Raw genomic sequence first — 118,738 nt, 5'->3', positions numbered from 1 at the left:
ATCAGTGTCCGGACACTTATCTCATTTCTACTTCACCGCTAAAGCTGGGCAATAAACACACTAAATTCTTTAAAGGAGACCTGTATGTACTCCTACTCAATAGACAGGGCGTGAGAGGAGGCCGCGAGGACAGGCCAGGGAGGACCGCTCCACAGAGGACCGCATCCGAAAACCGGATATCCGGTATGCGGTCCACCGTGGAACGCATCACCCCCAGAGCCGGCCGAAGCGGCCACCTCCCACATCCGGGCCCAACATAGCAGTAGGTCACATGAACACAATAGATGCATAGTGCGTTCCACACTGGAACGCAAGCGGTACTCCGCCTTCTAGTTTGAACATAAACAGAATGAATGCATATTGCGTTCCACACTGGAACGCAGGCGGTGCTCTGCCTTCTAATTTGGACATAAGTTATTCCTGTATTCATAGATATACACCTTTTACAGTGGGACCACACCTATATAAATATTACCTTTATATAAAAATAGCATAAAGTGCATGAATCAAACAATAATATATAGTATACAAAACAGGTATAGATTCACAGACCGTATACACAATATCGGTCTGAACAATTAATATTCATTTATGACTTATAATTAGTGATTGGTGAAAAAGTGAAAGGAAAAAAGAAGTGATAAGTGCCAAAAAAGTGAAAATAGATGTGATGAAAAGTGATAAAATAAATTAGTGATAGACGTGATAGGAGTGAAAAGTGAATAAATCTTATACAGACATGTTTGATGATTAAAAGTAACCCCTATTTATAATGTACACTGTACATATATGTCCCTACTCAGGCGGGATCCGATAATGAATATATCCATTAGGTACAGGAGAACCTTTATGCTTTCCATTATTTTTCTGTGATTGCAGAGATGCTGTGTACTCTCCATTTATGCGGTTTCCCTGCTGATACTTCTCATTATGCACGATTCGTCAGAGGACCCTGTTATTCGTTTGTCAACGGACACTGTTATTCGCTATATACATATGCTATCAAGTGCAGCCATCAGAAAATTGCGACCCGAAATAGCCTAATAATGCAGAAAAAAACGTTATTAATAAATTAAAAACACAAAACTGTGTATTAAAAAGGTCAGAGAGATACATACCACTTAGACCTACAGAGGAGTTCGTACACTAAGAAATAAAATACAGACATTATTAGACTACCCCAAAAATGGCGAGAAGCTTAGAGCCTCATTCAGACCAAATGGTATAACCGTGTTAAGCTCAAAAATCCATTTGATCTCCTTCTGAGCAAGGACTTTTTTCCAGTTACCTCCCCTCCCACCTATCAAGAACCTGTCAATGCCTCTTACCTTAAGCAGGGAGGCGTCACAATTGTGATGGATCTTGAAATGTCGGGGGACTGTGTAGTGTACGGGAACTGTAATACCCGTCACTACCAAAGTGTCACTTGGTGTGCTGTCGTCCCTCCTAATTATGGAGAAGTTGTTATATGTCAGTTTTATAAAATGTCATGTAATGCAATGCTATGTGTTTCCCTGTTACTATGACACTTGCATGTACAGGCCTGCTAGGGGTGTCATTCCAGCTTCTAGTCATTAGAGGGAGCTAGGGAGCCCTAGTTTATATAAGGCCCAGTCAGGGAAGTAGAAGGCAGACGGAGTCTAGTGTCTGTAAGCTACAGTTGGAGATTAGACAATGTCAGAGACAAGTCCAGGCCTGAAGCCTGCTGTCCAGGAGAAGATTCCCTCCTGAATTCCCATATGCAGAAACAGGAATATCTTAGCTAAAGAGCCTGAGGAAGCCGAGAGAGACAGAGGCAAAGTGCAGAGAAGCAAGAGGTACTAAAAATAACAGAGGAGGTACTTTCTAAAGCTATAGCCAAGGATATAAAGCCAGAACTAGGTTATTGGGCCTTGGTGAAGAATTGCTATATTCCAGGATCAGACAGAAATAGAGTGCAGGCTCCTGTGCTGCAAGTCCTGTGTTCGACACTCTGTAATCACCTTGCTAAATCTGTAATTGCCTGCATCAACCGTATTGCAAAATCGACTGTATGCCAAGGAACTGCGATTCCAATATTGTCTCTGCATGAAAACTACTAAAGTTGGAGTTCTGTTTTAATACCACGTGTTCCTCAATTTATTCCTGCTATCCGCAAACGGCGTGCCACCGTTTAATTGGCACTGGCGTCACGAACAATTTCTATCATCACCTGCCTATGAGAGAAGGATGGTGTGGTACATAATCCCGCAGGGTATGATCCATCCGTAGTATGTTCCAATGTTTCCCAAGTATGGAGGTAAGTTCCTCGTGGCCAGAGTTATACAATGTGATGAATCTCACCATTTTGCTATCATTCTTCTGTTTTCCACGATATTCCAACAGTTTCACTCTTTTGCAGTGTTTAGCTCGCAGATACGCTTTTCTTACCGAGCGATCACTGTATCCACGGTCTTTAAATCTCTTAGTTAGATCAACTGATCGTTTTTCAAAATCTTCATCCCTGGAGCAGATTCTTTTCAATCTTAGGAACTGTCCAACGGGTATGCCATCTAATAATTTGCTCGGGTGATAGGAGTCGGCACGGAGGAGACTGTTCACATCGGTCGGCTTCCGAAATAAATCTGTGTAGATAAAGCCATCGTTATCCACATGCAAGGCCACATCCAAAAAAATCCATCTTAGTTCTCCCCATCTTATATGTAAGATGAATGTTTACGTTATTCTCATTGAGGAGTGCCATGAACTCTTGCAAGTCCTCAGTGTTTCCCTGCCAGATCATGAGCACATCATCTAAATATCGGCTCCACATGTGGACTTTCTCGATGTGTTTTATTGGATCTGTTAAGAAGATGTCTCTCTCCCACAGCCCCAGGAAAAGATTCGCATAGGAGGGCGCACAAGACACATCTGTTTAATCAAAGGGGTGAGAATCTTTTCAAGGAACATAGAGAGAGCGGACAGTAAGGAGTCAGTGGAGGCTACAATGGGTCATCCTGGTGGCTGTGTCAAGTTTTTGTGAATTTTTGGTAAGATATAGAAAACGGGTATGATTGGATTCTCATTGAGAAGGAAAGTATGTGTCTCTTTATCAATAGTGCCTAATAGTAGATGTTCATCCAGAAAGGCTCTGATGTCATTCTTGAGTTGAAAAGTTGTATTAGTATGGACTTTGTCAGAAAGTTGTCTGTATACTTCTTTGAGGTATGCTGTAGTGTCCATGACCACTATGGCCCCTCCTTTGTCAGCTGGTTTGACAAAAATTGTCTTATCTGATTGTAGTGTTTTTAATGCTACATGTTCCTCACTTGTAAGATTTATTGGAATATGTAGATTCCCTCTTTTTAGTGACTGTATAGTATTTTTAACATCTCTGTCTACCAGATTAATGTAAGCCTCAACTCCGTGGTGGTTCTTGGGGGGCATGTATTGACTTTTGTTTTTAAGTCCAACCTAATCTATAGATAAAATAGTGGACTGTGTCACGATTGGAGGTGTTGTTGTGTTCTGTGAAAAATGTGCCTTTAGACTCAGTGACCTGTAGAACCTATTTAATTATTGTTCAAGAGTAAAGCAACGCAAATAACTGTATGGGCAAAAAGAAAGTCCCTTTGAGAGTACACTTGATTCAGCCGGTGCTAGAGTTCGTGAGGAAATGTTTACGACTAAGTCCGTACCTATGATCGTGTCTGTATACTTGTAAGGTTTTGATCGATGGATGCAGCGGCGAATGCGTTGGGTCTTCTTCTTGGTCTGTGGCCTCGTTTGGGGAAAAAAACATTGGGATTGTATAGGGTGTATATCCATTAGATGACATTGTGTCCTGCCATGGCCAGTGGTATACTCTATTGAGTTGGTAATCTTCTGTATCGCAGATGAATATTGAGCGTTTCATGTTCTCAAGGTATTTTTTATGTTCCTCTAGAATTCTTTCGGTTTTCTGTTTCAATTCTGACTACTCAGTAGTAGAGATAGTTGATATAAGCTGTGTTTGGATTCTTGTATAGCTTTTTGAAGAACTTCTATGCTCAGGATGATGTCCAATGAGCAATATTTCAAGATGGTTTCAAATTTGCTGCAGTATTCCTTATCGGTTGGAAACAGGGTTGGACGTAGATGAACCCTTAATCCTCGAGGGATCCTTCCATTTTTGTAGTATTCTGCGAGAGTAATGCAATGGAGTTCAGAAGATAGGAATTCCTTTGATTCACGTTCCCAGTCGCGTGAGCGATATTCACTGTGTGGTACATGCAGGAAATCGCTTGATACTATTACTTGGGAGACAATATTTTCAGCTGTTGTAGTATCATATGAGAAGGTAGCGGTCGACATCTGGAGGGTACTCAGACTCAAAAGAATGAATTCAAGCAGACGTGGTTGGTCGGCACTCCTAGTTGTTATTGATGGTGCTCAGTGGTAGATACTTTTACGAAATCAGACAGACTAAACCACGGCACTCAATTGAAAGATGCAAAAATGAGAATTTTTATTCCATCCAAAAATTTGCAAGGAGCCATTAGCCAACGTTTCGGTCTATCCTAGACCTTGTTCACGGCCTATTGTGTACATATAAAGAAAAGAACAATGATACAATATAATATACAATTATATAATTTACATACTGTATAGAAAAATGCATCAAATAACATCAAAATACATCAAAGGAATGCGTATGTCCTTATGTATAGATGAATGGTCTTCCCAGAGTTCTTTTAAACAGTATATTGCAACTAGTGATGGACGAACATCGGCCGGGGCGGCCCCATTGACTTTAATGGCAGGAGAACCTGAAAAACCTTCAGGTCATATTTGCAGGCTCAAATACTTAGAAGTGCACAAATAGTCCCACAACATGGACAGTGACATACCAGAGGGGGGTCATTGGCAAAAATTCCCACAAAAAATATGTACTTTAACCACCTCAGCTCCCCTAGCTTAAACCCCCTTAATGACCAGACCACTTTTTACAATTCTGCACTACACTAGTTTCACGGTCTATTGCTCGGTCATACAACTTACCACCCAAATGAATTTTACCTCCTTTTCTTCTCACTAATAGAGCTTTCATTTGGTGGTATTTCATTGCTGCTGACATTTTTACTTTTTTTGTAATTAATCGAAATTGACCAAAATTTTTGCAAAAAAATGACATTTTTCACTTTCTGTTGCAAAATTTTTCAAACAAAACTACATTTCTATATAAATTTTGATTAAAAAAAATGCAATAAGTGTATATTTATTGGTTTCCGCAAAAGTTATAGCGTTTACAAACTATGGTACAAAAATGTGAATTTCCGCATTTTGAAGCAGCTCTGACTTTCTGAGCACCTGTCATGTTTCCTGAGGTTCTACAATGCCCAGACAGTAGAAACACCCCACAAATGACCCCATTTCAGAAAGTAGACACCCTAAGGTATTCGCTGATGGGCATAGTGAGTTCATGGAAGTTTTTATTTTTTGTCACAAGTTAGCGGAAAATGATATATATATATTTTTTTCTTACTAAGTCTCATATTCCACTAACTTGTGACAAAAAATAACATTTTACATAAACTCACCATACCCCTCACGGAATACCTTGGGGTGTCTTCTTTCCAAAATGGGGTCACTTGTGGGGTATTTATACTGCCCTGACATTTTAGGGGCCCTAAAGCATGAGAAGAAGTCTGGGATCCAAATGCGTAAAAAATGCCCTTTGAAATCGTAAAGATACTCTTTGGAATTTGGGCCCCTTTGCGCACCTAGGCTGCAAAAAAGTGTCACACATGTGGTATCGCCGTACTCAGGAGAAGTAGGGCAATGTGTTTTGGGGTGTCTTTTTACATATACCCATGCTGGGTGAGATAAATATCTCTGTAAAAGACAACGTTTCCCATTTTTTTATACAAAGTTGTCATTTTACAGAGATATTTATCTCACCCAGCATGGGTATATGTAAAAAGACACCCCAAAACACATTGCCCTACTTCTCCTGAATACCACATGTGTGACACTTTTTTGCAGCCTTAAAGCGTGAGAAGACGTCTGGAATATAAATGTCTAAAAATTTTTACGCATTTGGATTCCGTGAGGGGTATGGTGAGTTCATGTGAGATTTTATTTTTTGTCACAAGTTAGTGGGATATGAGACTTTGTAAGAAAAAAAAAAAAAAAAACTATTTCCGCTAACTTGTGCCAAAAAAAAAAAAATCTTCTATGAACTCGCCATGCCCCTCAAAAGTGATCTTTATAGCGCCGCAGCGATTCTACAGTGTTTTAGCAGTGATCGGAAAAAAAAATATTCTGTCACTGCGGTGGGGCGGACTGAACGCAAGTGTGCGCACAAGATCAGGCCTGATCGGGCGAACACTGCGTTTTTTGTAGAGCCTATAGAACATGTCCTATTCTTGTCCGCATTGCCGATGTCCATGTTTTGCTGATCCGCGGTGTCCGTGTTTTGCGGATCCGCAAAACACATACGGACGTCTGAATGGAGCCTTACAGGGGGGTGATCAATGACAAGGGGGTGATCAGGGAGTCTATATGGGGTGCTCACCCCCCTGTAAGGCTCCATTCAGACGTCCGTATGTGTTTTGCGGATCCGTGGATCCGCAAAACACATACGGACATCTGAATGGAGCCTTACAGGGGGGTGATCAATGACAGGGGGGTGATCAGGGAGTCTATATGGGGTGATCCATTCAGACGTCCGTATGTGTTTTACGGTGTTTGGTGCTACTTACAGAGCTGCCTGTGTCCTCTGGTGGTCGATCCAAGCAAAAGGGACCACCAGAGGACCAGGTAGCAGGTATATTAGATGCTGTTAACAAAACAGCGTCTAATATACCTTTTTGGGGTTAAAAAAATCGCATCTACAGCCTGCCAGCGAATGATCGCCGCTGGCAGGCTGTAGATCCACTCGTTTACCTCCCGATCCTGTGAAGATGCGCTCCTGTGTGCGCGCGTTCACAGGAAATCTCGCGTCTCGCGAGATGACGCGCCGATGCGTGAAGGAGGAACAAATCCACCGCCGCCAGAGCGCAATCCTGCGTTAGGCGGTCCGGAGGCGGTTAATCAAGGGTCATTTTACTGTAGGCCAGTACAGGCTCCAAAAATTAGGCATTCACCTGACAGAAAAGAACTTGTGATGATGTGGCTGGAGGTACATTAGGCGGTCGCTGGATAAAATTTTTACTGTAGGCCACTGGAGTACAGGCCCCAAAAATTAAGCATTCACCTGACAGAAAAGAACTTGTGATTATGTGGCTGGAGGTACATTAGGCAGTCACTGGGTAAAAATTTTACCGATAAGACAGTCGCCCAAAAAAAAAAAAACTATGGCTATCAAAATATGGAGACACAAAAAAATTGTTTTTTTCAAAAATGCTTTATAATGTAAAACTGAAACAAACAACCCAAAAAAGTAGTCATATTTGGTATTTTCGCGTCCGTAACAACCGGTTCTGTAAAAATAGCACATGATCTAACCTGTCAGATGAACATTGTAAATAACAAAAAATAAAAACGGTGCCAGCTATTTTTTGTTATTTGTTACCTTGCCTCACAAAAAGCATAATATATAGAGCAACCAAAAATCATATGTACCCTAAAATAGTACCAACAAAACTGCCACCTTATCCCGTAGTTTCCAAAATGGGTCATTTATTTGGAGTTTCTACTCTGGGGGTGCATCAGGGGGTCTTCAAATGGGACATGGCAACCTAAATTTATCCCAGTGAAATCTGCTTTTCAAAAAACATATGTCGTTCCTTTCCTTCTGCGCCCTGCCGTGTGCCCGTACAGCAGTTTACGACCACATATGGGGTGTAATAATTATTGAGTTTTGTTTGGCTGTTAACCCTTGCTTTGTTACTGGAAAAAATGGATTAAAATGGAAAATCTGCCAAAAAAGTGAAATTCTGAAATTTCATCTACATTTTCCTTTAATTTTTGTGGAACACCTAAAGGGTTACCAAAGTTTGTAATATCCGTTTTGAATACCTTGAGGGGGTGTATTTTCCAAAATCGGGTAACTTTCTTGGAGTTTCTACTCTAGGGGTGCATCAGGGGGTCTTCAAATGTGACATGGCGACTTAAAATGATCCCAGTGAAATCTGCCTTCCAAAAACCATATGGCGTTCCTTTCTTTCTGCGCCCTGCCGTGTACCCGTACAGCAATTTACGACCACATATCGGGTGTTTCTGTAAACTACAGAATCAGGGTAATAAATATTGAGTTTTGTTTGGCTGTTAACCCTTGTTTTATTAGTGGGAAAAAATGGATTAAAATGGAAAATCTGCCAAAAAAGTGAAATTCAGAAATTTTATCTACATTTTCCATGAATTCTTGTGGAACACCTAAACAGTTAACAAAGTTTGTAAAATCAGTTTTGAATACCTTGAGGGGTGTAGTTTCTAAAATGGGGCCATTTATGGGTGGTTTCTATTATGCAAGCCTCAGAAAAGTGACTTCAGACCTGAACTGGTCCTGAAAAAGTGGGTTTTGGAAATTTTCGGAAAAATGTCAAGATTTGCTTCTAAACTTCTAACGTCCCAAAAAAAGAAAATATAATTTACAAAATGATCCAAACATGAAGTAGACATATGGGGAATGTAAAGTAATAACTATTTCAGGAGGTATCACTATCTGTTTTAAAAACAGAGAAATTGAAATTTTGAAAATTGAAATATTTTGACTCAATTTTACCAGTGTAATGAAGTACAATATGTGATGAGAAAACAATCTCAGAATGGCCTGGATAAGTCAAAGTGTTTTAAAGTTATCAGCACTTACAGTGACACTGGTCAGATTTGCAAAAAATGGCCTGATCCTTAAGGTGAAAAATGGCAGGGACCTGAAGGGGTTAAAAGACCTCTGGGAAGACCATTCATCTATACATAAGGACATACACATTCCTTTGATGTATTTTGATGTTATTTGATGCTTTTTTCTATATATAAATTATGATAATAGTATATTTTATTATATTTGAGTTGAGTGCCGTGGTTTAGTCTGTCTGATTTCGTAAAAGTATCTACCACTGAGCACCATCAATAACAACTAGGAGTGCCGACCAACCACGTCATCAATCCGCGCCTATACCTTTTATTGGTGTGTATTCATTTTGGGGTGTGCTGGAGCCAATTGTGATTCTAATGCCAAAAGTGAGAACCTAACCTATATAAATGGGTGGGCATGAGAAATAAAAAGGGTGTAGCGCCTGAAAGTCTTTTGTAAAAGGTGGCAATTATTGGGTAGATTTATAAAACCTGTTGTAAAGGAAAACTGGCTTTGTTGCCCATAGCAACCAATCAGGATCCACCATTTTTCAGAGCTCCTTTGGAAAATAAAAGGTGGAATCTCATTGGTTGCTATGAGCAACTATGCCGGTTTTCCTTTGTCCCAGATTGGATAAATCTCCCCCAGTGTGTTTCCCATTGACAGGTATCTCTCAGCCTCCAGGTAATGGAGAGAGGGCAGGACTGGGTCAGTGAGGTGCATTATGGGTACTACACCTGTGCACAGGCAGCGCCGACTACACTGCAGTCCACGTAGCTTGTTCCGGTCACGTGTGCACACACGCAGACGCTTCCTGCTCCGGTCCCGGAGACATGGCAGCCAGGAGCCAGGCCTCACTGCTGTGCCTGCTGTTCGTCTCCTTCTTCATCCTCCTGTGCCTGAGGAGTCACCCGCTAGGTATCAGTCCGACTCGTCCTGCATGCTGGCGCCGGCTGTGTGTCCTCTGCATGCCCTGCTCTTAACCCTTTGTGCGAGTGGCATCTGTAGAAGCAGTTGTCACGCCAGGGCTCTGTTCACACTGCCATCTGATATAAATGACAGCACAGAGCATCAGAGTGAGGAGAGCCTCGGTGCTCCCCATCCTATGAGGGACCCCCATTGTGGTATGGATGGAAGCCTGGACATAGCTGGGACGTGATCCTCCATCAAAAAATGCTGCAAACCTTGTCCCTCCTCTGTCATCACTGTGCTCCATAGCCCCACTAATACTGAGGGTTTCACATTATGGGCTGATTGTTCTGCTTGTATTATGGCTGCAGGGCCATGGGTCTGATGGGCGGATTTTAGGAATCTACCATGCTGTTGGTTTGAGTCATTAAAGGGAGTCTGTCACCAGCATTTCACTTTTTTTTAACCCTTCCCACAGCTCCCTAGCATGCTTACAGTTAATAAAAACGTTACCTCTGGCATCAATCCTGGACTTATAGAACCCTCAAAAACGATCTTTATAAGATATGCAAATGAGGGCTCGCAAGTGCCCAGGGCGGCGTTACTCTCTTAGGTGCCCTGCTTGCTCAGCCTTCTCATTGCGTCCCCCCGCCCCTTCCTACCCTCCGCCCGCCCATCCTTTCCCTCTGACCGCCTTTGTACTAACTTGTTATGCTGCCGATATCCCGCGCCGGCGCACTCATTCCTTTAGCCGGTGCATGCGCACTGCGATGCCCATTCCTTGTATGCCATCACAGTAACTATTGCGCATGCGCTGGCTAACGACGCGAAAACTGGCGTCGTTAGCCGGCGCATGCGCAATAATTACTGTGATGCCGTACAAGGAATGGGCATCGGAGTGCGCATGCGCCGGCCAAAAGAATGAGTGCGCAGGCACGGGATATCGGCAGCATAACAAGTTAGTACAAAGGCGGTCAGAGGGAAAGGATGGGCGGGGGGACGCAATGAGAAGGCTGAGCAAGCAGGGCACCTAAGAGAGTAACGCCGCCCTGGGCACTTGCGAGCCCTCATTTGCATATCTTATAAAGATGGTTTTTGAGGGTTCTATAAGTCCAGGATTGATGCCAGAGATAACGTTTTTATTAACTGTAAGCTTGCTAGGGAGCTGTGGGAAGGGTTAAAAAAGTGAAATGCTGGTGACAGACTCCCTTTAAACCTGCAGTCATCGTGGGATTCGCGGCCACAGTACTGGCGCAAAAATGAACCCATGTGGCGCTCTCGTAAAACACTGGCCAGGTCATCAGCACCAGGACGTCGCCATGCCTTGTCATGAATGCTGAGGACACAAAAGACGTCCATGGCTGATGCCACAGCCAGGTTACAGTTCTGTTGTGTACGGAGCCTTCATCCTTGTGTCTCTAATGTCATACCGAGGGTTGGAGGGTTCATCTGCAGGACATTGTGAAGTCTTGTTCACTCTGACATTGTAAGAAGCTTATACAGTAGAGCACTGATTGTCAACCTGCCCCCAGGGGGTACACCCTGCAGCTAGGGTCCTGTGGAGACCATGTCGGGGGAAGACCATGACAGACATTTCTGGTTACAAGAGTGAGTCGGGGGGAGGTAGGTAGGCCAGAGGAGGGTCCTGTTGCCGATTCCGAGGCTTCCAACAAGAACAGCAACGATAGACGCATCACATCATGCACACAGTCATGCTGTGACAGGTTGTCACAGCATGCCTATTTATGAGGGCCCCTGCAGTGCCCATTGTGCCGGCCAAAAAATTCCCATATGTGCAAGCTTAGTAATAGGTCTAGTAGATGGTCTGTATTCAATTTAGGGTCTGCAGAAGAGGATAATATGTACATTTTGTGCATGTAGGCAAAAAAAAACACTGCTGGGCAATTAATTGAATTCGATTAATTTACCCATTCTGTGGCTAGCGATGCCTTTTGTTGCCACCAGCCTGTACATATTGAATTTTACCTTCCACTGGCTTGGTTCACCACATTGACTTTTAAACCTTTGTGTTTCCTTAAGGATTCCTGTTCAATGTACCCCACATCATGCTGGCCCAGGCCTCCTCTCCCGCCTTGCCCCGTAACATCAGGAAGCCATAAGTGACGCATAACGTCACAGGTCTGAGTGTATGAGATCACCAAATGCTTGGTAATTGGGGGGTTGTGACTGCAGAACCTGACCTCATCCTGGTATATGTGGAAACATTGTGTGTGTGGTTATCCCTCCTGGCAGCACTATACACATAGTATGCAGTATTAGACAGTATTAGAGCATACACCACAGTCCTCTTGATGTGCAAGCCCCTCAGTACTTTAGTGGACTACAAGTACCAGCATATGTGCTGCTGTAATACAGGAGATAGATGAACATGAAAAACCTGGCATGGGTCCTGGAGAACTGCAAGTCCCATTATACTGTCCCTTATACTATAATCAGTGATAGGCAGGGTGTTCTAGTGGTGATAGAAGATCAGTTCTCACCTCTCCTGTGTCCTCCCCTGTCCTTATACTATAAACAGTGATAAGCAGGGTGTTCTAGTGGTTATAGATAATCAGTTCTCATCTCTCCTGTGTCCTCCCCTGTCCTTATACTATAAACAGTGATAAGCAGGGCGTTCTAGTGGTGATAGAAGATCAGTTCTCACCTCTCCTGTGTCCTCCCCTGTCCTTATACTATAAACAGTGATAAGCAGGGTGTTTTAGTGGTTATAGATAATCAGTTCTCATCTCTCCTGTGTCCTCCCCTGTCCTTATACTATAAACAGTGATAAGCAGGGCGTTCTAGTGGTGATAGAAGATCAGTTCTCACCTCTCCTGTGTCCTCCCCTGTCCTTATACTATAAACAGTGATAAGCAGGGCGTTCTAGTGGTGATAGAAGATCAGTTCTCACCTCTCCTGTGTCCTCCCCTGTCCTTATACTATAAACAGTGATAAGCAGGGTGTTCTAGTGGTGATAGATAATCAGTTATCACCTCGCCTGTGTTCTCTCCTATGCCTTATTGTAGATATCTTCATACCACTCCAAGGCCCTTAGTTACAGAGTTGTTTTGCACATGCTCAATAGTGATGATCATCTCTGAACTGCTAGACAGAACAGAAAAATAAGTAGACGCTGGACCTTTTGATCCGAATGTATGGACAACAGGAGGCGCACTGTCACAACAGTGACAGTGCGCCTCCTGCTGTCCATACGTTCGGATCAAAAGGTCCAGCGTCTACTTATTTCTACTGTCGTACCAGAGTGGTGGGGTGGCTCCCGCCCAAGGTGAACGGACAAACCCAGGCTGCATCAACCGCTTACCATCTTCATTGTGGTTGCGCCCAAATTGGTGCAACCACAATAGGTGAGCAAACCATTTCTTACTGTTTGTGGATAATTCATTTATCAAACATATTTACCCTATGAGCGTCTTTCTCTGTCTATCAGACAGAACAGAAAGACAGCATTAATGGGGTGGTCTCAGAATAAGTAACTTTTCACAGGAGGCTGCCTCTGCAATGGAAGGAATCATACCTACCCCCACCACTACCGCTCTGTTCCTGTGTGCCGGCTTTTGTGCGTCCATCGTCTGGTCCGCGTCTTGTTTAATTCGTCCCGTCATTGGCTGTAGTGAAGCACATGATTATGGCAGATAGGAAGTAAACAAATCGCAGACCTAAAGATAGACACACCGTAGCATCCATACTGGTATGTTAACCCCTTAAGGACCAGCGCTGTACATGTACGACACTGTGTAATACACTTACAGCCAGTGCATCACAATACAGAAGTATTGTGATGCATTGTAAAGGGGATCAGACCCCTAAAAGTTGAGGTCCAAGAGTGGGACAAAAAAAAGGTCAAAAATAAGTTAAAAAAAATAATAATTTAAGTTTCAAGTTAAAAAAAAGCGTCCTTTTCCCAAAATAAAGTAAAAAAAAATTGTAAAAAATAGGGAAAAAAGAAAAATACACATATTAGGTATCGCCGCGTTTGTATCGACCGGCTCTAGAAAAATACCACATGACCTAATCCCTCAGGTGAACACCGTAAAAAAATTAAAACGATGCTAAAAAAGCAACACCAAGCGATCAAAAAGGCGTATGGCTCCCAAATAGTACCAATATAACCGTCACCTCATCGCGCAAAAAATTAGCCCCTACCTAAGACAATCGCCCCAAAAATAAAAAAAACTATGGCTATGATTTTTTTTGGTTTAAAAAATGATAATATGTAAAACTTACATAAATAAAAAAAAGTATACATATTGGGTTTTGCCACGTTCATAATGACCTGTTCTATAAAAATATCACATGACCCAACCCCTCAGGTCAACACCATAAAAAAATAAAACCTTACATCACAAAAAGTGTAAAGCGATCAAAAAGTCATAAGCACCCCAAAATGGTACCAATCAAACTGTCATCTTATTCCACAAAAAATGAGACCCTAACTAAGACAATCGCCCAAGAAATAAAAAAAGCTATTGCTCTCAGAATATGGAGACACTAAACAGGGCTCCAGATGGCGACCAAAATGGGCGCCATTTGCGACTAGACTCGCCGCCGCAGCTCTGCCGTTGAATACAGCGGCGGGCACAGGAGATGATAGTTCTCTGCCCCGCCGCCGATGTTCTTCTCAGCAGCGCAGTGGAGAAGGAGTCTCTCCCTCCCCCCTGTGCTGCTGCTGCCCCCGCCAATAAGAAGAGAGACTGGAGGAGGAGGGGCTGTGGCCACTGCGCCACCAATGAAGATAACTGACCTGTTAATACAAATACAGGAGGCGGGTGCCGGAATCAAATAGCCGGCACCCGACCTCTATGACAGGGAGCTGCACCTGAAGGGTTAAATGCCGCTGATCGCCGCTCCGTCATAGAGGTCAGGTGCAGCTTATTTGATTCCGGCACCCGCCTCCTGTATTTGTATTAACAGGTCAGTTATCTTCATTATTGGTGGCGCAGTGCGCGCCCCCCCCCCCTCCAGTATAATAAACATTGGTGGCGCAGTGCGTGCCCCCCCCCCCAACATAATAAACATTGGTGGCGCAGTGGGAAGTACCAATGAGGGTTAAAAAAAATATATATATTAACTCACCTCCTCCAATTGATCGCGTAGCTGCCGGTCTCCTGTTCTTTCTTCAGGACCTGTGGTGACATCACTGAGCTCCATCACATGGTCCATTACCATGGTGATGGATCATGTGATGTATCATGTGATGAGCACAGTGATGTCCCCACAGGTCCTGAAGAAAGAACAGGAGACCGGCAGCTACACGATCAATTGAAGGAGGTGAGTTAATTTTATTTATTTTTTTAACCCTCATTGGCACTGCCCACTGCACCACCAATGTTTATTATACTGGGGTGTTCGGAGGGGCGCACTGCGCCACCAATTTTTATTATACTGGGGTGTATATAATGTTTATTATATTGACCTACTAAGCATTCTGTATTAAAGAATGCTATTATTTTCCCTTATAACCATGTTGTTATAAGGGAAAATAATACAGTGAATAGACTTTCATCCTAGCAACCATGTGTGAAAATCGCACGGTTCAACCGGAAGGACGGATCCTGCATTCCGGTATTTTGAATGCCGGATCTGGCACTAATACATTCCTATGGGGAAAAATGCTGCGGTTTTATCTTTTGCCTGATCAGTCAAAATGACTGAACTGAAGACATCCTGATGCAAACTGAACGGATTAGGCCTCTTTCACACTTGCGTTGTTGGGATCCGGCATGCACTTCCGTTGCCGGAGGTGCCGCCGGATCCGGAAAAACGCAAGTGTACTGAAAGCATTTGAAGACGGAACCGTCTTCCAAATGCTTTCAGTGTTACTATGGCACCCAGGACGCTATTAAAGTCCTGGTTGCCATAGTAGGAGCGGGGGAGCGGTATACTTACAGTCCGTGCGGCTCCCGGGGCGCTCCAGAATGACGTCAGAGCGCCCCATGCGCATGGATGACGTGATCCATGCGATCACATGATCCATGCGCTTGGGGCGCCCGGGGAGCCGCACGGACGGTAAGTATGCTGCTCCCCGCTACACTTTACCATGGCTGTCAGGACTTTAGCGTCCCGGCAGCCATGGTAACCACTCTGAAAAAGCTAAATGTCGGCTCCGGCAATGCGCCGAAACGACGTTTAGCTTAAGGCCGGATCCGGATCAATGCCTTCCAATGGGCATTAATTCCGGATCCGGCCTTGCGGCAAGTGTTCCGGATTTTTGGCCGGAGCAAAAAGCGCAGCATGCTGCGGTATTTTCTCCGGCCAACAAACGTTCCGTTCCGGAACTGAAGACATCCTGATGCATCCTGAACGGATTACTCTCCATTCAGAATGCATTAGGATAATCCTGATCAGGATTCTTCCGGCATAGAGCCCCTGTGACGGAACTCAATGCCGGAAATGAAAAACGCTAGTGTAAAAGTACCCTAAAATATTAAGTTTAAATCCCCCCCTTTCCCAATTTTATATATAAAATATATAAACAATAAATAAATAAACATATTACATAGCGCTGCGTCTGAAAAGTCCAAACTATTAAATTATTAAAAAATATCTCTTATGCGGTGACCATTCGCCATTTTTTAGTCACCTTGTCACACCAAAAAATAGGATAGGACTGTTCTATTATGGGCCGAACGTTTCATAAAATGCGAAATGCACGCGGCTTTTTTTGGTGTTTTTATTTTATTTTTTTTGCGTGGTATTGAGTATCGCAATACTTTTTTATGGTGACGAAAGCGAATCAAAATTTTGGTATCGAAACAACCCTACGCCGATCTGATCCCAAATTTTTCAGTGCAGGAGCCAATGGCTACTATGTATTTTTTTAGTCTGGAGCACTGACTAAAACATGATTTTTTTTGTTTAAAAAATGTTGTTATTGTGTAAAACTTAAATAATTAAAAAAGTATACATATTAGGTATCGCCGCATCCGTAAGAACCTGCTGTATAAAATTATCACATGACCTAACCCCTCATGTGAACACCGTAAAAAAAAAAAAAGTGTGTCAAAAAATGCATTTTTTGACACTTTACATCACAAAAAGTGTAATACCAAGCGATCAAAAAGTGATATGCACCCTAATATAGTACCATTCAAACCGTAATCTCATACTGAAAAAAATGAGCCCCTACATAAGACAGTGCCCTAAAAAAAAAACTATGGCTTTCAGAATATGGAGACACTAAAAAATCTTTTTTTTCAAAAATGCTTTATTATGTAAAACTGAAAAAAACAACCAAATAGTCATATTTGTTATTGTCGCGTCCGTAACAACCTGCTCTATAAAAATAGCACATGATCTAACCTGTCAGATGAACATTGCAAATAACAAAAAAAATTGCTATTTTTTTTGTTACCTTGCCTCACAAAAAGTGTAATATAGAGCAACCAAAAATCATATGTACCCTAAAATAGTACCAACAAAACTGCCACCTTATCCTGTAGTTTCCAAAATGGGGTCATATTTTTGGAATTTCTACTCTAGGGGTGCATCAGGGAGGATTCAAATGTGACATGGCAGCTTAAAATTATTCCAGTGAAATCTGCCTTCCAAAAACCATATGGCGTTCCTTTCCTTCTGCGCCCTGCCGTGTGCCCATACAGCAGTTTACGACCACATATGGGGTGTTTCTGTACACTACAGAATCAGGGAAATAAATATTCAGTTTTGTTTGGCTGTTAACCCTTTCTTTGTAACTGGAAAAAGTGGATTAAAATGGAAAATCTGCCCAAAAATCCCTTAGGCCCCTTTCACACGAGCGAGTTTTCCGCGCGGGTGCAATGCGTGACGTGAACGCATAGCACCCGCACTGAATCCTGACCCATTCATTTCAATGGGTCTGTGTACATGAGCGTTGTTTTTCACGCATCAGTTCTGCGTTGCGTGAAAATCGCAGCATGTTCTATATTCTGCGTTTTTCATGCAGCCCTGGCCCCATAGAAGTGAATGGGGCTGCGTGAAAAACGCATTGCATCCGCAAGCAAGTGCGGGTGCGATGCGTTTTTCACTGATGGTTGCTAAGAGATGTTGTTTGTAAACCTTCAGTTTTTTATCACGCGCGTGAAAAACGCATCAAAATGCATTGCACCCGCGCGGAAAAAACTGAACAACTAAACGCAACCGCAGACAAAACTGACTGAACTTGCTTGCAAAATAGTGCGAGTTTCACTGAACGCACTCTGAACGCATCCGGACCCAATCCGCAACGCCCGTGTGAAACCAGCCTTAAGGATTCGGCCCTATTTCACCTTACGGACTTGCAAATCTGACCAGTGTCACTTTAAGTGCTGATAACTTTGAAACACTTTGACTTATCCAGGCCATTCTGAGATTGTTTTTTCGTCACATATTGTACTTCATGACACTGGTAAAATGAAGTCCAAAAAAAAATTTTTTATTTATAAAAAAAATACCAAATTTACCAAAAATTTTTTAAAAATTGCAAATTTCCAAGTTTCAATTTCTCTACTTCTATAATACATAGTAATACCTCCAAAAATAGTTATTACTTTACATTCCCCATATGTCTACTTCATGTTTGGATCATTTTGGGAATGATATTTTATTTTTTGGGGATGTTACAAGGCTTAGAAGTTTAGAAGCAAATCTAAAATTTTTCAGAAATTATCAAAAACCCAATTTTTAGGGACCAGTTCAGGTCTGAAGTCACTTTGCGAGGCTTACATAATAGAAACCGCCCAAAAATGACCCCATTCTATAAACTACCCCTCTCAAGGTATTCAAAACAGAGTTTACAAACTTTGTTAACCCTTTAGGTGTTCCACAAGAATTAATGGAAAATAGAGATACAATTTCAAAATTTCAGGTTTTGGGCAGATTTTCCATTTTAATAATTTTTTTTCCAGTTACAAAGCAAGGGTTAACAGCCAAACCAAACTCAATATTTATGTCCTTAAGGACTCGGGGAAACAGGGCGTACCGGTACGTCCTACGTCCCTAAGGGGTTAAAAAGTGGGTTTTGGAAATTTTATGAAACATTTCAAGATTTACTTCTAAGCCTTCTAACTAGGGATGTCCCGATACCGATACCAGTATCGGTATCGGGACCGATACCGGGCATTTGCACGAGTACATGTACTCGTGCAAATGTCCCCGATACCACTGCCGATACCTGTGCGCCGCTTCTATGTGTCCGTCCGCGGCCCCTGCACCTCGCACAGCTAACAGCTTCAGAGGCAGCAGCAGGCACTGTGTAATAGGAGCCGACAGTGGAAGCTAGCTCCGCCCCGCCCCGACCTCCAACCAATCAGAGACTCACAGCACAGGGAGCGTAGTGCAGGGACTCAGAGAATCGTCTGACAGTTTATTAGTTAAAAGAATCCAATGAGTCACAGACGGTGTCACCGAGTCCCTGCCAGGCCTCCTGCTCTGCGGCTCCCTGTAAGTCCGTCCGGGGGAAGGGGGGGGCATTATTAGCATAGCATGTAGTGGAGCTGGGTGTGTACAGGGTGCATGTAGCAGAGCAGGAAGTCTGGGGTGACACAGTCTCTGACTCATTAGATTCGTTTAACTAATAAACTCTCAGACGATTCTCTGAGTCCCTGCAATAACTATACATTGTAATTACATCACAGTCTGCTCCACTGCATTCACTGCAGCAGAGCTGTGTTTGCCAGGAGCGAGTCCCTCCAAAGGAGATAGTGTCTGTCTTCTATGGCCCTGGTCCTTCCCTTCCTGCCTGCAAGCTGCACATTGATCTCTAAAAGCAGGCATTAGGGCAAGAAGAAATATACATTACTGTATGATGGCCACAAGACTATTATACTGAGGAGGGGGGCTTCAAAAATTGTTTTCCTGACTCCTTACAGTAGCGTCTCCTTGTGGCTGCCCCCATACAGTATAACGTCTCCTTGTGGCCGCCCCATACAGTATAATGTCTCCTTGTGGCTGCCCCCCATACAGTGTAACGTCTCCTTGTGGCTGCCCCCATACAGTGTAACGTCTCCTTGTGGCTGCCCCCATACAGTGTAACGTCTCCTTGTGGCTGCCCCCATACAGTGTAACGTCTCCTTGTGGCCGCCCCCATACAGTGTAACGTCTCCTTGTGGCCGTCCCATACAGTGTAACGTCTCCTTGTGGCCGCCCCATGCAGTATAACGTCTCCTTGTGGCCGCCATACAGTATAACGTCTCCTTGTGGCCGCCCCCATACAGTGTAACGTCTCCTTGTGGCCCCCATACAGTATAATAGTGGCTGCCCCCATACAGTATAACATCTCCTTGTGGCTGCCCCATACAGTATAACATCTCCTTGTGGCTGCCCCATACAGTATAACATCTCCTTGTGGCTGCCCCATACAGTATAACATCTCCTTGTGGCTGCCCCCCATACAGTATAATGTCTCCTTGTGGCTGCCCCCATACAGTATAACGTCTCCTTGTGGCTGCCCCCATACAGTGTAACGTCTCCTTGTGGCTGCCCCCATACAGTGTAACGTCTCCTTGTGGCTGCCCCCATACAGTGTAACGTCTCCTTGTGGCCGCCCCCATACAGTGTAACGTCTCCTTGTGGCCGCCCCCATACAGTGTAACGTCTCCTTGTGGCCGCCCCCATACAGTATAACGTCTCCTTGTGGCCGCCGCCATACAGTATAACGTCTCCTTGTGGCCGCCCCCATACAGTGTAACGTCTCCTTGTGGCCCCCATACAGTATAATAGTGGCTGCCCCCATACAGTATAACATCTCCTTGTGGCTGCCCCATACAGTATAACATCTCCTTGTGGCTGCCCCATACAGTATAACATCTCCTTGTGGCTGCCCCATACAGTATAACGTCTCCTTGTAGCTGCCCCCATACAGTATAACGTCTCCTTGTGGCTGCCCCCCATACAGTATAACGTCTCCTTGTGGCTGCCCCCATACAGTATAACGTCTCCTTGTGGCTGCCCCCATACAGTATAACGTCTCCTTGTGGCTGCTCCCCATACAGTATAACGTCTCCTTGTGGCTGCCCCCATACAGTGTAACGTCTCCTTGTGGCTGCCCCCATACAGTATAACATCTCCTTGTGGCTGCCCCCATACAGTATAACGTCTCCTTGTGGCTGCCCCATACAGTATAACATCTCCTTGTGGCTGCCCCATACAGTATAACGTCTCCTTGTGGCTGCCCCATACAGTATAACGTCTCCTTGTGGCTGCCCCCCATACAGTATAATGTCTCCTTGTGGCTGCCCCCATACAGTGTAACGTCTCCTTGTGGCTGCCCCCATACAGTATAACGTCTCCTTGTGGCTGCCCCCCATACAGTATAACGTCTCCTTGTGGCTGCCCCCATACAGTATAACGTCTTCTTGTGGCTGCCCCCATACAGTGTAACGTCTTCTTGTGGCTGCCCCCATACAGTGTAACGTCTTCTTGTGGCCGCCCCCATACAGTATAACGTCTCCTTGTGGCTGCCCCCATACAGTATAACGTCTCCTTGTGGCTGCCCCCCATACAGTATAACGTCTCCTTGTGGCTGCCCCCCATACAGTATAACGTCTCCTTGTGGCTGCCCCCATACAGTATAACGTCTCCTTGTGGCTGCCCCCATACAGTGTAACGTCTCCTTGTGGCTGCCCCCATACAGTGTAACGTCTCCTTGTGGCTGCCCCCATACAGTATAACGTCTTCTTGTGGCCGCCCCATACAGTATAACGTCTCCTTGTGGCCGCCCCATGCAGTATAACGTCTCCTTGTGGCCGCCATACAGTATAACGTCTCCTTGTGGCCGCCCCCATACAGTGTAACGTCTCCTTGTGGCCGCCCCCATACAGTATAACGTCTCCTTGTGGCCGCCGCCATACAGTATAACGTCTCCTTGTGGCCGCCCCCATACAGTGTAACGTCTCCTTGTGGCCCCCATACAGTATAATAGTGGCTGCCCCCATACAGTATAACATCTCCTTGTGGCTGCCCCATACAGTATAACATCTCCTTGTGGCTGCCCCATACAGTATAACATCTCCTTGTGGCTGCCCCATACAGTATAACGTCTCCTTGTAGCTGCCCCCATACAGTATAACGTCTCCTTGTGGCTGCCCCCCATACAGTATAACGTCTCCTTGTGGCTGCCCCCATACAGTATAACGTCTCCTTGTGGCTGCCCCCATACAGTATAACGTCTCCTTGTGGCTGCTCCCCATACAGTATAACGTCTCCTTGTGGCTGCCCCCATACAGTGTAACGTCTCCTTGTGGCTGCCCCCATACAGTATAACATCTCCTTGTGGCTGCCCCCATACAGTATAACGTCTCCTTGTGGCTGCCCCATACAGTATAACATCTCCTTGTGGCTGCCCCATACAGTATAACGTCTCCTTGTGGCTGCCCCATACAGTATAACGTCTCCTTGTGGCTGCCCCCCATACAGTATAATGTCTCCTTGTGGCTGCCCCCATACAGTGTAACGTCTCCTTGTGGCTGCCCCCATACAGTATAACGTCTCCTTGTGGCTGCCCCCCATACAGTATAACGTCTCCTTGTGGCTGCCCCCATACAGTATAACGTCTTCTTGTGGCTGCCCCCATACAGTGTAACGTCTTCTTGTGGCTGCCCCCATACAGTGTAACGTCTTCTTGTGGCCGCCCCCATACAGTATAACGTCTCCTTGTGGCTGCCCCCATACAGTATAACGTCTCCTTGTGGCTGCCCCCCATACAGTATAACGTCTCCTTGTGGCTGCCCCCCATACAGTATAACGTCTCCTTGTGGCTGCCCCCATACAGTATAACGTCTCCTTGTGGCTGCCCCCATACAGTGTAACGTCTCCTTGTGGCTGCCCCCATACAGTGTAACGTCTCCTTGTGGCTGCCCCCATACAGTATAACGTCTTCTTGTGGCTGCCTCCATACAGTGTAACGTCTTCTTGTGGCTGCCCCCATACAGTGTAACGTCTCCTTGTGGTTGCCCCATACAGTATAACGTCCCCTTGTGGCTGCCCCATACAGTATAACATCTCCTTGTGGCTGCCCCATACAGTATAACATCTCCTTGTGGCTGCCCCATACAGTATAACGTCTCCTTGTAGCTGCCCCCATACAGTATAACGTCTCCTTGTGGCTGCCCCCCATACAGTATAACATCTCCTTGTGGCCCCCATACAGTATAACCTCTCCTTGTGGCTGCCCCCATACAGTATAACATCTCCTTGTGGCTGCCCCATACAGTATAACGTCTCTTTGTGGCCCCCATACAGTATAATGTCTCCTTGGAATGTTATAGTTCTGTTTTTGGGCCTTTTGGTTGGTCAGTGGTCAGAAAATACATGTGTGTGTATTTTATTGTTAAAATTAGTATCGGTAATTGGTATCGGTGAGTACTTAAATAAAAGTATCGGTACTCGTACTCAGTCTTAAAAAAATGGTATCGGGACATCCATACTTCTAACGTCCCCAAAAAATAAAATGGCATTCACAAAATGATCAACACATGAAGTAGACATATGGGGAATGTAAAGTAATAACTATTTTTGGAGTTATTACTATCTATTATATATTTTTTTGACTCCATTTTACCACTGTCATAAAGTACAATATGTGGCGAGAAAACAATCTCAGAAATGCTTGGATAAGTAAGAGCGTTTTAAAGTTATCACCACATAAAGTGACACGTCAGATTTGCTAAAAACGGTCTGGTCCTTAAGGTGAAAAATGTCAGGGTCCCTAAGGGGTTAACTTTTCCAGTCTTTTGGCATAATGGTTAGCCTATAAAAACCTATGTGTACATCACAGGACATATTTGAATTCTTTTTTTTTTTTACTATCCTTACATTTTCTTCACATTTTCTCCTGATGTAGTCATGGCGTGAAGACAAACCTATGCTTTTTCACATAATGAGGTCCATTGGTGGGCATCTGTAGGCATTTTGGACACTTCTTACCATTCTGTTAAATCATTCCTTAGGGAGTGTAAAGCATGATGGTAGGTGCTGCTTTTCAGTTTCCCTTTAACATCCCTCCAGATCCAAAAGTGGAAGAAGCTCCTCAGAGTACTGTCAACATGGGCCAGTTTTTTTGAAGTTTTAATAATCTCTTAAAAGCTATAAGCAGCCACCAATACTTAGGCAATGAAAGCAAAGGCTAGAGATTAAGAAGGGATGTGTTCAGCAAATCCTCCTTGCAGTAAACACAGGTTTCCTTTCATGCAGATTAGAATGGTATTGATGGTTGTGTTCAGCTTCTAACACTAATCGATGAAGTCTGGGCTCCTGTGCTGTTAAAACACTTGTGGACAAATTGGTTAAAATGATTTTTACGTTTTTTTTCTTTTATGTCAGGCTTGAAAGAGATTGCTTTCTGGATGGGAAGATTTATCTTGATCCTCGCTCTTGTCACTTTCATTGTTTCTGTGGTAACTCCGTATTTTAATACAGTTCATCTCTCTGGCAGCTCTCCAGCAGGTAAGAACAAAACTTGTGGCCAAGAAAATGTAAAGCAGGACAGTTACTAACTCTCACTTACTTTAATGAAGGAAAGCATCACCAAACTTTCTCATGCTCCCTTCAAAAGTTATCAACTTGCCTTAAAGGGGTTGTGCAGCGATTTACACTTCTCACAAAAAGTTACGGATATTTGGCTTGTGGGTGACATTTCAGGATGAACCTAAAATGTACTCTAACCTTTACAGGTGAACGTAACGTGACCTTCTCTAAACTTTTGAATGCACATGTCCAACTGTTCAATGTTTCAGTACTTTTTGCACAACTTGCTGTTCTCTAACAAGGAGCTTAACTACAAAATCCACAACATGTGTTTGATCCATGAATCGCCCAATAAATTTCCTGGTTCAGTTAGAATTGGTATTTAAACGGTCCTCCTCATCATGCTGTTCACATTTTATATCATGAGACAAAGACGACACCTAACAGTTGATCAACAGTACCTCACCATTGCGAGGCTTCAAGCAGGATGTTCTCAGACAGAAGTGGCCAATGAGCTTAGAGTGTCACGGAGTGTCATCAGCAGGTTGCAACAGAGATAGAGAGAGACTGGAAGAGTTGCAGAAAGGCATAGAAGTGGACGTCCTTTGGCCACATCCCACATTGATGACCGCTTCATTGTGAACAATGCCCTGTGGAACCGGAAGATGAATGCTACACAACCCCAGGCACATTTAACCATTTACATCAGTGTCTGCATGCTGGACGACCTGCAGGGGTACCTGACCACACCACCAGGCACAGGAGTCATCTTCTTGCATGGGCCAGGGAGCATCTACGCTGGATGAGGAATCAGTGGGCCTCAGTGCTGTTTAATGATGAAAGTCGATTCACGTTGAGAAAAATGATTGCCGCCAACGATGTTGGAGAAGTCAAGTAGAGTGCTATGCATCAGCCACTGGTGAGCATTTGGTTGTGATGTTACAGTGTGGGCAGGTGTGTCTAGTCAATACAGAACTGCCCTACACTTTGTGAATGGTACAGTGACAAGCCCATACTACTTGAATATCATCATTAATCCATCTTCATGGATGACAATGCGCCAGCTCATCGAGATCCCATCATTAGGGAACGACTGCTGGAGACTGGGGTGCCTCAAATGGAGTGGCCTGCACTTTTTTTTTTTTTAAACATTCTCTTTTTATTAAAGTTTACAACAATAAAGCATAATATCACATATACTTTTTAAGTATTTAGGAAAAAGGCATGACCAGTGCAACTGGTCTAAATGGCAAATTAGTGCAAGTCACAAGTATAACCTCTATCCAAAGATAACAAGTGGTTCGCAAACCTAACTTATCATGCATTGTGAGATTGCAGGTACCATACAATGGATTTTCCACTTTAATGAACATAAAATAATTAACATAACTAAAATTGGACCTAAAAACCAATACAAAATCTTTAGACAAAAAACCTAAGAGTCGAGATGGTTCACTCTCTAAACCTGATCAATCGCATTCTGAAGTCTATATACCAGGAAAAGTGTGTTATAGACCTGTTTTCCTTCCGCAAAAACTGTAACTATATCTTGAGACACATGTTAAGAGTGGCCTGCACTTTCTCCAGACCTGAATCCCATTGAAAACCTATGAGATCAGCTGAGTCGCTGTGTAGAGGCTCGTAACTCTGTACCCCAGAACCTCAAAGACCCGAGTGCGACCTTAAAGAAGAGTGGGATGCCATGCCTCAGCAGACAATAAGTCGACTTGTGAACAACATGAGACGTCGTTGTCAAGCTGTATTTGATGCTCGAGGCCACATGACAAGGTATCGAGACATTGACATTGTTTGTGGGGGTATACCCAACACTGTTGTTGGCTTTTATTTCAATAAATTGTTTGAGATGAGGAATTCACCGTTGCATGCTTCTACATAAATGACCTATTTTCATGATATAACATCACTGTAGCGTGAACTTTTTACGTTTTTCATAAATTTCACCTGAAAGCCAAATATCCCTAACTTTTTGTCAGTAGTGTAAATACACTGATGCAGATTTCCTAATCTTGTAGATGATATAAGCTTAGACAGGCTGCCTAGACCTGCACCAGATTTATCACAGGGACTCGGGCTGCATCAGATTTATCATCATAAGAACTCATGCCCACTAACTTATTTTTGGTCCACATCTAATCCACATTTTTTTCCCGGTCAGATGCAAACCCATTTACTTAGGTGGGGCTGCAAAAGACAGAACATTGTGTGCTGCCTGCATCTGTATGTCCGTTCCCTGACTCTGCAAAAAAAATAGAACATGTCCTATTCTTGTCCATTTTACATTCTGCAAAATGCGCAACACACAGCCAGTATCCGCATTTTGTGGATCTGCAATTTGCAGACCCTAAAAACAGCAATGGTCGTGTGCACGAGCCCTAAATCTGCAGGGATAGAAACTTCTGTCCGGCTCTATATCAACTATTGGCTGGCTTACTTTGAGACAGAATTGTGGTGCCTCTTAGGCCTTGCCCAGTGTTGAAACCCTTGTTCTGCCAGTTTCTTCCCCTTTTAGACAGATTCTTTGCACAGACACATTACTAAATCTGGGCCAGCAGTTAAAAAAATAATATATTGTTTGTTTTTGTGTTGCTGTATTCTGAGAGCACACATTAATTTTTCTGTTGATGGAGCTGACTCACGGCTTGTTTTTTGCAGAACAAGCTGTACTTTTCATTGGTACCAATTTGGGTTCCTTTTTTCACAGCGTGTAGCATAATTGACATATTGACTTTATTCTTTGTGTCTATATGATTATCGAGATACTAAATTTCTGTAGTTTTTGTACATAAAAAAAAAAACACTTAAAAAAATATACCGTATTTTTCGCCTTATAAGACGCACCTAGGCTTTTGAGGAGGAAAATAAGATTATAATAAAAAAATTTTTAACCAAATGGTGTGCTTTTGGTGGGCTTTGAACTAATGGTAGCCTATGAATGACACTATTATGGGGGATCTGTGGATGACGCACTGTTATGAGGGTTCTGTGGATGACACTGTTATGGGGGTCTGTGGATGGCACGGTTATGGGGGTCTGTAGCTGACACTGTTATGAGCGTCTGTGGATGGCACTGTTATGGGGGTCTGTGGCTGACACTGTTATGGGGGTCTGTGGCTGACACTGTTATGGGGGTCTGTGGATGGCACTGTTATGGGGGTCTGTGGATGGCACTGTTATGGGGGTCTGTGGATGGCACTGTTATGGGGGGGTCTGTGGATGGCACTGTTATGGGGGGGTCTGTGGCTGACACTGTTATGGGGGCGTCTGTGGATGGCACTTTTATGGGGGCGTCTGTGGATGGCATGACACTGCCATCTTATGCTATTTGTCATCCACAGATACCCTCCCCCCCATAACAGTGTCAACCACTGTAAATAACCCCTAATACACAGGGAGTGGGGGCTGTCATCTACACTAGTTTTTTAATGGCAGCGGGGGCCCCGTGCAGTCATTGTATTCTATTGCAGCGGGCCCCGCTCACTGTAATAATCGTATCTCTGGTAACTGCAGGCAATATTTAACTATAGAATATGTTCGACCCAGCAGCCTGTACTTACGACAATAGCAGGCAGGAGGCTGGGCGGGCGGGCACTGGCAGTGTAACTCACTACGTCACGTACCCGCGCCGCCTGCTTCATTCATAAAGTGGGCGGAGCAGGCACGTGATGTAGAAAGTTACGCTGCCAGTGCCCGCCCGCCCAGCCTCCTGCCTCCTGCCTGCTATGGTCGTAAGTACAGGCTGCTGGATCGAACATATTCTATAGTTAAACATTGCCTGCAGTTACCTTAGATACGATTAGTACATTGAGCGGGGCCCGGTGCAATAGAATACAGTAACTGCATCGGGCCCCACTGCCATTACAAAACTAGATGCAGTCTCCCAGCCCCTCCTCGCTGATTGACACGCCGGCCGCGCTGTGCAGCATGCGGTCGGCGGTGTATCAGTGTAAACGGCAGCATTCGCCTCATAAGACGCATTGCCATTTTCCTCCCACTTTTGGGAGGGAAAAGTGCGTCTTATAGGGCGAAAAATACAGTATTTTTTGTTTTGCCATGTTGTAAGAGCCATAACTTTTTTTTTTTACTTTTTCCCTTGGTACCATTTTAGGGTACATAAAAATTGGTTTTCTTTTATTCTTCTTTTTTTTTTTTGGGGGGGGGGGGGGGGGGGGGGGGATGCGCAAAAAGCAGCAAATTTTTTTTAATTTTTTCTTATTCCCCCCCCCCCCCCCCCCCCCCAAACCAAATTTATCTATTTTTTTTCTATGATATATCCCTTTTGTACGAAGAAATTATTTTCTTAAACCAATTATTTTTCCATATTCCATAAACCAACAGAGCTGTGTGAGAGCTTGTTTAGTTCCCGGACATGTTTATTAGTACAATTTTGAGGTACACATTTGATTCTGTTTTTTTGAGAGGTGGGATGAACAAACAAACAATTGTGGCATTTTTATGTCGTTCACCATGAAGGTTAAATAACATGATATCTTTATAGGACGGGATGTTTATAGACACATCAGTACCAAAGGTTATGTTAAGTATTTAACTTTTTATATATATAATATATATATATTGAAGACTTATTGCTAAAAAAATGCAATTTTTAGGATGGGGTTCTTTTATCGAGTTGCTTTCAGGGGACTCTACTAACAGTCAGGCATTGTTAAAAGAGAACAAACATTTTAACATAAGGCCATATACATATAGATATCTTTACTGTTTAACGAATACTTTCCTTAGTGCCACAAGAAGAAAATGAGCGCCATCAAGAAGTGGTAAGAAGAGAACAGCAAGAACTTTTAAGCAAAAAGGTGAGTACAGTTGCATGCCTAGCACAGGGCCTTGTCTAGTATTGTAGTACTGACACGTCTGCTGTTTTCATTTTCCCAGTAATATAGCTGCCTAGTTTAACTTCATATGCATACAGTGAGGAACAGAAGTATTTGAACACCCTGTGATTTTGCAAGTTCTTCCACTTAGAAATCATGGAGGGGTCTGAAATTCACATTGTAGGTGCATTCCCCCTCTGAGAGACAGAATAAAATAAAATAAATTCAGGAAATCACATTATATGATTTTTAAATAATGTATTTGTCTTGCACCGCTGAACATGAGTATTTGAACACCTGAGAAAATCAGTGTTAATATTTGGTACAGAAGCTTTGTTTTCAATTACAGAGGTCAAACGTTTCCTGTAGCTTATGACCAGGTTTGCACACACGGCAACAGGGATTTTGGCCTACTCCTCCACACAGATCTCCTCTAGATCTGTCAGGTTTCGGGGCTGTCGCTGAGCAACACGGAGTTTCAGCTCCCTCCAAAGATGTTCTATTGGATTTAGGTCTGGAGACTGGCTAGGCCACTCCAGAACCTTGATATGCTTCTTACGGAGCCACTCTTTGGTTATTCTGGCTGTGTGCTTCTGGTCGTTGTCATGTTGGAAGACCCAGCCATGACCCATCTTCAATGCTCTGACTGAGGGAAGGAGGTTGTTGCTTAAAATCTCACAATAAAAGGCCCCATTCATCCTCTCCTTAATACAGTGCAGCTGCCCTCTTCGCAGAAAAGCACCCCCAAAGCATGATGTTACCACCCCCGTGCTTCACAGTAGGGATGGTGTTCTTGGGATGCAACTCATCCTTCTTTTTCCTCCAAACACAACAAGTGAAGTTTAGACTAAAAAGTTCTACTTTGGTCTCATCTGACCACATGACTTTCTCCCATGCTTCCTCTGGATCATCCAGATGGTCATTGGCAAACTTCAGACAGGCCTGGACATGTGATGACTTGGGCAGGGGATACTTCCATGCAATGCATGATTTGAAACCATGACTGCGTAGTGTTCTACCAACAGTGACCTTTGAAACTGTGGTCCCAGCTCTCTTCATGTCATTGACCAGCTCCTCCCTTGTAGTTCTGGGCTGATTCCTCACCTTTCTTATCATCAGTGATACCCCACGAGGTAAGATCTTGCATGGAGCCCCAGTCCGAGGGAGACTGACAGTCGTCTTTAGCCTCTTCCATTTTCTAACAATTGCTCCAACAGTTGATCTATTTTCACCAAGCTGCTTGGCAATTGCCCAGTAGCCCTTTCCAGCCTTGTGGAGGTCCACCATTTTATCTCTGGTGTCTTTTGACAGCTCTTTGGTCTTGCCCATGGTAGAAGTTGGGGTCTCACTGACTGTGGGGTAGACAGGTGTCTTTAAAGAGCTCAGACAGGTGCTACTAAGTTAGATTAACGAGTGGAGTAGAGGTGGACTTTTTAAAGGCACAGTAACAGGTCTTTGAGAGCCAGAATTCTTGCTGTTTCTCAGGTGTTCAAATACTTATGTTCAGCAGTGCAAGGCAAATACATTCTTTAAAAATCATACAATGTTATTTCCTGAATTATTTATTTTTATTCTGTCTCTCAAAGTGGGAATGCACCTACAATTTGAATTTCAGACCCCTCCGTGATTTCTAAGTGAGTACAAAATCGCAGTGTGTTCAATTGTTCCTCACTGTATTAGGCCTCATTCACACGACCATATCCATTTTGCGATCTGAAAATTGCAGATCTGCTAAATATGGATGCAGCCCACATTTATTTGCGGACCTATTGTTTTCGATGGATCCGTTGTGTGCATTTTGCCGACATAGCTTTTAGCTGAACTGACATATAGATGCAGAGAGCACATGGATCATCAGTGTGCTTTCTGCATCCATATGTCTGTTCTGCAAAAAGATAGAACATGTCCTATACCTGTCTTCAAAATGTGGACCACAGACCGATTGCAGTCAATGGGTCTGCAAAAACTGTGGATGCAACATGGACCTTACCTGTATTTTGCAGAGCCGCGATTTGCAGACCACAAAATGGATAGGGTTGTGTGCATGAAGCATGATCCAGTAGTCCTTCAGGTTACAGTGCCCTCAGGTTTCAAAATTTCCAGGCTACAATTACCTTTGCTGGACCCTGGTTACTTGAATTTACATTCAGTTTGCAATTCCACAGCCAGTGTGAATCTGAGATATGTAGTGTTTGCTTGAAAATCAAGCCAATCAACCAGCACATATCCCTTTTTAGAAAAAAGTCTGTGAATCAGAGCACCATATTTGGGTATACTGAGGCAGTTGGCAGGCAAAGTGTAGGCACTGATTGACTCGCGGCTAGAGTGGCTATTCCTTGGCAGTATCGTGGCTTAGTGGTTTGCACTGTTCTCTGGTCTCCTCTCACACTGCAAAAACATATGGATAAGTTAAAAGGTTATCTGGGTTCTAAATATTCATGACCTATCCTTAGGGTCCGACACTAGCACCCCACCGATCAGCTGTTCACAGCAGCCATTTAAATTAACACATAGAATGGAGCTGGAAGCACAGCTCTGTCCACTTTGTGGTGGCCATGTTGAGTTAGTGTTTCAAGTAAATAGGAGCTCATAGTGGACAGTTCCAGCTCCATTATTTATATTAGTTCTGGCAAACGCAGCTCTCACCTCCTCTGACAGGCAGGCAGTTATCTGGAACAAACAAGTTATTCCTGATAATCACCTGCTTAGTTAGCCCATATAGATGTACATTGAGACAGAGGATTTACTTCGTGACCCCACTAGGGGCAGAGACCAATTTGAATGGTGGCAATCTCAGTGTGCTCCCTCTACCCTGCAGGAGTGGTCTGTAATCACTTCTGTAAGCAGAAATGGAGCTGATTCCAAGCACCAGCAGTGAATGGGCGTACCAGCTGCCAAATATCAAAACCTTTCACCATGAAAATGCATTGCAGTCTACAGTCTAAAGCCTCATCCACACGACAGTAGTTTTGGTCCGTGTGCTGTCCGCATCTTTTGCAGCCCCATTGATGTGAATGGTCCTCATCCAACCCGCAAAAAATGCGTATCAGATGCGAACCAAAAATACGTTTTGTGTGCATGAGCCCTAAGGAGCCGTTCACACAGTGTAAATTCATTCAGAATTGGCGCAACTTGGCACACCTAGTTTTAGAGAGAATTTCTGCTCCTATTCCAAAAAAGAGGTGTGACTTAAAGGAGTTGTGCGGAATCCTAAAAAATGTAATTTGTGTAAACCTCGTCTAGTCTTCTACAGAGTATAATAGTGTACCTGTCAACTTTTCCTGAGTCTTCACTTCATTGTCCATGCTCCCGCAGCTCTCCATTATTTACAGCCCGAATTTCCAGGTGGTGGGCGTAGATGAGCAGCAGCCACAACACTTTCCATAGCACTGCAAGATCAGGCAAAAATGTAAACGCCTACAACACCTTTTCCTTGGTTCAAAACTCCACCTACTACCCTCCATCATCCCATTGCTGCTTTTTCCCACAAAACCTCAATAGGACAAGCAGTGAACTCCTCCTACCCAGCTTGTGGAGTAAGATCACATGGGACCATTCGGCCGGTGATTGAGGGCATCATGGGAGATCTGGTCGGGACATCAAAGGAAATCCAGTCTCCACAGAAGGCACAATGACGTGACCACTCTCCCTATCTCTAGAGTGAGAAAGAAAGTAGTACAAGTACATTAGTAAGTTGAAGGGCCTGGTAGGGAAAGGGAACAATTTTATACCCGGATGACCCCTTTAATGGAAAAGGAGCATGGCGTCAAAGGAAATGGCTGTGGCTAAGATGTTCCTGTTTTGTGTCAAGATTCTGTTTAAAACTAAGCCAACCAATAGTTGGTATAGAGTTAAGGCTCACGAACACTACTCGGTCTGGGAAACATGGCCAGTGTGTTGGCCACATCTCCCAAACAGACAGCGGCTCCCCTAACCCGAACTCACTGTATAATAGTCATTTATAATGCAGTGATTTCCTGTCTGATAGTGAATCTGTTGTACAGTACTCAGATGATGATGTGAGTCCAGTGCAACAGACCTTCCGATTACCTTTTACATGTATAAATGATCTGGCAGATTATCGGGAATGAAGCAGACATGATATCTGGCAGATCATCACTAGAGATGAGAGCTGCTTGTCCCCATAGAGAACCATTATACCTGCGCAGCAGATCTTTGTTTTGTCAGAACGATCTGCTGCACAGGAACAATGATTTATTTATTTTTATTAACATCAGGTTAATGCAAGGCTCGACAAATCCCAGGTCGCCATGGCGATCAGGAATTTGGTCCTGGCGCTTGGGTATTTGTCAGCCCGTTTTTAAAGGTGCACGTGCGACAGGTGCGGAGCGCCGGAGGGGGGCCCGTTCTGTCCGGAGGCAGCAGGAGTGGAGATGAGCGCCTCCATTGTGGAAGCGCTCATCTCCATATTCATCTGTATCGCCGTCCTCAGGACAGCGATACAGATGAATGGTGCGGAGGAGCAGGGGAGAGGCGTCTCCCTTGCCCGTTCCTCTGATAGGCTACAGGCACTAGGCCTGTAGCCTATCAGAGGCCGGTGCAGGCGGCGCAATGACGTCATTGCGCCGCATGAGCCGTACAGTGCGGGACACAGGCCGGAAGAGGCCTGCATCGCATCACTGACAGCAGCAAGGTAAGTATATGAGTTTATTGTTTTTATCATTTATAGTATACTGTGGCAAGAAGGGGGTGGGGGCCCTATATACTGCCACAATATGGGGGGGGCGGGCACTATGGAGAAGAGGGGAAGCACTATGGGGCCCTATATACTGGCACAATATGGGGGGGGCACTATGAAGAGGGGAAGCACTATGGGGGCCCTATATACTGGCACAATATGGGGGGCACTATGGAGAAGAGGGGAAGCACTATGGTGGCCCTATATACTGGCACAACATGGGGGGCACTATGGAGAAGAGGGGAAGCACTATGGGGGCCCTATCTACTGGCACACTATGGGGGCCCTATATACTGGCACACTATGGAGAAGAGGGGAAGGAGCACTATGGGGGCATCTACTGGGGGCCCTATGTCCTGGCATGCATTATTGGGGGACTCTATGGAGAAATTGGGGGGGAGAACTATGGGGGCTTTATGACGCGGCTCCGCCTGGCTTCTAACATTTTTAGTTGGCTCCTAGATTCCAAGGAAATTTGTCAAGCCCTGGGTTAATGTCATCAAGATCAAATATTCCAGTTACAATTCTTAATACAGAGTTAACGCTTCTTTACATTCAGTCTCTCCAATCACTCACTGCACTATTAGCAACATCTTATATCAATGAATAGCGCAGTATAATACATTTCATTCAGATGATCCCTCTAAACCGACTGAACCATGGATCCTCGAGCTTCTGACAAAGCTTGTCGCAGTCTCGAGGTTGAGTACAAAGTGTGGGGTGATTCACACCACAGGCCCCAGACCCTGTCAAATTTTTGTGGTTTATTGCGATGTTAGGACACCAACACTATATATGGTAGTATCTGGTTTATCTGCAGTTTCCACATGGACAAGTTCGGCGTATTGGGGTCGTACCATCTCAAAGCAATACACTTACGTGTAAAGTGATTCCCTTAAAAAAGTTGTCATATATCGGTCCCATATATCTTCGTCCATTATTCCCAGTAGGCAAACCTCGGGGGTGCAATCCACCTGGACCGGCAGCAGTTTGGAGAGGAATGCAATCACCTCCCCCCAAAATGCGGCAATTGGGTTGCATCTCCATATCATGTGCCAGAAATCTGCCTCTAGTTTCCCACACGAGGGCATGCCGTGGATACCGCTCTACCCATTCTATGGTAGCCTAGTTGGTGTGAGATATGCCTGATTAATAATATATAGTTGGATTTTTTTGTTATTGACCGCTGGTGATACTTGTAAATGAGATTCTAATAATGCCGGTATGGATTCTTCTGCAAGTGTGGGTATCAATTTTTTCCATTTGTCAGTTACTGTAAGGGGATTGGTACTAACCTTCGCCTGGACCAGATGTGAGTAGATTACTGATACTAGACCTCTGGGACCTTGGGTTTTGAAGACTCCTATGAGTGGGTATCGTTGAGCCACCATTTGGGAATTTACTCTGTATAGCGGATCTAAGTTGTAAATATGAGAATAAATGGGTTCTGGGGATATTGTATTTCTGTGATAATGCCTCAAACGTCATTAATTCTCCCTGATTATAAATGTTTCCAAGGGTTATAACTAGTGTTGAGCGAACTTCTGTTTTAAGTTCGGCGTCTAAAGTTCGGCTTCCGGTCAGCGGAGAATCCCGATATGGATTCCGAATTCCGTTGTAGTCCGTGGTAGCGGAATCAATAATGGCCAATTATTGATTCCGCTACCACAGACCACAACGAAATTCGGAATCCATATCGGGATTCTCCGCTAACCGGAAGCCGAACTTTAGACGCCGAACTTAAAACAGAAGTTCGCTCAACACTAGTTATAACCCCTGACAATTGCCATTTATTTGCTCCCATAACCACCTACGTTTGTGGCAGCGATTGATGGCCCCACATAGGAATATCTTCAACAACTTCTGTAAATTCTGACAGTGCTTTAGACTCCTTTCATATTGTTTGGGCTAACTTATGCAGCGGCAGAAGTGGCTTCAGGAATTTAGGGGGCATTTCCAGAACTGACCATAACGTGTGACAATTCAGGTATTGTTTTAAAAAGTACTCCGAGGTGGGCAGGTCATCGGTTGTATACCAGGTATGTATGAGCCTTAATTGGCCCGGTAGATAATAAATGTAAAAATCCGGTAATGCCATACCTCCCTCTGTTTTGGGACGTTTACTGTATCTAGACTAAGTTTGGCACAAGATCTGCCCCAGATAAAGGCTCTGGTTAGGGAGTCTATCTCTTTAAACACAGATTTGGGAATATGCACCTCCGAGTGTTGAAAGGCGTAAAGGACCTTGGGGGGTATAATCATTTTCATTAGATTAATACATCCTGACACTGCTATCGGCAATGTCTTCCAGTTTTGAAGTTTGTGTCGTATATGCTCAATTAAGGGGTAAATGTTAAAGGGACACTGACAGGGCCAATAAGCATATTGAGGTATATATATGGCAGTACAGGTCTTATAATGGGTATTACAATCATCTAAGTATCCCCCCTGTCCACCTTATACATACAGTAAACTTAAGTTTTATAACCTGCTCCAACGGTCTTCAATCTGCCCAAGGGGCGGCATTTCACCTCTCTTGCGCCCAGCCAGCCTCCCCAACTGCCGCTTTGAAGCGCCGGATCTTGTGAAGTCCGGTACAGTAAGCGCCGCCCAGCTCATCAATATTCACTTCGCTGGGCGGCGCTTACTGTCCCCGACTTCACAAGATCCGGCGCATGCGCCGGGCACTGTTAAGCGCAGCGCTTCAGAGCGGGGACCGCAGAAGCCGCCCAGCAAACTGAATATTCATGAGCTGGGCGGCGCTTCAAAGCGGCAGTTGGGGGAGGCTGGCTGGGCGCAAGAGAGGTGAAACGCCGCCCCTTGGGCAGATTGAAGACCGTTGGAGCAGGTTATAAAACTTAAGTTTACTGTATGTATAAGGTGGACAGGGGGGATACTTAGATGATTGTAATACCCATTATAAGACCTGTACTGCCATATATATACCTCAATATGCTTATTGGCCCTGTCAGTGTCCCTTTAAGTGTCAGGGCCTGGGAGTGTTTTTTTGTGATGTGTACGCCTAGATATTTGAATGCGTCTACCACTTTTAGTAGTTTCACGTGGGAGGGACCTGTCCAGTCTGCCCTGCCGAGAGGCATATAGACTGATTTCTCCCAGTTGATTCTCAGTCCTGAGAACTCCCCAAATTCATCTATCAGAGCTTTTGCATTAGAAAGGGATGTATCAGGAGATGATAAATATAGGATCATATCATCAGCATATATTCCTATGCGGACCTTTCTCCCTCATATGGTCACTCCGTTTATGTTGTTGCTATTCGTTACCTTAATTGCCAGCGTCTCTATTGCCAAGGCAAATAAGAGCGATGACAGAGGGCAACCTTGTCTCGTCCCTCTGTGGAGAGGAAAGTATTCTGATAGTTCCCCATTTATCAGTAGCCTGCTTACTGGGTTACTGTACAGAATAGTGATCCATCTGAGGAACTTTGGGCCAAACCCATAGCCCTGCATGCATCCCAACAAGTAAGCGAATTTTACCAAATCGAATGCCTTGGCGGCGTCTAGTGATGCCAGGGCCCAATCTGCATCTAGGGAATAACCCATCTGTGTAACCACCTGAACTTGTCTGATATTTCCCTAGTGGGCTTCCCTGGCATAAAACCTGTTTGGTGTATCAATGACAGAATGACCTGATTGAGATGCGTAGCCAAGATTCTGGTCAGGATTTTGTAGTCTACATTTAGCAGCGCTATAGGTCTATATGGGGTTCTTTATCAGGTTTAAGTAGGAGTATTATAGTGGCTTCCATAAATGAGTTGGGCAAGCACCCCATTTCCATGGCCAAATGAAATGTGGATAATAGCTGTGGAGCCAGTACTTCTGCATATTTACCATATACCTCTTTGGGAAGCCCATCCGGGCCAGGGGCTTGTGTTATTTCCTCCAAGCTAATCGGTTGATCCAATTGGGCACTTTGTGACGCTGAAAGTTTGGGGAGGGAAAACCCCTCCATATATGTAGTTAACTCTGCCTCTGATACTATTATACTAGAGTTATAAAGGTTCTGATAAAAGTGTGAAGAATTGTTTCTTGTGTGCAGTGTTCTTGACCTGCTGAGTCCTTAACTGCCAAAATTGCTGAGGGTGGTGAATCGTGGCGGATTAGCTGAGCCAGTAGTTTAGCAGATTGATTGCCTAGCTCAAACGCAGTTTGTTTCATAAAATAGTTTCCTATATGCTTTGTCCCTGAGTATCGCTAGGTATTGTCTGCCCGCCTGTAGCCAAGCGGTTCTGTTAGCGTCAGTGGGATGATAGATATATTGCTGTTCCAATGTGGTGCACTGTGATTCCATCTCCATCTCCGAACGTTTGGTGTCTTTTTTGATATATGTTTGCTCGATTGTAGGGACCCGTGTAGAAACACTTTTAATGTGTCCCATACAAGGGCCAGGTTGGGCTCATCTTCATGTACAGTACTTTTAAAAATTTGCTCAGCTGATAAGGAATCCCATCCGCAGAGCCCATAAGGCTCAGCCAGAACGGATGGACATTCATTATGTACATTACTGAGGGCACACTGCGTATTAGAGTACATAGTATTGGTGAGTGATCTGATATCCCCCTGGGTAGGTATGATATTGAACAGAGTTTTAGTAGTGTCATCTCATTGCCCAGCATATAGTCTATCCGAGTTAATGAATTATGCCCACCACTGTGGCAGGAGTATACTCGATCTCTGGGGTGTTTAGCCCTCCAAAGGTCAAACCACCTAAATTCAGTCAGGAACCTGTTAGGATGCGAGGGATTTCCCATCCCTGTCGAGTCCGCCCCAACTTGGAAGCGGTCCAGAGAAGGGTCTAACATCATGTTTAGGTCCCCCATACATACTATCTTGGCATGTGGATAAGTGGCCGCAGAGGTAGCCACTAGGTGTAAAACCTGCATAAGGTCGGGGGGAGGATTATAAATTCCTATAAATGTGTATTGTACATTGTCAATAAGAGAGTGTATAAAGACATATCTGCTTTCTGAATCAGTGACTATATCCTTTACCTCCCATCGTAGTTGTTTGTGTACCAATATGGAGAGGTATGATAAGTGCGGCCCACTGAACCCAGGGTTTCTTTAGTACCCGGGAAGTGCTAGAGATAAGATGTGTCTCTTAAAGACATACAATTTGAGGGTTAGAGTTTCTAATAAAGGCAAACACCATAGATCTCTTTTGTGGAGTACCCAATCCCACGTTCCATGTGAAGATTTTTAGTTCAGCCATGTCTAGGACAATTACAGAGTAATTACAGATGTAGTGAGTGTATTGGTGTGTAGCAGTGTTATGCAAGGCATAGTGATTAACTGAAACAACAAAGTTATCAAAACCAGTAAAACAACCTAAACTTCTTAACGTTATGTTTTCTACAATTGTAGTATTATGCCTGGACTGTTTTCCTCAATCCAGACTATAGGCCAGTAGAACCGGGATGCCTCTGCCAATGATGGTGTGTGGCAGAAGCATGCTGGCTGCAGCTACAGCATTAATATCACCATTTTGTGGTGTAAGTGCATGTAAAAGTTGAAGCCTGTGTATCAATAGCTAAGAAAGAACTAGACATAATCAAACAGCTGTATCTAAATATATCTGAAACTCGTCAGTTAAATCAAACCAGTCCTTATACGTCTTCTGGTAGTCAGTCCTCAAATTATGGAAGAAAGGTTGGATAGGGGGTCACTCAATATCAGGCAAACATATGTTCAAGTTATATCCAAAATAAAACCTTTATGGTAAATAAAAACATATCACATACAAATCATACACATGTAACACAAAGCTTAAAACTAAAAATACCGCAGTCTTAGATAAATGTCCCAAGACGTGTAATCCAATATGTGGAGGTAAGTCAATAAAAAATCAGGTCTGTATCACAATAGGATCATATATTCGTATATATTCGCATATATTGTAAGCCACAGAGAGTTAATGGTACTCTATTGGTGTTTTACGTTACCGCTTCTTCATCTGTTGGCACCGGTTTGCTTGTGTGGAGTGGCGTGTATCTCCACAATCATCTGCAAGGACCTGTAGGTGAAACTTCCCCCGCTCCTAGGAGTATGTTAAAGCGGTATAGCGCAGTTCACCGTTGTGACTTGCAAGGACCTACTTGGCGTCCCATGTGGTTCACTGTCCGGTCATGTGATTCGGAAGTTTCAGGCGGAGACTCGAATCGTCTTTAGACGTGAGTGGTTGACTCAAAGGCTGCTTTTATCCCAGGTGTTGGAATATGCAATTTTAGGAGCTCCTTCTTGATGATCCCTCACTGTTATTTACAAACGCGTTTCGGGGTGAGACACCAGCCAGTACTGAAGCCAGCTTCAAATTCAAGGTTTAAAATGGTTTTCAAGTTTAAAAATCGAAGTCCGAAGTTATTCACTGAAGTATCGCGGGACTTGGGAGATGATGAAGCCAGTACGGCCTAATGAAGGCCGTACTGTATTCATATTCAGCCAGCCGCACCCCAAACGGCCCAATTATAATATTACTCCAGTAACGCCTTATAATGCCCCAATATTAAACATTTCGCCATAGTGACCCCAGTATTGGGCATGTTCCCATAGTGCCACTATGGTCTCTATGTGTCCAGGTAAAAAAAAAGGATAAAACTACTCATTCCCCTACATGTCTGGAACTGGTGCAGGTGGTGGCGATAATGTCATCATTTTGTGACCGCGTACTGGTGTGGTAGGCTGAAGCCAGTGCGGGTGAATGGTGTGGCAGAGAGCCATCATGTCCCGTACCCCATCGCAGCATTCAGCTGTATTGCCATCCTCAGAAGGGGATACAGTTGAATCTAGGAGGGCACCATCAGCTCTCGTGCGCCGCCACAGTATTTAGCTGTATCGCCATCCTCACTACGGGGATACAGTGTAATCTAAGAGAGCACCATTGGCTCTCAGGCTCCACTGCAGTATACAGCTGTATTGCCATCCTCGGTACGGGGATACACTTGAATCCAGGAGGGCACCTGTGGCTAGCGGCCGGTTACATAAGTACCTGCCACTCCCAGGGTTAATTAACAATGAGAGCATCAGAACGTGTTAGCAGGGAAGGGAAGGCTCATAGTGCGCCATGTTGCTCAAGTTTAGCTAACCAATGGGACAAATTGTGTAAAGATGCACCAAATGTATCATCCAGCCTGAGCCAATTTGATAATGTGGCCCATCTTTAGTCATTCAATATGTTAGTCTTAAAGGGGATGGCCCATCAGGGACATTGATGACATCTCCCTAGGCTAAGCCATCAATGTCAGATAGGCATAGGTTCCACCTCTGGGACCATGCTTGGTGTGCTTTCCATTCATCACTATGGGAGTTCTGAAAATATCCAAGTGAGCGCTCTCAGCTGTTTTAGGAAGTCCAGTAGCAGTAAATGGAGATAGCACCACACAAGCGCGCTACCTAAATCCATTCACCACTAAGGGACTGTCGAAAATAGCCAAGCCACTATTCAACTGTTTTCGGAAATCCTACAGTGGTGAATGGAATGTGGCCACACATGTGCGGCTGTTCTCTGTAAACTTCGGGGGTCGCGTTCTGGAGATAGGTGGGGGTCCCAGAGGTGGTACCTGCACCTATCTGTCGTTGATGGCATACCCTAGCGATATGCTATCAACCTCCTGGAAGGGAATACCCCTTTAATAAAAACTGTTAAAAGCTGACATAGCATGTGGCAGATTTACAGAGACAAGCCTTTTAATACATTTGGTGCATCTTCTGGCTCCAGAAAAGCAAATCTTTTCCAGATCTGAACTGGATCGGGGGAAGCGAGTCTTTAGTCCTAGGTGTTGCTGCACTTTGTTGAAAAGTTATGTGGCTAAACTTTGCTCTGAAATTCTTGTGTACTGTTGGATGAGTGTCATAATCTAATAAGACTTATCTGTCTATGACAGGCAAATGAATACAATGAGAATATTTTAAAACCACGGCAAGAAGAAAAGCTTACGAAACTAGAGGAGCGCTTCTACAAGATGACAGGACAAACGTGGAAACTGACTGAAGGTTATACACTTGGTGTAAGTAGGGGTTCTGCCCATGTGGATAAACGGGGTCTAACAGGGTCATATTTCTGATGTGGGCCTTGCACTAAGACTGTATTTGCAAGTTGGCACTGTGATGCATTTTTTGCTCCACTTTTCTAATATCATGGCAAACCTACAGCAAACAAAATCTCTCCCCTGACAGCGGGCTAGGGTGCTCGACCATTGCTCAGATGGATGGGGATGTGTGGATGAATGGCTGTCAGGCAAACAAGCATTTAGTCGCACTGAGAGTACATGTCAGTCTCTGTGATAGGTGAATGTAGGAGTCATACTTTTACCTCTCTCAGACTGGACTGTATATGCTCAGTGACATTATGTGAGGACGTGATCCAGTACCTAACCAGTCTGCCACACATCTGCTCACCAGTTTTCACCATCAATAGGTAGACTTTGACATTGGAGGCCCCTTATTTCTGTAGAGTTGTATGTCAGGATGGAAATGCACACAATGGAAAAAATAAAAACCCCATAACTGTATATTCGTTTTAAACTACTTGAAAGGGTCAAAATTTTCCCAGAAACAGCCCATTCTTGTCCATGGAATCTGCCTGGTATTGCAGCTCGGCTTCATTCACTTGAATAGAGAAAAGCTGCAATACATGCACAGCCCATGAATACAAATGGCGTTAATTCTGGGGGCAACCTTTTTTTCTGATTTCTTACAACCTTTTTAAATATTGTTATATTACTTCTGTGTCCAAGAAGCTAGGTATCAGCCAATAAAGCTGCCAGTATAGACTCCTCAAGTAACCCATATTGCTACATAACTTAAAGGGGTCATGCAGGGGTTTCATATTGATGACCTATCTTCAGTATAGGTCATCAATATCTGATCGTCGGGGTTCCAGCACCCACACTGATCAGCTGTTTGAAGAGGAGGAGGCGGCGCTCGATGCAAGGCTACATCCTCTTCATTAGGTGTCATGCACATGACCGTGCCTGTATTGAATGGGTCCGCAACCCAGAAGGTGTGGTGCGGAATGGAGTGCTTCTTTGGGTTTTCTGTCTGTGCCTCCACAATGTAAAAAAGTAGTGCAGAACATGGACCCCATTCAAGTGAATGGGTCAGAGTCCACAGACGGCGGGCACACGGTCAGTGCCCGTGCATTGCAGACCACAATTAGCAGTCCACAGCACAGGCACGACTGGCACACAGTCGTGTGCATGAGTCCTTACACTATCTCTCTTACAGGGACAGCATAGTGTAATTACAAGTACTCACTCCGTTCAAGTGATGACGGGCAGTGTAATGAACAGGAAGCAGTGCTCACATCGAGGAACACCACCACCTCCTCCTCAAACAGCTGATCAACAGGGGTCCCGGGCGTTGGACCCCCCTGCAGGTCTGAAATTGATGACTTATCCATCAATGTAGACTTCCTACACAACCCCTTTAATTACAGCTGCCATTCAGTAGCCTAGGACAGATTGCGGATGTGTAATGCAGCTTTACTAGATGTCACCCTGCTTTTCCAGAAACTGATGTAACAAGAAATGGTAAATGGCATGTTAGAACAAAAAAAAACAACTCTAAAGCCTGTATTATTTATCACATGACTTGTCAGTATAGTGCAAGTGGCAAGTAGAAGCTGGGCTCCTTACAATGCCAGTGACCAATGCAAGAGGTGTGTGATATTAATATTACATGGATGACAGTTCCCCTGTAGTATAGTTAGCAGCCACGTGATAGGTGCAGGACCTGTCTCACAAAATGAAGCTGGTGCAACCCCTCCACTGCAGGAGAAATAAAGTATTACAGGGCACCCATTTAAATGAATGGCCATCAATATAATACATAGCTATCAAGCACAGCGATTCACCATTCTGGCACACAGAGTGGGATTTCAAGTGGGGGATCCCCTCAGTGACATCCAAATAACCCCTTTATTAACATAAGTGTGAGAACATTAAACGGGTTGTCCATCCTGCAGTCAGTGGGGGGAAAGCTGTTATTAGTAATAATTACAATGTTGATAGTGCTGTATATCTCCAGCACCAACGTCCGGTGACAGAGCTACATCGAAAAGCTGATTGCCGGGGTGGGGGATGTCAGACTTACTAAAGGTTGGACATTGCTCTGAAGAAAATCAGCTTTTTCCTTTCTTGAAAGCAGGAGGTGGAGGGTCAGGAGAACTCTGCTGACCTGAAGGATCCTGCGGAAACTGCAAATGAAGAAGCCATAAGGAAAAGAAAACTTCCAGAGCGTGTCACAAAGATCTTACCGCAGTGCGAACAGCCACAACCTAAAAGGGTATGCTTATGTGTCTTACTGCTGAACGTTCCAGAAACACGTCTACAAGATGGCTGTCCATATACATGAGATTTGCTGTCGGGGAATGAAAACATCCAGAAGTTGAGAATGTTATGATCATGACACGGGTGCACAGTTGTTACTTGGGAAACATCTAATTCACTGCAACGAACCCTGCACCCATGTCTGGCTTGGGACAAGTTTCGAGCCTCTAGATGCAAACATAAATGCTCCCAATACATTTTACAGTAGGACAGAGCCAATATTCTTAACGATATTTTTAAAAGAATCGGGTTGGGATACAGCAATCTTAACCCTAATTCTTACTTTCACATTGGACCACCACTGCAGTAACTGTGTCTGTATTGATAGGTGATCAGTCTACCTGAAGAACCCCATGAATCAGAGGAAGGTGTAAGTATTGTTTTCCATTAGAAGCACTAGTGAACTCTTGTGTTTTTCCTTCTTCTGTAGCTTTCCATTCTTAAAATTCAATTATTTTCAGTTTTTTGGAGTACAAGAAGATTGAGGATTTAAACCCAAATGTTATATATTAGTAAATCAAAGCAGCAGCCAAAGTATGGTAATTATGATTGTTTTACTGTCAGAGATCCTGACTTTATTACATTTTTCATTTTTGCTAAAGTTACTATACTAGGTGGATCCATATTGGTTGTCACTTTTTAATTAGTTCCAAAAACTGATGATTTATTCTTAGTCCTTATGTACAAAATCATATTTTCGGTCCGCGCCTGATTTGCATTTTGTGCGGATCGCACGTGAACCCATTCTTTTCTATGAGACCGAAAAAAAAATGGCATCCGTGCAGCTATATGTTCATCCCATTTTTGTGGACAAGAATAAGCATTTTTACAATAGTGCAGGATGAACACAGACCGCTCCCATATTTTGTGGATCTGCAGCACAAAATGCTTACGGTAGTGTGCATGAAGCCGTAAAGGGGTTGGCCGGTTTCCCATATTGATGCCCTATCCTTAGGATAGGTCATCAATAGCAGATCGGCGAGGGTCCAACCCCTGGCACCCCCGCCGATCAGCTGCTTGAAGAGAATGCAGCGCTGCCTGCTCTTCACTGTTTACCTGCTCGCCATCACAACCACAGCAGTGAGCCGGTGTAATTACAACTCCTCTGTCCCTGTTCACTTCAATGGGAAGGAGCAGACAGAATGTAACTGCTCCTTCCCATTGAAGAGAATGGGAAAGAGCGGGAGTCAGACCCCTGCCAATCTGATTTTGATGACCTATCCTGAGGATGAGTCATCAATATAGGAAACTAGCCAACCCCTTTAATGCGAACGGAGCCTGGATATAACTCGCTAATTGAGGCATACTAAAGAATACTAGGGCCCAATAGTCTGATTTGCCCATTTAAAGAGGACCTTTCACCAGGATATATGTATTGAAATGGTTATATTACCTAATAGTGCAGCCCCCAGTGATGTCTTCCCGCTTTTGTAATTTTTTTTCAAAGGACCCCCCTTTTGTCCGCTGTGGTCCCCGTTTGTTTTGGCGCCTCATATGCTAATGAGGCGATTCGGTTCAACTAGGCGGTGACTTGAATTTGTCCTAGGCGCGGTTATCTTCTCCCTGGCTGCGAGCGCATCCAATCAGAGCGCCCCGCTCTTAGCCAAGGAGAAGGAGCTCAAGTTCTCACGAGAATCGCAGCTCCTTCTCCCTGGCTAAGAGCGGAGCGCTCTGATTGGATGCGCTCGCAGCCAGGGAGAAGATAACCGCGCCCAGGACAAATTCAAGTCCCCGCCTAGTTGAACCGAATTGCCTCATTAGCAAAACAAACAGGGACCACAGCGGACGAAAGGGGGGGTCCTTTGAAAAAAAAAAAAAAAAGCAGAAAGACATCACTGGGGGCCGCACTGTAAGGTAATCTAACTATTTCAATACATGTATCCTGGTGAAAGGTCCTCTTTAAGCTTTCAGGGGTTTACTACCCTCTCCTCTACGATAACACATGCACTCACAGCCAAGTCTAGCATCGATGAGAATGAGGAAGGGGTTAGGAGGAAAAGCAAGTTTGAACAACAGCTGTTGAAGGTATATGGCCAGCTTATAGGGAACCTGTCAGCTCCTATATTCTGCTGTCTAAGGATGTGCAGTGCAGTGACACATCCACCAATTTCAGCGTCTGTCACTGCTGTGACAACATTAAGCATTTTTACAGAGTGACTAAACTCTGCATCACGTGCTCGCACAGGCCCTTGTTCTAGTGATTGGTGGGGGCCCCAGCAGTCGAAACCATGCTGATCAGACACTTAGTCTCTCGCCTGTGAATAGGACATAGGTTGTTGTCATGGGACAACTGCTACCCTACCGCAGAGCAGAATATAATAAGGAGAGAGATGCTGACTTCTGATACACACACATACATAGGACTTGGAGCAGGATATCTGAGAAAAAGCCGAGTAAATCCTGGAGTCCTGGCTGCTGCGCCCACACAGGATGATTGACAGCCTTCTCTGTATCAGTGTATGCACACAGAAGTACCCCAATAAGGCTCCATTCACACGTCCCTGGTGTGTTGCGGACCCGCAAATTGCGGATCCGCAACACACCCGCCCGGCACCCCTATAGAAATGCCTATTCTTGTCCGCAAGCTGCGGACAAGAATAGGACATGTTCTATCTTTTGCGGACCTGAAGATCAGGGCCGCGCTCCGCAAATGCGGACGCGGACAGCACATTGTGTGCTGTCCGCATCCATTCCGTCCCCATAGAAAATGAATGGGTCGGCACCCGTTTCGCAAAATTGCGGAACGAATGCGGACCCATTTGCGGACGTGTGAATGGAGCCTAAAGCTGTATATCATGAGGCTGAGCTGCTCTTACACTGTCGTATTCTGCTGTCAGGGCAGCAGAAATCACCTGCAAGGTTTACTTTAATGGCTAGTCTAAATCCAAACTGACTCGGGTTATGTTGGGTGAGTGAAATGAAATGCTAAGATGAAACTTCAATCCCTTGCCAAGGAAATCCTTTTATTTCATACATGCATATCAGGACAAGTCTACTGTTTGTAGCTGCTGGTTCAGTTGTTGTAGCTGTGGATATATACTATATAAAAGGCTGGGAGGAAATGGTTACAAAGGAAAGTCAGTAATGAACAAAAGAAGAAAATAGGAAACAAAAAAAGGAAAATAAAGGCATTGATCTGATTGGCCACTTTTTCTGTTTAGGCCTACTATATTGATAGCTTTTTAGGCTAATTTCACACAAGGGTGTTCAGTCCGGGAAACACACTCCATGTGACGGCTGTATTTCCCAGACTGCTCCTCTGACCTGAACTCTCAGCATCGTATTGACTGTGGGTCTACTGTACTCACTGCATTATATGAGTATAGTAGAGTAGATCCGCAGTCAGGCAGGAACTCTCAGCATTATAAGTCATTACAATGAAGTTAGTTTAGCTCACAGGAGCAGTGTTCGGTCCAGGAAACACAGCCATCACATGTAGTGTGTTTCCCAGAGCAAACAAGTTTGTGTGAAAGTCTTACTGATGTCACATATGTTTTATACCTTTTTATCTTTCTTAAGGTCGTTTCCATAGCTTTACGTTGCCCCAGTGGTCGTGTTTATAGAAGAAGATTTTACAAGTCCTGCAGCTCTATTGTAAGTACCCTTAGGTAAAGTCTGTATTAAATGGGGAAAAAACGATGTTTCCCTATAACATTAAAATCCACAGCATAGGTGGTCAATGTACAACCGCTGTGACCCCCTACTTACCACAAACGCTAAAGTCCTTGAGTCCACCATGTGAATGAAACAGTAGTGCGTGAGTGACCACCATTCCAGTTACTGTTCACGGGGCTGCCAAGTGCAGCTCTCAGCTACCACTAGCAGTCGCATAGAAGTGAGTGCAGCTGTGGTTACGCTTGCACACCACCGCAACACTCACAATATTACTATACAATACTAATACATTTTGGTGATTGGAAAACCCTCTTTAGGGTTCCTTCACACACAGTTTTGTTCACATGCATTTTTTTGCATATATTGTGTTTTAACTACCTGGCATTTTTGTATGCCTAGCAGCATTTTAGAGAATAGTGTTATCACTTCCTTTGTAGAGCTGTAGGTTGAAAAGCATTGGTTAAAAAAAATACCATATATACTATATACACATATTGTACATACATTTTTTGAAGCAGAAAAAAAACAAAGAAGTGGAGGTCTATGGGTTATAAAAGCCACGCATTAAGGGGGGAAGCCAGGCCCAGAGCATGTTGCAAATTGAAAAAATGCCATTAACCCCAAAAATGTACCTCGAGCATAAAAAAGGCCTGTTTGTCCAGCGGTTAATATCTCCCACAGACTTTCATGCAACATCTGTAACTGGCTTTTGCCTTAAAACATGACAAAAACTACATAAATGCACCAAAAACTTCAAAACACACCCAAAACAACAATATGTTTGACACTAGAGATGTCGCGAAAATAAAATTTTCCGTTAGCGAACGGCGAACGCGAGTTTTTGCAAATGTTCGCGAACGGGCGAACCGCCATTGACTTCAATGGGCAGGCGAATTTTAAAACCCACAGGGACTCTTTCGGGCCACAATAATGATGGAAAAGTTGTTTTAAGGGGACTAACACCTAGACTGTGGCATGACGGAGGGGGATCCATGGCAAAACTCCCATGGAAAATTACGTAGTTGACGCAGAGTCGGGTTTTAATCCATAAAGGGCATAAATCACCTAACATTCCTAAATTGTTTGGAATAACGTGCTTTAAAACATCAGGTATGATGTTGTATCGATCAGGTAGTGTAACGGTTACGCCCGCTTCACAGTGACAGACCAAACTCCCTGTTTAACGCACCGCAAACAACCGCAAACAGTCCATTTGCACAACCGCAAACTCGCCATTTGCACAAGGTTGGATACCAAGCTAGCCATGTCCCGTTCCTTGTCCTCACTGATGTCATTGAAGGTCTCTTCCTCCACCCAGCCACGTACAACACCAAGGGTCCCCGAAAGGTGACAACAAGCCCCCTGGGACGCCTGCTGTGGTTGGTCTTCCACCTCCTCAAAGCCACCTTCCTCCTCTGACTCCTCTTCTTCAGACTCCTCTCTCTGCGTTGCCTCTCTCTGCGTTATTATAAGGTGTGTTAAGTAGTACTATTCCTATCAGTTTAATCCCTGTTACGTCCCCTATCAGGGGACGTGTATATGGCATCGATTTTAGGAACGGGGAGATGGAAAAAGATGCTTGGTCGGTCCTCCTACTTCAAATTTGGGGCACTGCGCGTGCAATCTAATGTGCCGCCAGATAGTTGTGGTGTGTTATGTTGTTCTATTCTTATCAGTTTAATCCCTGTTACGTCCCCCTGGAACGCCTCAGACTCCACCAGCTTGTATGGTAAAAGCTGGCGGGCTAAGAGTTCAGACAAGCCAGCTGTCAGACGCCGGGCAAGGGGGTGACTTTGTGACATTGGCTTCTTACGCTCAAACATGTCCTTGACAGACACCTGACTGTGGGCAGATGAGCAGGAACTGCTCAAGGCGAGAGACGGAGTGACGGATGGTTGAGAGGGGGCAAGGAGGACAGCAGTGGTTGATGTGGCTGAAGATGCTGGACCAGGAGGAGGATAGCGGCTTTGAGTTTGTGTGCTTCTTGTACTCATGTGTTGATCCCATAGGCGTTTGTGATGTGCGATCATGTGCCTTCGCAAAGCAGTTGTACCTAGGTGGGTGTTGGACTTCCCACGACTCAGTTTCTTTTGGCACAGGTTGCAAATGGCATCGCTGTTGTCAGAGGCAGACACACAAAAAAAATGCAACACTGCTGAGCTCTGCAATGACTGCATTCTGGTGGTGGCAACAGCATGCGTTAATTGGCGTGCTGTCTGGCTGACCCCGGGTGCCGATGCATGCTGTCTGACTGTGCCACTAGCTCCTTGCGACGACCTCCCCCTGCTTCCAACTCGTCTCCTCCTCTCTGTCTCCCCATCAGAACTTTCCCCCTGTTCTTCTTCTCTTCGAGCGGGCACCCACGTGACACCCACGGACACATCGTCATCATCAACCGCTTCACTTGTATCTGACAACTCAGCAAAGGAAGCAGCAGCGAGTACAACATCATCATCATCACACTGTACGTCCATGTGTGTAATGCTGCCTGACTGAGACATATCCCTGTTATCTACATCCTCTGGCAAGAATGGTTGCGCATCACTCATTTCTTCCAACTGATGTGCAAATAACTCCTCTGACAGATCAAGTGAAGCGGCTGTGGTGCTAGTGTTGGTGGTGGTGGCAGGCGGCGAGTGGTAACTTGAGAGGTGCCCAAAGCTGAGCTGGAGGAGGATGGTGCGTCAAGGTTCCGAGCGGAAGCTGTAGAAGATTGGGTGTCCTGTGTTAGCCAGTCAACTATGTCCTCGGCGTGGTTATCTTAACTTTTCGAGTTCAGGGTACGTGGCCTCTGAACACTGGGCATTAGTCTAGGGCCAAAGGGAATCACAGCACCACGAACACGACGGCCCCTGCCTGTCATTTTTTTTAGATTAGTTAAGTTGTACTATGCGTGCAAGCTACTGTGACACAAGATATGAGTTGCGCTGAAGTGACACTATGCACTGCACTGGGCCTTAAACACACAAACACGTGTGTAACTGACTGCTATTTATTCAGTCAAAATTGTTGTTTTTCTTTAAATGTAATCGAATGTGACACCAGATATGAGTTGCGCTGGTGACACTATGCACTTGCAGGGCTGTGAGTCTGACACACACGCAGGCAACTGCAATTTGATTACACAGAAAAAAAAAAAGCAGACTGATGTTCTAGCCCTAAAAAGGGCTTTTTGGGGTGCTGTCCTTACAGCAGAGATCAGATGAGTCTTTCAGGACTGTAGTGGACACTGAATACACTAGCCTAGCTATCGATTTCCCTATTAAATCAGCAGCAGCTACACTGTCCCTCCTCTCACTAAGAATGCAGCTTCCGAATGAATCTAAAATGGATGCTGTCCAGGAGGTGGGAGGGAGGGTCTGCTGCTGATTGGCTGGAATGTGTCTGCTGACTGTGAGGTACAGGGTCAAAGTTTAATCAATGATGATGTATAGGGGGCGGATCGAACATCGCATATGTTCGCCCACCGCGGCGAACGCGAACAAGCTATGTTCGCCGGGAACGATTCGCCGGCGAACTATTTGGGACATCTCTATTTGACACCAGGCTTTAAGGGGTCCTCTGAGAATGGTATAAAAATGCCTGCTACAACCCCTTTTAAAATGTAACTAGGACAGGTTGCCTCAACTTGTAGAGCTGTTCAGAGGGTGCTGCCTTGCTACACTGCGTGTCGGAGCTGCATTCTCTTCACACGGCTGAGCTTTTCTGTGAGGCTGCTCAGCCTGACAGCATATTTCATGCACAATCAGTTGCAATCCTGGGTGCATTAAGTTGTTATGGCTGAGCAGCCTTACATGAATGGGAAGTAGGATTGCATCCCTCCTTTCTGGTCCTGTCGGGCTGCTCAGCCATGGCAGCATATCACACATCGGATTGCACCCTTACCATTTATTGTGTTCCTGCTTTACAATAGATTGTAAAGGAATGATATGCTAATAGGCTGAGCAGCCTTACAGAAAAGCTCAGTGGTATAAAGACTCCATCCCCCTCACCCCTTTCAAGCAGCTCTATAAGTGGGATCTTCAGTGTGACATGTCACACGGCTAGAAATGTCTAACATTGGTTGGAAGATCATGATCAAGATGTCCAAGTACCACCCTGGCACCGTATTTTCCCAGACTTGAACCCAATTGAGCAGCTTTGGGACTACCTGGATTGTCCCGTTCACTCTATGGATCCTCCTGCACACACCCCTCTTCTAGCTGCTTTATGTGCTGTAAATGGCGGTTACTATTAGCTGGTGGTCATAATAATGGGACTGGCCTGTGTATATGTACTCCTTGGCCATTACAGAGGTTAGACATTACATCTTCTGAGAAAACTCTAAACAGGGGAGCATGCTCTGGGCTGGTAGTTAGACTTGAGATCCCATAACCAGGTTGCCATAATGAAGAGGTTCAAAATGTATGGTTGCAAAAGAGCTAGGGTGAAACAAATGATACTTCTAGAGTACTGGCGGTGAGTTAGCGTTATATTATGTATAAAACGTGCTTCTTTAAAGTCTTCATTTCAGTAAGGTCTTTCTTTGTCTTGATCTTCTCTCTCTAGGTACTGCTGGATTGGATGATGAAAATCGGTTATCACCCAGTCCTTTATTCAGTTTGCACACCTATGCCAAGATGTACTCTAAAGCTGAAAGAGAATGTAACACTAGAGAACGTTGGCATCACAAGGCACACAGCCTTAAACATTGAAGAAAAGGATCCATTGTAATTGACCACAAATAATGCAGGTTCCTAAGAACCCAATGACAACTGCACACAGATCCACTGTGTAGGGGAGAGATCAAGGACTTTCTTAGTCGGATATGTACTAATTTATAACTTCGGTGATGAAGTGTATCCACAATTTATTTGGGTTGATTTGTCCTTTGTCAGCATCCCCGGAGTCATTTCTGCCACATCTTGCTAAGCAGCAGCAATAAGACTTGGTGGCAACACAGTTAAGATTTTATATTAATCCACAAGCTGGAATTAGATTTTTTACAGTAAAGAGACAACTGTAAAATTTCACACTGCATCATGGTAAAGAGGTTCTGTATGTACAGTTCAATAAACCGGTGGCTGATAGCCTAGGTGACATGACCTACTGTTAAAAGCCACTCGAACTCTGGATGTGCCAAAGTGTCAGTTTATGCCAAGAAGCCAATTCAGAACTGACAACTAAATGCCATGACAGAAGACGGATATCTCACTGTCTACACCTTTGTAGGGAATAGCATGGTCTTCTATACCATTCCATATTGTACATCGAATTTGGGCTCTTAACATAATGGTAACTGAGCATAACATGGCTGCACATGCCTGTTTTTATAGTAAAATGCCAAGATCTCTGTAAGGCTGGATTCACATCACAGTTTCATTTTCCATTCTTCTGATCCATCATCAGATGAAAAAAAAGATCCTGTGCATCAGTTATGCACATTTTGCATCTGTTTCCGCCTGCAATCCTTTTTTTTTTTTTTTAGACAGGAAAAAAAAAGTCCTGCATGGAAGTATTAGAGTATTAATATTAAATGCAAATCTGCTGTCATGTGTACTGTATTTTACACTACATTGATTGCCACTATTTTTTCCTATACAAATGTATATTGTGATATGTTTCTGTGACAAAAATATGCATAATTGAAAGTTAAGCATCAGATTACGAATGTTATTATTATTATTTTTTTTTTATTTACAATGAAAAGTGAAAGCGGCCGTAGGCAACTGGATGTGTCATTCTGACAGGGCTCCAACCCTGTGCCTTGTAATGTACATAACACCACATTCATATTGGTTATTTGTAAATTAACTTAAAGGGGTATTCCAATAATATTAGGTTATCCCCAGGATCAGTGAGAGTCCTACTGCTGGGATCCCCACCAGTCACAAGAAAGGGGGGCACCCTACTCGATACAACCCCCTGAGATGAACGGAGTGGTTGGGCATGCACTCAGCCGCTCCATTAATTTCTGGAGATAGTACAGTGCCCAGTTATCTCTAGAACTCCCATAGAAATTAATGGAACAGCTGAATGCATGCCTGACAGCACCATTCTTGTGATTATGGAGGTCCCTGCAGTAAGACGTCCACCGAATAGGCGATAACCTAGTGAGTGGCCAACCCCTTTAAGTACTTTCCACTACTGTGTGGCAGGCAGGGAAATAATGAAGTTCCTAATATACTTCATTACACACATCTGCCTGCTTTTCTTCAATTGTAAGCTACGCCCCCTGAGCCCTGCTCTACCTGGCAGCCGAGTTCGTCCATGGCTGCACGAGACATGGAGGAGCTTGAGGACGAGTTTGTCCAAGGCTGTAGTGTAGCTGCACCTATTGTGTGAGAGCAGCGCATGTGCGGTCTGCTCCTGTCAGTGGCCGGCTCCCTGCTCCAACTCTGACAGGAATCAGCTGATCCCTGTCAGAAGTTGGCTGTAATAAGTCGCTACTCAGTCCATCTCCCCCACGCCAACCCAGAAAGCAGGACATCTGGGCACCCTATACTGTACAGTACTTTTTTTTTATATAGTTACATGGAACTGTGGTGTGTGTGTATATATATATATAAATATATATATATGTACACACACACACTGTGGTCTGCAATACATGGGCTCCGACCCCATTCACATGCGGAGACACAGACATAAAACTGCTGTAGTGCTTCCATTCCGCACCGTATCTTCCGGACCCATTCAAATGAATGTGTCTGCATCTATGATACAGTGCACACATGGCCAGTGCCCCTGTTCTTGGGCCACAATACTGGCACGGACAGGCTATGGTCATGTGCATGAGGCCTAAAGCACTGATGAAATGACACCTAAGATGCTGTTGTTACCATGATATCACAGTTGTCCAGGGATGTCATGTGACCTCACCTATGAAGATGCATGCTGGGATTTTTACTTTCACTTTGCAGCTGCTCCACCCACACGGCCTCTCATCAATTGGAGCATGCTGTGCTGAACACATTAGAAAACTGATTTATACACAGTATATCTGTCATGATACAAATGCCTCTTGGCTTTAGTTATTGTCTGGGCACTGGCACTTTATTTTTTTATACTTCTGATGGACAACCTCTTTAAGGATCTCACCCCCCCCCCCCCCCCCCCCCCCATTTATCCCTGCATTTCAAAAGTCATACCTTTTGTTTATGCATCAATGTAGCCATGTGAGGGCTTGTTTTATCTAGGTGTGTATTTTTTAAATGGTATCATTTTGGTGTACATCATGTGAATTTTGTAACCTTTCATAATAAATTTAGGGCAACTGTGGAAAAAATGCAATTCAGTCATTGTTTTTAGAGTTTCATTTTTACGGTCTGGTCATACCCTAAGGGTTTTTGTAGTATAACTTATTTGACCAGAGCTACAGTCATAGGAATTATTGTTGGGCGAGCATGCTTGGCCGAACACCATTTTGACTCATGCTACGCAGCCAATAAACGTGCAGGTAAGTACTGGCACTCACTGTAATGCCGTAGCCATGTTGGTTACTGGCATTACAGTGATTGGCTGGCCGAAACGAGTCATCGGGTGCCATATAGATAGTGTAGGGACAGGAATTGTTTTTTTTTTTTTTTAGGCAGGGTTTAGTGTTGAAAGGTGTTAGAGACCCAAAAGTCCTTTTTAAGGACTATTGTTTTATCTGGCTGCAATATATATTATTAGCGCAACCTGCGTGCAATTGTTTGGCCGCTGCTGACAGTGACACGACCTCTGCTACATCTGTTGTGTTACATTTGCACATCCTAAATATCTGTGACATTCAGCGCAATGGTTTGGCCGCTGCTGACAGCGCATTACCTGCGCTACATCTCCTGTATAACGTTTGCGCATCCTAAATATCTGTGACATTTAGTATAATTTATTTGTGCATACACTTACAAAACTTGCGCTACTGTACGTGTGATATACTTGCAAGCATATATACCATTTAATATGCTCAAGGCGAGCAGTAAGGGACGGGGAAGTGCCCGTGGCAAATCTGCCTGCTGCCAGAGCACAAGAAACACACTCATCCACGATACCTAGTTTCATGTCCCAGTTTACAGTGCGGTGCAGGACACCACTCTCGAAGTCAGACCAGTGCGACCAGGTGGTCGGTTGAATTGCAGCAGATAATGCTTCTAGTCGGTTAAAGGGGTTGTCCGAGTTATGAAAAAAAATAATATAGCACTGAAAATCTGATGGGCAGCAGTATATAACTAAGCTAAGCAGGTTTTATGCAAAAAAAAAAAATATATATATATATATATATTTCCTCATTTCGCTGGTTCTTTTCTGGCCCTTTGTTTTTATTGCATGTAAACAATCTCTGCCCCCTCCCCCTGCTCTGCTAAGGGAGTGGATACAAGTGCTGCCCTGAGTGACATGTCTGCCTGCTGGGAGACTCGGCAGCATGTTGTATTTGTAGGACTACAAGTCCCAGCTGTATAATGACACTGCTAATACACACAGGATCTTCCCCCTACCTTCTTGTGCAATGCTCTCTCTAGTATATCAGCTCCAGTGCCCAGAATAGTCTCTTCACTGCCTGCAGAGCTGTGCAGCTGAAGGGGTTAAGAATCCTAGCAGAGAGTAGACGGCAGTGACTGGGGAGGGCGCGTTGCCAGCACAGTGATGTCTCGTTTACAGGCTTGTAAACGACCTTTATCAGAGCAGGGAGAGAAGCTGACATCACAGGTCATGTGACCCTCAGTGAAATCTGAGAAACCAGCCACTGGAGATAAAGTGAGTTAATTGGAAAGCTGTTATATTTGCTTAGTTAGGAACATAGAAAGAACAAAAAAATAACTCTGATAACCCCTTTAAGCACCACCCTGTCTTCCACAAAGTTCGGTCTCAGTAGCCATGAGTCTGGTCAACAGAATCCTCACCCTGTTCTTCCTTCCTCCCACCATGGAGAGTCTTGGCAAACAAGTGATCCCACACTTGGATCTTCTGAGGAGCTCTTTTCATCGCCATTCCTTGATTTGGGCCTCTTGCCAAGCACGCTTGAAGAGGGACAGGAGGAGATCTTGTGCACAGATTCCCAAACTCTTGAGCATCCACAGTCAGAAGAAGATGACCGTGGGGAATGGCAATTAGTGTTTCACGAGGTTGAGGATGAGACACAGTTGTCAATAAGTGAGGTTCTTGTTAGGTCAACAAATCAGGAGGAGGACCTGAGTGAGAAGGTGGTGGACGATTAAATCACTGACCCAACCTGGCAAGGCGAGCGAGGACAGCAGTACAGAGGGGGAGGGATCCGCAGCACTGCAACAGGCTGGAAGTGGCAGTGGGGTGGCAAAAGGGAGAAGGTGGGCCACACCAAACAGGCCCGCAACTGTTCCCCGGAGCACCCCCTTGCGGCAATCTCCCTTGCCAAGGGGTAGGTGTTCCGCAGTCTGGCGCTTTTTTGAGGAAGGTGCGGATGATAAAAGAATTGTCATTTGCAACCTGTGCTGTACCAAAATGAGCAGTGGCGTGAACACTAGCAATCTCACCACCACCAGCATGATCCGCCACATGGCATCAAAGCACCCTAATAGGTGGGCTGAACGCCTGGGTCCACAATCAGTGTTTGCGGGTCACACCACTGCCTCTTCCCCTGTGTTACGTGCTGGCCAATCCCCTGTCCAAGACGCAGGCCCGGATGCCTCCCACCCTGGACCTTTGCAAGCACCATCAGCTAGCACAACCACTTCTGTGTCCCAGTGCAGCGTACAGATGTCCATACCCCAGGCCTTTGAACAAAAGCGCAAATACCCAGCCATCCACCCACAGGCCATAGCACTAAATGCGCACTTTTCCAAATTGCTGGCCCTGGAAATGTTGCCATTTAGGCTTGTGGACACTGAGGCTTTCTGCAGCCTGATGGCAGCAGCTGTCCCTCGTTACTCAGTCCCCAGCCGCAACTATTTATCCCGGTGTGCCGTCCCCGCCTTACACCAGCATGTGTCCCGTAACATCACCCGTGCCCTAACCAACGCAGTTATTAGGAAGGTCCACTTAACGACACATGGACAAGTGCTTTTGGCCAGGGACGCTACATTTCCCTGATGGCACACTGGATGAACATTGTGGAGGCCAGGAGAGAGTCGTACCCTGGGATGGCACAGGTGCTACCGATGACAAGGATTTCCGCCACCACCTACTATAGTGGCTGCATTCCCCCCTTCTCCTCCTCCACTTCCACCTCTGAATTCTCATCTTGCAGCACCAGTCAGTAGCTGGAAGCAGTGTAGGCTGACTGTTATGCTGCCTTACCCGTGACCCTCGCGTTATACGCATTTTGGCCAACACAGATTACTGGTTGTTCACCCTTCTCGACCCCTGCTACAAAGAGAACTTCTCATCTCTCATTCCTGTGGTGGAGAGGACTAGCAAAACGGTGCAATACCAGAAGGTCCTTGTGGAAAAATTGCTCCCAGAATTTCCAGCTGACAACGCTGGCGGAAGAGTACATAGTTCTTTGGGCAACCGAGGAGGGGAGACGAGGGGAACACACAGCAGTTCCAACAGAGGCAGGGCAAGACTCTCCAAGGCCTGGGACAGTTTGATGACACCCCGCTAGCACCCTCACCCTGATGCACGGTCTTGTGTCACAAGGAGGGAAAGTTTTAGATGGTGGTGAATGAGTACGTAGCAGACCGTGTCAGCATTCTCAGTGATCCCTCTGTGCCTTACAACTATTGGGACACATGGCACAAACTGGCGCTCTACACCTTAGAGGTGCTGGCCTGCTCCGCCACCAGCATTTTGTCTGAGCGGGTATTTAGTGCTGCAGGGGGCATAACTGATGAACGCATCCGACTGTCAACTGAAAATGCTGACAGTTTGAGTCTAATCAAAATGAACAAGGCCTGGATTGCCCCTGACTTCTCTACTCCACCAGAGGAAAGTGGCTGAACATAAAGGCACTTTAAATGTGGCTTTTATGGTGTATTGAATACACTGTATTCCCATGCACCCCTTCCACCACAAAAAAAAAAAAAGTATATGGTTCAATCTTTCTTTTCTCGTCCTACATCATATCAACATGCTTTTTAGGTTTCCCTCGCTCCTAAATGTTTTAGAGGGTCAGCTCAGCAGCAAACCCTCACCCCTAATGTTTTAGAGGGTCACCAGCAGGCCCTCACCCCTAATCTTTTAGATGGTCAGATCAGCAGCAGACCCTTGCTCCTAATGTTTTTGAGTGCAACCAGCAGGTCATTAAATCAATTTTTCAAGGCTGTGTATGATGCCCTCCTTTATGTGTATCAAAGGGTGTTTTGGAGTGCCGGTTCCTTGTAATTTTTGGCAGCCCTTTCACTTAGTGCATAGGCTTTATGAGTGTAGGAGTCCCACTACCTGAACTATTGTACCACAATGTGAATGAGGCCCTCCTTTATGTGATATACAGGTTGCCTCTTCCTTGTAGTTTTTGGCAGCACTTGCACTTTATATACAAGTAAATATACAGGAAAGAATGTTTCCTCTAAAATCGATTTTATCTTTGGTTTTGTGCGTATTATTGTCAGTCTGTAAAAGTGGTGTACTACTCGGACAACATCGTTCCCAGCAGCGACCTTGGAGTCCAAGATGCATCCAGACAGCCTCCCCATGCTGTTCCCGAACCATTTCAGTGGCGTTTCCATAAATTTCTGACCTTTTCCTATGAACCAGACACCCTCCCCTCTTCAGAGCAGGGGGTGCCCGGTTTAATGCTCGGGTTCTCCCATTGTGCTCTGTAGAGCACCCGAGCATCCCAAAGTGTTCTACTCAAGCACCAGAGCACCCGAGTACTTAGGTGCTCGATCAACACTAATAGGAATACATTAGCTACGGTCCACACCAATGCAAGCTGTAGCTCAGGTCTTAATGTGATCTACCATTTGTAGATAAGCAGTTTTGAATGAGTCCGTTAATGGAAAGGTCAGCTCTAAAGATATATTAGCCCAATGTGATCAAGTTCTGAATTTTGCAAGATCAAGGCAAAACTGCAGTGTTCTCAATCCTCGTTATAGGAATATAGCCAAAGGCCTCCTGCACACGACTATCTTTTTTTGGTCCGTGTACATCCTACACTTTTTGGGGGGTCCCATTGTCTAAATGCCTATTCCTGTTTTCAAAACAAATGGATATGTTCAATAATCTGCAGCATGGATGCGGACAGCACTCGGATGTCACCAGTGTCCCTTAGAAATGAATTCAATCCACAGGATGCAGACTGAAATTACAGTCGTGTGCATGAGACTTAATACATATAACCTCTAACGCTAGAGCAGGGGTCAGTAACCTTTAGCACTCCAGCTGCTGAGAAACAAACTCCCAGCATTCCCACAACTCCTATAGAAGTGAATCAAGCATTCTGAGTGTTGTAGTTTCAGAACAGCTGGAGAGCCGGAGGTTGTGATCCCTGCACTAGAGGGTTATGTTCATAATGTGGAAGCATATAGTAAACCAAACACAGAAATAGCACTGTATTGTGAGGGGAGTCAAGTCCACTGCCCTTGTACAGTAAGCATCCTCCAATACACTGCGATAGACAAGCGAGTTGAATGGTCTCTCTAGATCAGGGATGCCCGTGTCCCTCCAGCTCTACAAAACTACAACTTCCATCATGCCTGGACAGCCATCAGGGAATGCTGGGAGTTGTAATTTTGCAACAGCTGGAGGGCTGCAGGTTGGGCATCCCTGCTCTAGATTTACTTTAGACACTGATCGGGGGAAAACTGCTGGAAACATGGACCTCTTAGAAGTACTCACAACACGTGTTGGAGGTCTACAATTGAAAGTTTATTTGTTCAAATACACCAAAGGAGCAGCAAGCACTTTCTTGACAAATATACAGAAAAACGTACATTAATGTTATGGCAAACACTCAGGTCAAATCTGTCCAATATATCTGTACTTTTTAAAAACATAAAAATAACCGGTGGATGGTTAGCTTGTGCATTTTCTTAAAAATAACTCCAAATGGTATCTGTCATGCCAGCTGATCACTACAACTAAAATTTACAAAGTAGGTGCGAAGGGGGTGGTAAAGGCCTTGCAACTTCCCCTGTACCAACTGTTTAAAACAGTTCAGTAGGAAACATAACTTATACAAATACAGCAGGCAAACTGACTAATGGACTGGCTATGCGTTTTATATTCAAATCTGTAGTCTCAAATTGTGCTAAATGCTTTATCAACAGTATGGCACATTTTGGTCCGTGATGGCGGTGGTTTAGCTTGTTTGGGGATATAAACTGGGGAAATGAAAAGTGTAATCAGGGACAGTAAGGACAGGGTGAAGTAAAAGCAGATTCTTGATGTTTCCATTATTTTGGTTTTCATTAGTTGGTTTGCAGGTCTATATGTAGATAGACACATGTATGTTGTTTCAATGCCAAGTATAATTGCACAGATGAAGGCAATGTGTAGAGATTGCTTATAGGAAATAGTCAGGAGTGCGTCGAGTAACATGCGGCTCTCCACGCCGAGGAGCAGGATCAAACTGGAGACTGTGGAAGGAAAGAAAAAAGATTTAACACAACACTTAAAAGCAATGTAAAGTGTCAGAAATAAGCTGCGGAGGCAATGTAACAATTAGCCACCTTTTACACAGTATTTTCTCTTTTAGAATATTTTTTTAGAAGCTGGATCACGCCTTTAAGTCTGTCTAAAAAGTCTCACCTGTTTAGGACCATGGGCCAAAAGCAAAGCCAAAGGGCTTTAACCCTGGCCACTAAACGTGTGGCACAGCTCAAGTGCCTAGCTATCAGGCAGAGGTGAAGAAACAAGTGGTTTAAGCGTTTTTATTTTTCTGGCCTACATAGCGCTCAGTGTGTGCTATTAGACCCACACAGGATCATGGTGTGCCCCCCTCTGGCTTGGCAGAGCTGCTGGTTCTTAGCGAATCTGCCAGTGATTATCGTCACAACAGGGGGCTGTGTTTGTAACTGGGGCTGCTATGGATACCCTAGTTACAGCAAAAAAAAAAAAGGGACTGTCACCCAGAGATATGTTTTCTGAACTCCTGGGAAATATATATAAAAATCGAGGAAAAGAATTTACATGAGGGTCAGTTCACATCCGGTTTTGATCCTTCTGCCAGAGATATTTACAGCAGGAGGGCTCCCAACATATACCACCAAGTATGCATACAGTGTGGCACATTGCTCATATGCTCTATACAGTCCAGTCAGTATGGTAACACTTGATTGTGTTCCCTACTGCAATTCTGCAGCATCCAATGTTACCTTAGAGAAGTCCCCAGGCAAAGCATTAGGGAAGCTCGATTGATGCAACGGTCACATCACTGGTCCTCATATGCAGTAATTTATTAAGACCAGCATTTTAGACACCAGTCTTAAGAACCCCAGCCAGCTTCTACATAACTGAGGTGCATCCACCGCCTGTCTAAATCTACGCCCGTTCCCCTGCTGGCGTACATTTAGGCCATTTTCTACGCCTAAAAAAAGAGTTGAAAATGATAAATGAGACCAGCCAACCCAACCGCCCGCCCCCTTCCCCGCTAGGCCTCCCTTTTTAAACTTGGCGTGAGCGAGGAAAAGTCTCATATACTCGGCTGCAAAGCAGTGTCTAGCTCAGGTCTCCTACCCCCTGCCCAGAATTCATGAATGCAGAAGAGTGAGTAGTAGCATGGGTGGCTGGATGCTGTCTATCCCATCATCTAGGTCATTCTTCTCAAACAGGCTGCTTTTATTTTTCAATGCGGCTCCTGGTACAATGCCCTAACTACAATCACTATGGGGGTCATTTATTATCAAACATATGCCAATTTTTATCTCTTGCACATTTGGTCGCAAAGGGGATTTCTCCACATGGAAGATTCACTGACAGCTGTTTATATATGAACAACATTGGCTACTTTCTTTTCTTAAGGGCACCACGGGATGGAAGAGAATAGCCTATGTTATTCCATACATTTTCTCTTTTTTGCAGTATACAGACATACACTAGCCAGAGGCCAAAAGGGTATGCTTTTGACCCCGCCTGATAATGTAAGACTGTAAAACCCTTGGTATGCCATGGCATCTGAGAAGTTAAATGACCAGGATCAGTTATCTCTGATCCCCCTAGTGGGTGTCTGCTGTACTACACAGGCAGCACCCCACTGTGTATGGAGTCATGAGAAATGCAATATCAATCTTATATGAAAACTGGTTTTCTGTATTAAGACATAAAAAAAAAAATCTGATTCTCAGAAGGAACTAAAATTAGATAACCACCACCACATGACAAATTACACTGTCATTAAATAACAAGAACTACACCCAAGGGCAGTAGTTATATGTGAAAATGGCTAAATGTTTTGAAACTGACAATTGCTGTTGTTCACAAAGTTTGCTGCTTCAGTGTATTAGATCTTTTTATCAGATGTTTCTATGGTATACTTAAGAGCACTTTCACACTAGCGTTATTCTTTTCCGGTATTGAGTTCCGTCCTAGGAGCTCAATACCGGAAAAAAACGCTTCACTTTTATCCTAATGCATTCTGAATGGAGAGCATTCCATTCAGTGTGCATCAGGATGTCTTCAGTTCAGTCCAGTCCCTCTTACAGTATTTGGCCGTAAAAATACTGCGGTATTTTCTCTAGCCCAAATTCCGGAATGCCGGATCTGGCATTAATTTCCATTGAAATGCATTAATGCCGGATCCGGTACCAAGTGTTTCAGAAAACTGGATCAGGGTTCCTGGTCTGCGCATGCGCAGACCTTTAAAAATGCGGAAAAAAGAAATAAATACTGGATCTGTTTTTCCGGATGACACCAAAGAGATGGATCCGTAATTTCAATGCATTTGTCAGACGGATACGGATCCGCATCCGTCCACAAATGATATCCGTTTACATACGGATTTCCGGATCCGGCAGGCAGTTCCGGCAACGAAGTTGCCTGCCGGGTCCTCACAACGCAAGTGCAATTATAAGCTTTTCACAAGTTTAACTTTTATTGACAAATGCATCATGTTTATTAAAGGACTGTTTGAGGCCATTTTTTAGACTGGAAATTGTTTGGTAAACCTGCTCCAAATTTATGAAGATGGCATTTTTTTTATTTGCCGCAACTGTGATGTGGTTTTGCCACGGTCAGTAAAGGTACTTCAAGGGGTTGCTTGGCGTGGAGATGAGACATTTTTTAAAAAGTCACATCAAATCTGTGCGTTCTAATCTGTAATCCCGCTGAATTTTTCACTCCACTTTGAAAGTGGCGAGGCTCATCAAAAGTTGCCACAAAAATGACGTAGCAGATTTGATAAATGTCCCCCTCATATTTCCAGTGTTGAACCTTCTTTTTCAAGACTTCTGAAAATCCCCCCGGCGTGCTGGATATCAGCTTCTGGGCCAAATTCTGACTGATGACAACCCATTCTTGCCTAATCAGTGCTTAGAGTTTATCCAATTTCCGTGTTTTCGTTTGTCCACCGCTTTTTGAGGATTGATAACAGTTTCTCAATGAGCTTCTGGGGAGTTTCCTGGCCATGGACTACAAATTTCACATATTAAGTTATCACTTTTGCCTTGTGACAGGTCGCTCTATCATGCTAGAGAAAGCATTGTTCATCACCAAATTGCCCCTGGATCGTTGGGAGAAGATGCTCTTGGAGGATATTTTAAAACCACTCTTTATTGATGGCAGTGTTTTTAGGTAAAATTGTGTGTAAGATGAGAAGTAACCTAAATGGTCTCAGGATTCTTTACTGTTGGCATGACAAAGCACTCATGGTAGTGCTCACCTTTTCTTCTCTAGACCAGTGTTCAACACCCATCTACCGGTCATGTTTTCAGGATTTCCTTAGTATTGAGCAGGTGATCTAATTAGCGTCAATGCATAAGGACTTACCACAGGTGTTCATTCTGTGGGATATTCTCAAATCTTCACCGTCAGGTGGGCCCTGAGAACTGGAGTTCGTGAACACTGCTCTAGGCAATCACTTTTCCAGATGTCACAAACAGTATGAATGAGGCTTCATCAGAGAAAATAACTTTACCACACTCTTCTGCAGTCCTATCCCTGTATTTCCTGCAAAATGTCAGTCTGTCCTTAAAAATAATTCTTGGAGAGTAGTGACTTCTTTGCTGCCCTTTCCGACATCAGGCTATCCTCCAAAAGCCATCGCCTCACTGTGCATGCAGAGGCGCTGAAACCTGTCTGCTGCCATTCCTGAACATGACCTGCACTGGTGGTGAACTGATCCCATAGCTGAATCATCTTGCTGGACTTTCTTGGGCGCTCTGAAGCTTTCTTTACCACAAATAAACTTCTCTACTTGAAGTTCTTGATGATCTGATAAATGGTTGATTAAAGTGCAATCTTACAAGGAGCAAATTTTTTTTGTCTGTGAAGCCGTTTTGATGCAAATCAATGATGACTGCACATGTTTCCTTGGAAGTAACCATGGTTAACAGAAGACATTGAGGGAAATTTATCAAGACTGGCATTCCCCCAGTTATGATCCCTGTGGACCAAAGTGAGATGCGCCTAATTTTTACGACGAGGCAGACTAATTTCTTAAGAGGCAATTAGCCACTTCTCTGACATTTCATGTGATAGAAACTGAAGTCTACACCAGCTAGGGGTTGATGTAGACTTCAGCCATAGATTATAGTAAATCTGGTAGCTGCATGCTGCCCGGCAGCTTTTCATGACACTTTAGAAAAGAGCTGAGAAGCTCAGAAACCTGCAAATTATGTCAAATATGGCATGCACCATAATTTGCGACTTTTGGCGTAAACACCTTAGTGAATGCTCCTCAATGAGTTCAAGCACCATCCCCTTTTAAAGCACCCAGTCCGCTCTTCTAATTCATTCAGCATGCCAGAGTGATATTAACTGCATTTTCCTTGTTAAAGTTTTCTCCTGAGTTAGTGAGAAGATCACTGAAATGATAGCAGGTCATTTTGTGCAAGGGCGGAAGTGCAGTGGAAATAGGGTTTTTGTAATTAAGTTAATATTCATGTCTAGGTCACTTCATAACAATTTGGATTTAATGCACATTGCCACCATGTAAACTGAAGCAGTAAACTTTGCGAAAACCAAAAATTTGCGCCAGTCTCAATTTTTGCCTATGACTATACACCCTCACTGCTTCCATAGGAATTAACAGGATAAGTAGAAGTCAGGTGCTGCTAATCAAATGCCCTTTATAATTTACCATTGACCACCTCTAGAAAAGAAGACGTTTTGGCATTTTGCGGGTCTGGAGCACTAAGCCAAGGAAAACAACATCAGTTATGATCTTAGAGAAGCAACTGTTCCAGCTCATCAATCTGGGAAGTTATAAGGCCATTTCCAAACAATCTGAAGTCCATCATTCTACAGTGAGAAAAATGATTCACAAGTGGAAACATTCAATACAGCTGTCCAGTAAATTCACCCCAAGGTCAGATTGGGCAATGCTCATAAAAATATCTAAACAATACATCTAAGACTCTACAGTCCTCAGCATGCTAAATGTTTCAGTTCACGACATTACAATTGAAAAAAAGACTGAACAAATACACCGTATGGCTTGTTTGGAAGGGTTGCCAAGAAAATGTCTCTTATTTCTAAAAAAGATTAGGGCAGTACAGATTGTATGCAAAGTTTTATCTGAACAACCCACAAGACTTCTGGAAAGATGGACAGACGAGACCAAAGTGGAGATGTTTGGCCATAAATCACAATGCCACATTTAGTGAAAACTGAACGTAGCATATTAGCACAAGCACCTTTTACCAACTTCAAGCTTGTGGTGAAGGGGTGATTTGAGTTTGTTTTGCAAGCAAAGGACCTGGGCAATTTGCAGTCACTGATTCGACCATGAAGTATTCTAGAGTCAAATGTGAGGCCATCAACAGCTAAAGCTTGGCTGAAACAGGGTCATGCAACAGGACAATGATCCTAAGCACACCAGCAAATCTACAATAGAACGGCTGAAAAAGAATGAAGGTGTAGCACTGGCCCAAAGACCAGACCTCAACCCATTTGAAATATTGTGAAAGGAACTTAAAAGGACCTGTCTCACTTCAGTAAGTGGCATTTATCATGTAGAGAAAGTTATTACAAGCCACTTACTAATGTATTGTTATCCATATTGCTTCCTTTGCTGGCTGTAATCATTTTTCCATCACATTATACACTGCTCGTTTCCATGGTTACAGACCACCCTGCAATCCATCAGTGGTGGTCGTGCTTGCACAATATAGGAAAAAGCACTAGTCTACGTGCGCTCCCATGGTCCCGGCCACCAGAGAGGCCGGCACTTTTTCCTATAGTGTGCAAGCACGACCACTACTGATGGATTGCAGGGTGGTCTGTAACCATGGAAACGAGCAGTGTATAATGTGATGGAAAAATGAATCCAGCCAAAGGAATCAATATGGATAACAACAATACATTAGTAAGTGCCTTGTATTAACTTCCTCTACATGATCAATGCCATTTGCTGAAGGGAGACTACCCCTTTAAGAGCTGTGCATAAATGAATATGCAAAAACCTCAATCAACTGGAGCAAAATTGTAATGCAGAGAGAATCAAAATTCCTCCACGATGTGAGAGATAGCCATCAGCGGTTGAACTAGCTAATGATTCATAGGGTGTACTCTCGCCATGCTGCGCCGAAGCTCCGCCCCTGTCCCCATTACAGTCAATGGGGACGGAACGGCGGTCCGCCGGCACAGCGAAATAGCGGCAGGACGGATCCGACAGGGTGAACAGCCTGTCGGATCAGTCCTGCCGCTAGTGTGAAAGTAGCCTTAGTTATCTGCTTATTTTTCTTAAACCTTCATTTTCTCTTATCTTGGATGACATTTTGGGGCTTTGGAACCAATTACTCAACTTACAATGGTTTCATCATACAATGGTCGTCCTGGAACCAATATTGTAACTTGAGGGGCCGCTGTATATCCTCTAAATACCAAGGGCAACTTGCGATGGAGATGTCAAATGTGCAGATAAGAGTGTTCGAACTTGTTGCGATTTATGTTGCACAGACGAGACTTCCACGTGTTATTAACATAAATTACCATGCTTTTGCCATGCATTTCCTGACTGCACATTTAGAAAATGTTAAGAAGACAGTTTCAGTTTGCTTCACTTGTTCAAGCTGCCTGGGCAAAAACCAGTGCAATTTATGGTAAAATATCCATACCTAGACTCGTCTATCAGTCTGCCAGATAGAGAAAAGGGATTTCTCACTCCACAGAACATGTTTCCACTGCTCCAGAGTCCATTGGTGGCGTGCTTTACAACTCTACATCGGACACTTGGCATTGTGCTTGGTGAGGCTTGCATGGAGCTGCTCAGCCATGGAAACCCAAGTCATGAAGCTCCAAGTCACAGTTTTTGTGCTGACAGTATGTCAGAGGAGGTCTGGCACTCTGCAGTTATTGAGTCAGCAGGACACTAGTGATTTTTTATGTATTAGGCTACTTTCACACCTGCGTTCGGTGCGGATCCGTCTTGTATCTGCACCGATAATGCAAACGCTTGTATCCGTTCAGAACGGATCCGTTTGTATTATTCATTCAAAAAAAAGTCTAAGTCAAAACGGATCCGTCCTGACTTACATTGAAAGTCAATGGGGGACGGATCAGTTTTCAATTGCACCATATTGTGTCAGTGAAAACGGATCCGTCCCCATTGACTTACATTGTAAGTCAGGACTGATCAGTTTGGCTCCGCATCGTCAAGCGGACACCAAAACGCTGCAAGCTGCATTTTGGTGTCCGCCTCAAAAAGCGGAACGGAGACCAAACGCAGCCAAACTGATGCATTCTGAACGGATCCTTATCCATTAAGAATGCTTTGGGGCTGAACTGATCAGTTTTGGGACGCTTGTGAGAGCTCTGAAACAGATCTCACAAGTGGACCCAGAAACGGCAGTGTGAAAGTAGCACTATGCAACTCCGCACTCTGTGACCCCGCTCTGTAACTTTACGTGGCATCCACTTCATGACCGAGGTGCGGTGGTTCCTAAATGCTTCCACTTTAGAATACCACTCAAAGTTAATTGCAGAATATTTAGTAGGGAAGAAATTTCCTAAACTGCCTTGCTGCAATGGAGGCACCCTATTACTGTTCCATGCTGAAATTCAGCGAGCCCTTTAGGATGACCCATTCTTTCACAAATGTTTGTAAAGGCAGACTGCATGTTAGGTGCTGGATTTTATACACCTGTGACAATGGGGCTGAATAAAACACCTGAACTCAATATTTAAATGTCCCTTTGGAAGGCATGATACAGCAGGCAATTGTTGGTAAGGAAGCGTTCCTTCCTGCAGTCACCTGCTCATCAGCAGAGAAGAGCACTGTATTTACATGCAGCAATCTCCTCCACAGTTTGGGGAGGAGCGATCACTAATGCCATTGCTCGTCACCATGCAGACTCGTTGTTTGCCGGCAGCAAAGGCTGTTTACACAGTTTGATCTGCTGCCAGCAAACGACTATTTTTGTGTCCAGACAAATGATCTATTACCCAATGAATGGCGCCTTTACATTGCCAGATAATCTCTAACAAGCATTCCTATGAACACTCAAGCGATTATCTGGCAAATTCTCATCCCGTGTAAAAGGCCCTTTAGACGAGAGTTCCAATACTTGTCCATATGGTGTATATAAGCACCCTTAAGGGTTGCACATCTCATTTAGTTAGGACTGAAAAATGGTTAAGCATTCCTCAGGCTATACAGAAGGTTCCTAGGCCACAGTTTAGGTACCACTAATCTGTACAATGGAAACAAGGCAAGTTACATAAAGCTACTTACAAGGAGTATTTTAAGGTGTCATCCAGTTCCATTATAGCTGCCTGATTCCCACAACGATAACAATAATTAGGTGCGCTGAAAATGGTAACCACATTCCTGTCATGACACCAGTTGTATCCCTGGAAAAGAAATTACTGATTTAAAACTAGTAAAAAATAAAATAAAAATATAAATAAAGTTATTTGAACATCCTCTGAATGCTTAGGGAATACGGACAGGAAGTAGATTTCTGAAGCATGTGTATGGATTTCCGCAAGCTCTATCCAGATCAGCTGCAGAAAATTCTGCAACAGATCGGCCACAGCCCCTCATAGGCAGGAATCATTCATATTTCTGTACTCAATGTTAGCAGTTTGTCAGACTTCTCCTGCCTTCATTTTCTGGGACATGTCATGTGAGATATCAGGGCATCGTTTACAGCAATACTTTACTACACCATGTCCACTACTAAGCTATACTGATAGCAATCTATTAAGCATAGTTTGTCATAATTCTTCCAGACATACCTCCATTACAAGCTGATGAGCACGTGACACCAAAGTGAGTCCATTGGCATGGTTAAAGGTTTCAGAAATATCCTGCCCAAAAGTGTAGCCAGCACCTCGGGGGGAAATGCCCCAACCTCCACGATCATCTGGATCAGACCACAAAAGGTCACACATTGGCCCCTGGACAATTAATACAATGGAGTTAGCTGAATTTGATTATTAAACATTACAGTAAACATTATAGCAGCATTATTGCCTGTGACCATGTACACGGTATTATATAGGGGAGGTCGAGATAGTCCTGCCAACATTAGAAGAGCAAGCAATCAGGGGTCAAACTCTGTTCATGTTTTGCTCTTCTCTACATTTTTAGAAGACACTGGATACCACCATTTTAACACATAACGCACCACTCCAATATTTATCAGATAACCAGTACAATACTATCATCAAAATTGTGAAGGGATCTACTTAACCTTCCTAGCAACTTTACCACAATTTAGCCCAAAACATATACAGATGTAGTAGAGTTAACACTCATGTTTTATGAGACGTGTTATCTAAACTAAATGCGTTAAGCAAACACCAATTGCTTTTCAATGGCTTTCAAAATTCAATTGCTTTCAATTGTTTCAAGATAACACGATGAGTTCAGAAATTTGAGTTAAGAATTTGTGTGTTAACCCTGCTACATCTGTATGCTGTTGCTTCAGGTAGCAACGATCACAGCAGTGGAGGGAGATCCAAGTCTATGTCTTAAGACTGAAGAGATGGAGGACCAGTAGCCTTGGCTGCTCGCTGCTCCTTTCTCGTTATAACTGTACAACAATTAAATTCACAGTAGATTCAGACGCTACAGACATCTAACTGGCTGCTCGAGTGATCCTCAGCCTCACCAAGTATTACCTCATGTGGAACTTCTTGTAAGCGATCCAAAGCACGAATATGATCCAGCGTATCAATAGACGGAGAAAGACCTCCGTGAAGACAGAAGATCTAGGAAGAAACACAAAATTTATACATTCAACAAAATCCAACACATACCGCTTAGGGTGGGTTCACATTGTGTTCTATGCCTCCATTTGACATATACGTTATTTTTTTCTCTAACGCAGAAAACCATGTTTTGGTATCCTGCAGAGTACGGTAAAAAAATGTACACTTTTTTTTACAATGGAACTCTATGGTGAACAGATGCCAATGTATGGCATCTGTCTGAGGCATCCGTTTAACAGCTAGGTTTTTAGTATACGTTAAACAGATAGGAAAAACACAATGTGAACCCACAGTGACAGCAACCTACCAATGACCTTCACCCATCAGTGGTCATCTTGTAAGATGCTGGAATGGATGAATAACAGTGTAAGACCGCATTCGGAGGGTTGGAGTTCACAATGCAGATGTGAACCCGGCCTAGCAAGAGACCGTCAACTACTAATTGTGCTGAGAAGCACTACTTGGCACACTACTGTCTCCACCCGTTTCACCTCACAAAAATTCTCGCCTTTTTTTGTAATACAAGACCAAGTATGCCTAGCGATCATTAGAACCAGTTCACAATGAGTTTTTTGGGGGGCTTCCCAAGAAAAAATTTGTGCCAAAAATGGCTCCAAACAGCCTCACTTTAATGGAAAGCAGCATTTGCTTTTTTTTCTTCCAAGCGGAAAAAGTAAGAAAAAAAAGCAGCACGTGCCATTTTCGGAGCAGAATCCGAGCTCAATCTCCCATTGAAATAAACTGGTGACCAGACTGTGGGGATTCAATACCTCTTAATGAAACTACTAAAATTAAAGCTACATATATGTTTTAACCCCTTCCTGACATCTGCCACACGTCAGATCTTTAAAGGAGCTATGCAGGCACTACAGCCAGTGAGTGCCTGCTGCTTTACACAGCAGACGCCTGCGACCGGTGTCTGACAGCAGGTGTGTAAAACAGGCACACGCCATCTGTAAAGACCCAACGTCCATGGAACCCGTTTGAATCTCCCCCACAGTCTAAGTGGTCAGACAAGGCTTTAGAGAAAACATGGGTGAACTATTGAGGCTGAAGAACAAAAATTTCAATTTATTTTAATCCTATAATTCCTTGCGTTTTACCAGTGTGTAAATGTACGGGGACCCGACGGCAGTGAGGAAAAACCTCATTGATCCCTTTTTCTTCCTGACATCTAAAGTTAGCCACACACCATAGATAAAGGTCAGCTGAACCTGCAAACACTAAGGGCTCATGCACACATATTCACTTCAATGGGGCTGCAAACCGCGTGCTGCCCGCATCCACATGTCCATTCCGCGGCTCCGCAAACAAAATAGAACATGTCCTCTCCTTATGCTAGTCTGAGGGGTCTTTAAGGACATATGCATGAGTGTACCTACATATGGAGACTGCCTTCACCAACTTTACCAGTCATTTTAGTGACAAAGACCTTAAAGGGCTTCTGTCACCCCACTAAAGTCTTTTTTTTTTTTGGGCTAGTTAAATTACTTATCCTGCGATATATGAAAATATAATGGTCTTACTTTGATTCAGCAGTTTCTTCTAAAAACAAAGTTTCATAATATGTAAATTAGGTCTCTACCAGCAAGTAGGGCGGCTACTTGCTGGTAGCAGCTGCAGAAAACCGCCCCCTCGTCGTGTTGATTGACAGGGCCAGCCAGGATCTCCTCCTCCGGCCAGCCCTGTCGGCATTTCAAAAATCGCGCGCCTGTGTTCATTCGGAGCAGGCGCTCTGAGATGAGGAGGCTCGCCTCCTCAGAACTCCCTCAGTGCGCCTGCGCCGATGACATCACCGAAATAGAAGACGTCATCGGCGCAGGCGCACTGAGGGAGTGCTGAGGAGGCGAGCCTCCTCATCTCAGAGCGCCTGCGCCAAATGAACACAGGCGCGCGATTTTTGAAATGCCGACAGGGCTGGCCGGAGGAGGAGGAGATCCCGGCTGGCCCTGTCAATCAACATGACGAGGGGGCGGTTTTCTGCAGCTGCTACCAGCAAGTAGACGCCCTACTTGCTGGTAGAGACCTAATTTACATATTATAAAACTTCGTTTTTAGAAGAAACTGCTGAATCAAAGTAAGTAAGACCATTATATTTTCATATATCGCAATATAAGTAATTTAACTCGCCCAAAAAAAAATATTTGACTTTAGTGGGGTGACAGAAGCCCTTTAAAGGAAATGTGCCACCAATTTTGTTTTTCTGCCAGTTGAAACCAGATAGTAAAACATATCCTTTTTTTCTAAACTGTTTTCTGATTACAGATTTGATGCTATTTTCTGAACATGATTATGAGGGCGGCCATCTTGCCTGAGCTTTAGGGGAATTGCTTTACGGCAGCCACATGGCTAATAGACACAGTGGTCTGGAGGGAACCCTATTGACTTCTATGGGGGAGTTTTCTAGGCAGCGGTCATTGTACAAGGAAAGAATAGATAAGCTCTGACAATCCCCTAACGGAACGGAAAAGGCCTTCGACAAAGGCAGTAGTGTATTTTTCATTCGAAGAGAAAAGTGCCAAATATTCCCTCTGGGGTACCGAGAAAATACATACCTGGCCATCAACTAAAGCCGTTAATGGTAAGTAGTCAAAGAGATCTGTGAAATACTTCCATACATTTGCATTCCCATATTTCCGTAGACATTCATCATAGAAACCATAGACTTGAGTGATTTGTCGAGATTCATGGTTCCCTCTCAATATTGTGATACGTTCTGGGTAACGGACCTAGGAAGGAAATAATATGGTTAAAAGGGGTTATCCCATGAATAACGTAAAAAATGAAAATCAGACATCATATAGTACATGACAACCTCTTTCTACCATAGCTGGGTCCAGCCCTGTACCTCACATGGATCCAGAGATCTCCCCATTCACTGCTCCAACTGTTCTGCTACATTTATTTCAAACTGTCAGGTTAGGGGACGTGGCCTTTCTGCTGCAACTGGTGGCAGGTGAACGATGGAACTGAGCATGTGCTTCCATCTCCGTGAGCAGGACAAAGAAATTAGAAGAAAAAAAGAGCAAACAGCAGGTGGCGCTATACAGATAGATTTCATTCAACAACTGAGTAGCTATAATAAAATGTTAATTACATGCAATTACAAAAGTATTCAGATCCAGGAGCTGGTTTGTAAAATGTAGATTTGTGGATTCTAAATCGCAAGTTACTACATGCTCTAGGATAAAAAGATTAAAAATTATTTTCTATGTGAAATATTCTAACAACACCAATCTGCAGAGGCCACTATTATATACACCTGGCTAGTACAAGGTAGAGTCTCCTTGTAGAAAGAATTCAGCAAGGCGGTGGCAGCGTTCTGTAGAGATTGAGTCAATGACAACTTAACAGCATCCCAAATGTTTGGAATCTTCTGTTACACCACATCTTAAGTATGCCTCCATGACCGAGATCTGACACTATGCAGTCCATTAGGATGCGCTGACCTCAGTTTACCAACTTGAAAACCGTGGGATCTGGCAAGTCTCACCAGAGGTCACTGACTAAAGTAATGAAGGCGGAAAATACATCAATACTGCTATAATACATATAATGTTATGTATGCCAACACATTAACAAATGAAGGGGGGGATTCTGAAAGTGCATCTTTAATTTGGTATTTAGAGGCTTAAAATGGAAGGATTCATGTAGTTTATGACAACTTCTGATCCCACAATGTGCACAAAGATTCATCAGACCAGTGTATGTTATTCCAGTATTCAACTGGGCAGTTTTGGCAAATCTGTTTAAAAGAGTAGAACCTGATGAGGTCTTCTGCTGGGGTGATGTCAGTAAAGAGATGCTATTCTAGCATCACAATTATTCCATAGCCAAAAACTATTCAGATGTAATTTCTGACCCCCCCCCCCTCCCCCTCCCCCTCCCCCTCCCCGATGCGTGGTCTGGGCACGGACCATCTTGGGCATGCTTTTATGGGTTCAGTCCCTGCACAGGATACTAGGCTAGGACATCATACAAACTGTAAGAAACAGCGTCATTACCTTTAATGCTACAAGAAGAGTCACCGTCTCCACAGAGTAGTAGCCTCTATCCACATAGTCTCCCATAAACAGGTAGTTGGTGTCTGGGGATTTTCCTCCGATTCTGAAGAGCTCCATGAGGTCGTGAAACTGGCCATGGACATCCCCGCACACGGTAACAGGGCAGCGCACATCCTGCACATTCGACTCTTTTGTAAGAATTTCTTTTGCCTAAATAAAACACAATACATACATATTTATTAAAAAATATGGCAATAGAGTGGCAAGTGTGTGATACAAGTAGGAAGACACTTCCAAGGAGAACACTACATGACAGCTACCTGCCTGCTCCTGCGGTCTACAACTGATGAGTATACCAGATGCAGATTATCTATAAAAACCACAATGGATTTGCCTAACCATGAGAACGTCTGAAACATAAGGCAAGTAAGCTACAGGAATATGTCCAGACCTAGCACCTTCTACGGCACCAAACTGAAGGTACCACTGGAGACCAGCATGCTAAGCAGCTCCATGAGAAAAGGCCCACATGACAATTCAAGTGCCATAGATATTTGTAATTCTAGATAATCATTCATCTCCCATGTATAAAAATGAAACCTACATTTTATATTTTACCAAAACCAAGTATTCAATGAAATGATTGAGCGCACAGCTTTACAATCTTACTAGATGAAGTATGGTAGCGGTGTGGGTTGTACTGAAGAGCTGAGGGGTTTTCAAGGAAACTTGTCATGATGAACATGGTGTCTAAGGGTCCATTTACACGTCAGTGTGTGTTTTGCGGATCCGCAAAACACGGACATCGGCGATGTGCGTTCCACATTTTGTAGACCGCACATCGCTGGCACTTAATAGAAAATGCCTATTCTAGGACATGTTCCATTTTTTGGGGGAACTGAATTGTGGACCCGTAAGTGCGGGTCCGCAATTCCGGATCCGGGCGGCACATTGTGCTGCCCCATAGAAATGAATGGGTCCGCAATTTTGCGGAACGAAATTGCGGACGTGTGAATGGACCCTAATCCGCAGGCTTAGCGTCGGTGTCCGGCAAACCATATACAAACAAATAGCTTTTTTTCGATGCAATACCAGATCTGTCTCATCCGGTATCATCCAGAATAACAAATCCGGTATTTACATTTTTTCAAAGATCAAAAGAAAAAGTAGCGCCTCCTATATCCCGGCGCATGCGCAGACCAGAAATCCGGCGATGCAGCAATTTCCAGAACACATGGTACTGGATCCAGAATTAATACATCTCTATGGAAATTAATGCCGGATCCAGCAAGTGCAGTATTGTTCTGGGATTTTGGCCGAAAAGAGATACAGCAGCAAGCTGCGGTATTTTGTTCTGTCAAATACCGTACAAGGGACGGAGCGGACGACATCCTGATGCATATTGAACGGATTCCTTTCCATTCAGAATGCATTAGGACAAAACCGATGCGTTATTTTCCGGTATTAAGACCCTTTACGGGATTTTAATACTGGAAAAGAATAACGCTAGTGTGAAAGTATCCTTATTCAGTTATTAATAACACTGTGCATAGACAGATAGCATCAACCTTGTTGAGCAGGACCACCACCATTACGTCTAAGCTCAGAATGAGCAGAGAGACTATGGGGGTCATTTACAGACTGGCTTTTCACACTGGTCCTTAACTCCTTCCCCCGCGCTGCCAGAGGAAGCTCCTAATTTATGACGAGGTCTGGCAGTCCGTGCACCTGAAGTGAAGAACTACTCCTGCTCCTGACCGGAGTGGTTTTTACTCCTTTCAGGGCCCCGTGCTGCGGACTGCATATCCATTTGAATGGATCCGCAATTTGCAGTGTGGACTGAATCTTGCAAAAATAAATAGAAAGGTCTATTTTTTTGCGGTGCGGAAGCACGGACCGAAATCCCACAGAAGCGCTCCATGTGCCGTTGCGCGTATATTGCAGACCCCTTGTTTGTGTGCTGCAATACGGGCACGGGCCACACATGTTTGTATGCATGAGCCCTACACTTGTTTTCAGGCGACAGTAAATTTGCTGGAGCCAAAGTCACAAAAATATTCTTAAATTAGGAGTAAAAACTACTCCAGTCAGGGGCTGGAGGAGTTTCTATTCCAGGTGTACGGACTGCTAGAGCTGCACCTCATGTATGAGGAGGCGTACGCGAGTCATCAGGCAGCACCGGGGAGAAACAAAGACGGGTGTGAACAGGTCAGCCATGGAAACCCACACTTGGTCATTTACAAACGGCTGCTTGCCCCTCATCAGTACGGAGCAGGATTCTGGCTGGCTCAGTGCAATGGTAGGAGGCACTGGTGAGATGGTTGTCTTTCTTGGGAGATGCCTCTTTATATACACTGCTCAAAAAAATAAAGCGAACACAAAAATAACATCCTAGATCTGAATTAATTAAATATTCTTCTGAAATACTTTGTTCTTTACATAGTTGAATGTGCTGACAACAAAATCACACAAAAATAAAAAAAAATGGAAATCAAATTTTTCAACCCATGGAGGTCTGGATTTGGAGTCACCCTCAAAATTAAAGTGGAAAAACACACTACAGGCTGATCCAACTTTGATGTAATGTCCTTAAAACAAGTCAAAATGAGGCTCAGTAGTGTGTGGCCTCCACGTGCCTGTATGACCTCCCTACAACGCCTGTGCATGCTCCTGATGAGGTGGCGGACGGTCTCCTGAGGGATCTCCTCCCAGACCTGGACTAAAGCATCTGCCAACTCCTGGACAGTCTGTGGTGCAACGTGACGTTGGTGGATAGAGCGAGACATGATGTCCCAGATGTGCTCAATTGGATCCAGGTCTGGGGAACGGGCGGGCCAGTCCATAGCATCAATGCCTTCGTCTAGCAGGAACTGCTGGCACACTCCAGCCACATGAGGTCTAGCATTGTCTTGCATTAGGAGGAACCCAGGGCCAACCGCACCACAATATGGTCTGACAAGGGGTCTGAGGATCTCATCTGGGTACCTAATGGCAGTCAGGCTACCTCTGGCGAGCACATGGAGGGCTGTGCGGCCCTCCAAAGAAATGCCACCCCACACCATTACTGACCCAATGCCAAACCGGTCATGCTGGAGGATGTTGCAGGCAGCAGAACGTTCTCCACGGCGTCTCAAGACTCTGTCACGTCTGTCACATGTGCTTAGTGTGAACCTGCTTTCATCTGTGAAGAGCACAGGGCGCCAGTGGCGAATTTGCCAATATTGGTGTTCTCTGGAAAATGCCAAACGTCCTGCACGGTGTTGGGCTGTAAGCACAACCCCCGCCTGTGGACGTCGGACCCCCATATCACCCTCATGGAGTCTGTTTCTGACCGTTTGAGCAGACACATGCACATTTGTGGCCTGCTGGAGGTCATTTTGCAGGGCTCTGGCAGTGCTCCTCCTGTTCCTCATTGCACAAAGGCGGAGGTAGCGGTCCTGCTGCTGGGTTGTTGCCCTCCTACGGCCTCCTCCACGTCTCCTGATGTACTGGCCTGTCTCCTGGTAGCGCCTCCATGCTCTGGACACTACGCTGACAGACACAGCAAACCTTCTTGCCACAGCTCGCATTGATGTGCCATCCTGGATAAGCTGCACTACCTGAGCCACTTGTGTGGGTTGTAGACTCCATCTCATGCTACCACTAGAGTGAAAGCACCGCCAGCATTCAAAAGTGACCAAAACATCAGCCAGGAAGCATAGGAACTGAGAAGTGATCTGTGGTCAGCACCTGCAGAACCACTCCTTTATTGGGGGTGTCTTGCTAATTGCCTATAATTTCCACCTGTTGTCTATCCCATTTGCACAACAGCATGTGAAATTGATTGTCACTCAGTGTTGCTTAGTAAGTGGACAGTTTGATTTCACAGAAGTGTGATCGACTTGGAGTTACATTGTGTTGTTTAAGTGTTCCCTTTATTTTTTTGAGCAGTGTATTAGTTTCCCATGGAGTGTTGCCAATAATTCTCCATACCAGAGTACTTCCAGTAAGTCTCCATACAGGACTGGTCTCTTTTAGGAGGTTCCGCACCCTGTCTAAGCCCCTTCCAAGACATTGCACTCAACCAGTCACAATCCTACTCTGTACTGATGAGGGGGAAAGCACCCGAAACAGCATATCTGGCCTGGCTATATATATTCCTTTGTCAAATCCCAAGACTTGTTGGAAAGTCTGATCTTTCTTGAATCAGAAAGCCACTTCCAATAGGTGGCGCTGGAGAGATGGTTCTCTTTCTTGGGGGGGATCTCTTTGCACATACCTAATGGATAAAAGACAGGTCTCCACATACTTTGGTCAAAGAGTGTATTTCAGTCCTAACCTAAGGGCAGCACTGATGCAATGACATTAACCTAACAACTTATGTCCTCAATCACAAGGCTCGACAAAGCTGGTCTCTCCATAGGTACACCAATTGGGCCCTCAGAAATATTCCTCACTTCAGAAAAACCTTTGGCATAAGTGTAAATGAGGTCTTTGTAAAAGCTCAGAAACCAATGTCTATAAAGGCTGGCGATGGCTAGGTCTCCATGCTTACATCACAAATATGTCATCTATGCTGAGAAAATAACCCTGGCTGAAGAGTAATCCTCTTTGCGGAATAATTAAAAACTAACTGTACGCCGCGAGTTACAGAAATCAGCCAGATTAGGTCAATGTGATTAACATTTTTAGCTTAGATGGATGCAGCTGTTGGAGTTGGCACACATCGGTTTACGCAAATGGCAGCACCAATTCACAAAAATGTACAGCGGGTGCTATGTCCAAGGGTGTGACTCCTTACCCCAGAATAATAGTAGAAAACGGACAGCACATCCAGTAGAAAATCGTGGTTTATTGACCCATGTGGGACAGAGAAGCAACGTTTCGGCTCGGACACAGAGCCGAAACGTTGCTTCACTGTCCCACATGGGTCAATAAACCACGATTTTCTACTGGATGTGCTGTCTGTATTATGTATGTATATATAATATATATTAATTATATACATACACACACCAACCCCGATACCCACTGAAAGTAGAAACCCAGCACATCACACAGACACCTTCATGCAGTTTTCCGTCAAAATGTAAATGTTAGAGATAAGCGAAAGTGACTTCAGATGCTACATCCGAAGTTGCTTCGCTAAAAAATTCCTTCTAATACTTTACAGAGATTCGTCTCCATACAGTATTAGAATATATGGGCGCCGATGAGCCGAAGTAATTGATTATTACAGTGAAAAACTTTGGAACCGAACTCAGCTGAAGTGGCTCACTGTAATAATCAATTACCAAAGTTATTCAATAATGTCTCGCGCGACTTCGTGAATAGCTTACTTCGGCTCATCGGAGCCCATACATTCTAATACTGTACGGAGACAAATCTGTCCAGTATTATAACAAATTTTTTAGCGAAGCGGCTTCGGATGTTAAAGCTCGCTTCTCTCATCTCTATGTAATGTCATAAATTGCATAAAGATAAATGTACAGAGTTCATACATACTATATAGGCCTACAGTTACATATCTTCATCAAATCAGCAGGGTATGTGGGGGAGGATCCATAAAGCCAACACAACCACAGATGTTCAATTGGGTTCTAGTCTGAGGATTAGGGGCCAGGGTAGTACTTGTACTATCACATTCAGTGATGAAGCCGATGAGCGACAGGTACTCCAGCATCGTTCACTGCATTTACACAGGTATAGTAACACAACCATGTACATAAAAAACGCCTGATGTACCTTTACATACCACAGGTCACAACTGACAAACAGAGTGGAGCCTACACAGAGATAAGGTATAATGGAAAGATTTGCTCAGAGTTTGTGTTTTTGACCTGCACCGATATGTGAACGAGGCCTTAAACTGATTATCCAAGACCTATAATGCCCCCTCCATATGCCCGGGCCCATCACACACAGAGGTCGCACTACGTTTTTTCCATTTTTGAGAAGTATTTTTACCTGAGGAGGAGTAAATTGCAAGGTGGGCTTAACCATGGAAATGAGCAGTGTATAACGTGAAGGAAAAATGAATCCAGCCAGCAAAGGAGGCAATATGGACGATAACAGTGTATTAGTAAATGGCTTATATTACCTTCCTTTACATAATAAATGCTATTTACTGAAGTGAGACAACCCCTTTAACAGAGAACGATGTAACTTACAAATTTTTAAATCACTTCATTTAAAAAAATATGCCTGCATGCACCTGAAAAAAAATAATAAGCCGTCATGGCCACTAAGGGTCTCACTTCCACCTAAGTTGCAGTCAACTGCCTGTTATCAGGCAAGATCCATCCCTGGGAACAAGAGACTCAAGACTGTTCACAGGAAATCGGGAGTGTCAGAGCTAGCTGAGCTGGATAGTAGCACTTTTTCTACACTGCTTCTGAAGATCAAAGGAGGGTCCTGCCTTTCTGCAAGTCTGATCTCGCCATCCATAGAAGCTTTCTGAGCTCTAGAGCTGAAAACAAACCTAGTGGAAAGTAAGGGACAGGATCTCACAGTAGTACAGTGCAGGCAGGCATGCATAGAAGGGATACGCCCCCTGATTCTGAGTGAAATGTATCTACTTGTGCAGCTGAAACAAGGAATAATATCGCTAAGGGCTCTTTCACACCTGCGTTCTTTTCTTCCGGCATAGAGTTCCGTCGTCGGGGCTCTATGCCGGAAGAATCCTGATCAGGATTATCCTAATGCATTCTGAATGGAGAGAAATCCGTTCAGGATGCATCAGGATGTCTTCAGTTCCGGAACAGAACGTTTTTTGGCCGGAGAAAATACCGCAGCATGCTGCGCTTTTTGCTCCGGCCAAAAATCCGGAAGACTTGCCGCAAGGCCGGATCCGGAATTAATGCCCATTGAAAGGCATTGATCCGGATCCGGCCTTAAGCTAAACGTCGTTTCGGCGCATTGCCAGAGCCGACATTTAGCATTTTCTGAATGGTTACCATGGCTGCCGGGACGCTAAAGTCCTGGCAGCCATGGTAAAGTGTAGCGGGGAGCGGTATACTTACCATCCGTGCGGCTCCCCGGGCGCTCCAGAGTGACGTCAGGGCGCCCCAAGCGCATGGATCATGTGATCGCATTGGACACGTCATCCATGCGCATGGGGCGCTCTGACGTCATTCTGGAGCGCCCCGGGAGCCGCACGGACTGTAAGTATACTGCTCCCCCGCTCCCCACTACTATGGCAACCAGGACTTTAATAGCGTCCTGGGTGCCATAGTAACACTGAAAGCATTTTGAAGACGGTTCCGTCTTCAAATGCTTTCAGTACACTTGCGTTTTTCCGGATCCGGAGTGTAATTCCGGCAAGTGGAGTACACGCCGGATCCGGACAACGCAAGTGTGAAAGAGCCCTTAGGCTACTTTCACACTAACGTTTTTACTGGATCCGGCAGGGTTCAGCAAAAACGCTTCCGTTACTGATAATACAACCGTCTGCATCTGTTATGAACGGATCCGGTTGTATTATCTTTAACATTGTCAAGACTGATACGGCATTACCCCCATTGGAAGTCAATGGGGGACAGATCAGTTTTCTATCGTCAGAGAAAACAGATCCGTCCCCATTGACTTGCATTGGGGGTAATGCCGGATCCGTCTTGCTCCGCATCCCAGGACGGAAAGCAAAATACAACATGCTGCGGTTTGCTCTCCGGTCTGGAAACGCAACTGTTCCTTCACACTTATGATTGTACAAAGAAGCACAGCCGTTATGCAAACTTTTTTGAAAACTCAGGTATGCTTTAAGTGCTCTCTGCTCTTTCCATACTGTTCAACTTTTTTCACCAGAAAAATGGCGAAGGGAGATTATAAATTTCCCTAATAGTACATGCATCAAAACTAAAACATGGGGTTTACAAACCCAGTGTTTGTGACTTTTTAAACACTACAAAGACTACATTCAGTCACAGGTGGTGTTTCTACACCACCCCTGCCACTTTCCTAGTAGGATCGTGCCAAGGGTGGGGAGGGACAGGGCCAGTGGGCCTGGCACATTTAACTTCTTTTACCTCCGTTTTTCAGACGTAAATGAAGACTGAAATCTATGGCAGCTCAGAGCTCAGGCCTTGACATGAATTTAGCACTTCCTCCGGCAGCGCAGGGAATATCGAGCCCATGGTACCACACACACCAGTCCTACGTCTTTTGGAGCACCTAGTACGATGTATAGCAGCACCTGCCTATTTGTGTTTAGTACTACTACTCTGGCACAAGGTGACTGGCTGGGCACATCTGACATATGCGAACCCAGCCTTAAAGGGGTTGTCCGGGTTCGGAGCTGAACCCAGACATACCCATCTTTTCACCCAGGCACCTGATGTTAGCTAGATCACGCAGGGCAAGGGCTCTTGTTTACAATAACACACTGCCGGGCGTAGGCTTCCGTCCGGCAGTGTGTTCGGTGACGTCACCAGCTCAGATGGGTGTGCTTTAGCGCTGCCCGACCATCAATGCCGGTGACATCACCGGGCTTCCTGGCAGCCCCATGGAGAGCCTGGTACGTCACCGGAACTCCTGACAATGCCTTTGCCCTGCGCGATTTAGCGCAGGGCAAAAGAGAGCATCGGAGCATGAACTGCTCCGATGCTCAAGTCAGGGAGGCTGCCTGGGTGAAAATGGAGGTATGTCCGGTTTCAGCTCTGAAACCGGAAAACCCCTTTAAAGGGGTCAGCTGTGATTCTGATATTGATGGTATATCCTCCAGTCACTAATATCAGATCAGCAGGGGTCCGACACCCGTCATCTTACCGATCAGCTGTTTTAAGAGTCTATGGGGATACGTCAAAAGTAGCTAATCTGCACCCACAGCTGGGGACAACTAAGAATTAGGGAATGTGAGCGAAACCGGGGAACAATACAGAATTTAAGTGAAATAATGGTCAGATAGTCTTATTACTCATGAACACATGCATTACAGCTTATTTGGAAAAGTTACCTGCAAAGAAAGATAGGCTTTAGCCAGACAAGAATATAGGAAAATACATATCAAAACCCTAGGGCCAAACAGAATGAACAGGTTGGCAGGTCAGGCACGTGCAGTGCCACTCCATTACTCTCTATGGGACCTGCCAGAAATAGAAGTTCTACTGAGAGGCATCGAGTGGCACTGCACATGCCCACCTACTGTTCCATTCATTTCGGAGGGAAGAGAACATCCGTCCCAACAATCTCATAGTGATCCCCCATCTTGTGGACAGGGATATAAAATAAAAAAAATAAAAAAAAACACTTAAAAAATAAGGTATATTCCAGTTATTTCAACCTTTTTAAAAATGGTTGGCTGCTAAAAAATGTTACATTTTAGGAGTCTGGGGTCCTGCCTGAAAGTAGTCCCAAGAAGACTATCCCTTCTCAAGGCATCTCCCCCTAGTGATCAGCAGTTATCACCAGGTTATGCTGCAGAAAGTCACACTTTGTAGTAGTAAACATGCAAAATGTTCTCGATGAGGGGAGTAAGCCAGACATCTCTGGCACAACGCCATACACTAAAGATGATCCAGATTAGTTATATGGACTACCTATTTTTGACCAGCTAGGACGTATACAAAAAAATTCATAAATAAATTAAAACCTGAAGTCTGAGGACAGTCTCATGTGTGGAATAACCACTCATACTTAGTAGAGAATGATCTCCAGGAGAGAGCTAGAAAACTGTTTCAGATGAGCCATTACTCTCAGCGAGTGCGCAGTTATCTGGCATATGGGTTGCCATGGAGATGACTGAATTGCCGAAATCTATAAATACTTCAGGGACAACACAATATCACGTTTATTCCAAGTAAGATGCCATCCAAGAAGCGGACAGCCATGTCATATCTGACCGTTAAAAAGGCAACACCAACAGATCTCTCTTCAGACTAGCAGTAGTAAAAGTAAGGCAGGAAAAACCCTGGAATATAGGAAAAACCCTTCAGGTACCTATTAACCCCTTCTTGATGCATCAATTTTATGCTTTTTTTCTCATTTAATTTTTACTCCCGGCTTTCCAGGAGCCATAACGTTTTTATTTTTCTGCTACGTAGCCCTATGAGGGCTTGTTTTTTGCAGGAAAAGTTGTACTTTCTAATGGTACCATTTACTCTTGCACACAATGTAGCGGGAAGGGGAAGCTATAAAGTAATCTAAATTAGGTGGATTTAAAAAAAATAAGCAATTCCACCATAGTTTTAAGGGTTTCGTTTTTACAGCGTTCCATATTCCATAAGTTTGACTACCACATTTTTCTTGTGTTTTAATACTTTAAATATTTTTTTTATTAATATCAATTTGGTTGTGTATGACTTTTTGATCACTTTTTATTCAATTTTCTGGAGGAGGTAAAGCACCCAAAAAAAAAAAAAAAACGGCAAATTGGCCATTGCGATTTCTCCTGTTTCGCCATTCAATCAATTTATATTCATCGCTTGGGTATTTTAGGAATCAGTGATACAAATGATTATTTTTAAAAATGGGGAAAGGAGAGCATGAAATTGTATGATCACTTATAACATAGACCATGCAAGGCTTCATAGGAGCTGTGCTATTGCAGGCCTCAGAGCGTCCAAGGCTGCCATTGCAAGAGCCGTTCGATTGCTATCTTATTGCAGGAGCGCGACACTCCCGGTAATTGATCAATTAGTTGCCATGGCAAATTGAGCATGGCATCTGAGAGGTTAAAAGTCCATGACTGGCACTGTCAAGATCTCACACACACTGCCGGCTGGGTGACATCTGCCATACATATATTACAGATGTTGGGAAGATGTTCATAATAATCTGCAGCAGGCCAAGTTCACTGCTGGTCAACCTCGTTTAAAGCGTCCCGTATGTTACAATGGAAGGTGATTATACTGAAGGTTTAATAAGAGGCAGAGATGAAACCCTAGGCCTCATGCCCCTACAATGGTACAGTGCCCTTTCTTTATGATGATGTATATGTGAAATAAAGTCTGCTCCCTCAACGGACAAGGGAAAGTTTGCATTACAGGTGCGGATCAGTCTGTACAGATACCAGACGGATCCGCACCTAACGCAGGTGTGAAAGTAGCCTAACAGGGCTGCTCTTTAAATGAGGGTCCCAACGCGGACAAACCAGTCAATCCACGAATCATAGGAAGGACTACATTTTCCCTGCAGTTGTTTCCTATTGAAAATGGCTGATCATCAGGAGACAATCGATTCCTAGTGTACAAGCGACATCCGTTTCTCACTGATAGTTGCTAGGAGGTGGTGTGTTAGGGTGCATTCACATGACCACGGATAGCGGATCAGCAAAACACGGATACCAGCCGTGTGCATGCCTCATCACAGTGCAGACCCACTGACTTCAAGGGGTCTGTATGTTGCAGCAAAGTATATGTCCTATCTTTTGTAGCGCGGCACACGGATGTGGAAGCCCTTTTGTTCCCCCATTGACAGTGTATAACGTTGCACTGAAACCCATTGTCAGGACTGCCGTGAGCATGTACAGGAGTCCTCTCTATTATATTAGTGCGGCACAGCAGTCCTGTGTATTTCACTGCAGCTCTGAGCACTGACAGCCCAGTAACCAGGGGGCAAGAGGAAGAAAAAAAAATAGCGATCTGGTCTCCTTATACGCAGTATAACTTATTGTGGTGACAGATTCCCTTTAAAGGGAATGTGTCAGCAGAAAATGACCTATTGTTTAAATGACAAGTATGTTAAACATTCTTTTAGAATTTCTGGTGAGTTTTTTCCGTGTCACTATGTGTAGTTAAAAAATGTTTATTAGGCTACTTTCACACCTGCGTTCAGGTGTCCGCTCGTGAGCTCGGTTTGAAGGGGCTCACAAGCGGCCCTGAACGCAGCCGTCCGTCCCTAATGCATTCTCAGTGGAGGCGGATCCGCTCAGAATGCATCAGTCTGCCAGCGTTCAGCCTCCGCTCAGTGAGCAGACACCTGAACGCTGCTTGCGGATCCGTCCAGACTTATAATGGAAGTCAATGGGGACGGATCCGCTTGAAGATGACACCATATGGCTCAATCTTCAAGCGGATCCGTCCCCCATTGACTTTCAATGTAAAGTCTGAACGGATCCGCTCAGGCTACTTTCACACTTAGAAATTTTTCTAAGTTATAATGCAGACGGATCCGTTCTGAACGGATGCAAACGTCTGCATTATAGGAGCGGATCCGTCTGATGAAACATCAGACTGACCCGCTCCGAACGCTAGTGTGAAAGTAGCCTTAGGGTACTTTCACACCAGCGTTTTTCTTTTCCGGTATTGAGTTCCATCACAGGAGCTCAATACCGGGAAAAAACTGATCAGTTTTATCCCAATGCATTCTGAATGGAGAGCATTCCGTTCAGGATGCATCAGTTCAGTCCCTCTTATGGTTTTTGGCCGGAGAAAATACCGCAGCATGCTGCAGTTTTCTCTGTCCAAAAATCCCGAACACTTGCCAGAATTCCGGATCCGGCATTAATTTACATTGAAGCGTATTAGTGCCGGATGCGGCCTTAAGTGTTCCGGATCCGGTTTTACGGTCTGCGCATGCGAAAACAAATAAATACCGGATCCGTTTTTCCGGATGACACCGGAGAGATGGATCCGGTATTTCAATGCATTTGTCAGACAGATCCACATCCGGATCCGTCTGACAAAATCCATCTGTTTGCGTCAGGATTTCCGGATCTGGCAGGCAGTTTCAGCCACAGAACTGCCTGCCAGAATCCTCTGCTGCAAGTGTGAAAGTACCCTAATAATGCAATTTTCACACTGGCCACTAGATCTAATAGGTCATGATTTCCTGCTCTGTAGAGGTAACTTTTTAGTAGAAATTATCATATGATTAGGGATGAGTGAATCAACTTTGGATGAAACATCCGAAGTCAACTTGCATAAAGCTCCGTACAGTATTAGATTGTATTGTCTCTGATGAGCAGAAGTTATTACTTTGCGAGGTCTCGCAGGACTTCGCATAATAACCTCAGAAATTGATTTATACTGTAAAAAAAAAAAAAAAACATTTCCCGAACTCAAGTTCGGTTCCAAGTGGTACCTTGGAACCGAACCCAAGTTCGGGAAATGTTTTTTTACATTAGAAATTAATTTATGAAGTTAAATAGTGATAACTTCGGCTCATCGGCGCCAATACATTCTAATACTGTACGGAGCACTCGCTTCGTACAGTATTCAAACAAAGTTTTAGACAAATAGACTTCGGATCTTTCATCCGAAGTCTATTCGCTCATCCCTAAGGCTACATGCACACGACAGTTGTTTTGGTCCGCATCCGAGCCGCAGTTTTTGCGGCTCGGGTGCGGACCCATTACCTTCAACGGGGCTGCAAAAGATGCGGACAGCACTCTGTGTGCTGTCCGCATCCGTTGCTCCGTTCCGTGATCCGCAAAAAAAAAAATATATAACCTGTCCTATCCGTTTTGCGGACAAGAATAGGCAATTATATTACTACTCGCACGATTTTCCCTTAATGCACCTGCATCGCATCCTGCCCTCACCCGCGACACCCGTGTGAAGGGGGCCTATGACTTCACCACTGAAGGTCCATGTCATATACACATCGCAGGTTGCCGCCGGCTATCATTAACATGTCTGGCATTATAGTGGCAGCACAGCAGGGCCGCCTGCTGCCTGCGACAGACATATAAAATACATAGAGGGTGTTGGGCCTTAGGCTAGGTCGTTGCTACCTAGTCTAAGCGCAGCATGGGTCTCCAGTGCAGAAAAAAGCAGGAGCTCAGCTCTCTCATGACAGCAGGGTTCCTGCTCTAACAGCCCGGCAAAGGTGCCAATCCCGGCCCTTCAACCCCTTAGATGTCATACTCAGAAGCAAATGCGGCATCTAAGTGGTTTCAGAGGCAGGGTGCTCATTCTGTCACCAATTGGCACCATAGCGAATACCAATGTCTTAACATGGCAGCAGGGGGCCTAATAGTCTGCCCTTGGTGTATGCCTTTTAGATCATTCCAGAGGCACATCCTAATAGATTGCCTGTCAGTTTACTACTGACAACATAATACACTGCACTAGATGAGTAGAACAGTGTATTACATTATCGATCAAAAGATTGCATGTCCCCTTGTGGGACTAATAAGTGGTGAAAATAAGTTTTGTAAAAAATATTTAAAAAAAAAAAGTTTTAAAAAAATCCACATATCTGGTATTGCCGAATCTGTAAGACCCAAACTATACAATTTTATGCCAAACCGTTTGCTGACCCAACCTACTTGGCTTGACTAAGTAGAGAGGGGTTGGGTGCGCTCACCTGCTAGTGTATAGTTATCGAAGCACGGATTGCCGCCAGGAACCGGACGGAGAAGGAAGGTTTTCAATATAGAACAAAGGAAGGATAATCCAGCTTCATATCAAACGTGGCAGCTTTATTGATCAAAGTAGTGCATTAAAATCCATACAGAAAGTTCATACTTGGCTTGACTATGCCTTCTACCAGCTTGGCTCTACCTACAACATGGGGCAATTTTTTTTCTTCTAGGGCCACTTTAAGTTCCCAATACACCCCTGCTAGATAACCATTATAATTTGAACTAGGACTCCTCCTGTTGGACAATAAGCGCTGTGACACAGTGAGGGGGTTGTGTCTGGCAAGGCAGGTATTTTCCACCCAGCATGTGCGGCTGGGGCTGGTTTCCAGCCAGGTGAGGTAAAATACCGGACCAGAGTTTAAGTGCTGCTCCGGGTTTTGGCAGCACCTGGCTGTCCTTAAAGAGGCAGCTGGGCTCAGCAGAGATGTCTGTTTTTGGGATCTGAGGCTGTGCTGTGCTGGAGGGCTGAGAGCCGCACGCTGGGGAAACAGGCCCCCTAAAGCCTGCTGTGGACTACTGAAGGCAGAACTGCCAGCAAGGTGACTTGTGTTATATGAATTTCCCACTGTGTGTAAATTAACACCAAGACTGCAAAGTTACATGCTGTTTTGTGCAATTGCCTCAAGTGTGAATTAACACTTGTGTTTTGAGTTAAAGGGCTTCTGTCACCCCACTAAACTCATTTTTTTTTGTGTGTACTTATAATCCCTATCCTGCGATATATCTATACATTATGTTATCATTTTCGTTCAGTAGATAGGTCAAAAAACTTACTTTTATAATATGCTAATTACCTGTCTACCAGCAAGTAGGGCGTCTACTTGCTGGTAGCAGCCGCAAAAAACCGCCCCCTCCTCCTGTTGAATGACAGGGCCAGCCGCGATCTCCTACTCCGACTGGCCCTGTCAGCATTTCAAAAATCGCACGCTGATTCGGCGCAGGCGCTCCGAGATAAGGAGGCTCGCCTCCTCAGCACTCCCTCAATGCACCTGCGCCGATGACGTCTTCTCTTTCGGTGACATTTGTGTACACAAAAAAATAATATGAGTTTAGTGGGGTGACAGAAGCCCTTTAAGAACTTGGTATTTTGCCTCTGTATTGCGCCCGCTTACCCTATCTACCAGAGCGAAACCCCACAGCGTGTAGTGGTGGGGTATGTTCACACTGCGACTTTTGCCATGGAGCTCAGTTTTGCTGACATTTTGCCAGCGGCTGCATGGTCTCTGCCATTCACTCCAATGTGAGGCATCGCAAAAAGTGACACGTCGATCAACTGACGGGCATTTTTTTTTTATCAGGATTATCGGCAGAACACCCTTGCGTAATCAGGAAAGTGCTGCCGATAATGAACAGAACTGAACGAGGGAAGAATGGAATTTGCATCAGCCTGTGTAATCTTCCATCGGCGCTCGCACCGCCTGAAAATCAGCCACTCTTATTTAGACTCTACTCCTGACTTTGGCTTCAAAAACTGAATCAAAGAAGGTTAATATGTGGGGCCACCCTGAACGACTTTACTGCAGAATCTCTGTCAACATCTGGAAAATCATTTGTGCAGACTAATAGATTATTGTTAGTCATTCTGGACTTAAGGTACAGTGTGTGATCTTCTGGTGATGTAAACAATGTAAAAACAGCAAGTTTTATATACATTTTTGCTGTCTAATACAATTAACGATCCTCGATTAAGATGTGAACGAAGCTGTACATGAAAATGATTGTCTGCCATTGGCTTTATATCGCTAAATGCAATTGCCTCGTTAATCGTCCAAGATGCTGCTAAGCCATGGTGCTTTGCTAAACTACAGGCTTCAGACATGGATATGTATCTGGATGTACAATCGTGGCCAAAAGTTTAGAGAATGACACAAATATTAGTTTTCACAAAGTTTGCTGCTAAACTGCTTTTAGATCTTTGTTTCAGTTGTTTCTGTGATGTAGTGAAATATAATTACACGCACTTCATACGTTTCAAAGGCTTTTATCGACAATTACATGACATTTATGCAAAGAGTCAGTATTTGCTGTGTTGGCCCTTCTTTTTCAGGACCTCTGCCATTCGACTGTGCATGCTCTCAATCAACTTCTGGGCCAATTCCTGACTGATAGCAACCCATTCTTTCATAATCACTTCTTGGAGTTTGTCAGAATTAGTGGGTTTTTGTTTGTCCACCCACCTCTTGAGGATTGACCACAAGTTCTCAATGGGATTAAGATCTGGGGAGTTTCCAGGCCATGGACCCAAAATGTCAACGTTTTGGTCCCCGAGCCACTTAGTTATCACTTTTGCCTTATGGCACGGTGCTCCATTGTGCTGGAAAATGCATTGTTCTTCACCAAACTGTTGTTGGATTGTTGGAAGAAGTTGCTGTTGGAGGGTGTTTTGGTACCATTCTTTATTCATGGCTGTGTTTTTGGGCAAAATTGTGAGTGAGCCCACTCCCTTGGATGAGAAGCAACCCCACACATGAATGGTCTCAGGAGGCTTTACTGTTGGCATGACACAGGACTGATGGTAGCGCTCACCTTTTCTTCTCCAGACAAGCCTTTTTCCAGATGCCCCAAACAATCGGAAAGAGGCTTCATCGGAGAATATGACTTTGCCCCAGTCCTCAGCAGTCCATTCACCAAACTTTCTGCAGAAGATCAATCTGTCCCTGATGTTTTTTTTGGAGAGAAGCGGCTTCTTTGCTGCCCTTTCTGACACCAGGCCATCTTCCAAAAGTCTTCGCCTCACTGTGCGTGCAGATGCGCTCACACCTGCCTGCTGCCATTCCTGAGCAAGCTCTGCACTGGTGGCACTCCGATCCCGCAGCTGAATCCTCTTTAGGAGACGATCCTGACGCTTGCTGGACTTTCTTGGACGCCCTGAAGCCTTCTTAACAAGAATTTAACCTCTTTCCTTGAAGTTCTTGATGATCCTATAAATTGTTGATTGAGGTGCAATCTTAGTAGCCACAATATCCTTGCCTGTGAAGCCATTTTTATGCAACGCAATGATGGCTGCATGCGTTTCTTTGCAGGTCACCATGGTTAACAATAGAAGAACAATGATTTCAAGAATCACCCTCCTTTTAACATGTCAAGTCTGCCATTTTAACCCAATCAGCCTGACATAATGATCTCCAGCCTTGTGCTCGTCAACATTCTCACCTGAGTTAACAAGAAGATTACTAAAATGATCTCAGCAGGTCCTTTAATGACAGCAATGAAATGCAGTGGAAAGGTTTTTTTGGGATTAAGTTAATTTTCATGGCAAAGAAGGACTATGCAATTCATCTGATCACTCTTCATAACATTCTGGAGTATATGCAAATTGCTATTATAAAAACTTAAGCAGCAACTTTTCCAATTTCCAATATTTATGTTATTCTCAAAACTTTTGGCCACGACTGTATACGAGTCACCACCGTGCAAGTAACGTTGAATCACCCTTTTGTTTTTTCAAATGGTTCATTCAATTCCTAAACAAACAGCATGTTGGCATCCAGCTATATATGGGTAATAAAGCATGACGTGTATGAAAGTAGACTCCCAGTCCCGCCATGGGACTCTGAAAGCAGACTTTGTAGCTTCATGTCCCATAGTCATCAAGACACAGCCAGTACAGTGAAGAATATACTGCCGAACAAAACTCAGCTCCATGTGAACAGGCTTGTGGAGGCAGCATGCAGGGATTCTGCAAGCCCCAGCCAGATGATGTGACCATCACAGTCCAATAAGGACCGTCACCCACTTTTTTTTTTATAAATAACTATCAAAAACCAAAACAAACTGGAAAACCCAACATGAATGATGATTATGTCCTTAAAGCAGTTGCTAAGTTGCTTTCATTCTGTTCTTTTTAGTCTAATAACCTTAGCTGATGCATGTTACTACGTCACGTGCCTGCTTCTCCCACTTTATGAATGAAAGCGCAGGCGCATGACTTAGTGAGTTACGCTGCTGCCGCCGCCCGTCCGCCCGGCCTCCTGCAATAGTTTAATACTAGTAAGTTAGGGTCTGGAGTGATTTTGCACTCTAAGTAGTTTAACATCCCCTACTTGATAGATATGATTAGGTGAGCGGGGGCCCGGTGTAATAGAATACAGTGACTGCACCGGGCCCTGCTGCTATTACAAAACCGAAATGCCAGCCCCCACCCCTGTATTGGGGGGGTCATTCACAATCATTCACTACACAGAAACACTTATGGGGGGGGGGGGGGGGGGGATCTGTGGATGACGTGTCATCCACAGATGCCCCCACAACAGTGCCATGAGTGCCACCCACAGATGCGCCCCCACAACACTGCGTTCCATCCACAGATGCGAACACTGCCTGCCATCCACAGATGCACCCCCATAACACTGCCTGCCATCCACAGATGCTCCCCCATAACACTGCCTGCCAACCACAGATGCGCCCCCATAACACTGCCTGCCATCCACAGATGCGCCCCCATAACACTGCCTGCCATCCACAGATGCGCCCCCATAACACTGCCTGCCATCCACAGATGCGCCCCCATAACACTGCCTACCATCCACAGATGCGCCCCCTCCTCCCCCATAACTCAGCCAGATAATCAGGATAATAGTAGTAGGGAGGAGTACGAATCTTGGAGATTGAATGTGCAATAAATTATAAGCTGTACATCCACACCGTCGGAAAGTCTCTTCTCTGCAACAGGTAACATAGCGTGTGAGAAGAGAGCTAGCTTAAGCCCTGACCATGTGGACATGTCTTTTACATTGTAATGCTAAATTTTTATAATTATGTAAGTCCTAAAATAGTTTTAATATGGCCTTTGAACATACTTTTTAAAGTAAAATCATATAAACCCTTTTGTCATTTTGGTGTTTTTTCCCGATTAATCGATTAAATTATCGACAACTAATAGATTATTCAAATAATCATTAGCTGCAGCCCTAGTCTGTTACCTTTATTCTTGCCTGTGTCAGCATCTCCTGACCCGGCCGTCGCTCAGCTCCTGGGCATGTGCGTAAGCTCCGGAGCCGTTCACTAAAGCAATGCAGAGTGCAAGCAGCTGCTGCTACTAGACTTGTTAGCTATTAACTGCATCGGGCGTGCGCTCGCACAGGCAAGTGACGTCAGAAGAAGCTTGCGTGCCCGTACTGTCAAAGTGGAAGGTACCAGCCACACAAATGACAGGAAGTGACGAAAAATGAAAAATGCATTTTGACAGGGCCAGGTGTGCTGACGTTTACACTGTCCAGTTCTGTCAAAGTGCAGAGGGCGTGGTAGTTGCAGAGAGAGCAGAGTCTCTAGGTGTAACGGCAACGCCCCCATTGCTCCTACAGTCTCATCTGCATATAATAAAATATAATTTTCTCAGTAATGTGGGCACATATGGACATGGGGCCAACACAGATGCCTTCAGCTGCCAAGTATACATGTAACAGGTCAGCCAGTTTTATAGCTACAAATCTGCTGACAGATGCCCTTGACTTTTCAATGGCTTTCATTACGTCAGGTGTCAATTTAAAGTTTGTTGCAACTCTGTATTAAAACGCAAGTTCACTTGTTCTACATCTGTACTTTACTGTCCACTGCAAAGTGTTTTTTTTCTTTACTAGAGACATCCTTGCCAGACAGTGCCCAAACTGACCCTCTTTTTGCCTCAGTTGGGATAAAGTGACATTTCCTGACAACCATGCATCACGTGAACAGCCTTGTAATATCACAATTCTGGAGCATCTTTTCTTAGAACCCTATAATGTGTAATTCCTCTGTTATTCCATCTATACATGTATGAATAAACTGACAAATGGGTGTTACCAACTGGGGAGGGAGTGTCGCTATTAGGGATCGACCGATATTGATTTTTTAGGGCCGATACCGATACTTTGTGAACTTTCAGGCCGATAGCTTATACTGATATTCTGTGAAATTTCATTTAAATTTTTTTTTTTTTAATTCCTACACACATCTGCTGAAAAAGAATATTTTTATGGTTAATGTGTATTTTTATTTTTTTTTGTAAATCTTTCTTTCTCATTTAAACTTAATATTTTGGTGTTTTTTTTTTTTTACTAACTTTTAGCCCCCTTAGGGAATAGAACCCTTGTCCTATTCCCCCTGATAGATCTCTATCAGGGGGAATAGGAGCTCACACTGTCCCTGCTGCTCTGTGCTTTGTGCACACAGCAGCATGGAGCTTACCATGGCAGCCAGAGCTTCAATAGCGTCCTGGCCAGCGTTCAGGCTTACACTGCTGGGGCTTTGATCAGAGGAGGAGGGGAAAGGGGACCCTGTGGCCACTGCCACCAATGATTAAAACTGGGGGGGCGCACTGCGCCACCAATGTTTTTAATACTGGGGTGGGGGGCGCACTGCGCCACCAATGATTAATACTGGGGGGCTTGGGGGGGGCCACACTGTGCCACCAATGAAGATAAGTCTCATTTATTCATATACAGGAGGTGGGAGCTGGCTGCAGAATCACATAGCCGGCTCACGACCTCTATGAGCGGTAGCTGCGATCCGCGGCACCTAAGGGGTTAACTACCGCAGATCGCAGCTACAGCTCATAGAGGTCGTGAGCCGGCTATGTGATTCTGCAGCCAGCTCCCGCCTCCTGTTCAATTTGAATGAATGAGTGAGTGAGTGAGTGAGTCAACATCATTGGTGGCGCAGTGGCCACAGCCCCTCCCCTCCTCTCGTCTTCTCTCCTCTCATTGGCAGCAGCATCACAGGGGGAGAGAGAGACACTGCTTCCTTCTCCCCTGTGCTGCTGAGGGAACACGGAGAGCGCTGAGCAGCGCGATCTGTGTTCCCAATACGTTATCGGAATATCGGCAAAATAGATGCCGATAAATGTCAAAATCCTAAATATCGGCCGATAATATCGGTAAAACCGATAATCGGTCGATCCCTAGTCGCTATACATTCCGTGCCGACAGCGATATGCTCCTTTAACAAGAGAAATGGTATCGACCAGTTGTCCAACATCTCAAGGAGTAATAAAGGAAGGGCAGAGAGACTGTAAGAACACACTCCAGAGTGGTGATTTTATGGGGAATACCTCCAACGCCTGGGACGTTCACTAGTCATCTCCTCTAAAGAAGAAAATATTACCTGCAAAATATCTGCTCAGCGATTTTAGTGAAATCTGTGACATGGCAGCTATTATAGCTCTTAGGGCTCATTCACACGACCGTGGTTTGATTCAACATCCGAGCCGTATTTTTTGCGGCTCGGGTGCGGACCCATTCACTTCAATGGGGCCACAATAGATGCGGAAAGCACTCCGTGTGCTGTCTGCATTCCGTGGCCCTGCAAAAATTATGAGTCTAGTCCTATTCTTGTCCTTTCGCGGACAAGATTAGGCATTTCAATAAAAGGGCCGTCTGTTCTGTTCCGCAAATTGCGGAAGGCACATGGGCGGCATCCATGTTTTGTGGATCTGCAATTTGCGGACCACAAAATATGGCACGTTCATGTGAACAAGCCCTTACGTGGACTGTCATACTGCATTCCCAGTCCTTGACTCAGGACCAAGGGAAAGATTTATCTAGAGCAGAGCTTTCTGCACTGACGGAGGACGCACACACCTCGTCATAAATTGGGGGCATCCTCCTGCAGTCAGCTTAGAGCTGCTGTAGCTTTCTGGCTTCATTTGCACCAGAAGATTGGCATAAATGCAGATAAATTTGTCTCAGCTGTCGGCCACGCCCATTTCCCACGTGCCACGCCCCTTTTGACGAGGGAGGCATAAAAAGAGGCACTTGCGACTTGGCACTTGTCACAAACACACAGCTTGCAACTTTTTTAAGTCACTTTTCAGGCGCAAGGGATATGATGAATCTCCCCCCAAATCTTTTCAGTATAACTTGGCCATGAGTGACCCTTCTAGTCCGCCACAATCTTGTAAGGGGTTGTGCAGCGATTTATATTGATGACTTATCCCCAGGATAGGTCATCAATATCAGATTGGTGGGGGTATGACATCCGGCACCCCCACCGATCAGCTGTTACACTGCCTGTCATCTCAGAAGTGCAGTGTAATACAAGTACCCGTTAGATTCAGGTGAGAGGAGCGAGTACTTGTAACTATGGCTCCGCTCTAGGGATCGACCGATTATCGGAGTTAACGATATTATCGGCTGATATTCATGATTTTCAAAGTTATCGGTATCGGCGTCTAACCTTGCAGATAATGCGTCCAGGGCGCTATCACAGAACACAAGCGCGCTTTTGTCAGCACACCATGTTCCCTCAGCAGCACAGGGGAGAAGGAGTCACTCTCTCCATCCCCCCTGTGCCGCGCTGCCAATGAGGAGAGACGGGAGGAGGAGGGATGGGCGCACTGCGCCATTAATTATAAACAACGTCTAATACAAATACAGGAGGAGGTGCCCAGACTATAAGACAGGAAGCTGCGATCAGCGGCAGTTAACCCCTCAGATGCCACACACCAGAGGGGTTTAAGCTGCCGCTGATCGCAGCTCCCTATCAGGGGCAGGGTGCCGGCTATGTGATTCTGCGTCAACACACCGACCTCCTGTATTAAACGTTAATCATTGGTGGCACAGTGCGCCCCCCCCCTCAGTATTAAAATATTGGTGGCAGTGGCCACAGGGTCCCCTCCTCTCCTCCTCACTAGTGGCAGCTTCTGATTGGAGCCCTAGCAGTGAAATCTCAGGGCTCCGATCGGTCACCATGGCAGCCAGGACGCTACTGAAGCCCTGGCTGCCATGGTAATCTCCCTGCTGCTGTGTGCACAAAGCACAGGGCAGCAGGGAGAGTGTGAAGTCCTATTCACCCTGATAGAGATCTATCAAGGTGAATAGGACAAGGGATGAAAAGATCCCAGGTTATAGCCCCTAAGAGGGGGGGGGGGTGTAAATGGTTATTAAATACAAAGTGTAAAAAAAAATAAAAAAATATCCAATAGACACAGTATCTCTATTGTCTGATTGCAAATGAGCATAGGCGGGTAAGGTGTTAATTTTCTGTTGGGGGAGGAGCCTTTGTGGAAGGGTGTGTATATATAGCAACATTGCATTAGCTTGCTAATTATAGCTTGCTGCTTTTTCAAGGCTGCTAATCTAGTGCTGGTCTAATCAAGTGCGGGACTGCAAGTGCATTGGAGATACTCAGGAGGTAATCTGGAGGTGGATACAATCTAAACAAGTAAGATTTGTTTGTTTAAATTTATTTATTTTTTATTCCCCCCCCCCCCCTCTTTGCAATGGCAGACCTGGTTCTGTGCAGGAATTGTTGTGCTTTTATTTCAGGTTCCACTCTTCAAAGGTTTGGATACTGTCTGATCTGTAGACAGCTCTCCATAATGCAACAGGAAATACCTTTTTGAAATATGAGATTTGTAAATTAACCATTAAGCAAACTCAGACTGAGAACATTGCAATGCCACTGCCACAGAGGCCCCCTAGAAATGGAAGATGGGTTACTGCATGTTCTGGTAGACTGAGAGTTGTGGATAGAAGACATGTCCCACAGTCTGTGGCTCTCCATAATTCATTTGCAGCACTTTCAGAGTGCAAGAGCAATATGGCGGATGGCTCAAGCACAGTGGGTGAGAAACAATCATCTCCCATGCCTAAAGTATGCAAGACTGCAGCCAAAGACAAAAAGGAGAAGGTGAGGACTGATAGTAAGCAGCTGTTGGTGGGCGATTCCATCATAAGAGGTGTGAAGTTTGAGGAGAATAGTGTTGTAAGATGTCTCCCTGGTGCTACCGCTAGCAGGGATAGACGACGGATCCTTAATATTGTTAGGCAAGCAAAACAGGAAAGGGAAGTGGATGTTATTGTCCATCTGGGGACAAACGATCTGGCTTGCAATGAGGTTTCAAAGGTGAAAGAAGCTTTTCACACACTTGGAAAGGATATACGGGAGGTTGCATCAACTGTTTCATTCTCTGCAGTTTTGCCTGTGCATAACCTTCAGCATGACAGGAAGATGCGCATTAAGGAATTCAATGTATGGCTTGGTGAATGGTGTCGGAACCAAGGGTTTGGCTTTGTGTCTCATGTTAGCTCTTGTTGGAAAAGCACTGTACAAGAAAGATGGTTTGCATCTTTCCCTCAAAGGAACGAATGTCCTCGGTGAACAGTTCCAAGTATTTGCTAAGGAGCATTTAAACTAGGAAAGGGGGGCAAAAGAGTGATAATCCAGCAGTCCGACTGCCCCCCGGAACAACGCCAGAAGATGCCAGTAGCACAAAGGTTAAGAAATGACAAGCTCAGATTCTTATCTACAAATGCTCGCAGTTTAGGGAATAAGATCAATGAACTTGAGGCTATAATGGCATCTGAGAATATAGATGTAGTGGCTGTTACTGAGACGTGGTTCAAGGGGAGTAATGACTGGGATATATCAATACCAGGGTTCTCTCTATACAGGAAAGACAGGGAAGGCAAGAAGGGGGAGGGGTGGCCCTGTATGTGAAAGATAGCATAAGATCTAATTTGATACAAGTTAGCGAGAACAATTTAGAGTCAGTTTGGGTTACCTTGCAGCTTGATAATCATAAGGTAACTCGTGTAGGTGTGATATATAGACCACCTAGCCAAGTCAAATAATTAGATGATCTACTAGTTGAGGAAATAGCTAAAATGACATTGAAGGGGGAAGTTATCATTATGGGAGACTTTAATCTTCCTGATGTAAACTGGAAAACCAAAATAGCAAGTTCTACCAGGAGTACAGATATTCTAAATTCCCTACTGGGATTATCTCTACAGCAAGTAGTTGAGGAGCCAACCCGGAAGGAGGCCATTTTAGATTTAGTATTCACAAATGGGAATTTGGTATATGATATTACTGTAGGGGAAAGCTTGGGATCTAGTGATCACCAGTCAGTGTGGTTTACTATAAGCACAGTGACTGAGTCACACCACACAAAAACAAAAGTTTTAGATTTTTAGAAAAACTGACTTTTCTAAAACTAGATTAGTGGTATACGAGTCCCTATCAGATTGGAACAGTTTCATTGGAGTCCAGGAGAAATGGGACTACTTAAAAGAGGCACTATTGAAAGCAACAGAAAATTGCATTAGGCTTGTCAGTAAAAGCAAAAAAAAAAAGAACTCTGGTACTCAGCAGAAGTGGCCAAAATCATTAAAAACAAAAAGATAGCATTTAGGAATTATAAAAATAAAAAAAACGAGGATGACAGGCTAATTTACAAGATTAGGCAGAGAGAGGCCAAACAAGTTATAAGAGCTTCTAAAGCACAGGCAGAAGAGAAATTAGCTCAGTCAGGGAAAAAAGGCGATAAGGCATTCTTCAGATACATAAATGAAAAAAGGAAACTAAAACAAGGAATTACAAAATTAAAAACAAAAGAAGGAAGGTATATGGAAGATAAAGAACTAGCTGACTGCCTCAATGATTACTTCTGTTCTGTTCAGTCTTTACGAAGGAAAATGAAGGAAATGGACCTCAGTTAGGAAAGAAGACTAATGAATCTTTTGATGCATGTGTCTTTACAGAGGAAGAGGTCCTAAGTCAGCTGTCTAAAATCAATACAAATAAGGCCTCTTTCACACTTGCGTTGTTGGGATACGGCATGCACTTCCGTTGCCGGAGGTGCCTGCCGGATCCGTAACAACGCAAGTGTACTGAAAGCATTTGAAGACGGAGCCGTCTTCCAAATGCTTTCAGTGTTACTATGGCACCCAGGACGCTATTAAAGTCCTGGTTGCCATAGTAGGAGCAGGGAGCGGTATACTTACAGTCCGTGCGGCTCCCGGGGCGCACCAGAATGACGTCAGAGCGCCCCATGCGCATGGATGACGTGATCCATGTGATCACGTGATCCATGCGCTTGGGGCGCCCTGACGTCACTCTGGAGCGCCCGGGGAGCCGCACGGAAGGCAAGTACACTGCTCCCCCGCTCCCCACTACACTTACCATGGCTGTCAGGACTTTAGCGTCCCGGCAGCCATGGTAACCACTCTGAAAAAGCTAAATGTCGGCTCCGGCAATGCGCCGAAACGACGTTTAGCTTAAGGGCGGATCCGGATCAATGCCTTTCAATGGGCATTAATCCCGGATCCGGCCTTGCGGCAAGTGTTCCGGATTTTTGGCCGGAGCAAAAAGCGCAGCATGCTGCGGTATTTTCTCCGGCCAAAAAACGTTCCGTACCGGAACTGAAGACATCCTGATGCATCCTGAACGGATTTCTCTCCATTCAGAATGCATTAGGATAATCCTGATCAGGATTCTTCCGGCATAGAGCCCCGACGACGGAACTCTATGCCGGAAGACAATAACGCAGGTGTGAAAGAGCCCTAAGTCACAGGGGCCTGATGGGATACACCCAAAGCTATTAAAAGTGCTCAGCGGTGAACTAGCAAAACCATTAACAGATTTATTTAACCAATCACTGGCAACAGGAGTCGTCCCAGAAGATTGGAAATTAGCAAATGTTGTGCCGATTCACAAGAAAGGTAGTAGGGAGGAATCGGGCAACTATAGGCCAGCAAGCCTGACATCAATAGTGGGGAAATTAATGGAAACCATACTTAAGGAGAGGATTGTGGAACATCTAAAATCCCATGGATTGAAAGATGAAAAACAGCATGGGTTTACTTCAGGGAGATCATGTCAAACTAATCTTATAGATTTTTTTGATTGGGTGACTAAAACAATAGATGGCGGAGGTGCAGTAGACATCGCTTATCTAGACTTCAGTAAGGCTTTCGATACTGTCATACACAGAAGGCTTATCAATACATTGCAGTCTTTGGGCTTGGACTCCCATATTGTTGAATGGATTAGGCAGTGGCTGAGGGACAGACAACAAAGGGTTGTAGTCAATGGAGTATATTCAGACCAAGGTCTTGTTACCAGTGGGGTACCTCAGGGATCTGTTCTGGAAACCATATTGTTTAATATCTTTATCAGCGAAATTGCAGAAGGCCTCGATGGTAAGGTGTGTCTTTTTACTGATACACCAAATGGAAAAGGATTTAGGAAAACTAGAGGAATGGTCAAAAATCTGGCAACTAAAATTTAATGTGGATAAGTGCAAAATAATGCACCTGGGGCGTAAAAACCCAAGAGCAGAATATAAAATCAGTGATACAGTCCTAACCTCAGTATCTGAGGAAAGGGATTATTTCAGAAGACTTAAAGGTAGGCAGACAATGTCATAGAGCAGCAGCAAATGCTAGCAGAATGCTTGGGTGTATAGGGAGAGGAATTACCAGTAGAAAGAGGGAGGTGCTTATGCCGCTCTACAGAGCACTAGTGAGACCTCATCCCCAGAAGGATATTGATACTTTGGAGAGAGTTCAGAGAAGAGCTACTAAACTAGTACATGGATTGCAGGATAAAACTTACCGGGAAAGATTAAAGGACCTTAACATGTATAGCTTGGAAGAAAGACGAGACAGAGGGGATATGATAGAAACTTTTAAATACATAAAGGGAATCAACAAGGTAAAAGAGGAGAGAATATTTAAAAGAAGAAAAACTGCTACAAGAGGACATAGTTTTAAATTAGAGGGGCAAAGGTTTAAAAGTAATATCAGGAAGTATTACTTTACTGAGAGAGTAGTGGGTGCATGGAATAGCCTTCCTGCAGAAGTGGTAGCTGCAAATACAGTGAAGGGGTTTAACCACCTCCCGACCGCCTAACGCACGGATGCGTCCGGAAGGTGGTTGATTCATTCCTCCTGGACGCATCCGTGCGTCATCTCGCGAGACGCGAGATTTCGGGTATTGCCGGCCCGCGCATGCGCATCGCGGGCCGGCAAAAGTTAAAGAACAATTTCGTCACCAGCCTGCCAGCAACGATCATTGGCTGGCAGGCTGGCGATTTTCAAAAAATCCAATCACAAGCCATATAACAGATCATATTAGTAAATATGATCTGTTATATGGCTTGTCTGCTCCTGTGCTGGTCCTTTTCGTCGGTTGGATCCAGCACAGGAGCAGACTGAACTGTGAGTACACCAAACACTACACCTTAGCCCCAGATCACCCCCCTGCACCCCAATTAACCCTTTGATCACCCCTTTGATCGCCCCTGTCAATCACTAGTGAAAGGAAAAAAAGTGATCAGTGTAAACTGTCACTTTTTTTTTTCCACTAGTATTGGCTGTTAGGTTTTAGGGATAGTTTAGGCCCCTTGGTTAGGTAGTTAGCGTCAGTTAGCGCCCAGCCCACTGCACCGCAGTCACTTTTATTCGCTGATTAGCGTATCGCTAATCAGCATTTGTACTTTTATAGTATCTGTAAGTGATCAAAACTGATCACTGTCAGATCTATACTTGTATTAGTGTCACCTTAGCTCGCCCTCCACCCAAAACGCAGTGTTTGCCCGATCAGGCCTGATCGGTCGCCCACACGTGCGTTCACCCACGCCCGCCCCGCCGCAGTGACAAAAAATTTTTTGTTTTTTGATCACTGCACATTCACTGTACACGCACTGCGGCGATAAAAAAATCAGTTTTGATATTTTTTATCAACCGCAGCGGCCTCCGGTACTTCGCTAGCCTCCCCTTTGTAAGACAGGTTTGCTTTTTTTCTTGGGTAGTCTCAGGGAATACCCCTAAATTTAGTAGTCCAAAATGTCAAACAGGGGGTATTCTTCTGAAGAGGCCTACAGGATTCTGACCCAGTCGGATGAGGAGTGGGAACCCTCATCTGACGAATCTAGCGGGTCAGAATATGAACCTGTGGAAAGCAGTGGCTCTCTGACCCAAAGTTCGGACGAGGAGGCTGAGGTCCCTGATAGCACCAGGCGTACCCGGCCCCGTGTCGCTAGACCACAGGTTACGCAGGATCCGCTTCAAGAGCAGCAGAGTGGGGCTGTCGCTGCCGGATCACGTGGTGAGGCATACACCAGCAGCGCAGCCCTTCCTGGACCTAGTACCAGCACTGCCGTACAACATGGTGAAGTAGCGAGCACCAGAAGGGCAGTTGAAGCTGGTACGGTGGCACGTGCAGTAGTTACCCCGTCGCAGCCACCGCACAGACAGGCCCGTAGAGCCCCTAGAGTCCCTGAGGTGCTGGCAAACCCTGATTGGCAGTCACCAACTTCAGCCGCACCTGTAGTTCCCCCTTTCACCGCCCAGTCTGGAGTTCGGGTTGAGACGGCTCAAATCGGTTCGGCCCTGGGATTTTTTGAGCTGTTCTTGACTGCGGAGCTCTTGGACTTAGTCGTGGCAGAGACAAACCGGTATGCCACACAATTTATAACCGCAAACCCGGGAAGCTTTTATGCCCAGCCTTTCCGGTGGAAACCAGTCCAAGTTTCCGAAATTAAAATTTTTCTGGGCCTTCTCCTCAACATGGGTCTAACTAAAAAGCATGAATTGCGGTCATATTGGTCCACGAACCCAATTCATCACATGCCCATGTTCTCTGCTGCTATGTCCAGGACACGATTTGAGACCATCCTCCGTTTTCTGCATTTTAGCGACAACACCACCTCCCGTCCCAGAGGCCACCCAGCTTTTGACCGGCTCCACAAAATTCGGCCCCTCATAGACCATTTCAACCAGAAATTTGCAGATTTGTATACCCCCGAGCAAAACATCTGCATAGACGAGTCCCTAATACATTTTACCGGGCGCCTTGGCTTCAAACAATACATCCCAAGCAAGCGTGCCCGGTATGGGGTCAAATTGTATAAGCTCTGTGAAAGGGCCACAGGCTATACCCACAAATTTCGTGTCTATGAGGGAAAAGATCAGACCCTGGAGCCGGTCGGTTGCCCTGACTACCTGGGGAGCAGTGGGAAGACAGTCTGGGACTTGGTGTCACCCTTATTCGGCAAGGGGTACCATCTTTATGTGGACAATTTCTACACAAGTGTGGCCCTCTTTAGGCATTTGTTTCTAGAACGGATTTGCGCCTGTGGCACCGTGCGACCTAGTCGCCGGGGCTTCCCCCAACGGCTTGTTACCACCCGTCTTGCAAGGGGGGAGAGGGCTGCCTTGTGTAATGAAGAACTGCTCGCGGTGAAATGGAGAGACAAGCGTGACGTTTACATGCTCTCCTCCATTCACGCAGACACGACAATCCAAATTGAGCGAGCAACCCGTGTCATTGAAAAGCCCCTCTCAGTCCACGACTATAATTTGCTCATGGGAGGGGTGGACTTCAATGACCAGATGTTGTCTCCGTATTTAGTTTCCCGCAGAACCAGACGCTGGTATAAGAAGGTGTCTGTATATTTGATTCAATTGGCGCTGTATAATAGTTTTGTTCTCTACAGTAAGGCTGGGAGAACACGATCCTTCCTCAAATTCCAGGAAGAGATCATCGAGAACCTCCTGTATCCAGAAGGTTCCGTGGCCCCATCCACCAGTGTAGTTAGCCGTCTACACGAGCGACATTTCCCCAATGTCGTTGCTGGTACCTCAATCCAACCGTCACCCCGAAAAAGATGTCGTGTCTGTAGCAGGAGTGGAATAAGGCGTGACACCCGCTATTTCTGTCCTGACTGCCCTGACCACCCTGCCCTATGCTTAGGAGAGTGTTTCCGGAAGTACCACACACAGGTACACCTAGCATAGGGATCACATCTCACCAGGACAGGCACACAGGGCTATTAGGGCCCATTCACTCACAGCTGCTGCAAACGTCTCCTTTCACATGGGACAAAGTGCATAACGTACTTCGCCACATCTTTGGGCGATTTGCGCTTTGCACATTGACCCATGGGGAAGGAGAGGTTTGTTCTATAAAGGTAAAAAAAAAACAAAAAAAAAAAAAACACCAGTAAGCAAAAAGGTTAATGTTCAGTTCAAAAAGTTAAAGTTTCTATGTTCTCTTCCAAAGTTAATAAAATTATTGTGTTGCGGCCTGGTTTTTTCTCTTTTTTTTTTTTTTTTTTACCTTCCAGGTGGACCAACCGATCGACTAGCTGCAGCACTGATGTGCATTCGGACAGAAGCATTGCGCTGCTGTCAGATTACACGCAAGTCGGTGTATGCGGCGCTGCAAGACGAGATTTCTCCTCTGCAGTAAAAGATACGTTTGCCGAGGCATATGAGCTGAGGAGGTGGCGGTGTTCATATACTTTGGCAAACACTTTGTATATATAAAAAAAAAAATCCCGGCAATGATTTATTCATCCACATCGATTGATGTGAATGGAGAAATCGGGTTTGCCAGGGCATACGAGCTAAGTGGGCATGGATGTTGGGCGGAGCTCCTATGTCCTGGCAGACGCCTTTCCCCTCCTTTTTCTTTTTTTGGCAGAGATTTTTTCATCCACATTGATCGATGCGAATGAAGAAATCTGTGCTGTTCATTTTTTTCTTTCAGCCCAGCGGCTGAACGGAAAAAAAAAATCTCATTACCTGTATGCTCAATATAAGGAGAATAGCAGAAACTCCTAATGCTGGGCATACATGTAATGATTGCGGAGACCCTCAAATGCCAGGGCAGTACAAACACCCCACAAATAACACCATTTTGGAAAGAAGACACCCCAAGGTATTCGCTGAGGGGCATATTGAGTCCATGAAAGATTGAAATTTTTGTCCCAAGTTAGCGGAAAGGGAGACTTTGTGAGAACAAAATCCAAAAAATCAATTTCCGCTAACTTGTGCCAAAATTTTTTTTTTTCAATGAACTCGCCATGCCCCTCATTGAATACCTTGGGGTGTCTTCTTTCCAAAATGGGGTCACATGTGGGGTATTTATACTGCCCTGGCATTTTAGGGGCCCCAAAGCGTGAGAAGAAGTCTGGTATCCAAATGTCTAAAAATGCCCTCCTAAAAGGAATTTGGGCCCCTTTGCCCACCTAGGCTGCAAAAAAGTGTCACACATATGGTATCTCCGTATTCAGCAGAAGTTGGGGAATATGTTTTGGGGTGTCATTTTACATATACACATGCTGGGTGAGATAAATATCTTGGTCAAATGCCAACTTTGTATAAAAAAAATGGGAAAAGTTGTCTTTTGCCAAGATATTTCTCTCACCCAGCATGGGTATATGTAAAATGACACCCCAAAACACATTCCCCACCTTCTCCTGAGTACGGAGATACCAGATGTGTGACACTTTTTTGCAGCCTAGGTGGGCAAAGGGGCCCACATTCCAAAGAGCACCTTTCAGATTTCACAGGTCATTTACCTACTTACCAGACATTAGGGCCCCTGGAAAATGCCAGGGCAGTATAACTACCCCACAAGTGACCCCATTTTGGAAAGAAGACACCCCAAGGTATTCCGTGAGGGGCATGGCAAGTTCCTAGAATTTTTTATTTTTTGTCACAAGTTAGTGGAAAATGATGATTTTTTTTTTTTTTTTTTTTTTCATACAAAGTCTCCTATTCCACTAACTTGTGACAAAAAAAAAAAAATTCCATGAACTCACTATGCCCATCAGCGAATACCTTGGGGTCTCTTCTTTCCAAAATGGGGTCACTTGTGGGGTAGTTATACTGCCCTGGCATTCTAGGGGCCCAAATGTGTGGTAAGGAGTTTGAAATCAAATTCTGTAAAAAATGACGAGTGAAATCCGAAAGGTGCTCTTTGGAATATGGGCCCCTTTGCCCACCTAGGCTGCAAAAAAGTGTCACACATCTGGTATCTCCGTACTCAGGAGAAGGTGGGGAATGTGTTTTGGGGTGTCATTTTATATATACCCATGCTGGGTGAGAGAAATATCTTGGCAAAAGACAACTTTTCCCATTTTTTTATACAAAGTTGTCATTTGACCAAGATATTTATCTCACCCAGCATGGGTATATGTAAAATGACACCCCAAAACACATTCCTCAACTTCTCCTGAGTACGGGGATACCAGATGTGTGACACTTTTTTGCAGCCTAGGTGGGCAAAGGGGCCCATATTCCAAAGAGCACCTTTCGGATTTCACAGGTCATTTTTCACTGAATTTGATTTCAAACTCCTTACCACACATTTGGGCCCCTAGAATGCCAGGGCAGTATAACTACCCCACAAGTGACCCCATTTTGGAAAGAAGAGACCCCAAGGTATTCGCTGATGGGCATAGTGAGTTCATGGAAGTTTTTATTTTTTGTCACAAGTTAGTGGAATATGAGACTTTGTATGAAAAAAAAAAAAAAAAAAAAAATCATCATTTTCCACTAACTTGTGACAAAAAATAAAAAATTCTAGGAACTCGCCATGCCCCTCACGGAATACCTTGGGGTGTCTTCTTTCCAAAATGGGGTCACTTGTGGGGTAGTTATACTGCCCTGGCATTCTAGGGGCCCAAATGTGTGGTAAGGAGTTTGAAATCAAATTCAGTAAAAAATGACGAGTGAAATCCGAAAGGTGCTCTTTGGAATATGGGCCCCTTTGCCCACCTAGGCTGCAAAAAAGTGTCACACATCTGGTATCTCCGTACTCAGGAGAAGGTGGGGAATGTGTTTTGGGGTGTCATTTTATATATACCCATGCTGGGTGAGAGAAATATCTTGGCAAAAGACAACTTTTCCCATTTTTTTATACAAAGTTGTCATTTGACCAAGATATTTATCTCACCCAGCATGGGTATATGTAAAATGACACCCCAAAACACATTCCTCAACTTCTCCTGAGTACGGGGATACCAGATGTGTGACACTTTTTTGCAGCCTAGGTGGGCAAAGGGGCCCATATTCCAAAGAGCACCTTTCGGATTTCACAGGTCATTTTTCACTGAATTTGATTTCAAACTCCTTACCACACATTTGGGCCCCTAGAATGCCAGGGCAGTATAACTACCCCACAAGTGACCCCATTTTGGAAAGAAGAGACCCCAAGGTATTCGCTGATGGGCATAGTGAGTTCATGGAAGTTTTTATTTTTTGTCACAAGTTAGTGGAATATGAGACTTTGTATGAAAAAAAAAAAAAAAAAAAAAATCATCATTTTCCACTAACTTGTGACAAAAAATAAAAAATTCTAGGAACTCGCCATGCCCCTCACGGAATACCTTGGGGTGTCTTCTTTCCAAAATGGGGTCACTTGTGGGGTAGTTATACTGCCCTGGCATTCTAGGGGCCCAAATGTGTGGTAAGGAGTTTGAAATCAAATTCAGTAAAAAATGACGAGTGAAATCCGAAAGGTGCTCTTTGGAATATGGGCCCCTTTGCCCACCTAGGCTGCAAAAAAGTGTCACACATCTGGTATCTCCGTACTCAGGAGAAGGTGGGGAATGTGTTTTGGGGTGTCATTTTATATATACCCATGCTGGGTGAGAGAAATATCTTGGCAAAAGACAACTTTTCCCATTTTTTTATACAAAGTTGTCATTTGACCAAGATATTTATCTCACCCAGCATGGGTATATGTAAAATGACACCCCAAAACACATTCCTCAACTTCTCCTGAGTACGGGGATACCAGATGTGTGACACTTTTTTGCAGCCTAGGTGGGCAAAGGGGCCCATATTCCAAAGAGCACCTTTCGGATTTCACAGGTCATTTTTCACTGAATTTGATTTCAAACTCCTTACCACACATTTGGGCCCCTAGAATGCCAGGGCAGTATAACTACCCCACAAGTGACCCCATTTTGGAAAGAAGAGACCCCAAGGTATTCGCTGATGGGCATAGTGAGTTCATAGAACTTTTTATTTTTTGTCACAAGTTAGTGGAATATGAGACTTTGTAAGAAAAAAAAAAAAAAAAAAAAAATCATCATTTTCCGCTAACTTGTGACAAAAAATAAAAAGTTCTATGAACTCACTATGCCCATCAGCGAATACCTTAGGGTGTGTACTTTCCGAAATGGGGTCATTTGTGGGGTGTTTGTACTGTCTGGCCATTGTAGAACCTCAGGAAACATGACAGGTGCTCAGAAAGTCAGAGCTGCTTCAAAAAGCGGAAATTCACATTTTTGTACCATAGTTTGTAAACGCTATAACTTTTACCCAAACCATTTTTTTTCTACCCAAACATTTTTTTTTTATCAAAGACATGTAGAACTATAAATTTAGAGCAAAATTTCTATATGGATGTCGTTTTTTTTGCAAAATTTTACAACTGAAAGTGAAAAATGTCATTTTTTTGCAAAAAAATCGTTAAATTTCGATTAATAACAAAAAAAGTAAAAATGTCAGCAGCAATGAAATACCACCAAATGAAAGCTCTATTAGTGAGAAGAAAAGGAGGTAAAATTCATTTGGGTGGTAAGTTGCATGACCGAGCAATAAACGGTGAAAGTAGTGTAGGTCAGAAGTGTAAAAAGTGGCCTGGTCTTTCAGGGTGTTTAAGCACTGGGGGCTGAGGTGGTTAAGCATGCATGGGATAGGCATAAGGCCATCTTTCATATAAGATAGGGCCAGGGGCTATCCATAGTATTCAGTATATTGGGCAGACTAGATGGGCCAAATGGTTCTTATCTGCCGACACATTCTATGTTTCTATTAAAGGGAGTCTTTCACCTAAACTGACCATTATAGAACACTAAACACCATTATCAGCATAAGGCTGGGTTCAGACCTGAGCGTCTTTGATATGCGCGTTTAACGCGCGTTTTTGACGAGCGTTTTTTGCAATAGTAAACGCGCGTTTGACGCGCGTTTGTGTGATTGACTGCAATGTCCTATGGCCACAAACGCGCGTCAAAACGCCCCAAAGAAGCTCAAGTACTTGTTTGAGCGTAGGGCGTTTTACAGCGCGTTTTTCAGCGCTGTAAAACGCTCAAGTGAGAACCAGGGCCATAGGGAAGCATTGGTTTTCATGTGTTGAGCGTTTTACAGCGCGTTTGAACGCGCTGTAAAACGCTCAAGTGTGAACCCAGCCTTATAGTCCCCATATAGCTGTCCATCGCTTATTTTCTTCAAAAAACTGTAATTCAATATGCAAATTAGGTCTGAAGGTGCCCAGGGGAGGTGTTCAAGCAGCCGATGCCCAGGGTCGCTATTCATATGAATCCCCTCCCCTTTCACCCCTCTGACCCGCCCTAGGTTCTTCAGAAATCCAGCGCCGTTTGCAAGATTCGCTGCGCCCCTCTCCCAATTTTACATATAAAATATATAAAACAATAAATAAAACATATCACCACATCCAAAAAGTCCAAACTATTAAAATATATATTTTTTTATATCTCCTATGTGGGGAACGCTGTAACAAAAATGAAAATGCACAGAATATCGGTATAAGTCATCGACCGGAAACTTCACAGGTAATCGGCTCAAAAATAAATAAATATATATCTATATATATCTATATATCTCCCTACTCCGCTCCACAGGAGATGACTGGCAGTGGAACGAACAGGAAGCAGAGATCGCATGGAGTGCTGCTTATTCGTCTCACAGCGGATCTGTGGGGGTCTCGGGTGTTGGACTCCCACCGATCTGATAAATGAGCTCCTGAGGATAGGTCAACAATTTAAAATCGCTTCACAACTCCTTTAACCCCTTAAGGACTCGGCTTTATTTCACCTTACGGACATTTTTTGCAAATCTGACCAGTGTCACTTTAAGTGGTGATAACTTTAAAACGCTTTGACTTATCCAGGCCATTCGGAGATAGTTTTTTCGTCACATATTGTACTTCATGACACTGGTAAAATGAAGTCAAAAAAATAAATTTTTATTTAAAAAAAAATACCAAATTTACCAGAAATTTGTAAAAAATTGCTAATTTCCAAGTTTCAATTTCTCTACTTCTATAATGCATAGTAATACCTCAAAAAATAGTTATTACTTTACATTCCCCATATGACTACTTCATGTTTGGATCATTTTGGGAATGTTATTTTATTTTTTGGGGATGTTACAAGGCTTAGAAGTTTAGAAGCAAATCTTGAAATTTTACAGAAATTTTCAAAAACCCAATTTTTAGGGACCAGTTCAGGTCTGAAGTCACTTTGCGAGGCTTACATAATAGAAACCACCCAAAAATGACCCCATTCTATAAACTACCCCCCTCAGATTTTGCTGGACTGGTTTTTTTGACACCATGTCCCATTTGAAGCCCCCCTGATGCACCCCTAGAGTAGAAACTTCAAAAAAGTGACCCCATTTTAGAAACTACGGGATAGGGGGGCAGTATTGTTGGTACTAGTTTAGGGTACATATGATTTTTGGTTGCTCTAGATTACACTTTTTGAGGCAAGATAACAAGAAATAGCTGTTTTGGCACTGTTTTTATTTATTGTTATTTACAACATTCATCTGACAGGTTAGATCATGTGATATTTTTATGGAGCAGGTTGTCACGGATGCGGCGATACCTAATATGTATACTTTTTTTATTTATGTAAGTTTTACACAATATCATCATTTTTGAAACAAAAATAAATAAATCATGTTTTAGTGTCTCCATATTCTGAGAGCCATAGTTTTTTCAGCTTTTGGGCGATTATCTTAGGTAGAGTCTCATTTTTGCGGGATGAGATGACAGTTTAGCACTATTTTGGGGTGTATATGACTTTTTGATCGCCTGCTATTACACTTTTTGTGATGCAAGGTGACAAAAAATGGTTTATTTAGTACAGTTTTTATTTTTTACGGTGTTCATCTGAGGTGTTAGGTCATGTGATATGTATATAGAGCCGGCCGATACGGATGCGACGATAACTTATATATACTTTTTTCCCCCCCTATATTTTACAAAAAAAAATTTTACTTTATTTGGGGAAAATGACGTTTTTGTTTATTTTTACTTTCAACTTTTTTTTCACTTTATTTTTTTGTCCCACTTTGGGACTTGAACTTTCGGGGGTCTAATCCTTTACAATGCATTCCAATACTTATGTATTGGAATGCATTGGCTGTATGAGTAATACAGTGTGTATTACTCATACAGCTTCCCGCCTGTGAGATCCAGGGGGCTGGATCTCACAGGCTCGTCACCGGAAGGCAGCGCGATGCCTTCCATGCCATCGGGTCCCCCCCCCCCCCACAGCCGCGAGGGGACCCGATGGCACCGCCCGCCGCAACCGCAGGTAAAAGGCGCAAACTGCAGGTCTGAAGTGAAACCTGCGGTTTGAGGCAGTCGCCGATACGGGGGGGGGTCACATGACCCCCCCGGCGTTGTGGCAGGATGCCCGCTGAATGATTTCAGCGGGCATCCTGTTCATATTAACCCCCGCCGCAATCTACTTTTAAACTTAGGACGTACCGGTACGTCCTGAGTCCTTAAGGACTCGGCAAACATGGTGTACCGGTACGTCCTAAATCCCTAAGGGATTAAGCGGGAAATGCACATTAGACATAGTCAGTCAATGATTTGGATGGTACTTCCTGCCCATGGGGACCTCCTAACTCTCCATTACCTTGTCCTCAGGAGATAACCAAGTCAAGTATGCGTGTACATGGAGGAGAGACTGCATCCTTCCAATAGCAACCTATGGTGTACGGCCAGCCTAAAGCTGGGTTTACAAGACCAGATTGTCGGGAATGAACAAATACATACAAGGCCGTCCATAACCTGTCCCCTCCCTACACCTGAGCTACTTTTCAGATACACCCCCACACGCACTCTCCGATCCTCACAAGACCTTCTTCTCTTATCACCTATTCCCACAATCGCCTCCAAGATTTCTCCCGTGCATCCCCCATACTCTGGAACTCGCTACCCCAACATAGACTCTCACCTACAGTGGAATCCTTCAAAAGAAACCTAAAAACCCACCTCTTCAGAAAAGCCTACAACCAGTGACCCTGCTGCCTCTATACCGCCATGACCAAATTCTCCCGCACCTACTGTGTCCTTCTCCCATACCATGTAGATTGTAAGCCCTCACGGGCAGGGCTTTCTCTCCTTCTGTACCAGTTTGTAACTCATCTTGTTTATGATTAGTGCAATTGTCTGTATTATGTATGTATACCTCTTCTCATATGTACAGCGCTATGGAATGAATGGCGCTTTAATAATAATAATAATAATAATAATGAACGCCCGTTCCTGATAAAAGGTGCCACAGATCACCCAATGAATGAGCGGAACGCTTCCTCATTAGCTGACAGTCTCATGTGGACACCTCAACCATTGTATCTGGGCAGCAGATGGTCCTGTGTGGTCAGGCATCTGCTGCCCAGTAACAATGCAGGTGTATGGGGACAAGCCATTGCAGCAGTCAATGCTCGTCCTCATACTGTGGAGGTGATCACAGCATGAAAATGCAGCTCTCACCCCCACTAGGAGCAGGCTATTGTCAGGAAGGAACACTTCCTTCCTAATAATCATCTGCACCATCACACACTGTAAATCCAGCTTAGGTCTCTTGCACACACAAACATGTGCGCCCCGTAGCCATGCTGCGGCCCACAAATTGCGGGCTGCAATGCACGAACACCCACCATGGAGCAGCCGCAGCAGATCCATTCACTTTAGGCTACCATCACACTCACGTTTTGTGCGGATCCGTCATGGATCTGCACAGACGGATCCGTTCAGATAATACAACCGTCTACATCCGTTCAGAACGGATCAGTTTGTATTATCTGTAACATAGCCAAGACGGATCCGTCTTGAACACCATTGAAAGTCAATGGAGGACGAATCAGTTTTCTATTGTGTCAGAAAACGGATCCGTCCCCATTGACTTACATTGTGTGCCAGGACGGATCTGTTTGGCTCAGTTTAATCAGACGGACACCAAAACGCAGCAAGCAGCGTTTTGGTGTCCGCCTCCAAAGTGGAATGGAGGCAAACTGAGCGGATCCTTTTCCATTCAGAATGCATTAGGGCAAAACTGATCCGTTTTTGACCGCTTGTGAGAGCCCTGAACGGATCTCACAAACGGAAAACCAAAACGCGAGTGTGAAAGTAGCCTTAATGGGTCCGCGATCTGGCCGTTCCGCAAAAAGACAGGACATGTTCTATCTTTTTGCGGAACGGAAGTACGGGACGAAACCCCACTGAAGCACTCCCTAGTGCTTCCGTAGGGTTCCATTCCGCATCTCCAGATTTGCGGACCCATTGAAGTGAATGGATCCGCATCCGTGATGCGGAACGCACACGGAACGGTGCCTGTGTATTGCGGAACTGCAAAATGGCAACGGGCAGCACACGTTCATGGGCAATAAGCCTTAGGCTGAGTTCACACTTCAGTTATTGTCAGTCAAAACCCGTAGTGAAACATCAGAGATCAGGTATAATGGACAGACCCGCACCATGTTTTGGCTCACAATGAGGGTACATGTGTGCCCCGTTTCTGTATTGCGGACTTCACTGGTCCACCACAATCCTCAAGATCCGTAGTGGTGCAGAGTGGATGCACGAATCGGAAGCTCTATACTGAGATTTCAGACCGTGCCTCCGCACCACAAAAGATAGAACATGTTGTATTTTTTAGTGGTGCGGACCCGTTCAAGTTAACGGTGGCCACAGGGCTGGTGCGTGTGCATTGCAGACCGCTATTTGCACAGGGCGTTCGTGTGCATGAGCCATAACTGATGGAAATCACTGACCAAATACTGAAGTGTCAGCCTTAGGGCTCATGCACACTAGGGATCGACCGATATAGATTTTTTAGGGCCGATACCGATAATTTGTGAACTTTCAGGCCGATAGCCGATAATTTATACCGATATTCTGGGAATTTTCATTTTTGAAGAAAAAAAAAATAATTCCTACACAAAACTGCTGAAAATTAATGTTTATTGTTACTTGTAGTTTTTTTTTTTTTGTAAATCTTTCTTTTTCATTTATACTTAATATTTTGGTGTTTTTATTTTTTTACTAACTTTTAGCCCCCTTAGGGACTAGAACCCTTGTCCTATTCACCCTGATAGATCTCTATCAGGGTGAATAGGACCTCACACTGTCCCTGCTGCTCTGTGCTTTGTGCACACAGCAGCATGGAGCTTACCATGGCAGCCAGAGCTTCAATAGCGTTCTGGCTGCCATGGTAACCGATCGGAGCCCCAGGATTACACAGCTGGGGCTCCGATCGGAGGAGCAGGGGATCCTGTGGCCACTGCCACCAATGATTAATACTGGGGTGGGGGGCGCACTGCACCACCAATGATTAAAACTGGGGGGCGCACTGCGCCACCAATGAAGAGAAATCTCAAGTTAATTCATATACAGGAGGCGGGAGCTGGCTGCAGAATCACATAGCCGGCTCCCGACCTCTGAGTGGTAGCTGCGATCCACGGCACCTAAGGGGTTAACTACCGCAGATTGCAGCTACCGCTCAGAGGTCGGGAGCCGGCTATGTGATTCTGCAGCCAGCTCCCGCCTCCTCTTCAATTTGAATGAATGAGAGATTTCTCTTCATTGGTGGCACAGTGGCCATAGCCCCTCCCCTTCTCTTGCCCTCCTTCCTCTCATTGGCGGCAGCCACAGCACAGGGGGAGGGAGACACGGCTTCCTTCTCCCCTGTGCTGCTGAGGGAACACAGAGCGCTGACAGCAGCGCGATCTGTGTTCCCAATACGTTATCGGAATATCGGCAAAATAGATGCCGATAAAAGGTCAAAATCCTGAATATCGGCCGATAATATCGGTAAAACCGATAATCGGTCGATCCCTAATGCACACGACCATATGTATTTTGCGGTACGCAAAAAACGAATCTGCAAAAAATATGGATGACGTCTGTGTGCATTGCGTATTTTGCGGAACGGAACAGCTGGCCCCTAATGCGGACAATAATAGGACATGCTCTCGTTTTTTGAGGAACAGAAATACGGACATACAGAAACTGAATGCACACGGAGTACCTTCCATTTTTTTTTTTTGTGGACTGTATACGGAACCATTCATTTCAATGGGTCCGGAAAAAAAACACGTTCGTGTGCATGAGCCCTTTAAGAGTATGGCCACGCATGGGAGGTCCACCTTGTATCTTGCTGAAACCTACAGCGCCGAATCGTGTGGATTTCAGCATGTCAATGCGACTTACTTGTTGCACATTTCACCGTCTGTAATGGAAAGGGTGAAATCCGCTGAATAAATGGATATACTGCAAATTTAAAGGGATTATCCAACATGTAAAACATGCCCCGCCCCCCTCCTATATAGATTATACTACTTACCCCGCATCTCCCCATCACGCGGATCAAAACATCCAGCAGCAGGCCGCAATGGGGACAATCCTCCCTAGCATCGCGGGTGACACTAGGGAAGCTCTTCCCTGTCGCGGCCTGCTATTGGCTGTCCCCAATCCAACGGCGGGCCTGCAGGAGCTACGCGGGTGTCGGTAAGTATAACCTATATGAGAGGTCCTGGCATTGGGGGGCATTTTTTACACATTGGATAACCCCTTAAAATCCACACCACCAGCTATGTGCAGATACGACCTCAGCAGCAGGTGGAAGAGCTACCGTAAACGAGTTGGACTTTCCGCAGGTGCGACCGTAACCTTAGCGCGTCGACACTTTGCATTAATATATATAAGACGACTACTATACCCAAGAAATGGGGCGAGATTTAAAGAGGGCGAGGGTGGATCCATTAGACATCAGGTCTCTGCGCCGTCCTCTGATCTGACAGACGTCGCTGCATACTGGACAGTGGGTCTGCCTCCCAAACCACCCGACGCCCAGCGAGTGCGGAGCGCGTACGCTTGGACAGACGTTCTGATACATAATATCTAATTACTAGGACCCAAGAATGGAGGCGCACAGTCCTATACCCACTCACACCAGGAGTGGGCCAGATTTTTGGGGGATTTTGGTAGTTGAACCCCCAATAACCGCACATTTCTACTATTTCAATCCCATAGCCCACAAATACAACCCGGGCCCACTGCCCACACTGGCATCATGGTGCCCACATGCTGAGACATAGGCAGTGTGGACTGATCAGGGACTGTAATGGGCAGTGGCGCAGAGAAAGCGGCCGCTCACCTTCTCGCACAGGGTGCGCACTTGGCTCTCGTTCAGTTGCTTGCAGTCGTTCAGCTGCTCGATCCATTGGTCCAGCTCCTTGGTGAACGTCTTGTCCTCCATAGCCAGCAGCTCCCCGACACACACAGCAGCAGCAGCAGCAGCACACGCTCACACCGCCGGGGCCTCCACCGGGCACTGCGTCAGTCACAGCTACGGCTAGACGCCCGGGCTGTTCTAGCAGGAGAGGAGGCCACCGCGCCGCTGCGTCCTAGCTTCTCATTCAATCTCGCCTTCACCCCCACAGCCGGGAGCGAGCACCGAGGAGGGGGCTGTCAGTGGTTCCGCGCACGGACACGCCAAACGGAACGAAAGGAAGGCTGGGGGAGGCGTGCGCGCTCACGAGGACTGGATGGTAAACATCAGGGAAGACGTATGGGCGCGGGAGCGCGCGCGCAGCACTCATTACGGCAAAGGAAGGCAGTCGCGCTTTACGTTCGGCGTTGCAGGGAAGGGTTTCACGCACGCCCACATTAGTGAAGCCGTTTTCTTTTCTTTTTTTCTTTTTTTTTTTTAAGGCGTTCTTTATTGACAGTGGAAAATGTAACAGGATATAACAGTGCAATACCTGTGCGGAAAGGTCAGAACAGAAGCCAATCTGCCTGTGAGAACAAGTCGTTTTGGGTGGGATTAACGCTGCCAAATATGTACCTAATACACAAAAATGCATTTACCCCATTCCCAATGAACAGGATGGGAAATGCAGCATTTGAAACGCTTCAAAGAAGAAACATGTCACTTCTGAAGCGTTTTTGAAAACAGCTGCTTGAAAATATGCCCCCAAGTGCACTGGTGTTTCCTATTGAAATCAGTGGGAGGCGTTTTAGTAGCAAAAGGCAATGGCGACATATCCCTGAAAAGTCACTCAACGTTTTTTGTAACAATAGTCAATGGTGTCGTGCTGCACCGCGACAGTTGCAAAA

At 44.7% G+C, this 118,738-nt stretch overlaps 2 protein-coding genes and 1 long non-coding RNA gene across 4 annotated transcripts; 1 reads left to right on the top strand and 2 right to left on the bottom strand.

Moving 5' to 3' along the window:
* Positions 1 to 9,524: 9,524 nt before the first annotated feature.
* On the top strand, positions 9,525 to 52,708 carry UBXN8 (UBX domain protein 8). Of its 2 annotated transcripts, none has more exons than XM_040417883.1 (8): positions 9,525 to 9,655; positions 23,942 to 24,064; positions 28,847 to 28,917; positions 41,537 to 41,659; positions 43,800 to 43,937; positions 44,310 to 44,351; positions 47,501 to 47,575; positions 52,145 to 52,708. In XM_040417883.1, exons 1-8 carry the CDS (start codon positions 9,571 to 9,573, stop codon positions 52,307 to 52,309), a joined length of 822 nt encoding a protein of 273 aa, XP_040273817.1. In that variant the 5' UTR covers positions 9,525 to 9,570; the 3' UTR covers positions 52,310 to 52,708. The 2 variants fall into 2 exon arrangements, with proteins under 2 accessions (XP_040273817.1, XP_040273816.1); XM_040417882.1 differs by having other exon boundaries at positions 43,797 to 43,937.
* Positions 52,709 to 53,908: 1,200 nt separating this feature from the next.
* LOC120989653 lies at positions 53,909 to 54,853 on the bottom strand. Its single transcript, XR_005776289.1, has 2 exons — positions 54,026 to 54,853; positions 53,909 to 53,994 (listed from the first exon to the last, which is right to left on the bottom strand). It is a non-coding gene; the product is annotated as an uncharacterized LOC120989653 (long non-coding RNA).
* Positions 54,854 to 60,321: 5,468 nt separating this feature from the next.
* PPP2CB (protein phosphatase 2 catalytic subunit beta) lies at positions 60,322 to 118,172 on the bottom strand. Its single transcript, XM_040417881.1, has 7 exons — positions 117,777 to 118,172; positions 74,794 to 75,003; positions 73,345 to 73,518; positions 70,700 to 70,789; positions 69,812 to 69,973; positions 69,306 to 69,424; positions 60,322 to 61,053 (listed from the first exon to the last, which is right to left on the bottom strand). Exons 1-7 carry the CDS (start codon positions 117,876 to 117,878, stop codon positions 60,981 to 60,983), a joined length of 930 nt encoding a protein of 309 aa, XP_040273815.1. The 5' UTR covers positions 117,879 to 118,172; the 3' UTR covers positions 60,322 to 60,980.
* Positions 118,173 to 118,738: the final 566 nt, after the last annotated feature.

The sequence above is a fragment of the Bufo bufo genome, chromosome 2 (assembly GCF_905171765.1).
Source record: "Bufo bufo chromosome 2, aBufBuf1.1, whole genome shotgun sequence".
In the NCBI taxonomy this organism is placed as follows: Eukaryota; Metazoa; Chordata; class Amphibia; order Anura; family Bufonidae; genus Bufo; species Bufo bufo.
This window is presented reverse-complemented; position numbering and strand designations above follow the sequence as displayed.

What these genes read in the sequence shown, in the direction of transcription:
- UBXN8 (XM_040417882.1), top strand. Translation starts at nt 9,571, where the DNA reads ATGGCAGCCAGGAGCCAGGCCTCACTGCTGTGCCTGCTGTTCGTCTCC. An exon ending in CTCTGGCAGCTCTCCAGCAG is followed by an intron (nt 24,065 to 28,846) that starts GTAAGAACAAAA and finishes TACTTTCCTTAG; the next exon opens with TGCCACAAGAAGAAAATGAG. An exon ending in CCCATGAATCAGAGGAAGGT is followed by an intron (nt 44,352 to 47,500) that starts GTAAGTATTGTT and finishes ATCTTTCTTAAG; the next exon opens with GTCGTTTCCATAGCTTTACG.
- PPP2CB (XM_040417881.1), bottom strand. Translation starts at nt 117,878, where the DNA reads ATGGAGGACAAGACGTTCACCAAGGAGCTGGACCAATGGATCGAGCAG. An exon ending in TGCGCACCCTGTGCGAGAAG is followed by an intron (nt 75,004 to 117,776) that starts GTGAGCGGCCGC and finishes TGTTTTATTTAG; the next exon opens with GCAAAAGAAATTCTTACAAA. An exon ending in CTCTTCTTGTAGCATTAAAG is followed by an intron (nt 73,519 to 74,793) that starts GTAATGACGCTG and finishes TTTCCTTCCTAG; the next exon opens with GTCCGTTACCCAGAACGTAT.